General features: G+C 36.9%; 1 protein-coding gene and 1 long non-coding RNA gene across 3 annotated transcripts; one reads left to right on the plus strand and one right to left on the minus strand.

Annotated features, from left to right (window-relative positions):
- Positions 1–771: 771 nt before the first annotated feature.
- Positions 772–78,119, minus strand: LOC149779038 (uncharacterized). 2 transcript variants are annotated; one of them, XM_089939602.1, is made up of 9 exons: positions 77,965–78,119; positions 55,892–55,953; positions 46,908–47,030; positions 32,765–33,019; positions 25,267–25,427; positions 24,657–24,863; positions 21,106–21,287; positions 14,325–14,499; positions 772–10,618 (listed from the first exon to the last, which is right to left on the minus strand). In XM_089939602.1, exons 3-9 carry the CDS (start codon positions 46,958–46,960, stop codon positions 5,175–5,177), a joined length of 6,477 nt encoding a protein of 2,158 aa, XP_089795728.1. In that variant the 5' UTR covers positions 46,961–47,030; positions 55,892–55,953; positions 77,965–78,119; the 3' UTR covers positions 772–5,174. The 2 variants fall into 2 exon arrangements, with proteins under 2 accessions (XP_089795728.1, XP_089795727.1); XM_089939601.1 differs by lacking the exon at positions 55,892–55,953.
- LOC149779039 (uncharacterized) lies at positions 53,611–58,402 on the plus strand. The gene is made up of 2 exons (XR_016415550.1): positions 53,611–53,985; positions 56,112–58,402. It is a non-coding gene; the product is annotated as an uncharacterized LOC149779039 (long non-coding RNA).
- Positions 78,120–105,716: the final 27,597 nt, after the last annotated feature.

Below are 105,716 nucleotides of genomic sequence, written 5' to 3' on the forward strand. Positions count from 1 at the left end.
GCAGTTTTAAAAAGCATTATAACGACACGCCAACGTAGAAAGGCTTTGTCAGCTTCAGCTTCGATTTTTGCTACTGTGTACGGCAGTAAGTCTACCATAGAAGATCTTTCGAGATTTGAAGGCGTTGAAAGGACTTGATTAGTTCTGTTGGCAAGTAAAGATGTAAAATTAGGCAACTTTAAATTATAAACAATTTTAATACTTCGCCAAATCCTCTTGCAGGAGGAGGGGTAGTGTTGAGGTGGAGTGGGGGTAACATCCATCGTCAATCACTATGCTCCGCATGATTTTCCTGCTGTAATACATTTGTCATATTTAACGCGTGTACTATTTATAGGTTAAAAAAAGAACTTTTAAAATATCACTTTATGAATTAAAATAGACGTTACAAACACCTTTTATACTTACTTAAGTGTAGCTGACCGTTCAAAGCTAACTTTTGATATAAACATTGAGGAAAATATCTTACACGCCTAATTGTACGGGCGTCCCATTAGATTCCCTTTTTTATTGACTCATTGTAAAACTTGCCAAAAAAATGTTCTAAAGGTCATTCCTCATTTGAAGAGCCGCACAAATCCAAGTCTGGCATTAATTTTAAAGTACGATTTTGTTTTCAGGGAATGTAGGATTAAGTTTCTAAATATGACATAAATTAAAGATGCCAAGTCGTACGACTATCCAAAGACGTGAATAAAAGATACATAAGTTAAGTCAGAGTAGAGCCACACACAGAAGATCAAGCTAACAAACAAAAACTAATAAACGATATAAATTATATCTAATACTTTAATTACATATTCATCATAAACATTTCTATATATACCTCATAATGTTATTCTAACATATTTAAAATCCAAATACACAGCGACGTGAACATTATTCCGTTATAGCTGTAATGGATCTACTAATTAATTTTCGGAAGGAAAGAATGTGATTCTTTATCTTGAGGTTTTGAAAGAAAATCAGTCACCACTATCTCATTGTCATCCCGAAAATTAAAGTGTAGGTCCCTGAGCGATACTTGTTTATACGTCGAGTGCAAATTCAAACTGTATAGACCTGGATCTGACAGACCTGGATCTGATATCTCAACATGCGCTGACAGATATGGGCCTATGTAGTTTGCCAGGAGTAATCAGTGGAACAATCAATATAGTCCCTGACGGCATATCAGGGTTCATGTTGTTTGAAGTTGGACTCGACTTAAAAGAAAGAATATGCATACCAGAAAATGGAAAAATATCTCGGCCTTTGTATCGTGACTATGTATGATATTTGGTCATTATAAAGGTATCAAAATCATTTCCGCTCTACAGTAGATGATTGTCATAGGCTATGTACATACTTACCGTCTATAAGCGCTTAAAAATCGAGTCCAACTGCAAAGCACACAGACCCAGATCTGCCCCCGTCTCATGGACAGGCGTATCTTGGTATATGTATTTTTATTAGGATTGTTCAGTTTTACAAACAATACAGAACCCGATATGCTGGCGCTTTATGGAAATTAGATCATGGTCTTTCCTTTTGCAGTTGGAGTCGACGGAAAGGGTACATAGTTATATGTTTATAAGGTAGATTTCATAATGGTTCTTCATCTTCCAACTACCTATGTACAGATATTGTTTTTAATGTATATTTTCAATGCACTTCTTTTCATACTACACACAAAATGATACCTTTTCAAGTGTACGATATGTACTGTTTAATTTTATGCAACGCTTATAATATGAACAGATGTTTCGTAATGTTTAAAAATAGATTCAAAAGTATGTAAGTGATCTGATAAAATTTAGAGCATGTATTGAAACATATTTAATAGATATCTTCGTAACAAAAAAAAAAAGACAACTATCTTGTAAATCCCATGAGTAACTCCATTAAGCCCGGGGTACATGATATAAGCCCTACAAGGTAGCTGATTCATTGTACTATATATTACGCAGACACTGTAACATACTACAAAAGGGTCATGGGATATCTTAAATATTTAGAGGATATCTTCAAAACTGTGCATGTTTTCGTATAACTTCATCAAGATATGTTACAAAAGACGTTAAAGTAATAAATCTGTCGTAGCAGTTATAGTAACGGGTTTTAAAGACACGGCTGCACAAGTAGTACGATAAAAACCCGGCTCTGGCTCACCCCACATAACCAGGCATTATTTTACCATTTCGTTAGCTTCTTGTACCAGAACAGGCCTTTTACCTTACTACTGCACAAGACCGGATATATGGTGCCGATTGAAAGAAAACATCTAAAAATGTAAATATAAAGAAGTGCAACAATGAAATACTTGAACGATAAAGATCTTCCAGATAAACATAGACATGATGTACTAAACGACAAAAGTTACAAGGTAAAGATTCTGACATTCTGTAAATTGTTTTTAATATAATAGATAAATATAAAAAAAGTAAGATTCTCAAAACATACAATCATTGGCCAGTGTATAAAATACACTCTCTCATAAAGTTCACGATTTTCTACGGCAGAGGATAATAAAGATTCTTCATATTAAGTTCACATAAAAATGCAAAAAGATATTGTCTTGCAGGTATTCCAAGCAACTTTTGTATTTCCTTAGGAATAGTGGACCATTCCGAAACGAACTTGCAACATAATTTAACATTGTGGAATATCTATCACGCCCATATCCCCTCCGACTCCCCGGTTTTAATTTACTCGGGTCTATATCTTATATATATATATATATATATATATATATATATATATATATATATATATATATATATATATATATATATATATATTCTTCATTAAAGACCCTTAAAATCATGTCGTGCCATTATCTTAATATACGATTTTCAGGGATTAAGACTATCAGGATGACATTAATAAATGGTGCAAAATTGTACGTCTATCCAAAGAATTGAACAAACGATATATACATTAAGCCAATAGCAAAACCAGAAGAGCAAGGTAACAAATATAAATAATAAACGATATGAAAGATATCTAATATTTACATTAATTCCTAATATACTCTTGTAACATATTCATCATAAACATGTATCTATATACTTCTTGATGTTAACTTAATCCATCTAATGTATCTGAAATCCAAACACACATAGATGTGAGCGTTGACTTTGTCATTGCTGTAAGGGACCGACCGTTTAATTTTGGGAAGCAGAGGATGTGGGAAAAGTTATCTTGAGGTAATATATATATATATATATATATATATATATATATATATATATATATATATATATATATATATATATATATATATATATGCCGGTTTGATAGAGAGTCCCTGTCACCATATCTCTGTCCCCGGAATGGCCAGTCCCTGAGCAATCTAGTTCAGCTGCAAACTGTACAGAGACAGATCTTCCACGACATTATGCGCCTGCAGATATGGCTATATGCAGTTTGTTAGATGTTCTCAGTGTAGCAAACCGCATTGATATTGATCGAGTGGCGCATTATGCAATGGCAGATCAGGGTCTATGCTGTTTAAAGCTGGACTCGACTTATAAGCGAATGTATACATACAATAAGAATGATTGGAAATCAGCTCGCTCGTTTGTGTTGTGACAATTTATGATATGTGGTCATTGCAAATGTATCAAAATCTGTTGTACTCCACATTGTATGATAAAATCATATGTCAATGTACATACGTACGGTCTATATGTACTTAATAATCGAATGCAACTGCAAAGTGCACAGACCCAGATCTGCCGTCATATCATGCATAGGCAGATCTGGGTCTTTGCATTTTGGCTGGAGTAATCAGTATAACAAACAACATAAACCTGATATATTGGTGCAATACGGGAAAGTACATAAAGGTATATATTGTCTTGCAGTTGGACTCGACTTATATGCGAATATAGACGGTACATAATTCCTATTTATTAGGTAGCTGACATGGTGATTATGTATCCTCCACTACCTATGCATGGAGATTACTTTTTTTAAAAAAAAGAATATATGAAAATAAGTAAACATGTCATGGAAAGACCCTGAGGCCAGTGTATTTTGGCCCACCATACCAAATGAACTTTATGTTCAGTTACAGAAAAGAATTAAACTAAATACTGAATTAAGTAGTATCTGCACCATGTCTCCTCAGTATCTCACGCCCACCCAATGACAAGGGGTTTCGAATCAAAGAGACGCTTCTCTCCGAAATTAAGTCTAAACATAACGTTTGTTACTTACTATTTTCCGAACCCCTTGTTCAAATTCATCGGACCCACAATTCAAAATAAACGAAGCGATCAACAATGAAATGACTCTTCTTAATTTACATATCATATCAATCATGTGCTTTGAAATGAGCTCAAGTCACGTGTCAGAGTCAAAGAACGGTGTATTACACTAAAGACTTACAGCATATGCAACCTATTCTCTCACACATATACCCCACCTCCAGCATATCCCTCTCTATTTATCACACACACACACACGCACACACACACACACACACACACACACACACATTTCTGAAACCATTGTTGTATTCAGGTTGTCAAATCTTAGAGTGTCATATTCTCGCATATTTATAAAACTTGAATATTAAAGAAAGTTTCGTCGCAGGCACTCATAATAATCTTCCACAAAAGTCAGAATTAACAAATCTACAAGCGATATATCAGCATTAAAGACTAATTCATTATGTACAAGATTACACACATCACCGAAGTACAAAACGATCCAGTTTCCAATAATCTTTTGAATAGAATAAAGCCTCTTTTCTCATTGTCTTGTAAAACCTGGATGAGCAGCAGGTGTCTGAATATTTCCCTGTGTATAGATGTGGGTGTTATTATCTGCCAGTTTCAGTCAGACAACGTGACACAAATTGAGTCTCCTCTTTGTACGATTTGACTCTATTATAAACTTTGTATATAATGGTCAGTAAAGTCATATAAAGAACAAAAGACATATGATCTCCTGCGTTATTTACAGATATCAATTACGAGGAAAAAATATACTGTGAGACAACTGTTTCTGGAAATAATCACAAATATACCGTGCCTCTCGTAGCCCAGTAAATTCATAATTTACGTGGATATTTCATGCGACTAAAGGCTTTACGTTAGTGCAATTCATGTTATCTTTTGAGTAGAAAACAAATTTACATATTCAATAACATCATAGCTACTGTTTTCTCATCAGTACGCCAACCTCTAAGTGACAGTCCCATGTATATCACTCGATCTAGGTAGAAATTCAGATTCTGAAGAAAGCATCTGTTGCACATTTATGTGTTTTGACAGGTGCTCGGCAATTCCTTGTATGTTTGCGCCCGGAGAAACTATGTCTGGAATAGGAATCTTGCATTTGAATATGTCATATAGTATGTTGGAGAAATGAATCGCACTAAGCGAATCTATTCCAGTTTCTGTAAGTAAATATTCGGGTCGAAGCTCCGATGAGTCAATGTTGGACATTCTCCCAATAATCGCAGTCAACATATTAGTGATGACTCTGAGTCTATTTGACTGGTCAGCTTTGCTGAAAGCTGACCAATCCATATTTGGAATGTTATTAGTTTCTCCTGATTCTGAAGAGATTTTCAGGTTTTTCACTCTCAAAACGGGTTCGATTTTATATGCCAGTCTAACCATTCCTGGTTTTGAATAATCCTCAACTATTTTCTTCCATTCTAGTTTTGAATATATTACTTGTGGAAGATCTTGCATAAGAGCGTGCACAAAACAGTCCCGTATCTGATCAACATCAAGACGTAAGTATCCTCTGGTTTCAAAATTTGTAGCAAACTGCTCACTACCTGCCATTCCGACATGCAATCCACCCCATGCTATACTTTGACCGGGAAGACCTTTCTGGCGTCTAATGGCAGCAAGTGTGTCCAGAAATGTATTTGCTGCACCATAGTTGCTATCACCTCCTGTTCCCAATACACCCGCTATGGAAGAATGCATGACAAAAAAGTCCAAAGGAAAGTTCCTCGATACAGACAGGCAATGAAGGTTCCAAGACCCAGCTACTTTCGGAAGCATGACTGAGTCGAAATTTTTTTCGGTCATCTCCAAAAACAAATTACTGTCAAGGACGCCGGCTCCTTGGAATATTCCTCTGATAGGATGTCCTGGGAAGCGGGAACTCAGTTCGCTAATCGCTTCTTCCAAAGCGGTCATGTCTGATACATCAGCCCGGAGGCATTCAATTTTACAACCGTTTTCTTTCTCGATCTGCCGAATTTCTTCTACTTTCTCCTCTAAAGTCCCTCTCCTAGAGAGTGTTGCAATTACACCGGCTCCCATGCGTGCGAGTAGCTTCAAGAGAACAAAGCCTAATCCAGTTAATCCACCAACAATAATATACGTCGACATCTTGTCGAACAGCTGGTGTTTGTGTAATTGTAATTTTAATGAACTTCTTCCCCGGGTCGGTTTCAAATATACCTCTCGCAATGTTCTAGATACGTCTGCTTTGAACAGCTGGAGTAGGTCTGATGTGATATTATGAAGCCATTCAGCCACTTTGGGTACAACTAGGGGGAGATTTTCTCTGCTGAATATTTCATATTCTTCCAGGTATTTACACTTGACACAGTGTTCCAAAGCCAGAAGCTTTTGAAGTGACTGACGTAAAAAGCTCCTTATACAAATCAGTCCTCTGCAATTCTGAAGATGTGCGAGAAAGCATTGCTCCTGTTCCGGCTCAAGAGGGTTTAAAAGAACGCATGTGGTCAGATTCGATTCCTTGGGGATATTTTCCACAGGTTGATTCAGATCGAGAAAATCAACAAATAACCCATCTTGGATATATACTCTTTGTAGGTTACGATAATCTTGCTGCTCTTTGTTGTCGATGAACACGCCAAGCTTAAGGTGTCTTTCAAACTGTTGAAAAAGTGACCATGTCCTAACTGCAAATGTTAGCAGGCCAGGAGAATAGTTCGGTATTTTGTCTTTTCTAACAACACAAGTCTCTGGTACTATGACGGAGGATCCAGCTTTGACTGGGTAACAGACAACAACTTCTTGTTTACTGGAAGAAAGAGAATCATTTACAACATGCTCATGATCGAAGGGTCCACAGTGTATTTGGCCAACGTTTTGTACAAATGATGGGTCTTTGTACACTGCTTCCTCGACGTACCCCCTTGCCTCATATGACAGAACTTGGTATCCCTCGTCATCAAATATACCTATCTTTGAGATACTACCACCTGCCAAACGGGCCCTGTCATTCAATTCGTCTTGAATGCAAACTGACTCTATATCAATCCTTATCCATCCGGGTTTTACTTCCCCAGGAATATCATCAGAGTTTTTGATAAGGTAGGGATCTCGGGGAAAATTGTGTTCTTTCAGGAGAAAGCACTGGTCAAATCGTTGTGATGTTTTTGCTGTGCTTTCGATATCTGTCGTAGATGCGCTTTTTATCTGTGGCACAAAGATTTTATTTTGATGCAGGATGGCTTCCGTGGGAAACGACTGTAAAGATTTTACTGGTTGAAAAATTATACGCCGCAGAATTTCCTGATTTTCTTCAAAAGAAACAATGTCTAACAAAAATACATTTGCATATATAAGCTCTCTATGGAAGGACCTGACTAGTCCCCACATTTCTGATCCATGGATATTGATAGGAGTTTTGTCGGAGTAAATCAGACCTTGTGAATTTTCTGTAATCACGAATACTGGTATATGTTGAGAAAGTTGCCGCAGAACTTGTATGATCAGTTTGAATATAAGACAATTTCTCTTTGCTCTTTCCATCTTTTTACATCCATCTTCAATCAAATGGTCTGGCAAGGTATCTCCAACTACCAATGCAACGTTGAAACTGTCGCCTTTCTTCACCAATTTCATCACAGCTGGCTCCAGCAAATGTTCGCAAAACGTGTCAACCGATGTCACATAGATTGTGTTTTCATGGTCTTTAAATGACGCATCACTGCATGTTTTCGTAGCATGCACAACGAGAACGTTGGATGAATCGCATGTTTCAGCAACTGTTGAGACTGGGTATTGTTTTAATATCGTAACATATTTCAGTTCTCTGGGCAGAAGAATCTCTGATATTTTACCAAATGCCGTGAAGTTTTTCACAAAGACCAATGGGTTGCCATCTCCATCCATTAGACAGGCATTGGCATGAATCTCAATCACTTTGTCAGTCGTTATGGAGCTTGTCAGCTGCAGGTATGAGTAGAGCCGTCGGTCACGTGGACGTTTGATTACCCTTACACTACCAATTCCTACAGGCAGTATTTGCACACCTCTTGGTATGTTTTCATCGTTCAAAACAAAACAACTTGTCTGCAGCATGCAATCTAAAATGGATGGGTGGATGACAGTTTTGTCCAAAGCAGATAAAACGTTCTCATGTATTCCTAGCTCTGCAAAGCACTCTCCAGGTTTGACCAAGCACTTGTCCAGAAGGCGAAAACTTGTGCCATACACGAACCCAAATCCTTCTAATTTTCTGTATATTTCTTTTTTAAGAATGCTAACAGAAAATCTGGACTTTACATCAGCAATATCCACTCTGTCATAGCATGGCACATTCGACACTCTTGCACATCCTTTGGCACGAAGAATACCTTCACATTTTGCTTCAAAATTGTATGAAATCTCTTCATCTGGGCTTTGATTTCTTTCCACTGATACCAATATTTCAGTTTGAGCCGTGACACTCAATGTAAGGACCTTGAGGAATTCTATCTCCACTTCGAACGTTTTCAAGTGGTTATCAAAATGGCACCTTCCAATTTCAAGTCCTACATCAACATACAGGGCACCAGGAACTACAACTGTTTCATTTATCAAATGATCAAACACAAAAGTAGTTTCATCTTTATTTAATTTCACTTTATAGTAGTGACCTCCGTCTTCAAGTAGTTGATATTTTCTCACATACAGATGTGATGAGTAGTTTTTGGGTGATGAACCAATCACGAAGCCCATTGGCGGCATTATTTTTTTTCCTACAGGAGAGTAGTGTGGGATATCCGCTAGATTTTCTGTTCTTTCAACAACATTTTCCCAATTTGGATCTAAACCATGTTGGTACAGTTGTACTATACTGGTTCTCCAACTAATTTTTTCATCCCCTTTCTTCATAGATGGGAGAGAAATCGCAATTTTTGACGGTAGAATATTCTTCAGATGCGCAGGTAGAACTGGGTGCGGCCCAATTTCCACAAATAATGTCGTCTTATTTTCCTCTGCCGATAACTTTATGGCTTCCTCAAATTGGACCTGTTCTCTCATATTCCTTCCCCAGTAATTAGCTGTCGTGAAATCACCTTCTTCTGCATATTTCCCAGAGACAGAGGATATAATTGGAAACTTTGGCTGGCTTCCGTTTATCCCTTTGAGTGATTCAATGAAACTTTCTCTGACGTTGTCTACATGGTGACTATGATATGCACATGGAACTTTCAACTCTTTTATTCTAATTTGTTTTCCTTCTAATTTCATCTTTATAGCTTCAATGCCATCAGCATCTCCTGACAAGGTAGCCGAAAATGGGCTGTTGCGCACGGCAATGCACACTTGATGTACTTGATTCTTGCACATGAATTCTAGTTCAGATATGTCCAAACCATCCACGACCATCATTTTCCCACCTGTAGCTTTCAAAAGATATCTAGCTCTTTCGTAAATGATTTTTACAGCTGTCTTCAAACTGATTGCACCAGATGCATATGCTGCAGCAACCTCTCCAACTGACTGACCAAAAATGCAATCAGGCAAGATCCCAAACGATCTCCATTTTACAAATAGAGATACCTGACAGGCAAAAAGGGCAAGTTGACCAACCATTGGGTTTGTTTCTACTTCAGGCGACTTCATCTTTTCCATTATAGACCAACCGGTATATTCCATTAGAAGCCGATCTACTTCCTTCAAGATTAATTTAGAGGCTTCTGTTCCATTAATTTCAGAGCACATTCCCTGCCACACCGTGCCAACGCCACAAAACACGAATACAACTTTATTCTTTCCCTTTTTTCCTGTAACTTCACTATTACTTGACAGGCAATGTTCGCATGCAGTCCTCAGTTCTTTTAGTGTAGTCACTACGAACCCGATTCTAACAGGGAAGTGATCTCTTTTACACGTGGATGTGAAAGAAATATCTCGTAGGTCGTAATTGGCTGTATCCAATCTTAGTAGCATTTTCCTGATATTAGCATGTAACGCGTAATTACTTGTAGCAGACATCACGATAATGACTGGTTCAGTTTTGGTCCCTGGTGATGAATTTTGTAAATGTTTCGTTATTTTGTGCTCGCGAACTACGGCATGTGCATTGGTTCCACCATAGCCAAAGCTATTCACGCATGCCGTCCTTGCTTTCGTATCATCACATAGCCAGTTTACAGTTTCAGTTGGAATGGTAAGTCCGTACTGTTCTATATTGGTTCTCATAGTGATACCCTCTTCCTTAACATGAAGAGACGCCACTATATTTCTGTTCTTCATCATTAATAGAACCTTTATAAGGCCAGCAACACCTGAGGCAGATTCCAGATGGCCTATATTAGACTTGACAGAACCAAGATATTTTGTTGTTGAAGAGTGCGTAGTATAAAAAAATGTTCCTAGCGCGTTGGCTTCCACAGGATCTCCTATTGGTGTCCCCGTACCTGCAATATATACAGTTGAAGTTCTGGAAGTCTAACAAGCTTGAAAATCTGACAGCAACGATTTGTCAGCATAAATTAAATGATTTTAGTGCACACAATACTTATTCAATACCATGCGTTTAATACACAAATACCGTTTCTGTTTTTCGCACGAAAATAAAACCAATGTAGTAGAATCCCCCATGCAAAAAACAAGTTTGATCTTCAGCTTTATGTGCATTTGGGTTTCTAATATGTGGCCAAACCTGTTATATTTTATCTTCTCATGTCAACAAAGTTATGCGAATTAATGTACGACATTTAATTAAACAATTTAGACACAATGAGTTTTAGCTTTTAATAATAAATGTGTAAGGTGTAAAACATGACAAGTTTTCATCCATTTTATTAGAGATTGATCTGTAAACATTAGTAAAAAGAAGTCCAAAGACAGTTACGGTAAAGTTAATTATATTCCAAACAATACTAAATTTTGTATCACAAGACAAAAAGTATAAAATCTTCCGAATGCATTCCAATAATCTTGAATGCCCTGATGTATTAAGAGACTTGAATATCCTGGTGTACTACAATAATATGTTCCAGAGCGTCGAGTTCTCAATAATAATCAAGTAGTGCTATAGTAGCGAAAGTCGATGAACATTGTAATTCCAATGAATAATTTAAATAAATAATTCCTCTCAAATTATATCTGAACACCACTATAAACTCTGATCATAGATTCCTAAAAACTGATATAAAATAAGAATCAATATTAGTTTACCAAATCCCTTTTATATACAAATGTCCCTTGATCTACGACCAAATAGATTTACTACGGAAAAATACACTAACTCGTAAACAGGGTCAGGTCTTGAAGTCAAATTCAAATAAACATCTAGCTTTCTTCTTATAATCATGATAAAGCCAGGTTGGCAAAACCCCACAATAAAAATGTTTAACAATAAAATAAATTCAAAATCTCAATCAACTTGGCCGTATAAACTTTGATGAAAAGAACAGAAACGAGGATAAAACCACGAAAGAGTGACAAGAGATGGCATTAACGTGATACGAGAATAAACATATAGCTACACACATATACTTTCATGTTGCAATCAAACTTTTCATAACTTTTTGTGAAACAATGAATGGATTTAAGTGAAAGGTTTAGATTTTGATTATTGGTATAGGGCATAGCATAGCTGAGGTGTTATATAAAAAAACATGCGCGGATCATCAAGGATTCCTTACTGGGAGTTTTTTTTATTATAGAAAAGGGTGATGACAGATTCAGACTTTATCGGTAGTTACAAGCCCTAATCCATGGACTCTTAGTCAAACTTATATTTAAAAACAAACTGAAAGAATATATCAACAGTTCTGGGAATCGTTACGAACATTCTAACTTTTACTTTGATCTGCGTTTGGATATGTGCCTGTACTCAAGGCTATTTGCTATTGTTTGCAGTGAAGGTATTCCAAGCAAATTACGAACGTGTCCGTACAAGCCTAGCACATATGGATCTGGCTGTGTGTTCAAACTGCCTCCTGATTTATGCAGTGCATGAAAAGATTTAGTGTTATGACCTGATATATAAAAGGACCGAAATTTGGGCGGGTGATTTCAAAATATGGTTTTAATGAAGAGCTTGAGAACAGACTGTATCAAAAGACTTCTTTTTATCTTTAGATGATAATGCACAAATAAGACAAATCCGATTTTATTATGAAATTTACTCCTAAGAAAGTACTTCTGTAGTGAGAGATTTTCTAATACTTTAATATATTTCGATCTAAGTATCTACAACAACATACATCTTTCCACAAATTTTACTATGCATGTTTTAATTTTCATTTAAGTGTGCGGGGTATGCCAATAATTTCAACGCCATCGTTTATCTCTCTATCTATCTATCTATCTCTCTTTTATCTATACACTTCACTAATGTACTTACTATGTCGACTAGATATACATGTGTTTGCGAAAGCTAGTGAGAAATGCAGAATAGTGATGGACGTGACGTCTCGAGTACAAAAAACCATAACATGAGAGAGCTGACATGAGCATCACGCTCGCATTAAGTAGCTTAAACGTGCTTTATTTAACTTAATGACTGGCTCTATTAAAAAAAGTCTTCTGATAGCATTAAATAGCCCTTTATAAAAATAAGTCATGCAAATTCCTCAGTCTGATTGGCTGTCCGATAATATGCAATCTTAAATCTGACCATCTCTTAGAGCTGAGCATTGTAGTAGTGCTATTCTGAATTAATTTTCTGAGATCCAAAGTGATCAGCCGGAACGATGCTGTATACTGCATTAGTTTTAGATCCAGAAATTTTTCTGAGTCTCTTTTTTGCATATTATTCAAACTCATCACAGGAGATTTTTACACTGCAAAAGAATGAAATAAAAAAAAAAATCTTTGCGGTGCATTTCCTGTCATGAGTATATCATACATGTGTATTTCAATGACAAAAAATTGTTTTCAATTAAAATTGTATTTAGCGCCACTCTAGGAAGATAAATATAGCAGGTAAAATATGCATGCTTCATAAAAATGTATGACGTAGGATATTATTAAACAATTTCTACCCATCCATCCTTCCAATTAAATGACTGATTTGTTTTCAGGCGTCTCTGCTATCATCACAAAATTATTTCTTGTTGATCTTTATGATCAAGTCAATGGTCCCGGAAGTGCAGATCAACATAGGTCTGATGGCACATACGACTTCTGCAAACAGTTCAAACATGTCTCGCAGTTTAGATGTCGGTACAATGGACACAAATATGCACCAGAGACAATGTACATTGGTATCAACGTGTTTGAGCACCTCATGCACACTTTCCAGTATGTGTGCATGAGTCATGTATGTGTGAGCGACAGAATAACTTCTCATTCTTGCAAATTCTTCTACATAAAAGACGCACTCACCAATTTTTGGGTTGGATGATTAGAAGGGCGCTTATAAAGTTCTCATTCCTCATATTTACCAAGTATATGAAATATATTGAGTGATATAATACTTCAAGTCCATATACGGGTTAGTCAGTTCAGAAATGGGTGACTGCAAGGCAATTTCGGTTGCTTTATCTGCTCTTATAACGTTAACACTAATATGACTTGGCAGCCAACAACATAGTACGGTGTTTCCAAATTGCTTAAAAGATCATTGTAAAGCTTGGAATATTAATAGAGTGTCAAATTTAAGATTTAGTAAGGTTGTCAACTTGGAAAGTGAATCCAAAATGAATATTAAATGAGGATTTGAAGACTTCATGTTAGTGCAAATATGTGCCTATACCAGTGACTTATCTGGATGAGGCTATATTCCACAAACGGTTGAAAACGGTGATGAGGGGTGTGCAACATCAACCGATCGTGTACATACGAGGTTTCTTTTAACTGACTGTCAAAAATGGGGGTGGTGGGGGTAAGCAGACGTTTTAATTTACGAAAGGTTGAATATTATTCTCGGGGATCTAAGTAACCAAGCTTGTGATTTATTTCTTGCCATAAAATTGCAGAGATTTTCATAAAAGTATGATCTTTTACAACTTCGGAATACTTCAGATAGTTTGCTGTTGAAGGAAGACTTTCATGAGATACAGTATTACTATATGAGTTAATGTCTGTTTGATCTCATCTATATGAACGAAATTAATGTCAGCAAGCATACAAACAAAACCGAGAGAGAGAGAGAGAGAGAGAGAGATTTACCATGTGCTTCAATTACTTGAACTGAAGACCTGAGGACATTGTATTCTTTGTAAACTTTCTCAAGAAGTGCCAATTGTTGCTTTCCCGAAGGAGCCGTGATAGGGGTTGCCTCGTGCCCGTCTTGATTAATAGCTGTCCCAACAAGTCCCCATATTTTGTTTTTATGTTCCACGGCCTGAAATGAAAATATATATAATCATATGAAAAGAGAGTGTTTAGAGCTACTTTAGGTTTCAGAGATACCCAAGTAGTTACGTTGTTGCGTAAGACCCACAACAGATCAGTAAATGGTCGCACTATAGAGGTAAAACCATCAGTACAACAACTGCATCCTGACAGCTAATCCCGTCTAGTAGGACAATTTCATTATGACTGTGGACATGTGGTTATGAGGACAAGCTCATTAAATATCTTACCTGCAATCAATGTCACCGGAATAAGCATACGTTTAGAAGATTATTCGAATGCCGTATTGTAATTATACTACGATCAATATGTATCAGAGAAAGCCTTAAATTTGATCGCGACATAAAAATAGTTCCCTGCATATAAAGGGCAAGGAGACCTTCGATAGGGAAACTTTCTAAGGTGAGATGTGATACAATTTATGACAGCAAAGTGTTTATTGTGTGCGTAAATTTAGGGTTCACAATTACGTTTTGATCATTTGATAAACACTAAAGAAAATAGTACGAATATTATATGCCAAAATGCCCTATAAAAACTATTGGAGCAATCAAGTCGATATAGCCCGAAGTACAGGACGACTTTCCATTCAAATATTAATGTGCTAATGAAGAGCAATATGAAGGTCGTTATAAAGGGAACGGGTTGGATGTTATATTTTACAATTTGCACGAATGGTGACAGTTGATAGAGTTTATGCATTGGTCACACTGGTCATGACAGTCAATGTGGTTATGACTCACATCACATTAGTATTAGAATTTGTACGATGTTTCAGGCACAAGGATATGTCACATCTAAACATTATCCTTGTCTATGAAAATAAAAAGGATGCTGATCCAAATACAAACCCACTAAAAATAATAATAGTCAGTGCTCCCAGAATTGGGGGGGGGGCTGGGGGGAGGGTAACCAATGGGTGAAGAATGGGGTAAACAATGCTGTTAGAAGTTCCGTGCGATAGGGAAAGAAATTTGTAATTCAATCATTTAGGCCAATGTTTCATCCACCTTTCCATCTCATAATCATTCATATTTCCTATGGATACAAGCGACAGGCCCGAACCGGAGACGGTGATCCCTACAAAGACCCAAACAATTTTCCAGTAATTATGATAATCCGTACCCTAAAGATTCCAAATGTGAAAACTGACTTGTTACCAAGAAAAGCCAAATACGATTTTTTTCTATTTGTAAAATATTTTTGACAATTCTAGTGCCAGAAGTTAAGACAATCCAACTTAATGCACACCTGGTCAGCAAGGAGAGTCTCCCAGTGACAGAGTCAGAAATTCTGAACACAATTAGTCACCTAAAATTCTGATAGTACTAGTACTATTAACACTACTACTACTACTATAATGATAAACAGGATGGTCGAAATGAATGACATAATATAATTGATACTGAAGGCTGAGAGAGGAATATAACTTTGGCTTGGGCCTAGGGAACAGCGAGGTTAAATTTGTCGTTTCTGACGGCAGGATCCTACGTAATAGACGTTTATATCTAGAATGCTTTGGAACATACAAAACGTGATTATATGAGGAAGTTGATTGTTTAATCAAGGCGATCTTTCAAATAGGTTAATATCTTTTGAAGCAGGTGATTCCGTCTGTCAAAACTTGATTAGTTGGCGAGTACATCATAGATTATATGTTCCTATCATCAAATATAGAAGGTGATCGCGATAGACTTGTATTTTCTTGCATGCGGAGATTTTGTATGGTGTAAGAAATGGATTGAATTTAGATAAACCGGTTAATAGATTTAAATAGCGGTTAATTTCTTTTACACATAGATTCACCGTAAAGATTAGAAGTTAACCGGTAACTTTCACACAATACGGCTTCCGGTAAACTGTTATCTAAAGACGGTCCACCACTATTTAATAGCTGTAAATTGGTAGTTTTGAAAGGATGAAAACTCTATCCATCTTCCGTAGTAATGAATGTCGAAAACATTGAAATTATTAGATACAGCTCATAGAAAATGGCAAAGATAGATAAAAGGTGTATTAGAACCTAAATAAATGGAGGAAGAAAAAACAGAAAACAAACATAAAGAAAAGTAAATGACTGAAAGAAAGAATATACTTATTCATTGACTCTTAATCAGTTTAAAGTTACTGCATACTAAGTGAAACTGACCATTAATTAACGAAAGTCAATGTTCGAATTGTCCGTAAAGATAAGTAACGAAAAATAATTGATTCTATTTCTCATTTCAGCAAATCACACTGAAGAGACAAAAATCGTGTGTGTTAAGTCATTAGGACGGGAACGTTGATATTATCTTATCAGAAACTCAATTTACACCTCGACGTTAACCCTATGATGGTGAAAGGCAAATACGTATCAAATTACTGAATGAGCCATAATAGGAAGCTTTTTTTACATCCGTTTATTTTTTATGGTATAGAATGAAGAAGAAAACTTTGTATGTATATTGACTTAACCTGAATACCAAATCACGGGTATTGGTTCATAAAAAGTTTATTCGATGAAAAAGACTAACGTTGGAAAATACGATTGATAGAACATACATCCCAAATACACTAAATGATTGATTTAAAAGGTCTAGAATAGTCTACTCAAGTTGTTTGAACTGATTTTATAAATAAATCGTACACTGTCTTGGAAAATATATAAAATCTAAAGTAGATCCATTTATACAAACTATAAGATGAACAACATTTGAATTTTTAAACAAATTGGTGCATTATTTGTATTGTGGCTACAAGGAATACGGGATTTTACTGGCACTGATAAAAAAATAAACGAAGGAAACAAACTATGAAGGACTGGCATTATAGTATACTGAATAACTTCTAATTTTTTTCTGCCATTGGACCAAATTTTTCATAATTCATTTGCTATTCTTAAGTACAAAAGCTACAAAAGTGTTTTGTTCCGACTTATGGAATCAACGTGATGTACGTTCTTAGGTTGTATAAAAGAGTTCATTCCCATGCTCGCAACAAAGCACAAAGACGGTTTTTAATTTAGTACATGTCACCATTTCATTTAAAATTATTTTCCAGAAGTTTAACAGAATTCTCTTAAAAAGGGATTCAATTAAAGCAGTTGGGGCCTTATGAAAGTAACAGTCCAAGACACGGACTAGACATATGTGTATATGTCATCAATTTCTCTGCATTGGTTTTGTGGTGATTTACTGTTTAGAATTGGATTTATACAGTTCCTTATATGAGAAATATAGCCGGATTTAAACTTCAGTCAAATGAATGTGAATTAGTCTATATTTCTCAAATGGAACTTAGGTTTTGCACCTGTATGTGAATATTTTTCTTATACCCAACATACTAAATAAACATCCGACTTCCAAGCAAATATCAGGTAACTTTGATGAGCTATCAGTTATTCATTCAATTTTGTACGAATCTCAATAATTTAGAGTACTTTCAAATTCTGTAAATTTTTTTGATCTGGTTACTAGAAATTATTGATACATGGAAACGTAAGGTGACAATGTTAGCATTCTGTTTTGTTTATTTCTTGACAGAAAGATTTTTTTTTTCTAACATGTGCACTAAATTCTTATTAATCATTTGGACATTCTTAAAGCAAGGATATTACCAATATATTGTTCTGCTTTTGTTTACTTCTTCTTGAAATGTGTCAAGTGTAAAGAATATAACATCTTGTCTGTGCGCGGAAATGGGAAAGTGTGAATAACATTGCAACAGGTGATTCTTCTAGATTTCAACTAGAGACAACATAATGCTGCTGTCTGTGATAAGTCTACGTTTACGTTGCAAATGTTTCCGAATTTACTCCTCAGATTTATTCAGCGAACTTAAAACCCCAGTAGTACTGAAAGACTCAACTGAGAATTCCTCCACTTACACTTGCTACCTGAAAGATTTTAGAAGCCATATTTTGACAGTCTAACATTTGAAGTGGTTTTCTTGTTAAGTTTGGTTTTTTAGAATATTTTTCTTTTTGGAATATCTATTCCTTGTGAGCTCTCAGAACTGCAGATGTCAACTGGAGGTGCACACGTACAAGTGCATTGCATACAGTGTTTGGGATGCTGATGTGGTTTGTTATTTTCATTCAATGATTCCACAGTTTCTGCACATGGTTTTCTTTATCAATTTCAATGCATGTACACAGACAATATGGCAATAGAAGCACAGGACATCATTAGCTATGTTAAAGTAAATTCCAAGGATAAAATTTGATTTAAGTGTGTTCGTAAATGAAGGCCTTCGATTAGCAATCATTTTGTAAGAATGAACTGGGCATCTCGCTACACATTCCCTATTTGCGAGCTATATTGGAATCAATGGTAGTAGATGACTGCTGCAGGTACAATATATCTAGTTCTTGTCTATTAAAAATACACAGCAACGCAGTATCCAACGTTTTAGTTTATTTAACACTCCTTACAGCGTCCTTTGTGTTTCTGGATCTATCACTGAATTCTATTTCCCATCAATGGTCAGTGTTCATCTCTGGCTTTTAAACCACACACTTTGGTGTTGTTGTTCTAGACAGTGTTAAGTAAGCCTTCGTGGTTATGCATTCCACGTTGACATTAATTCCGTAAAATGTCTTGCTCATTATGAGTTACTTGAGCTTTATTTGGGTGAAGCCTTGAACTTTTATGTTTAAGGTCTTTGCGCGGCGTTTCAGCACTTTTCAGCCGGTAGCAGCTAAGATAATGATAAAACTCTGAAGTTATATTATTATCCTTTACACATATATCTATTATTCTGTGGCAACTAGCAGAGAATCTATTTCATAATGGGAAATGTCTAGTTTAATTAGAGTGACCATTAATTCAACAGGGACAGCATAAATAATTTCCCTTTTCTCTGAACGATTGGGCATTTCTAAACGATGCCTTTAATTTATACATCACTCACTGAGTCGTTCTTACTGTCTTTGGACTTATTTTTACAGCGTTTTAATGTAATATTTCAGATCTCGTTATCGGCAAAGTACTTTTTCTTTTCCCCTCCATCATGTCTAGTGTCACTATGCAAATCAGCTTCATCCGAGAAATCATCGACATAGATTCCGTCCAAAATATTGCTGCTAACCTTAACTAACTCTTCTCGGGTATTGCGACTGTGAAATGCTCTCGTCGCAACTTTCAGAGGCGCCCGTTTAGCTACAGTGGCTAATTCGGTCATTTGTACCATTGATGATGCCAAACGACAGGCATAGATACATTGTACCAAAATGAACATTTAACTGCATTTTTTAAAATTAAAACCTTAGTACAAATTCATGAAAACACAATAATTTCCGACATTTTAAGAAGGTTATTATTTAATGTTTCAAATGATACAAGTAGTTCATGGCTTGGTACACAATATCCAGATTTTATGGCTGCGGTGTAGAAACAGGGATTGAACATTCACATCGAACGCCCTATCAACTATATTAGATTAAACTGGTATGTAATAATAGTTGATGCAGTACCTGTATGTGGTGATGAAGAAAAAGAATTCGATGATAATAAAATGTTGTTTAGAACATTTGCGAAAATGTTACTTTTTGTTTTTCTTTTTATTTGTTTTCTGGAACATATCAGTTGTCCTATGATAATATGGATTTGATGCATATACGGTACATTAAACTGAGTTGGATTAAAATTCATAAAGAGATAAAATTCTCTCGTCCAGCAGATCCGCTTGTGTTGAAGAAATCTTAACAAAATTTATCTTGATAATAAAAAACTATTTACTTGTACATTGTTTATTAATGAATATATCTCCAAAAATACATAGCAACTAATGAAAACACACATTTATGTTACGTATACCTATAGTGTATGCTTAATGTTTGTCCGTGATTGAGAGTTGTGAATGGAGATTTTGTCTACCTGACTTTTGTCAGTATTTTAAGTTACAAACGGGATGTTTACTAAAATTTGATTTCAGGATCAAACTTGGTGTACTAGTTCGTGAAATTTTCCATTGGAATTCCAGAATATTCTATTGCATCTTGGGTCAAGTGAAATATGTATATGTAAGGGACTTTGTAAATAAAGTATTCATTTCTGCTTTAGGATTAGTCTGTGGAATCATTTACAGTTGTGTTCAGATATAATTGGAGAGGAATCATTGGAATTGCAAAGTGCTCAGTGACTGTGGATTAATACATTACATTGGGATTTTTGTGAATTCACTCAAAGACATTCTAGATCGCATCGTTTGTATAATGGTACATAAAGACATTCAAGAATATTGGTACATCAGGACATTCAAGACTATTGAAATGCTGTACTTTTTTACATGTAATATGACATTTAACATTAATTGGGATTTAATTCACAATACTGTAGATATAATTTGAATTTTCACTTTGTATTCTAGGGACAAAAATTGTTTCTTGATTTTACTAAACTTGGTATTGTTTGTTTCTGTTACAAAGTTTAAGACCTAGAGTCGTGACAGTGTGGACTATAATGTATCAACAGGTCGAGGAATTAAAGTATTAATCTCGTTGAAATTCAAGAGAATTACTAGAGTTTCAGTCTGTTCCAAATATATTCTTAATTCCTCTGAAATCATTAATACCCTGTGAAACACATGTGTGCTATGAAAACTGGATACTTACATTTTGTACGCGTTTCAAAATAACTATTCCACAGCCTTCGCCACGCGTGTAGCCATCTGCCTTGGAAGAAAACGAGTGGCATTGCCCAGTAGGTGACAACATTCCAGAACTGAACAGGGAGACGAATACCCTTGCGTCGAGTATGAGGTTTACTCCACCACAAATTGCTATGTCGCACTCTCCTGTTGAAAACAGAATTGTATTGAAATCAATGATTTCTTTGTTTTTTTATATGAAAACTGTTTTAAAACCAACTCTATATAAGTAGGGTAGTATAAACTAAGATGTCAGAAACTGCGCTACTGTGTCTTTTTAACAGAAAATAATTAGACGTTTTAATATTAAAAAAACTCATGTCTTCGCACTTTGTAATATCCAAACTTTCAATTTTTCTTTGTAGTACATTTTTGTTGTCCACCCTCTTGTGATTTGACCCAAAAGGTAGGACACAGCATACATCTTACCTGAAGGTCTTTGGCCGCTTTTACATTTGCTATGTTTCTAATATGGATTTTTTGGTAATTTATTCATTTTCTGACGTCTATTACTTCATCGATTATCTGTTGGCACAATTTCTGTACGTGAGGACGCCAATAAAGATTTTACTGACATATGCTATTCTATCAGGTGAGATCTAGTTGATGCTTATTGCCTAACAATTTAGAATTGTAGTCTGAGGCATTTGGTTACATCTTAGACCATACTTTTATATTGTGTATTTTAAATACGTGGAGGCACTCAAACGATTGTCTTTACGTACTGGATCTTTGCATACTGTCCTTTTCTATGTAGTATTCAGTTTAAAGACGAAAACATTTATTGGTGTCAGTGTGGGGGAAAATATGTACGATCAATTAGTGACGAATGGCCTATAATTGATGTTAGTGGACTGAATTGGTGGCAAATTTCATGAGCATTTCGGGATAATGCTGATATTTATAATCACTTCTGCATAATAGTCACATATAATTTATAGGTCAATTTGATGTTACTTCAAGCTACTAAGCACATTTTACACACTAAAATACTTTTAGCTACCAAGATATAAAAACCTCGAGCCGTAGACATCATTTAATACAGTAATGTCCAGTGTACGGCTTATTCATTATTTCTGACCCTTAGATATTACTAGCACCAGTAACGCGGATCACTGATTAAGTTAAGTGAATCAGTGAATCTGGAGTAGGTTGTGGACGTCGCAAGTGCTTCATAAGCAAACAAGCAACTGTTAGATATACAAACTGTTCAGCGGATGGGAGTAGGTCGGCTTTTTTTTCAAGTGCCTCGTACGCAAATATTCAGTACCCAAACCGTGAAGATGAGGCGGAGGTGGGGGGGGGCAGCTTTTTCTTTTTTTTCTCTTTGCAATTGTCTTATAAGCAGATGTTAGACGACACACTGTCAAGTGGATGGTGACAGGTTGGCCTTTCGCTACTGTTAAATAAGTCGACGTTAGGGATACAAACTGTTGAGTTAGCCCTTGTTACTATCTCGTGTGAATATTTTAAAGAAAGTTTTAAGTAATATAATTTTTATTTTATCGTCTGGTTTTTAGTCTTATAAAAGAGATTGTAGCGATATTTGTTTTGCTGATTTGTACTTGCTAAGATCTACCCGAATCCCAATGTATGTAGCTTGGTTGGTGTTTTGTTACTTGCTAAAATCTATCCGAATCCCAATGTATATAGTTTGGTTGGTGTTTAATTTCTAATCATAACTCATATAAATATTCACTATAGTAATAATATCCTTTAATATCTATGCATATGCAATTTAGTATTTTGCATCGTCTTTTCTCGATAACTGACGGTACGTTGATGGCTACTTCTAGACGTATTGCAGAGACAATAATTCGCCAGTGCTTCGTGACCTTCTGTCTTATATTTTTGACAACTGACAATTTTGTTATAAGTAAAATGAGTCCCTGGAAGTCTCAGATTCGTATATATTTATGTCCCTCAGTTCTGTTATAGCTGTCAAGGTCTGTATGATTTGCGATATCTATCTTCATTTTGTTTTCTTTATTCTTCTTTTAGGTGTTTTTATGTTTACTATCTCTTTTCTTGAACAAGGTACTATTTTAGAGGAATGTTTTATGCACACACAAAGGCTCAAAGATTCGTTAGGCATTTTACTATCTCAGTGCGTCACTAATAATAGACTGTTTTCAGATCGAAGTTTTCACTGCACATAAAATGCAAAATGCATCTCCTGTTTGGAAGAGCTTCTTGAAAGTGTTATGTGTTAACAAATCACAGACAACCAAATACATTCATATAGATCGTAACGTAAATAGTTGTTGTTGTTGTTGTAGGGTTTAACGCCATTTTTCAGCGCAAGATAGGCTATACACGGCGGCCAGTATAACTGGTGGAGGAAGAACCCTGGAAAACCCCGGAAAGAACCACGACCCACGAGAAGCTACTGGCAGGCTTTCTCACGTAGCAACGTTAGCCGGGCCTGAGACTCGAACTCACGCAGACAGAGGAGAGATAGCAGTGATCCGTAACGGTGAGCGCTTTAGACCACTCGGCCACTCGGGGCCCCCGTTACGTAAATAGTTTGGAGAAATTACTCTACTTTTGAGAAGATCGGCAATGACGCTTACATTTTATGAATGATGCGTCAAATACGAAAGTATCATAATAATAGCAACGACATGTGGTGTACCTCGCTTTTGACAGAAACTCTCTTGTAGGTGCCAGCAATAAAACACACACACACACACACACACACACACACACACACACACACATACCACATCTGGTAGTGCATGTGCGACGACAGCGATAAAATAACAGAAAGTTTCCTCTTCAAGCCTGCCAATGCGTACAATTTACATATAGGCTTTATCTCAAAAATTACTCTCATTTATTTAATTATTACGCTTATTATTTCCAGCCAGTGAGAGGCTTTCACTCTTCTAGATACGGTATTTAATATACCACATATAGGCTGGTTTCATGTCGCATGAAATAATTAGTTACCTGTGACTAATAAATTTCGTATTTGGTATTATATTCGATCGAAATACATTTCTCGTTAGAGAGGACACGAATGACACGAATGAAGCGACATGGTTCCTTTGTGCTTCATGAACAGTTTCAAGCACGAACGTAAGGTATCACGTGGGGAATGAGTTCTTAGCAGTCTTTACCACGTTAACTTGGCGCGCTCAACATGTTCTTGCAGTTGTTGTTGCTTTTTTCATTGTTTTGTTTGCTGCTTTTATGTTTTTGTTCTTGTCGTTGTTTGTGTTTGAAATATGAAATATGCTGAACATATATGGAAAAGGTCACAGAGAAGGAACCAGCTACAAATTTAAAAGCTGCTATGAAATCATTTATAGCTGCTATCGAATGCGATTCTTAGAAGAAAAGCAGAGTTTTGTTATACCGAATCATGACGCCCAAAACTCTTATCTGAGGAATGATTGCGTAAAACATTAACCAATACGAATGGCAACGTGGTTTCATAACTGGAAGATGGCAAATTAAGAAAAGCATGTATTTATACGTTTCAGAAAGAAAAAATTAGGAAAGACTACTTACCTGCTTTCAGTGCCAAAGACCCCTGATGTATGGCTACAAGACTGGAAGAGCATGCAGTGTCTATGTTCATCGACGGTCCGTGCAGATTATACACGTAGGACACCCTGTTACTGATCATACTCAAAGCAAGTCCAGTAACCCTGTAACTGCTGTCTTCATTGTCCTGGTCTTCCAAAATTACATTCTTGAAGTCGTCATTCATCGCACCTGCAATAGGGTTCAAAATATAAAGCAATTTATTGACAAATGTTCAATCCAAATGCAGTAATTAATGTATTTTATTTGAACCTTTCATTCGGCATTTAATCTCTGCTCAAGAGTAACAGTAAATACTGAGTCGTCATTAAACTGATATATATATATATATATATATATATATATATATATATATATATATATATATATATATATATATATATTGAAAATTGTACTTCTTCAAATATATGTTTTAATCCGACAGCATAACACACCTACACACAAGCAGTTTATTTTTAACGTATACATGCATACTTTCTGATATATATATATATATATATATATATATATATATATATATATATATATATATATATATATATATATATATATGAGAGAGAGATGGGAATCTCACCAATATAAACACCTGTGTTGCTTCCATCAAGCTCTTTTCTTGTTATTCCTGCATCTTCCAGTGCCATATGTACACAGTCTAGCACAAAACGCTGCTGGGGATCGATCCATTTGGCTTCATCGTCTTTAATGCTAAAGACATGGTTGTCCCAGTTTGAAAATCTGTCAGGAATAGATGAAGAACTGATACGTTCATCTCGTCCTAGTTTAGAATATGTAAATTATTATAACAATCTGAATGGTTATGCAAGTTGTTTGTTTAAAATTGAAGGTGATATCTGAGATCTTCAAAATGTCTTACTCAAAATATATATATTTCGAAGCAAATATCACGAATATGCGAAAGATATAGCGACCGTAATCGGTAAAATATTTTAGACATTGTACTTAATTTACGAAGGAGTGTGAGCTTTGGAAAACGGAACAAAAATATAAATACAAGAAAACACAAAAAAAGATAGTATCTGCTTCCAGTTGCACACTGTTAAAACTTTATAATCTAAAGGTTTGTAACAGAAAACAATTGAAACCAACAAGATTAGTAAAATCAATAAATAGTTTATTTCCCTAGAATACAAACTTACAATTCAAAATACATTTACGATAATCTGAATTAAATCCAAAAATTATCCTAAACGTTCTATAACAAGTCCAAAAGTATATTATGTTCCGAATACATTCCAATACTATTGAATGTTCTAATGTACCGCAATAATGCAATCCAGAATGTCTATGAATGAATTCGCATAAATTCCAACATAGTGTATTTGTCCAATGTTAATGTGCATTTGGAAATTCCAATGAATTTTTTCTTCTCAAATTATATCTAAACACAGATTCTGATCATGATTCCCACAGACTTATATAAAACAGGAATGAATTATGTTTACCATATCAGCTATATGTACATATCTCACTTGACCCGGATGTGAGCCACTGCTAATGGAAAATTGCCTCAAATTGTAAACAAGTTCGCTTCTAGAACATTCTAAGTTCGTAAACATGGTTAGGTCATGAACTAAAATTTTAGTAAACATTTTACAACCATGACATAAATGAGGTAGGCAAACACTATATTGTCAATCACAAACAAAAAACTAAGCATAAAATATCGATATACATGACAACGCAACCAGCATACTATAGAAATATACATATTAAATTAACCACAATTTACATGTTGTATATTGGTAAATAAAAATATTATTTCTTTATTAGATGTTTATCTCATTCTATTAAACCGTTGTGGATTTTAACAAGTAGCAGATAATATATACTCGCATTTCTATCAACGCTTGTTTATGGCAAAAATGAGAAAATTCAGTATGAAAGCATTATGTTAACCTTAAATCATGGGGGAAATAATATATTTTTAAAAATCAGCATTGAGGTCAGTAGAAAAACAATTATTACCGTCACACACACACACACACACACACACACACACACACATAAATATATGTGTGTGTCTCACTTTATTTATTTTATTACATTTAATTGCATACAATTTAATTCACTTTTAATAACCTAATTGTTGTCATTGAAAGTATGCAGTAAGTGATAGAAAGATATTTCACATGTAAATATATCATTAAGTTGTATCCCTTACACCAAACATGGATTTCCATAATACATACTTGCATTTTTATCAATGCATGTTTTATGACAGTAATGAGAAAATTCAGTTCAAAAGCATTATATGATCTTTAAATCATGACGAAATTCAAATAAACCTGTTCAATAATTGTATCACAGCAAAGTTTAAATCGTTGATAAGTTTATATGCTTATATTATTCAGGAACTTCATTACTTGTAACTTAATGTTTGGGACTAGTGTACTTGAAATGCTTCTGTGTGCTATAAATTATTCTTGCCCTTTTAGTTCACTGTTCAACCTGAAGGTTTTCAGCTTTTAGTGAAAATAATAGTACAAGTGCATTGTTTTATTTTCACATGTGTCACATTTAAGAAACTTCATATCTTTTACACAATACAGACATTTTCATTTTTCTTAATACAATCTATGCATTGTGCTTCATTTATTCACGTTACTGACATTTTATGTTCAATCCATTTTTGGCTGTTGATGGGTCTATTACATGCTTTGGATTTCATCGTTGTTTATCGTTCGTCCGATTTGTCAATAGAATTGTCAACTTTGTTAATTATTACCCCATTTCAAGACTTCCGGATCATCTAAATTACATGTTTGATTTTAAATATTTCCAGGCCATAATTATAAAAACTTATTCTGGATTTCAAATTTCCAAACGTTTCTCCTCTTTGAAATTTAGGTACTGAAATATATGATTTGTCACTTAACCCATCAGGAATTTTTCATCCTTTTGATCTGTTTTCTTCCCTTGAAGCGTAGTTGTGTCTATTGATCTGTGACTTAGCTTTGATAAAATATCAACCGATTTCCAGGTTTAATATTGAGTGAATTGCTTCCACAGTTTAATCTCCATAGTTCTGTTGAACTCGTTTGCCTTTTTGTCTCAGTAAACTGTAATTTATTAAATATTTTCCTTTTCAAGCAAATTCTTAACTTTTAATAAATAATTTCCTCTCATTAAACTGCATGTTTTCAGAACTTTTTATGAAAATTTTTGAAACTAATCGTGTGTTTCATCTCCTATTTCATTTTATTTCAGCCCAAGTATATTTTGAAAATATTTATATAGCTGCAATACTTTATGCATGCCCATTGTTGTTCCTTTCATACGTTTACATATTAAAATGCCTGTTTGTCGCTGATAATCAAATTGGCTTTTTTTTCCAAGAAACCGTTTTCTCACTTGCTTTGCGAGGTGCATGAAGAGTATTCAGTTAACCATTCTTTCAATTGGGTGTATTTTATTTTATTTTTTCCTCGGTAGATGCGTTCCCTAAATTGATTGTTACTTGTTCAGGCAATCGGGCATTCAGGATCTCAATAAAGCTATTTTCAGGGCCGGATATGCAGGCTCCTGTTAAAAGATAAATTTGAAATTTCTATAACTGAAAAGTCCAACGTATTCTTATTGTTAAACCCTTTGCATAGGTTATGTAAAATTGTGTTCAAAATTGCTACCCTCGCTATATTTTATGCAGGAATTACCTTCCCATCAAACATGTGATGAAGAGATGTAACAGGGGAAAAAAAGAACTCCCTACAGTAAAGATTATAGAACAAAGAATCAGCTGTGAAATGAACAGTGAGATCTTTGGGGATTTTGGAACTGAAACGACTAATTCTGTACACAACAATTGTCAATACAGTCACCGAAAAAAGTTAGTTGAGAAGAAATATGGGAAAAAATTGCGTATTCCAACAGACTGGTGACATCTTGGAGTTTTCAAATGTATTTTCTAATATTGACGTCAAAGTGAAAATATGTGTATCGAATACATAATTTTAAAATGACATGTATAAAATAAATATTTGTGAACATACTGTATTTTGATGACACTGTCATGTGGCAAACCATTAAAGTGTCACCTCGTAGCTAAAATAATCTTGTGACACATTTTACTTAAATGTTCCTGTTTGCCTTTTGTTTCATTCTTTAATCAGCAAGGAATTAAAAAGGAAAAAAGAACGAAATAAAAGGGCTTCCAGATATAATGTATAATACCTGCTCTACTTGAATGGGGAAGACCTATTTTCAACTCTCCCTTTCTTCTCTCTCTCTCTCTCTCTCTCTCTCTCTCATTGTACTTTCTTTATCATGTCAATGTGACTTGACATGTTGTCTCGTCTGGTTCTATTTTTGTTTTAAACTTTATTAATGATATTTTATCTGGAAATATAATTGAAAAAATGTATGATGAGTAATGGTTGCGAAACTTTTACAGATGTTTCCCGGCTGGTTACAGTTTCATAGCTCAGGCAATTTTGTATATGCCCTTCCTCCTCTAGAAATACATAACGAAGATTAATCGTTTTCGTTTTTCTTGTCTTGGATTGCAAGTTATGACTGTATGCTGCATGAAAACAAAATATATTTTTCTCTTCATATGAGCATGCCAACGACGGTAATGGATGGCCGGCTAAGTTTTGGAATAAACTCAATCCCTAAAGCAAAGCAAACCTAGTTCGATTAAGGTAATATAGTCTGTAAGTTTGGATAAAGTAACTCTTCACATTTTTTGGCACTAAATTATGGAGATTTTATGAGACGATACTATACCAGAGAGTATGATTTTAATAGTACGCATAGTGTATTATAAAAGCATTTTTGTAATGAAGTTTTTCTCCAGGCTTGAGCCTAAAATATCTTTCCGTTGTAAGTTACTTAGAACGAATTAAAACCATCCAGGGAATAGGTTTTGTCTTATAAATTGTCTTCAGGTGTTCTGGGCCATCAAACAGCACGACTTCCTAGGGCAGGCATTTTTAATTTTTGGTCAATCTACGATGTTTCTTCGATCAATTCAAGCCTTAAAATGAATTAAGATTGATGTCCTATTGTTCTATTTTATATGGTTAATTTTGCTACAACAGGTGCGTATACTGAGGCCCTGTTTTAAATCAAATTTGTTTCTTCATAAATTATATCTCTTTCTTTGTCGAATAACGATTCCAACTTCGATAATTGTATATTTACTAGCACCAACAGCATACATATTTCTTCTTCGTACTGTTTTATCTATCTTGATATTGGGACGCTGTTTAATTCAATGTTATTTTCGTTATATGTAATGTAAAATATTTTTTTCCAAAACATTGGAGTATAAATTGTTTTGATGTTTAAAATCGACAAATCAACATTTGTATTTCCTTGTGTTATCGTGCAATACAAATAACTTTGACCATACGTTCCCCGTCCAAACGTGTTAACATATAGGCATTATGTTTTAAATGTTTTAACACAGGCATTTTTGTTTTCATGTTCAACCCCTTTCTCGAGATTTCTTTCTTTCTATCACCTATTTTAAAACTTCGATACAATTTAGTTCGCTTTGTAGCTTTGTTTTTGTAAGAAACATACACAAATATATTTTGCAAATTGTGTTAATAGTTCAGCTGGTACAATAATGTTTAATTTAATTTGTTCATGTTCTTTTTCCTAAATGATGAAGTAATAATATAAATATGTGTGGTCTTATGGTCTCGTGATTTTGTAATTTTTATTTTCTAAATTGTCTGCTGTCATCTTAAGTGTAATCCCTTTGGAACACCTCATCTTCGGCGATGAGGCTACGCTGCCTTGGTGGGCTATTATGTGTTCAAGTTGTTTAATGTTCTCGTATCCCAGTACGAGAGGTAAATGTAAAAAATAAGTCACCCGGCTTTATCAGTCTGCACTGCTCAAGTGAATTAATTTATGTAATTACCTATTTAATGTTGTATAAATAACCCTGAGTAATTCCTTTTTTTTCTTCTCTTTTTTAACTGAACATAAGTTGTCAGGATTTTACCTGTTCCCCTTCATCAACGCCTGGACAGGTGTATGGGGCATTACATTAAGATTATTTTCCATCCTGAGCATTACTCATGTTCCTTTACTTAGACACAACACACACGCACACACATTCACAAACAAATACGAACACTCTCAAAATATTTTATTAATGAAGCACTTATTGACAAACCCTAACGTAATTTACATTGCCTGTTTGTTTCTTTGATGTGAATGTAAAGAAAAACAAAGGGTCCACTATTTTTAAACTTATCAGTTATATTATTCACTTTGGCAACATGTTTTTCCAGCATTTTGTACGATAAAACAATTGTTATAATATGTTAAATTGTGGATTTTTGATGCACAACGTGATTTGTATATAACATATTTTGCAAGCAAGATTGGAAAAGGTGACAGGATCATGAAATTTTTTATTTTCTATAAAGACATCTTTTCGTGTAATTTTAAAATTTGGGTTGTAAGTTTGGATCCATTCTACAAATAAATTCAAAAAATGCTCTATACTGAACAGTCACAGAGTAATTGCTCAAATTGTTATGTTCCCTCCTTACAGGAGGTGTCTTTATCATTATTACTTAAATTAATCCTTTTCAAAGACTGGTTTGTGGCAATAATTATATGTAGAAATCTAAAATTAAAAGCTAATCAGTTTTGTGTCTTTTGTACAAAGTTTAGCCAAAACAAAAGAGTAAGACCATTCAGACCCTAGCTGCCTGGACCAAGTTTCATATTTGTCATTTGTATCTTGGTTTTTATTAGATCTTTGTCAATAAATTTATTCTTTGCTCTTACCCTAAGAATTGAAGTTTTGTTGAGTATTACATGGAAAGTATTTCCATTTTCAAAACAAAAACGTTTCTCTGTTTTCCACTTCACTGTTATCTTTGAGATAAGATCAAAGTACTGCATACAATTATTAGTTTGTGTTGTTTGTTTTATTTCATCAAAACTTTATAGAGATCCTTGTTCATCAAGAAGGTGTTTAATAAGTACAATACCGTTTGTTCTCCACCTTGTGTATGATTTAAAATCATCTATAATTGCTATATTAAGAATATTTTGAGACACGTATTCCTGAAGAGTCAATTGTTTATTTGTCCATTGAGATAAAACATAAATAACATCACGCCAAAATATATCCTAATTGTTTTAGAGATTTCTTTCAATTTAGGTTTTCCTAATTTTAATAACTGTATACCTCCAAATATTCACAATACGTGTTCGGAAACAAATTTTTGACATAAACCACCTTCATTTAGTATAAGGAGCCTAATCCAGGAAAGGTTTATATACCATATAAAAGAGTGCAAGTGAATCATATTTAATCCCCCTTCCTCAAAGGAAGCTATAAGAATATCTCTTTTTACCTCCTCGCTTTTGCTACACCAAATAAACCAGAAAAATAATGTATTCACTTCAATTTCTATATGAGGTGAAAGACTTGGTACAGCAGCAAAAAGATGAATAAATTTTGGCAAAATCAAGTATTTTATCAAAGTAATTTATCCAATAAGGGACAAATTCCTTCTGCTCCACCAGCCGAGCAACCTCTTTACTTCCTTCAACTCCGTCGGATAATTAAGTTCAACCATATCCAAATTCAAAGAGAAACCTACTCCAAGTAAACTAAAATAGGCAACTGACCAGTTTATGTCAATTTCAGGACATATTTTTTTCATTTGAAGTTTTTTTTTAATTTTCAATCCAAATAGCTTTTGATTAAAGACATCGCAGCACAGACCTGATGCCGAAGCAAAGTCGTTTAAAATCTGCACTGTTGTTTTCAATGACAAAGGAGATCCGTCTAATAATAAAAAGCGTCCTAATTTGAACTCCATCTCATTATAGAAAATGCCTGTACTACTTGTGTTCTTTTTTAGTTCTATTGCAAGAAGTTAAGTTCCTGTTATAAACTAGTAGTAGAGTGCTAAAGGGTCTCTATGGCGACAACCTCTCTCCAATTTGAAACATGGGGATAAATGCCCATTATTAATGACACAACTTTTAGACTTATTCCAGAATACTCTAAACCACTGATACCCTGAGTAATTCTATGTCGGTCTTATGTATATTAAAGGAATTAGAATTACCTTTCTACTAGCCCTGCTCTGTAGGCACGCCTCAACCCTGGATCATTGGGATCTGTGACGTATGAAGAATCAAATCCTGGACGGTTGTCTTTGATATCAATAATATGATTTTCTCCATTTTCTAGAAGTCTCCAAAATTCATCCTTATCATTTGCGCCTGGAAAACGGCAACCTAGACCTACAACAGCTACTGCTTTATTTTCGTCCATCTTGTCGTCCACAGCGGCGCATCGTGAAATTATACACTCGTCGTTGCTGAGAGTTAGAAAGCTTTAATATTGTAAACAACATCCTCCCATATAAATGAATTTTTAAAACAATAATAACAACAAAATTCAAGTATTTAACTCTAATAGGAAAGGATATATTACATGCCAAATTAACTGCAGCGGACTTGAGATACGAATTTCCGTAGAGTACGAACTAAAAATTCGTTAACCTGTATGATGGTATCATTTGTATTAAATATTAATTCTGTCTAGTATTGTCAAGCATTCTCCTGTAGAATCCAGGGATAACACTTGATGCATATCCGCCAGCCTTGTTCCTTGTTTTCAATGTTGTCAGTTAGGGCTTCACGACAATGAATACATTATGTATTATCTACATTATGAACGGAAAGAGTTTGCGTTTAATTAAGGACATTGCTAGGTAATGATTCACATTGGATGTAGGGAATTAAAAACAAATAGTTAAAAACTGATGTATCTTGATTATTAAATCATGTACAGTTTGAGTAAGATCGCTATTGCAGCAATTTTGGATTCTGAATAAATCCAAATTTCATTTCAGACACATCGGAATTATGGTTTTGATGGGTTTTCTGACTTCAATAAAGATTAGATCTCGCCTTAAATCACTACATCAAAACCAATAAAAGCACATAATACGCATATAATTAAATTGTGTGTGATTTGGATTTTTAACGTAGCTTAAGCAATTTTTCAGTCATATCGCTACGATGTCTGCAGTGTGACAGTTTATAGTGATGTCTGGCACTGGGGTGTCATGCCGCAGACATGTAGCATGATGTCCCACCCAGTCACATTATCTTGACACCAGGCCGACCAGTACTAACACTAACCTCTTAATGCTGAGCGCCAAGCGAGGTAGCTGTTAGTACTGTTAGGACATAATTTTTTAGTAAAAGTAATAAGATTGAAATTTTCTCTAAATTGTATTATAAGTAATTTTTTATTAAATTATATTGAAAGTAATTTTCTATTAAAATATATTGAGATTAAATCCATTTATTTCGGTATTAAAATTATATACTATTTAATAAAGATTGCGCCCGTATGAGCAAAGGCAAAACTCTTTATACATTTCCCTTCTATCGTAAGTCAGCATAAACTACACTCGCTAAGTTGTGTAAGTTACCGCATTGCGGAAGCCTAAAATTCCAGACAAAGCTGAAAGCTCCACGCGCTGAGGTGTTAAAATTGTCTGTCCAATGACGTACATAGACCCAGACGATAGTCTGTAAGAAACTATGAAGCCTCACTTTGAGATTCTGACGGCCCACAAGAACTAGAAGTATATCCATATTTGGCTTTGTCCCTAGAAACTGATATAAAAAGCGTCAGTCCACGGGCATGCCAGTTCTTTAGTCAGAAACTCAAAGAGACTTCTGTCTTTACAGTTGATCCCGTACCTGCGCTTGCCGAAATTCCCCAGATGTAGCCATATCTTCATTGTCAAGTGACACTTCTTTCAAGAGGATTGAACTTTGTTCTCTCTCTCTCTCTCTCTCTCTCTCTCTCTCTTTCGGGTCATGGAAACAGCTTGACCAAGAGACAAATCCGTCTCATAAAAACTGATGGATAAATCTTTTTTTCATAAACGTTGGTGGAGAATAAAACGAAGTGGAAAATATGAATAAAAGTGTCACTCCGCATAATGATGATTCACGATAGAGACTCGCACCAAAACCTTTGCGATTAGCAGACTTCATGTCGCTTATTTATGCAGCCGCCTCGCCTAGAACAGCTACAACACTAATCTATTCACATGGCCGATCCTTGATTCTTTCTACTTTGTTCCTCTTTGAATGTCCAGCAAATAACCGCAAATTCCCAGTAACAGTGTGTACGCTACTACCAACACCATGTCAGTTCCAGTGACTCACACTCCATTCGACTACGGTTCCCTTGATACTACGCAGACGACGACTGAAAACTAAAATGTATGTTTACTTAGAGCAAGGAATGTTACCAGAAAATACTCGTCGCGCAGAAGCTATTCCGTATGAAGCCGGACTTTTGTCAGTAAAGTCAGTATGAACTTATCAATGGTGTCTTACATCATTTTTTCCAGCCTCGAGCAAAACACAAAACTTCCTCAGATCAACTCATAAAACAAGTTGATCTACCAACAAATTTGAGACAAGATGTTCTTCTGTCTTATCACGATTCAAAAGCAGGAGGTTGTCACTTAGGTGTCCAAAGAACATATCAAGCTATCAAACAAAAATACTATTGGCCTAAAATGTATCAAAATGTCTATGACTACATTACATCATCATCTCAATGTCAACTTATTAAACGGGACACAAATGCTCGAAAGGTCCCATTGCACCCATTGCCTCCAGAAGACGTATTTTCACGGTGGCACATGGACATTTTGTGCATGCCAAAAAGTAAGGAAGGTTACCAGTATATCTTATTGGTGACAGTTTGTCACATTGGTGTGAAGCCTTTCCTTTACGTTCTCAGACAGCAACCGACATCGCCAGTGTTTTGTATAATGAAATATTCACACGTTATGGTGTACCGCGAACACTTGTCAGTGAGAGTGGACGAAACTTTATGTCCCAAATTGTACTAGCACTCTGTGAACTATTTCATATCAGTTCATATCACCCTCAAACGAATGCCGCATGTAACGTTTGAACAGCACCATTAAGCAATCCCTTCGCGCATATTGTAGTAAACAACAAGATGATTGGCAGTCGCTATTGCCCAACATAATGATGGCATTCCGAATGAGTCCGGCTGTTAATTCAACTGGCTTGGCGTATAATTTTAAAAGTTCTACTGAGTACGGCCACCACCATCACCAATTAACATAGAAGAAAGGAACAGGAAAACAAGAGCAAAAACAATAATACTAAGAAGAGGAAACGATTAGCAACCCGCCAAGCCGTGAACAAAGGAAGTGCACAGGACAAAGGAACTCTCAAACAAAGGAACGATAGGAACACATAACAGAAAACAAAGGAACAAAATAGAGACTTGGAGCGGAGAAGCAGACTGGGCGGTAGGACAAAAACAAAAGATAAGTCATCATTCAATGCTAGACGCAATTTAAGTAGAAGAATGCAGACTAGGTCCAAACAAATGGCTCTATTCAATCCAAACATCCAAACACACACGCCACCAAACAACCCTATCAAAAAAATCAGTAAAAATAATGGATGTATCACAACTCCAAACAACACCAATAAAGCATGTAAAATAAGCAAGATTAACGCAAGTCGTACCAACCACAGCAAAATCCAATTCAACCAACATCACACTGGGACCCCAAATTCTGGTCACAAACACAGACCAAACAAACCACAAACCAGCAGACATAACTAACACTCTCCCACCCCACCAACAGAAACTACTAGAAATACTAAAATATACTCCAGGGAACAATATAAATACAATGCCAATACTATCGCCAATCCTCTTCAAGGAAGCGGAAAAACCACACACAAATGAAGATATAGACACCACTATTCCAAACCTAACAAATGAATTTGACAGTAACCTACTTAGCTTAATCTCTCCACAATTAGACCACATAACCATAACCAGCACCCCAAAATTCATAAAAATAAAATAACCAATTCTAGAAACATGCAAACAAACCAACAACAGGAAATCAAGCAAAAAACAATAAATCAAAACATTAGGAAAGAAACTATACACTCAAGCCAACTCCTGGACCATCTGGGATAATAACACCAAGGGAACCACCAACCTATGGGAACAAGTCCAATGAATTAGACATTACCAAACTACCCAGCAGCATCACTAATAAGGCAACCCAAAGGCCCCAAACAACCCAAAACCCCCAAAACACATACCTAGGTAAAGGCAAGGGGCCGCTAAAACCCAGAAACAACCACCTCCACCCCCCACAAGTAAGGTTAACTCAAAACAGGAAATAAAACAACAACAGAACCCCCAAAACAAAATTCACAATTATCATTCCATCGAACACACCATATACATAAGCAGCAGGTGCAACAGAATTACTAGTCTAAGTACCAATAGTATTATAACAGCACTGGACAAAATTCACACTGGACAATTCAAACTCATAAGACCAAGGCGAACTACCTGATTGTCCAATGCAGCACAATTCAACAGGTGGAAAAATTCATCCAAATTGAAACTATAGGCCCAATAAAGATCAAAGTAGAGAGACACCATAGCACTCAAAGGAAAACACGAGTCACTTCGAACTCCAACCACAGTGAAACCACAACTAATCTGGCTGAACCCACTAAAACCACTATCTTTAAAAAAGTAATAGCACTAAACGGATACAACAAGGACATAAGCAGTAAACTCCTACTTCATAAACACACAGCAAATGGAACACAGACCACCAAAGTCTATCGTCTTAAAAATCACAAGGGACAAGAAACAAACAAAGCAGTTATAGAGCCTACCGAGCCAATACCCTCAGTAATAAAACTAGGACAGTCAGGAGTGTACCATAAGCTGGAAAACTACATAAATAGGCCAAGATTTTGCACTATATGCCTGCACTGGGGACACTATGCCCTCAGATGTAGATTCAAACCAACATGTAAGTACTGCGGAGGTCCACACAAAGAAGAATGCCACACAACTAAACAAAAATGTGCTAACTGTAAAGAAAACCATTATCCTAGATCGGCAGAATGCAGATTTGCAATAAAAGAGAAACAAATAGTGGACTTAATGAACAAAAAACACCTCACCTACCATTCTGCCAAAACATTATCTGTAAAAACAACCCCAACACACCAAAATCTACCTCTGAAACAATCAATGAGCACCAAAACTCTCCACACAGAATCAGAAGGGAAAACACTGCACCACAAAACATACCCTCGAATCAGGAAACAAAAGAACCAAAAAATACAACCCACATTGTAACAAACCAAGACCACCCTGATAACACTCCAGATACAAACAAAACTGTCACCCCAAACATCTCCAAACTTAACCCATACCCCAACACAGAATTAATACAGGAAGTAATGAACCTACCAACAGGAACCCTAATACAAGATCACAATAGCATTATGTTGCTGTATTGTTGTATGGTTTAACGCCATTTTCAGCACACGATAGGCCATACATGGCGGCCAGTATAATTGGTGGAGGAAGAACCCTGGAAAACCCCGGAAAGAACCACCGACCCACGAGAAGCTACTGGCAGGCTTTCTCGCGTACCCACGTTAGCCGAGTCCGAGACTCGAACTCACGCAGACAGAGGAGAGATGGCAGTGATCCGTAACGGTGAGCGCTTTAGACCACTCGGCCACTCGGGGCCCCTCAATAGCATAATGAGAACCATCAAAACTATTTTCCCCATACTAGCTGATTGGACCAAAAGACTAACAGATAAAGACAACGTCAAAATTGGATAGTGCAAAAAATAATAAAATCACCATCTGGCAATGGAACTGCAGAGGAATCTTTTAAAACCTATCAGAACTGCAGAACAAACTGAATAATACGACCGCAAAACCAGACGTAACCTGCTTACAGGAAACCCTCATAACACAAGAGCACAAACACCTGCCCAAACTACAAGGTTATGCCCAGGGAATCTTTATAAACAGACCCAAGGGGCAGAAAGGGGGTGGACTAGCATTTTTTGTGATAGATACACTAATCTACTATGAAATAATAGAAGTACCCACTAACCTACACATCAATAATAGCATCCAAATAATGTCAGTAATGATAAATATAGGAACCACAAACATTCAAATAATAAATGCATACGACCCAGAGGGTACCTTCTGCCCTACCAACCTAATCTCACTAAGGGCAATCACTAATAACAACAACAACAATCTAATTATCTGTGGCGACTTCAACGCACACAGTGAATTATGGGGAGGTAAAAAGAAAGATCAAAGAGGGAAAATGGTTGAAAAATGGATAACTGAGAACAATCTGGTCATCTTAAATGATGTGTCGAACACTAGATTAAACCCTGAGGATGGTACTCTCTCAGCCATAGACCTAACCATCACTACCCCAAAATTGGCTCAAATCACAAATTTTTTCGGTGGATCAAGCGTATACGTTAGGAAGTGACCATTTCCCATCATAATCAATATTCAAACAAAAACTCAACACATTCCAAACGAAACCCCACCTAAATGGAGGTACAACAGGCAGACTGGGACCAATTCCAATTATTACTAGCTAGAGTAAATCCAGATAACTTAGAAAGCCCAAATATTGACATGTATTATGATAACATAACAGACACAATTATAGAGGCAGCTAACCGATGCATCCCAAAGACAACTAATATCCAAAATAAAAACCCTGTACCATGGTGGACTAAACAGTGCACTATAGCACATAAAGACAAAAAAGGGCCTTAAATAAATATAAACGCACCAAAAATTCTGTCTACTTCCAGCAAAATAAAGATAAAGAAAAAGCACTAAAACAAACTATAAAAACTGCTAAAATTAATCTATGGCAAACCCTTTGCTCTAAACTGAGTCTAAAATCAAACTCAAAACAAATATGGGACAAGATAAAAACCACAGTAGGGAAAGCAACTATCTCAGCCCCAAAAATTAAAAATGCCATAACAAATAAAGATAAGGCACACCTCCTAGCGAAGCATTTTTCGATCATGAGTAGCAACAATAACCACACCAGAAACTTTCAAGAACACAAAAAACTAATGGAGGAAACCCAACCTCAAATGTTTCAAGACCAAGGAACAAAAGAATCTCACCTAAATAGCGACATCACAGGACATGAATGGGAGATAGCCCTACGATCCAAAAACGAAACATCCCTTGGTAAGGATCAGTTAGGTTACATTATCTATATAAAAAAATACCTATCAATATAACAATGGCCATAATCAAACTCTTTGATAGGATATGGGATAAAGGCCAGCTACCCACCAAATGGAAACAGGCCATAGTAATACCAATCCCCAAGTTAGGTAAAGATCTCAACAACATAAATTCGTACCGACCCATCTCCCTTACAAACAATATTTGCAAAATAATGGAGACAATAATCGCAAATAGGTTAAAACACCACCTAGAAACCAATAACCTACTCTCAATAAATCAAGGTGGCTTTCGGAACAAACGGTCCACCACTGACCAACTTCTCAGATTGGAAACAGACATCAAACTCGCTTTTAACGCACATAGGAAAACCGATCGCAACCTCATAGCGGTTTGTCTAGACCTAGAAAAAGCGTTCGACCTAGTATGGACCAATGGACTAATGGCCAAATTAAACCAATTTGGAATAACTGGACGCTTGTTCAAACGGAATGGCGATTTCCTCACAGGCCGGAAAATTACCACAAGAATAGGCAACACCCATTCGGAAGAATTTTCACTTGAAAATGGAACACCGCAAGGCAGTGTAATAAGTCCCCTGCTATTTAACCTAATGGTAAAGACCTTGACCTCAATGCAGCCTCCACAAAAATAAACTTGTCACAATTTGCAGATGATAGTGGCATATGGAGGAATGTAAATCCTGCCAATAACACAATAGTTAAAGAAATCCAGCAGAGCCTAGACAACATAGGAGATGGGCGGACAAATGGGGTTTCAAAATATCTCATGAAAAAACTGTGGCAATCATATTAACCCCCAAACGAAGTAACAACCTAGTCTATCCAAACTTCTATATACAAAATCAATTAATCAGATACGTAACAGTAGTAAAATTCCTAGGAATGTTCTTTGACAACCACCTCACATGGAAACAGCACATTGAACAACTCACCCAAAATTGTAACAAAGATCTCAATTTACTCAGGAACATCACAGGGACTGACTGGGGATCCAACCAGGAAACCCTCCTCACGATATATAAAACCCTAATTAGATCAAAACTGGATTACGGTTGCCAAGCATATAACTCGGCTAAGCAACCTGTACTACAAAAACTTGACACTATCCAAAGAAAAGCCTTACTATTATGCACAGGAACACTCCCCTCAACATCATTAGAAGAACTACAAACACTACCAGGAGAACTACCCTTAAAATTACGTAGACAAGAACTGCTTCTCCGATACTCCATTCGATTAGATACCCACCCAGACACCCAGACAACCATCCCACCAAAATAGCTATAAACAAGTGTAAAGTTGTCTTCAAACCCAAAATCATACCCACCACACCAAGTGGCAAAGTAATCCTTGAACTAAGAGAAAAGATACCTCTACTAAAAAAACAGGTAACAAACAATACAGACCAGAACAAATCACCATGGTTACAAAAACCAAAAAGGATTAACATTGAAGCTACCATATTAGGCAATAAAGAAGGACAAGAAAACTTACTAAAACCTATACTGGTAAACGAAATCAACCAAAAATACCCGGACTATGTTAAAATATATACCGATGGATCAAAAACAAACAACCCACCAAGAACAGCAGCAGCAATAGTCATCCCTGAATTCAATATACAAACGGGATCCAGATTACCTGACTATTGCTCGATTTACACCACTGAATTCTGGGCTATACTTGAATCACTACAATGGATCAAAGACAACCAAATACCTAAAGCAGTCATTATAAGCGATTCCCTAAGCGTTATCAAATCGATCCAAAATTGCAATACACACTCTAGGGAACAATTCCTCGACAGAGCATGCCAGTTAATCTACGATATCACCACAGCACATCAATTAGTCGAGCTCATGTGGATTCCGTCGCACATTGGAATTTCTGGCAACAGCAGACAAAGTTGCACAAACCAAACTAGGAGATCAAAACTCTATCTAGCTTAACTATAACTCCACAGAAGCACTAAGCTTCGCACCAACATATATAGACCAAAAATGGCAAGGTTTTTGGAACTCCTCCACAAAGGTAAAAAGCACAATGAAACCAAAAAAAAACATAGATAGGAACATACAGCTACCTAAGGGTACCTATTTAGAACAAAAAACCATAACAGGATAATAACTGGAAAAACTAAACTAGCAAGCAGTTTTGGAAGGTTTATAGGACCCAAACCAGCAACCATTAACTGCTTTAACTGCCACACCACCGAAGATCTACACCACGTATTCAATATATGCCCAAAATATCAACCCGCTAGGAAAATATTTATCAAAAACCAAAAAGAGATTGGATCACCACACACATACCCAGAGTTTCTTATGGACTCTAATAAAAATAAACAATCGGCATATAAAAATATAAATAAATTCATAGACTCAGCAGGACTTAGGAACAAAATATAATTACTATCCCCACAAAACCAAAAGACCCAGTAACTAGCTAAATAAATTTAGAAGCCCCCACATAAAAACCCATAACATATCATTCAATTGTATAAAAATATTAATAAATAATTCACTTACGAAGCACCTATAAAAAACTAAGGAAACCGCAAAATCGGATGTCCTAGATGTCCTTAACGAACCGAGTAATCAGCTAGGACTCCAGTCCTAGATGTCCTTAACGAACCGTGTAATCGGCTAGGACTCCGGTCTCTTGCTAAATAAAGTATAAATAATATTAAATCTCTAAAAACATTAATAAATAAATAACTTAAAGAGGCAATATCTAAAAACTTATAAATAACATAACGTAGGAAACACACCCTAAACACCTTAACTAGTAATACCATAATAATCTTGAAAATCTCTCTTCATACATGATTTCTACTAACAACCTCTATAAACAGCATAGAACACACACACACACCCTTTTTAGAACATTATGAAGAAGAAGAAAAAAAAAAACAAAAAAAAAAAAAAAACGCAAGAAACACCAGGCAAATGCAATAAGAAACCAGCGATTTGAAGCAACCAGGACCGTTCCCGAGCTCTCTTTCCCACTAATGACAGCCAACCATTCAACTGTAAGGGACCTTTATGGACCCACAGATTGAGGCCAAACTATCAGGGTTCCTTGAACCCATAAAAGCCTGGGGGATGTGGCACCATTCCCTTCTCCAGGAACAATTAACAGGCTGCGGTGCAGTCAGAAAAAAGTGGCACATGCACAATTGTGCGCACGCCACTATAATTAAACTCAACAACAACAACTCAACTGGTTACTCACCCTATTACATAGTCTTTGGAAATGAAATGACTTTACCTTTAGATGTGTCTCTTACACCTCGAGAGACTGTCCAGAAACAAACAAAACAATACATAGATCAGTTAATTCAAAGATTAAAAATAGTTCAAGAATTAGCTAAAGCAAACACCCGTGAGCGCAACGCACAATCAAACAGAGGTTTGACCAGAAAGCGAAGGAACCGTCCTTTCGCGTTGGAGATTATGTACACCTACAAATCTCACATATACCGGTAGGGTTATCAAAAAAGCGTTACCCCCGATGGGAGGGTCCGTATTATATCACTCAATTAGGTCCGAATAACACGTACAGATTACGCCGTTGTTCCGACAAAAAAGAAATGAAATCACTTGTACACGCCAACAGGATTAAGTATTATAAAGATCCTAGGGATTATCGACTTCGACACCGGATGCAACCGACACTGTTCCTCAGTCGATTCAGGCACGACATGATCAAACGAGCAATGGTCACGCACCAACTGACAATAGTACAGAATGGTACTCAGTTGATAAACTTTTGAAATCCACATGGATTTCTGGAAAGAAACATTGTTTGGTTAAGTGGACCGATGGATCCACGCCATCATGGCAACCAACGAAGAATGTTTCTCAAGCATTAAAAGAAGCATTTCACAGAACACGCACACAATCGAATACACGTCGCAAACAACTAGGTCGAATATTTCGTCATTGAATTCAATACGAAATTCTGAAGGAAATTCCTTCGTATATGGGAGCGATAATTATAGTCATATCCTCCTCCATTCTATTCTTTCCTCATACCTTCCACTTCGTTTTTTTCTTTCTGAGGCCAAATCTCTTAAACCTCTTTCTTTCTCTTTAAGGTATGGATGGAATATGGATTCGGTTCGTAGGATTGTGTTTCTTTTAAACTCTGAATTTTGGGTCCGCAGTATCAGAACAAAAACAATTTGAACTATGGGTTATCTTTAGCCTCTCTCACTATTGTATGGTTCAACCTATAAGTGGATTTACACTTTTAAATCAGGCTCTCACGGAATTGTTCAGATGAATTTATCGGATATTGTCACATAGATGTCAAACGTAGCTACATAAATGGTATTCTTTCACAGCTAAATGCAATACGTCTTACACTGAATTTACAGTTTAATACAACAATCTTATTATGAATTAATTAATTCAGAAAGGTGCTTTTCTACTTTCAGATATGTCATAGAGAGAAGTGTGTATGTGGTTTGGATTTTTAAAGTAGCTTTTAAAAAAAAATTCAGTCATATCGCTACGATGTCTGCAGTGCGACAGTTTATAGTGATGTCTAGCACTGGGGCATCATGCCGCAGACATATAGCATGATGTCCCACCCAGTCACATTATCCTGACACCAGGCCGACCAGTCCCAATACTAACCTCTTAATGCTGAGCGCCAAGCGAGGCAGCTGTTAGTACCATTTTTGTAAGTCTTTGGTATGACTCGGCCGGGGATCGAACCCACGACCTCCCGCATCCGGGGCGGACGCTCTAACCACTAGGCCACCGAAGCGGTTGTCATAGAGAGAAGTTTTCCCCTTCATTGATAAAATAGGTAAGTACCTATTTGGAATGTTGACAACGAGAAACGTTGCAATATTAACAAGTCACATAAATACGCCACCGTCGAAAACATGCGTGAAGAATATTAGAGAATGGAATAAATGATTGCTGCTCAAATTGTTGAGTCTCAGCAAATTAGTCACACGGCAGCAGGCAAGTTACCTGCTATACTGATTCCAACGCATGCTTTTACGGAATCTATTAATCAAATCGAAACGATTGTATCTGCTGATTATATATGTTAATCAATAACGCGAAAGGATCCGCATTACTGTTTAGGTCATTTTTAGCAGCACGTACAGATCGTGACCTATATTATGCGCTACATATCCCAATTTCGTCCCGACCTTTAAGACGAATTATTAGTTCCGGTTTTAATGAACACACGTTGCACAGTTATTTGGTTTACCTGGCATGTTGACGCATCGTATCACACATTCTAGATATCTTCTCAAATTAAAATATTTGTTGTCTCATGCATTAAATAATTTTGGGAAGTCATAATCCACATCAGTCTAATAAGTTTTTCGCTTCGATATTATTTCTACGCACTTAATAGCCATCTGGTAATTTGTTTTAGATAATTCCCTCACCATCTCTCAGCCTCAATCCAACTATATCAGCATCAACACAATAACCGTAGGCATCCATAAAAATGTTCTGCTGATGTTATACAAAATCAAAGAGAAAAAAAGAGAAATATAAACATACATAAAGAAAAATAAAGTGAAAAAGAAATGTGTGCTAATAATAGTAGTCATAATTATTTGACAAGCCTAATCGTAGAAGTGGATTGCGTAGAACTTTACTGAAATATTTTAAAACTCTTTTGGTCATCGTTTTCCTTTACATTTTTATTTAATGTCGTGCCATGATCTTTTTATTGTATTTTTTTAAATTTTATCCTATATTATCAAATGTTCCATTCATTGCATTTGGAATTTTATTAAATATTTTGCAAAAATACTCTTCATTGTATTTTTCGTATTTTACTGAGTATTTTGCAGTGTTTTTTCTCATTGTACCTTTGTATTTTACTGAATACTTTGCATTGTTTTCTCATTGTATATTTTGTATTTTACTGAGTATTTGCATTGTTTTTCGTATGTATTTTTGAACTTTACAAAATGTCTCGCAATTTTTTTATTCTTGTATTTTTTATCTTTGACCTTTTTCCTTCTTTTTATGACTGTAATTTTTTGTCTCGAGCCTCGAGGACTCGGCTCAAATGACCCGGAGGGTATTATTAGGACATAATTTTTTAGTAAAGTAATAAGATTGAAATTTTCTCTAAATTGTATTATAAGTAATTTTTTTATTAAATTATATTGAAAGTAATTTTCTATTAAAATATATTGAGATTAAATCCATTTATTTCGGTATTACAATTATATACTATTTAATAAAGACTGCGCCCGTATGCGCAAAGGCAAAACTCTTTATACATTTCCCTTGTATCATAAGTCAGCATAAACTACACTCGCTAAGTTGTGTAAGTTACCGCACTGCGGAAGCCTAAACTTCCTGAATAAGCTATAAGCTCCACGCGCTGACGTGGTAGAATTGTCTGTCTAATGAGGTACATAGACCCAGACGATAGTCTGTAAGAAACTATGAAGCCTCACTTTGAGATTCTGACGGCCCACAAGAACTAGACGTATATTCATATTTGGCTTTGTCCCTAGAAACTGATATAAAAAGCGTCAGTCCACGGACATACCAGTTCTTTAGTCAGAAACTCAAAGAGACTTCTGTCTTTACAGTTGATCCCGTACCTGCGCTTGCCGAAATTCCCCAGATGTAGCCATATCTTCATTGTCAAGTGACACCTCTTTCAAAAGGATTGAACTTCGTCTTTCTTTCTTTCTCTCTCTCTCTCTCTCTCTCTCTCTCTCTCTCTCTCTCTCTGGTCATGGAAACACCTTGACCAAGAGTTTATGAGACAACTCTGTCTCATAAAAGCTGATGGATAAATCTCTTTTTTCATAAAAGTACCATTTTTGTAAGTCTTTGGTATGACTCGACCGGGTATCTATCCCACGACCTCCCGCATCCGAGGCGGATGCTCTAACCACTAGGCCACCGGAGCGGTAATTAAATTGTAAGTACGTTTACAAGTATGAAATGCAATTAGTAACATTTAAAAGGAAGTTGAGGTATTAATAGACATTAATTTTTCTTCAGATGTTCAGTAAGGCTGCTACCATTTCTTTAGTCACACCTAATATGATGATAGGTGAAAAAGCGCTCACCATTTGGAAGGATCTCCAGAAGAGAAGGTTGGTCCATTCGATTCCTGAGCCATCGTACACTGTACTACATTCCACTGCTCACGGACTTCATTTCTTTTTATTTCTTCTCTGTAAGTTTACGTGCTAAAATTTAACAAAAAAATAAAAATAAATAAACGACAGTACATTCCAATAAAATGAAAGTCAGATATGACGTTCAAATAACTTTGGCAGCATTTTATTTAACTTACAGCTTTTAAAAACAGCCGATTATCGTTGTAAAATATAAATTGTATGGATGATGACTTTTAACAAAAACAATGTCCTATGTAGTAAAGTATAGTAAAGTACAAATGGAGAAAATCAAGCAGCATTCGTCATTTCCGATTTTGTAATCTCTGGTTTCAATGTATTTACTACCATCTACAATTAACTCACTAGAAAAGCTACATCCACCCAGTGAAATTATACGACTCAAGGTATTGATTCGATCACAGCTATCTGAATATTGAATTTCCTGTTATGCAGTCAAATAGGCGAGCCTTGTCGCGTTGAACAAATAACGTTAAATACAGAAAACAAGGTAATACATCAGCGGGATATGATGACTGCACTATTAACACCAAGACGTTTCTGGTCCTATTCAGTTGAATTCCACAGAATCGATATGTGGGTGTAATTTTAATGTGTGACTCATGTCATGAGAGCAGAGTTTTTAATAAAAGTGAATTTTGTGACTATTATTTTTAAGTCAATAACAAATATCCCATATATATATATATATATATATATATATATATATATATATATATATATATATATATATATATATATATATATGTGTGTGTGTGTGTGTGTGTGGTCTAAGGTTGACATTGCCTGGGGTGGGAGTGGGAGACAAGCGCCCCAATCCTCCAAAATGCCCCATACGGCCTGCGTCTCTTACTGCCTCTGTCAACTAAAATCCAGCTCCTGGCCTTCGCGAGTGGCTTAGATTTGAAGCCCGGCAGACCATGTTTTCTACTAACAGGAGAAGGGGTGAAGGCGGCCCATTGGCGCCTTAAAACCAGTTGCTTCGGGTAGATGGGACTCGTAAACCTTGGATGGTAGCTCATCTAGGAGAAGCGGTATGACATTGACTTCAACGTCATTCCGGCAACTCCTGCGACGCCGTTGGTGCCAAGCTGTATCGGCATTCGTCGTTCCCTTGGGCACACCAGCTGCGTGGAGAGGGGGGATCTGCTGCATGGGCAACAGCTGATTCTCCATACCACCCTGCCCAGGCTTCATAGCTCCACTGGAGAGGACACTCCAGCGTCGTCGTACAGCGTCGGCACAACACGAGAAGTAGCAGTTTACCGGTTCTAAGTCAAAGCTCGATTGGCGTAGAGCTTGGCGCCAGGGGTTACTTGTGACGGTGGGAGAGATCATCAGGTCTCACTGGACAGCTACCGCCCGCCTCAAGCTGGGCAGCCCCCAGTCAGTAAGGTGCTGCCCGCCATGGCCTGCCTGCTTCACTGGGTGCGTGGAGCCTAGAGAACCATCTCGACAAGTGGGCCACAAAACTCTGCACCAGGAAAGACTAAAAGAAGAAATAAAAAGACTCCAACTCTTCGTTTTGCAACCTGGAACATCAGGACCATGTGTCCTGGATTGACCACTGACCTACAGCAGATCGACGATGCACGGAAGACTGCCATCATTGACAGAGAACTCTCCCGACTGAACATCGACATTGCCTGCCTCCAGGAGACCCGACTGGCTGACAGCGGCACCATCAGGGAAACCAATTACACATTCTTTTGGCAGGGGAAGCCCTTGGATGAACCTAGGCAGCATGGTGTAGGCTTTGCCGTCAAGAACACGCTAATCGCCTTCATTGAACCTCCATCATCAGGTACTGAGTGAATCCTTGCCCTCCGGCTGTCAACATCCTTAGGCCCGGTCAACATCTTCAGTGTGTACGCTCCAACCCTCTACTCCACCTACGAGGAGAAAGACAAGTTTTATGAGGCTCTGGATCAGGCAATATCCAGTATCCCCAACAATGAAAGCCTTTACTTACTAGGAGACTTCAATGCTAGAGTGGGAGCTGACCATGAGGCCTGGTCCACCTGTCTCGGCTTTTACTGAAGGGGCAAGATCAACGAGAATGGTCAGCGACTGCTGGAGATGTGCTGCTCCCACAGCCTATGTGTGACAAACACTTTCTTCAAATGCAAGGAGATCCACCAGGTGTCGTGGAGACACCCACGTTCACGCCACTGGCACCAGCTAGACCTCGTCATCACCAGGCGTGCAGAACTGGCCAGTGTCCTTCTTACCCGCAGCTACCACAGTGCCGATTGTGACACGGACCATTCCCTCGTGGCCAGCAAGGTGCGAATATTACCCAAGAAGCTGCACCACGCCAAGAAGAAGGGTCACCCACGTATCAACACCTGCTGTGCAAGCAACCCAGAGAAAACACACCAGTTCATCAGCAAACTGAAGGAAGCCCTCACCAAAGTGAACCTGATGACACCATTGATTCCAAGTGGTCCCATATCCGTGACTCTGTGTACAATTCAGCCATCACAGCTTACGGGAAGAGGGAGCGAAAGAATGTCGACTGGTATGAGGCAAACTGGGAGGAGATGGAGCCCGTGACTGAGGCAAAGAGGAAAGCCCTCCTGGCATACAAGGCTGCACCTAGCCCCAGAACACTACAAGCCCTCAGGATTGCAAGGAATAACGCCCAGAAGACCGCCCGCCGCTGTGCCAACACCTACTGGCTGAACCTTTGCAATAGTATACAGACAGCTGCTGACACCAGGGATACAAGAGGAATGTATGAGGGTATCAAACAAGCGACAGGCCCCCCCAGCTACAAGACCGCCCCCCTCAAGTCCAAGACGGGCGAAGTCATCACAGACCAGGGGAAACAACTGCAGCGATGGGTTGAGCACTATCTCGAGCTATATGCAACCCAAAACAATGTCACTGGAACTGCCCTGGACGCCATTCCAGACCTGCCTGTCATGGAGGAGCTAGACACACAGCCCACCCTGGAAGAGCTCGGAAAAGCCATCGATTGCCTTGCCTGTGGGAAGGCTCCCGGAAGCGACGGCATTCCGCCTGAAGTCATCAAGAGCGGAAAACCAGCACTGCTCCAGCCCCTACACACACTCCTCTGCCTTTGCTGGGAACAGGGATACATCCCACAGGACATGCGTGATGCCAACATCGTCACTTTGTACAAAAACAAAGGAGACCGTAGCGACTGCAACAACTATCGGGGCATCTCCCTCCTCAACATCGTCGGAAAGGCCTTCGCCCGTGTTGCCTTGGCACGCTTGCAGATCCTAGCCTCCCGCGTCTACCCAGAATCCCAGTGTGGATTTCGAGCCGGCAGGTCAACTGTAGACATGATCTTCTCACTACGTCAGCTGCAGGAGAAGTGTCGCGAGCAGCGGATGCCCCTCTACGTTGCCTTCATAGACCTGACGAAGGCGTTTGACATGGTTAGTCGGAGTGGACTCTTCAGACTTCTGCAGAAGATCGGCTGCCCCCCACGTCTGCTTGCTGTCATTATGTCGTTCCACGAGAACATGCACAGCACAGTATGCTTCAATGGCGCAACATCTGAAGCATTCCCAGTCGTTAGCGGAGTCAAACAAGGCTGTGTCCTTGCACCGACGCTCTTTGCCATCTTCTTCTCCATGCTTCTCCAGTACGCATTCAAGGACTGCAGCGAGGGAGTGTACATCCATACCAGGGCTGACGGCAAGCTGTTCAACATCGCCCGTCTCCGTGCTAAGACTAAAGTCACAGAGGTACTCATCCGTGAATTGCTCTTTGCCGACGATGCAGCCTTGACATCACACACGGAAGATGGACTTCAGCAGCTGGTATGCTGCCTCTCCCATGCATGTAAGGAATTTGGACTGACCATCAGTTTGAAGAAAACAAATGTCATGGCACAGGACACAGACTCCCCTCCCTCTGTCTCCATCGATGGGTACAATTTGGAAGTTGTCGAGAACTTCACATACCTCGGGTCTAACATCTCCAGCTCACTCTCCATTGATTCTGAGGTGGGCGGCAGGATTGCCAAGGCAGCAGCAGTGATGGCCAGACTTAACCAGAGGGTCTGGAACAACCCCAACCTCACAGAGAAGACCAAACTGCGTGTCTACCAAGCGTGCGTGCTCAGCTCACTTCTCTACAGCAGCGAAACATGGACCACCTATGCAAGACACGAGAGGAAACTCAACAGCTTCCACCTGAGATGTCTGCGGCGCATTCTGCACATCCAGTGGAAGGACAAAGTACCCAACACAGAGGTTCTAGAACGCGCCAACATGAACAGCATGTTCTCCATACTCAGCGAGAGGCGCCTTCGCTGGCTCGGCCATGTCAAGAGAATGGACCCAGGTCGCATTCCCAAGGACCTGTTATATGGGGAGTTAGCAGAAGGTGCACGACCAACTGGACGACCACATCTGCGCTACAAAGATGTTTGCAAGAAGGATATGAAGACAGCAAACATCAATGTCAACGACTGGGAGAGCTGTGCAAACAACCGTTCCAGCTGGCGTCTAGCTGTCAGGCAGGGAGTTCAAAACGCAGAGGAAAAGAGAAGAATAAAGCAAGCTGAAAAGAGAGCTAAAAAGAAGGATAAGCAAAAGCGTACTTTGGAGCTATGCCATCGTCTCTCGTAGACGGACGGATGCCAAGATTATCAAGATATATATATATATATATATATATATATATATATATATATATATATATATATATATATATATATATATATATATATATATATATATATATATATATATATATATATATATAGATAGATAGATAGATAGATGTGTGTGTGTGTGTGTGTGTGTGTGTGTGTGTGTGTGTGTGTCAACCAATCAAAATATCGACCTGCCCATATATCTCTCTGCAGACCTATATTTTTATAATCTAAATATCAATCTACCTGCCTACACATCTCTCTGCATACCTATATTGTATCTATCAATCTGCCTATATATTTACCTATTTAGCTATCAAGCTTGCTAGCTATTTATCTATCTAGCTATTGACCGCTCCGTTGTCCTAAGTAGTTAGAGCGTCCGCCTCGTCTGCGGGAGGTCGCGGGGTCGAACATAAGACGAGTCATGCCAAAGACTTATATAAATGGTACTAATAGCTGCCTCGCTAGGCGCTCATCATTAAGAAGTTAGTGTTAGGACTGGTCGGCCTGGTGTCAGGATAATGTGATTGTGTGGGACGTGATGCTACATGTATGCGGTATGATGCCCCAATGCTAGACATCGCTATAAACAGGCACGCTGCAGACCTCATAGCGATATGACTAAAAACTGTTAAACTGTTAACATACACGCTATCTAGCTATCAATCTAACTCAAGGTTACTTCATATGTGCTATAATAATGTGAGCATATTCATACAACGTATAAATCAATGGAATAAAAATAGGTTGTGGCCAGCATTTTTTGTTTAAGGACACCACTGTTCATATTCAGAAAGGTTGAAATTATATGAATGTGATGTATATAAATCAACTGAATAAAAATGTGCTGTGACCTGAATTTTCGTCTAAGGAAACCACTGCACAAATTTATACAACCTTAAATTAAATGCCAAAAAATACTTACAGCAGAAATCGTGAATATGATAATGAAATGATATGATAATGAAGGACAACAGAAAAGAATTTGCTTAACCAAACAATCCAATAAACGCCCAAAACCCGGAAGCACAAAAAAGAATTGTCATCCCCAGTAAATATCAGCACCCAACTGGAACACCCCGACCCCCTAAGGAGCACAAATTCTTTAGCACACATACAGCACAGCACACAGGAAACACGTACAACTGTAACAGGCAGATAGTACAGCAGATACATCTCCCTTCCCCACCCCCCCATCCCACACATTTATATAATCGGGATTTCAATCCAGGGCCAATCAAATTTTCGTCTAACGAGGACTTTCCTCTTCCCTTTTACGCCCCGCCATTCTGTTTATTGTGGCCTCAGTGCTGCGTACGTATGTACATGTTCAAATTGTTTGTTACAATTTTGGAATGTTATTAGTGATGGCATCTAAAAGATAAGCAAGTGATAGTCCGAAGAGACCAAGGAAGGCTATTTCTTTAGAGGTTAAACTTGAAGTAGTGAAAAGGTATGAAGCTGGTCAGAGTACCGCCATGATAAAGCATGCTTTGAACCTTAGTGAAAGTACATGTAGAAACAATACATGTACGTGGCAGTGCTGAAAAAATAAAAGCAAGTGTTAAAGCTGGAACCTCCCTTTTGAACCAGAAAAGTTGCTATACCCACCCTAACATAATGGAGAGGATGGAAAGGATGTTGGCAACGTGGCTTGATGAACACTGGTGTTCAATACAGCTTTCGTTTTTTTAATTACACGTACATTAAAATTCATAATTTCATGTTTTTATTTTATGTTTCCTATGTTTTAAGTTGGTTTCCCTATGCTTTTTATGAAAACTTTTATTATTTTTTATTTTAATCTAATTTGCAGTAGCATCCGCGAATTTTAACATACTGAATTTATAGGAGAAAATGATCTCAATTTATGCGAATCTCAAATTATGCGCGCGCTTCAAAAACGTAACCCTCGTGTAAATTGCGATCACACTGTAAATCGTCTTGCCCTGCTTAATCTAGTTAACAATATCCACATGATCACAGGCAGTATTACCATAAAATACTATACTGGAAGCAAGGTGTGAAAAAAAGAGGAAACAAAATAGAAATATTCAACAATAGCTTGGTGTGCATGAGAGATTTGAGTGAGTGATAGGAGACACCCCTCATCTTCGGAAGAAAACTATCCCTTCTGAGAGGCTCATATATATAGCTTTAGTAGCACCAGTAGTATATCTTTAGGCCTAAAAAAGTATCTGTGATTGAAATTCATGGGGTAGAGCACCACTCTCAGCACATGATAGGATATAAGTGGCAGACAAAGAAGCCTGGAAGATCCTGGAAAGAACCATCAACCAGGGGAAGTTAGTGGCAAGGCAAGACTGGAACACACGTGGAGAGTTGGGATGTGAGTGACTTGCACAGGTGAGCACGTTAGACTACTCTGCCACATAAGGCCCTAGCAATAATTTTCCTACTGACCTAGATATATGCAATCATGCCCTTTAAGATATTTCATATATGCAGCAGTTAAAAACCTGCAAGTTTACAATGACAGGGCATAGTAGTTTTTCAAATTGTTATTTCAGTTTGTGCAGCTTTTTAAAGATCTCAAGACAATCAATAAAATCAAACCCAAACTGACTTATGTGAAGAATGAAAAAAGATTTATAAAAATAATGAAAATAAGACAAATTGGGTGCACAGATTGAAGGTAATCTCACACATTATCAGTATGATAGTGTGATATACAACTAGTGAATGCACATAAAATGTATTAAGCTGTGTTTGTGATGGAATGTGTAGACGTATACAACAGCCTACAAAATCCAGTACAAACTTAATGTAAATGTGTGAAAACTGCATCTATGCCTCTGTGATAGCAATGAGTCAGCCAGGCATACACATACTCAGCGGTTTGTTATCGGCAGTAGCTTATCTCTGCCAATACACGTTACTAATTTCATGCCACACCCAAAAACATAAATCATAGTCTCTGTATGTCTTCCAAAAACAGCCTGTAAGTGATGTATAATCGTCTTACAAGCCTCAGTTTCATAAGCAAAATGTTACTATAAGCTTGACTTTTTAATTAAAAGTATAAAATGTTACTATAAGTTTGACCTTTTAATTAGGATTACAAAAATGTTACTATAAGCTTGACCGTTTAATAAGGATTATAAAAATATTACTATTAGCTTGACCTTTTAATTAGGATTATAACATGTTACTATAAGCTTGACCTTTTAATTAGGATTATAAAAATATTACTATAAGCCTGACCTTTTAATTGGGATCATAATAATATTACTATAAGCTTAACCTTTTAATTAGGATTATAAAAATGTTACTATAAGTTTGACCTTTTAATTAGGATTACAAAAATGTTATTATAAGCTTGACCTTTTAATTAGGATCATAATAGCAACTCTTACCTTAAAATTACACAAGTTTATAATGCTTGAAAAATCAAAATCTATGATACAAAGTATTTTCAAATCATACATGATAGACCAATTATTTTTGTCTGGGTTCAGGAACCTAAACTGGGTGTAGAAGCCCTAACAAGCATTAGAACTGTATCAAATACCAAATTTTCCTTTTCGAATATTCACAGAAATCACCAAAGAAGAATTTGAATATTAGCTGATGTTAATAAGACTATCAACTCTGATCCCTTTTCTTTGTCAACTATGTAATCTACTGTCCCCTCCCCCATATTGAAAGCACAATAAAATCAATGATATAAATATATTTTTAATGCAATTTCAGTGGTCAGAAGTATATAAAAAATTGGGATACTGACAAACGGGTCAAATGAATGGAGGTGTCATTTTCTGTGCACCCTCTCAAACAATAACAATAATAATTGCCAATTAGGCATTCAATTATCCATGTAAAGGAAAATAATCAGAAAAATAATTGGTTAGGTGGTTTGTTTTTAAACACAATCGTCAACACATTACCGGCCATATAATGCTATTGAAATACAGTTACGTGCCCTTACCATGGACACACTGCGGTAATGGACCTGGTCGGAGTGGGTATCAAATAATTACATGTATAAGAAAAAAACAGTACTGAATGTTTATAAAGAGGTGAAGGAATGACATGTAGCAAGCACATTGTGTGACATATACAAATGCAGGCACATTTCTCACCTTCTCGAATAATAACAAAAATAACTGCCATGCTTTCATGGAGGGAAAGTGTGCAGATATCCTCCATGTGTATGCATTTCAGCAACTGCATTTCCCAAACAAATGGGTGGAAATTCACCAAATTTTTCACATAGTTTGTGTATGTGTGAAGAGCATGAAATTGTCCCTACCCTGGGATTCCTGGATGGAGGTAACAGGTAAAAGGTCAAATCTACAAAACTTAGAGTGACATCTGTAAAAAAGATAATAATTCTTTAACAAATATGTATGCATGCATGTATACATGTAGCAGGAAAATATACGATACTGCATATGTAATGGGGGAGGAGAGGGTGATGAAAAGGTACTTTGTTTTGTTGACTTTAACAGCATTTTTTTTACACATTACAGGCTTTCATGCTCAAAATATGGAAGTGAAGTACCTTTCCCATGGCAGCCAAGCAGAGCTGGCCTGGATGGGTACTGAACCAACAACCCCGAGATTTGCAAGTTTCATACTCTACCAAAATGAACTTTTGCAGACATGGAAAATTATCGAAGAAATGGCATAGTAGCTCTGGTTTAATACTGGATTAATTTTACATGACTGATTTACCATTCTATATATGCTAAACCTATACAAAAAAATATAATGGATGACCCATATCTATACGAGAAAGATATTTTTTATTATGTGAATAATTATACAGCAAAACCGGTCTTGAAAGACCACTGTTATTTGAGAGAACACCTGTCTTAAGAGACCTTATTCTCAATGCACAAATTTACTGATTGTATAGTATTATAACATGTTATGCAAAACCACCTGTCTTGAGAGACCATAGTTTGGGGGCAGAAGGCATGGCCTTTCAAGACAGGTTCAACCGTATTTGTAGCTCTGTGCTTACAAAAATCCTTGAATACTAATCCTATACCAACAACACTAATGATGAGGACAGACAACATCACGCTTCATACATGTACATCTCACATTTTATTCTGGAAAAGGTAATACTGTATAAATGAAATGACCAAAAACGGAGAAGATACAAAGATTACTCCCCTACATTTGCTACTTTGCAGTCATTTGGAAAAAAAGTCAAATGTATGTATTTCAAATATCCATTTCTCAGAAGAATTAAAAACATCTTTCTGCAATGCTGAGGTAAATTCAAAGTGAAATAAGGATGTTTACTATTATGTATAAAGCAGAAAATTATTTTCAGTAAGAAAAGTATACATTATGTGTAGCAGTGCTTCAGATGACAGAATACATCTGTCAAAAACAAAAACAAAAAAAAAACAACAAAAAAACAGGAAGGCTATATTTAACAAAGTGCACATGCCAATCAGCATATATGTATTTATAAATTTTGCAATAAGCAAGCAGAGCAGATATGTATCTATTAATTCAGTCAAATACATTAATGTATGTACTAGAGTCCAACTGAAAACTGCATAGAACCCGTTTTGCCATCACAAAATGCACTGGCAGACAAGAGTTTATGTTTGCAAGGTGATTATTCCTAAACTTAGGAACTTTTCCTCTTAAGAGGAAAACTTCATTGGCCCTGGAAGGATCCCGATTGAATCTGTTACAAAGTCATGACATCTAAACGACTGAATTGCGATCGCAAAAATCAAAGGCTGCTGTAAGCCAAGAAAATTCGGCAACATTTCAGAAATACAAGTACGCATAGTACACGAAAAATAATACACTAATACATTGTAGGAAAATACAAAACTCAGGAACATTTTAATCGGATGTGATTATCACATGTTTGGGGGTAGATTAAAGACCGCCGCGCAATATGGGGGGGGGGTGTATTTGGAATAAACCAAGTTAATGCTGCTTGCTTACGAAGTCACAGCCTTCAAAGAAGGAGCACAGACGGGGGAAATCGGAGCACCTCTGCTTTAGGTGGCTTGCTCTAGCAGCATGATAACAACGGTTAAACGCACAAATTAAATAGCCCGCAAAAGCTACACATACGATGTCAAGACGTATTAGTCAGCACATTTTTCTCTTTCCATATGAGAGCTGGAAATTGAAAGTCCGACACGGGTGTGAAAAATAATTATTTGAAACTTGACATTTAAAAAACAAAATATCTACAGGAATAGGCCAAGATCAAAAGATACATCCTATTATTATCAAAAACTATCATTCATGGTGCTGATCGAAATGTATTACAAGTCTACACAGTAGATTAAATGAGGTCTTCATGTAATTATTAATAACACTGAAGAGCAAGTTATTCCTAAGTGCACACAATTCTTCTAATCATTTTGATTTTGGTAAACATTAGACAATTGAATAGCTAGGCCATCCCTGAAACTTAATCCATATTGTATGTACATCTGAGTTTACGCGTTACTGTTCACATAATCGTTAATGTGATACTATTTAATGTCTAAGCTGTCAGGTAACTATAAACTTTTCACTTTGTTTTTACAGTAGCCATTTACTAATAGCCAATATAATATGTAGCAACAATTGTGATGCGTTTGATTCTATTCACTTGCCATAGATTTTGAGGTAAAGTCCATCAGAAGAAACAACAAGCACATGTTCACACCAAAATCATCATTTCTTCAACTAACCAATGCGAAAGTGTAATTCCAGATCACAAGCTTTAAGTGTAACAAGTCTAAGATGAAATAAACCGGTACCAGCTGTTGGAGTATTGACAAAACACAAACATTCTAGATTCGTATTTCATGAAAGATTCACCCAGATTATGAGATATAGAGCAGAAGACATCGATCAATTAGTGTGGCTTCATGAAACAAAAGAACGTATATTGCCCGACATTAACATGTACTAATTTCCAGCTTGCGGGTAGTGATTCCTTCTACTTATACAGTGTCAGACATGTAACAAAACAAACATCCATTTTACGTGAAGTTACATACATACATAAATACATACATACATACATACATACACTCAAACACACATGAATTAGTCATCAGAGAAAGCACCCAAAAACATTTTCATATAATCTGGCACGTGACAAGTCATGTTTAAGGAATTATATACACGATAAATAAGATCATCGCCTGTTACAGAATAAAAACCGTTTCTAGAAAAATCATAGGAGTGCTTCTAACAATTTAAATTTTAAAAATTAATGTTTAAACAGTGGCTTCAGATGCCACAAAAATCATTCTTGGTTATGAAACAACAACGAGCAAAGTGAATGTATTATAATTAATTGGAATTTGTATTCATATTATTAAATGTAACCTGAAATGGTACTATCTAGTCCGCTTGTAACGTAGACTACAAGCTCTGAAGCGCGAGATTTAATAATGGAATTAAAAGTATGAAGTTGAATAGATAGGTAATTTCTGATAGGTAAATCTTTGATTACATGCCTACTAATTCTACAAAAATTCCTAGCTATATCCCGTTTACTCCTTGTACACTGATACTTCAAGAACATTATGTTGTTAGTAGTACAAAATGTGAAACATGCCTTTTATGAGCACTAACTTGACGACGAGACTTTTGTATTAGCTAAATTTATTCTTGCGTAGTTTTTTACATCTAAATTCAAAATTAAACAAATACTGTATTGTGATTTGTTGTTTGATGCGGATTTTAACTAGCTGTAAAATTTGAAATTAGTTATTGAAAAGAAAACAATATATTTCAATCCAAACGTTTGTAAATCGTGAGAAATCGCAATGTGAGTGTTTAGTCCTGTCAGGCTAAGTAAACATCTGATATCTAGAACAGCATTGAATATCAAACACAAAATCCCACCTTTAAAAAATGATCAAGAACTAAAATGGCTATCCAATCTCTAAGCCCTCTTTCGCGCCATTTATCTCTTCCTTTATTAACCAATATATTTCTCAATGACGAGTAGTGTTACGAATGAGTATTAAGGGTATGCATCCCATCATTTTGTTAAAAGAGTTACACTTTGTACACACAATGATAGTATTGTATACACAGTGGATTTAAATGTCCAAAAAAAATGCATTACTGGTTTCGAAACCACGATAAGCACAATGTAGCCATTATAACTTTATTCATTCGAAATTGAAAGTGAAAGTTCATTGGAATTTCCATTTATGATTCATTCGTTTACTGGGAAAATCGTAAGGTGCTTGTCCAGCATTGAGAGGATAGTCTATCTGGCATTATAGCGGTTATGTTAGAATGTAAAAGGATGAATGACTCAGTATTCACAGCTACATGACTTTTTCCTTCTCTCTCAAACTTCCTTCTTATATATGAATTGTAAATATGTATCCTTGATCCGTTCATCCATCCGTACATACAAAAGTACACACACACACACACACACACAAACATACATTATATATATCTATATATATATATAGTATGTACGCTGTATCAACAATATAACACTCGTATAAATTTGTCATTAAAATGAAACTCGGCACGCCTACATGCTATGCATATATTTTATTTATATCACATACAAATACACATATTTGCACTCTGAAAGGAGGTACGATATGATCCTGGCAACTGTGTATTGACCGAGTAAACGAACTCCTCACACCCCTGCCAGTGTGTCCGCTACAAAATGTAGTTTTACGATTTTTCTTGTTGTTCACAATCACATATGCAAATTGATGAGTTGACTGTTTTTTTTTAGTTTCAATTCTTATCTACATTTATAAAATCAATATAAAACATACTCATGATTTAAACATGAAATATGGTTTTTACGAAGAAATTAGTGCACTACAAACACGGTTAGCTTCTTGTACACTGAACCTGAACTGTCAGGCATTTACGTATTGGCGTATGGAAATTAGCGGGGAATAGAAACTAAGCGAAATGACGAACCAACAAGAAGTTATTAAAATATTTTAATATTTTGAAAGTTCATCTAAGTCATTATTCTGCTTTAATTAACGTTTCTAAAGACTATAACATTCTCTCCCCCCCCTTTTTGGACGTTTTGACTAAACTTTACCATCATTCATAGGTTCAGAGACATCATCGTATGACCCAAGCAAAAATCCCCAACGCTCGTATTTTCATGAATTTTCGCCCGTCTCTGGCTACGATAATCCAGAGAGAGAGGCGGGCGGGGCGACCATTTGGACATTTTTCTATTAAATAATTAATAATCGATTTTTAGAACATTATAATAGGTTTAAGGAACAACAACAACAAAGCATTAAATACGCTACAGCATGTGTGCCTCGTAACCAACAAATTTAGCATATAGGCTTAGTGTCGACTGGCTATTGTAACTATCATTGATATTTTGAACACTGTCGATAGATCCCACGGAAAGCGTAAACATACGTTACGACGAACCAGACTACTGTTGGTTACTTGGTAAAAGTTCAGTTTTAATGTTTTCGTCCAGCGTAATATGTTTTTCCTTCTCACTTCAGATTATTTTTTATTTTGTCCCTTACGCACGAGAAGGGAGAGGGGAATGGAAAACAGAAAGGATTCTGATGAAATTGTGTACCATTTTAATTTCATTTAGAAAACAGGGACTATTAATACATTTTATCGTTATTTTCATGTCATTTATGATTAATGAACGAGCAGAAATTCATCATTGATGTATAGGCCTGCAACTGAAAGAATGTTTATATACACGTATTATTGCGCCATGGGCAGATCACAAATTTATATACCAGTAGTAATGGTATATCAATTTGCTTTATACCAACATTTTAAATGCCACGTTATTGTTAGTGTATGTGGTATATATATATATATATATATATATATATATATATATATATATATATATATATATATATATATATAATGACTTATTTTACAATTTCAGTATTAAAGCTATGAAATAATGTAATAATGTAAGTGACATAAAATCCGGGGGAATACATTGTCACAAAAAAAGAGTATTCTCATGGATAATTTCTGTGATTATATGTTGACTAATTCCACATAAACTCCTAACAGCATCCATAAGTATCTAAGGAATCGTATTACCTCTTGTATACGCCGATGCTATAAGAATATTATGATGTTGGTATTACTTGTTATTAACAAAAACTGGATGACGAAACGTTTGCATCAATTAACATTTCTCTTGTGAAATTAACCCTCTAAGATCAAAATGAAGCAAATATTTTTGTTTGTTGACCTTTATAACCCTGAATGTAGGTGTTTAGCGCTCTCTTGCTAAACAAACGAGTAATAAAAGGAATTTAAAGGTTGGGGAGTCAGAAATCGTGACTAAGCTATTTGCAAAAGAGAAAACATAGTTGAAAAGAGAATGGGTGGCGAGTAATAAAAAAATAAGATTACAAATTTGAAATAAAGACTAGAGTCACTATGGGTTTTTAAAATGAATAAATAATGTTTTCTCTCTGTCTCAAACATCCTTCCTATATTGTATATTTATATGAGTAAATATCTAATCCATCATTCTTCCATACGTCCATCCATCCACCCACACATCCATCTATCCATCGCATGATGTGAATATATAAATACTAGGTAGATAATCACTTTTTGACAATTTATCTTTCATCGTTATGGAAAACAATGTAAGATGTAAAAGATTCGAAGGAAGAAGTTGCATAGATAGATAAGTTCTATGAATACATATTAACTAATTCTACAAAAAACTTTTAACAGTACACATACGTAACGAAGAACTGTACTACCTCTTGTATACACTGATATTTCAAGAACATTATGTTGTTGGAAGCATACAATTTCAAACAAATATTTTATGAATATTAACTTAACGACAATTTTTTATAAGCTAAAATTTATCTTGAGCAGTTTTTCATCTATGTTCTAAAATAAATATTACGAATGTTTGCTTGATACGATCTTTATCTAGCTGTAAAATTTACAATTAGTAATTAGTAATTAGAAAGAAGAAAAAATAGTTTAATCCAGACGTTTGTGAATCATAATGAATAGGAATGAGAATGTTCAGTGCTCTCAAGCTAAGTAAACATCTGATGTCTAAAACAGTATTGAATATCAAACACAAAACCCCACCATTAAAAAATGATCAAAAACTAATATGGCTATCCGATCCGTAAGCTCTCACTCTCTCGCTCTATATGGAAGTGAAGTACCTTTCCCATGGCAGCCAAGCAGAGTTGGCCTGGATGGGTACTGAACCAACAACCCCGAGATTTGCAAGTTTCATACTCTACCAAAATGAACTTTTACAGACATGGAAAATTATCGAAGAAATGGTTAGTAGCACTGGTTTAATACTGGATTAATTTTACATGACTGATTTACCATTCTATATATGCTAAAGCTATACAAAAAAATATAATGGATGACCCATATCTATACGAGAAAGATATTTTTTATTATGTGAATAATTATACAGCAAAACCGGTCTTGAAAGACCACTGCTATTTGAGAGAACACCTGTCTTAAGAGACCTTATTCTCAATGCACAAATTTCCTGATTGTATAGTATTATAACATGTTATGCAAAACCACCTGTCTTGAGAGACGATAGTTTGGGGGGCAGAAGGCATAGTCTTTCAAGACAGGTTCAACCGTATTTGTAGCTCTGTGCTTACAAAAATCCTTGAATACTAATCCTATACCAACAACACTAAAGATGAGGACAGACAACATCACGCTTCATACATGTACATCTCACATTTTATTCTGGAAAAGGTAATACTGTATAAATGAAATGACCAAAAACTGAGAAGATACAAAGATTACTCCCCTACATTTGCTACTTTGCAGTCATTTGGAAAAAAAGTCAAATGTATGTATTTCAAATATCCATTTCTCAGAAGAATTAAAAACTTCTTTCTGCAATGCTGAGGTAAATTCACATGGAAATAAGGATGTTTACGATTATGTATAAAGAAGAAAATTATTTTCAGTAAGAAATGTATACATTATGTGTAGCAGTGCTTCAGATGACAGAATACATCTGTCAAAACAAAAAACAAAAAAACAGGAAGGCTATATTTAACAAAGTGCACATGCCAATCAGCATATATGTATTTATAAATTTTGCAATAAGCAAGCAGAGCAGATATGTATCTATTAATTCAGTCAAATACATTAATGTATGTACTAGAGTCCAACTGAAAACTGCATAGAACCTGTTTTGCCATCACAAAATGCACTGGCAGACAAGAGTTTATGTTTGCAAGGTGATTATTCCTAAACTTAGGAACTTTTCCTCTTAAGAGGAAAACTTCATTGGCCCTGGAAGGATCCCGATTGAATCTGTTACAAAGTCATGACATCTAAACGACTGAATTGCGATCGCAAAAATCAAAGGCTGCTGTAAGCCAAGAAAATTCGGCAACATTTCAGAAATACAAGTACGCATAGTACACGAAAAATAATACACTAATACATTGTAGGAAAATACAAAACTCAGGAACATTTTAATCGGATGTGATTATCACATGTTTGGGGGTAGATTAAAGACCGCCGCGCAATATGGGGGGGGGGGGTGTATTTGGAATAAACCAAGTTAATGCTGCTTGCTTACGAAGTCACAGCCTTCAAAGAAGGAGCACAGACGGGGGAAATCGGAGCACCTCTGCTTTAGGTGGCTTGCTCTAGCAGCATGATAACAACGGTTAAACGCACAAATTAAATAGCCCGCAAAAGCTACACATACGATGTCAAGACGTATTAGTCAGCACATTTTTCTCTTTCCATATGAGAGCTGGAAATTGAAAGTCCGACACGGGTGTGAAAAATAATTATTTGAAACTTGACATTTAAAAAACAAAATATCTACAGGAATAGGCCAAGATCAAAAGATACATCCTATTATTATCAAAAACTATCATTCATGGTGCTGATCGAAATGTATTACAAGTCTATACAGTAGATTAAATGAGGTCTTCATGTAATTATTAATAACACTGAAGAGCAAGTTATTCCTAAGTGCACACAATTCTTCTAATCATTTTGATTTTGGTAAAAATTAGACAATTGAATAGCTAGGCCATCCCTGAAACTTAATCCATATTGTATGTACATCTGAGTTTACGCGTTACTGTTCACATAATCGTTAATGTGATACTATTTAATGTCTAAGCTGTCAGGTAACTATAAACTTTTCACTTTGTTTTTACAGTAGCCATTTACTAATAGCCAATATAATATGTAGCAACAATTGTGATGCGTTTGATTCTATTCACTTGCCATAGATTTTGAGGTAAAGTCCATCAGAAGAAACAACAAGCACATGTTCACACCAAAATCATCATTTCTTCAACTAACCAATGCGAAAGTGTAATTCCAGATCACAAGCTTTAAGTGTAACAAGTCTAAGATGAAATAAACCGGTACCAGCTGTTGGAGTATTGACAAAACACAAACATTCTAGATTCGTATTTCATGAAAGATTCACCCAGATTATGAGATATAGAGCAGAAGACATCGATCAATTAGTGTGGCTTCATGAAACAAAAGAACGTATATTGCCCGACATTAACATGTACTAATTTCCAGCTTGCGGGTAGTGATTCCTTCTACTTATACAGTGTCAGACATGTAACAAAACAAACATCCATTTTACGTGAAGTTACATACATACATAAATACATACATACATACATACATACACTCAAACACACATGAATTAGTCATCAGAGAAAGCACCCAAAAACATTTTCATATAATCTGGCACGTGACAAGTCATGTTTAAGGAATTATATACACGATAAATAAGATCATCGCCTGTTACAGAATAAAAACCGTTTCTAGAAAAATCATAGGAGTGCTTCTAACAATTTAAATTTTAAAAATTAATGTTTAAACAGTGGCTTCAGATGCCACAAAAATCATTCTTGGTTATGAAACAACAACGAGCAAAGTGAATGTATTATAATTAATTGGAATTTGTATTCATATTATTAAATGTAACCTGAAATGGTACTATCTAGTCCGCTTGTAACGTAGACTACAAGCTCTGAAGCGCGAGATTTAATAATGGAATTAAAAGTATGAAGTTGAATAGATAGGTAATTTCTGATAGGTAAATCTTTGATTACATGCCTACTAATTCTACAAAAATTCCTAGCTATATCCCGTTTACTCCTTGTACACTGATACTTAAAGAACATTATGTTGTTAGTAGTACAAAATGTGAAACATGCCTTTTATGAGCACTAACTTGACGACGAGACTTTTGTATTAGCTAAATTTATTCTTGCGTAGTTTTTTACATCTAAATTCAAAATTAAACAAATACTGTATTGTGATTTGTTGTTTGATGCGGATTTTAACTAGCTGTAAAATTTGCAATTAGTTATTGAAAAGAAAAAAATATATTTCAATCCAAACGTTTGTAAATCGTGAGAAATCGGAATGTGAGTGTTTAGTCCTGTCAGGCTAAGTAAACATCTGATATCTAGAACAGCATTGAATATCAAACACAAAATCCCACCTTTAAAAAATGATCAAGAACTAAAATGGCTATCCAATCTCTAAGCCCTCTTTCGCGCCATTTATCTCTTCCTTTATTAACCAATATATTTCTCAATGATGAGAAATGTTATGAATGAGTATTAAGGGTAAGCATCCCATCATTTTGTTAAAAGAGTTACACTTTGTACACACAGTGATAGTATTGTATACACAGTGGATTTAAATGTCAAAAAAAAAATGCAATACTGGTTTCGAAACCACGATAAGCACAATGTAGCCATTATAACTTTATTCATTCGAAATTGAAAGTGAAAGTTCATTGGAATTTCCATTTATGATTCATTCGTTTACTGGGAAAATCGTAAGGTGCTTGTCCAGCATTGAGAGGATAGTCTATCTGGCATTATAGCGGTTATGTTAGAATGTAAAAGGATGAATGACTCAGTATTCACAGCTACATGACTTTTTCCTTCTCTCTCAAACTTCCTTCTTATATATGAATTGTAAATATGTATCCTTGATCCGTTCATCCATCCGTACATACAAAAGTACACACACACACACACACACACAAACATACATTATATATATCTATATATATATATATATAGTATGTACGCTGTATCAACAATATAACACTCGTATAAATTTGTCATTAAAATGAAACTCGGCACGCCTACATGCTATGCATATATTTTATTTATATCACATACAAATACACATATTTGCACTCTGAAAGGAGGTACGATATGATCCTGGCAACTGTGTATTGACCGAGTAAACGAACTCCTCACACCCCTGCGAGTGTGTCCGCTACAAAATGTAGTTTTACGATTTTTCTTGTTGTTCACAATCACATATGCAAATTGATGAGTTGACTGGTTTTTTTTAGTTTCAATTCTTATCTACATTTATTAAATCAATATAAAACATACTCATGATTTAAACATGAAATATGGTTTTTACGAAGAAATTAGTGCACTACAAACACGGTTAGCTTCTTGTACACTGAACCTGAACTGTCAGGCATTTACGTACTGGCGTATGGAAATTAGCGGGGAATAGAAACTAAGCGAAATGACGAACCAACAAGAAGTTATTAAAATATTTTAATATTTTGAAAGTTCATCTAAGTCATTATTCTGCTTTAATTAACATTTCTAAAGACTATAACATTCTCTCCCCCCCCCCCTTTTTGGAGGTTTTGACTAAACTTTACCATCATTCATAGGTTCAGAGACATCATCGTATGACCCAAGCAAAAATCCCCAACGCTCGTATTTTCATGAATTTTCGCCCGTCTCTGGCTACGATAATCCAGAGAGAGAGGCGGGCGGGGCGACCATTTGGACATTTTTCTATTAAATAATTAATAATCGATTTTTAGAACATTATAATAGGTTTAAGGAACAACAACAACAAAGCATTAAATACGCTACAGCATGTGTGCCTCGTAACCAACAAATTTAGCATATAGGCTTAGTGTCGACTGGCTATTGTAACTATCATTGATATTTTGAACACTGTCGATAGATCCCACGGAAAGCGTAAACATACGTTACGACGAACCAGACTACTGTTGGTTACTTGGTAAAAGTTCAGTTTTAATGTTTTCGTCCAGCGTAATATGTTTTTCCTTCTCACTTCAGATTATTTTTTATTTTGTCCCTTACGCACGAGAAGGGAGAGGGGAATGGAAAACAGAAAGGATTCTGATGAAATTGTGTACCATTTTAATTTCATTTAGAAAACAGGGACTATTAATACATTTTATCGTTATTTTCATGTCATTTATGATTAATGAACGAGCAGAAATTCATCATTGATGTATAGGCCTGCAACTGAAAGAATGTTTATATACACGTATTATTGCGCCATGGGCAGATCACAAATTTATATACCAATAGTAATGGTATATCAATTTGCTTTATACCAACATTTTAAATGCCACGTTATTGTTAGTGTATGTGGTATATATATATATATATATATATATATATATATATATATATATAATGACTTATTTTACAATTTCAGTATTAAAGCTATGAAATAATGTAATAATGTAAGTGACATAAAATCCGGGGGAATACATTGTCACAAAAAAAGAGTATTCTCATGGATAATTTCTGTGATTATATGTTGACTAATTCCACATAAACTCCTAACAGCATCCATAAGTATCTAAGGAATCGTATTACCTCTTGTATACGCCGATGCTATAAGAATATTATGATGTTGGTATTACTTGTTATTAACAAAAACTGGATGACGAAACGTTTGCATCAATTAACATTTCTCTTGTGAAATTAACCCTCTAAGATCAAAATGAAGCAAATATTTTTGTTTGTTGACCTTTATAACCCTGAATGTAGGTGTTTAGCGCTCTCTTGCTAAACAAACGAGTAATAAAAGGAATTTAAAGGTTGGGGAGTCAGAAATCGTGACTAAGCTATTTGCAAAAGAGAAAACATAGTTGAAAAGAGAATGGGTGGCGAGTAATAAAAAAATAAGATTACAAATTTGAAATAAAGACTAGAGTCACTATGGGTTTTTAAAATGAATAAATAATGTTTTCTCTCTGTCTCAAACATCCTTCCTATATTGTATATTTATATGAGTAAATATCTAATCCATCATTCTTCCATACGTCCATCCATCCACCCACACATCCATCTATCCATCGCATGATGTGAATATATAAATACTAGGTAGATAATCACTTTTTGACAATTTATCTTTCATCGTTATGGAAAACAATGTAAGATGTAAAAGATTCGAAGGAAGAAGTTGCATAGATAGATAAGTTCTATGAATACATATTAACTAATTCTACAAAAAACTTTTAACAGTACACATACGTAACGAAGAACTGTACTACCTCTTGTATACACTGATATTTCAAGAACATTATGTTGTTGGAAGCATACAATTTCAAACAAATATTTTATGAATATTAACTTAACGACAATTTTTTATAAGCTAAAATTTATCTTGAGCAGTTTTTCATCTATGTTCTAAAATAAATATTACGAATGTTTGCTTGATACGATCTTTATCTAGCTGTAAAATTTACAATTAGTAATTAGTAATTAGAAAGAAGAAAAAATAGTTTAATCCAGACGTTTGTGAATCATAATGAATAGGAATGAGAATGTTCAGTGCTCTCAAGCTAAGTAAACATCTGATGTCTAAAACAGTATTGAATATCAAACACAAAACCCCACCATTAAAAAATGATCAAAAACTAATATGGCTATCCGATCCGTAAGCTCTCACTCTCTCGCTCTATATGGAAGTGAAGTACCTTTCCCATGGCAGCCAAGCAGAGTTGGCCTGGATGGGTACTGAACCAACAACCCCGAGATTTGCAAGTTTCATACTCTACCAAAATGAACTTTTACAGACATGGAAAATTATCGAAGAAATGGTTAGTAGCACTGGTTTAATACTGGATTAATTTTACATGACTGATTTACCATTCTATATATGCTAAAGCTATACAAAAAAATATAATGGATGACCCATATCTATACGAGAAAGATATTTTTTATTATGTGAATAATTATACAGCAAAACCGGTCTTGAAAGACCACTGCTATTTGAGAGAACACCTGTCTTAAGAGACCTTATTCTCAATGCACAAATTTCCTGATTGTATAGTATTATAACATGTTATGCAAAACCACCTGTCTTGAGAGACGATAGTTTGGGGGGCAGAAGGCATAGTCTTTCAAGACAGGTTCAACCGTATTTGTAGCTCTGTGCTTACAAAAATCCTTGAATACTAATCCTATACCAACAACACTAAAGATGAGGACAGACAACATCACGCTTCATACATGTACATCTCACATTTTATTCTGGAAAAGGTAATACTGTATAAATGAAATGACCAAAAACTGAGAAGATACAAAGATTACTCCCCTACATTTGCTACTTTGCAGTCATTTGGAAAAAAAGTCAAATGTATGTATTTCAAATATCCATTTCTCAGAAGAATTAAAAACTTCTTTCTGCAATGCTGAGGTAAATTCACATGGAAATAAGGATGTTTACGATTATGTATAAAGAAGAAAATTATTTTCAGTAAGAAATGTATACATTATGTGTAGCAGTGCTTCAGATGACAGAATACATCTGTCAAAACAAAAAACAAAAAAACAGGAAGGCTATATTTAACAAAGTGCACATGCCAATCAGCATATATGTATTTATAAATTTTGCAATAAGCAAGCAGAGCAGATATGTATCTATTAATTCAGTCAAATACATTAATGTATGTACTAGAGTCCAACTGAAAACTGCATAGAACCTGTTTTGCCATCACAAAATGCACTGGCAGACAAGAGTTTATGTTTGCAAGGTGATTATTCCTAAACTTAGGAACTTTTCCTCTTAAGAGGAAAACTTCATTGGCCCTGGAAGGATCCCGATTGAATCTGTTACAAAGTCATGACATCTAAACGACTGAATTGCGATCGGAAAAATCAAAGGCTGCTGTAAGCCAAGACAATTCGGCAACATTTCAGAAATACAAGTACGCATAGTACACGAAAAATAATACACTAATACATTGTAGGAAAATACAAAACTCAGGAACATTTTAATCGGATGTGATTATCACATGTTTGGGGGTAGATTAAAGACCGCCGCGCAATATGGGGGGGGGTGTATTTGGAATAAACCAAGTTAATGCTGCTTGCTTACGAAGTCACAGCCTTCAAAGAAGGAGCACAGACGGGGGAAATCGGAGCACCTCTGCTTTAGGTGGCTTGCTCTAGCAGCATGATAACAACGGTTAAACGCACAAATTAAATAGCCCGCAAAAGCTACACATACGATGTCAAGACGTATTAGTCAGCACATTTTTCTCTTTCCATATGAGAGCTGGAAATTGTATGTCCGACACGGGTGTGAAAAATAATTATTTGAAACTTGACATTTAAAAAACAAAATATCTACAGGAATAGGCCAAGATCAAAAGATACATCCTATTATTATCAAAAACTATCATTCATGGTGCTGATCGAAATGTATTACAAGTCTACACAGTAGATTAAATGAGGTCTTCATGTAATTATTAATAACACTGAAGAGCAAGTTATTCCTAAGTGCACACAATTCTTCTAATCATTTTGATTTTGGTAAAAATTAGACAATTGAATAGCTAGGCCATCCCTGAAACTTAATCCATATTGTATGTACATCTGAGTTTACGCGTTACTGTTCACATAATCGTTAATGTGATACTATTTAATGTCTAAGCTGTCAGGTAACTATAAACTTTTCACTTTGTTTTTACAGTAGCCATTTACTAATAGCCAATATAATATGTAGCAACAATTGTGATGCGTTTGATTCTATTCACTTGCCATAGATTTTGAGGTAAAGTCCATCAGAAGAAACAACAAGCACATGTTCACACCAAAATCATCATTTCTTCAACTAACCAATGCGAAAGTGTAATTCCAGATCACAAGCTTTAAGTGTAACAAGTCTAAGATGAAATAAACCGGTACCAGCTGTTGGAGTATTAACAAAACACAAACATTCTAGATTCGTATTTCATGAAAGATTCACCCAGATTATGAGATATAGAGCAGAAGACATCGATCAATTAGTGTGGCTTCATGAAACAAAAGAACGTATATTGCCCGACATTAACATGTACTAATTTCCAGCTTGCGGGTAGTGATTCCTTCTACTTATACAGTGTCAGACATGTAACAAAACAAACATCCATTTTACGTGAAGTTACATACATACATAAATACATACATACATACATGCATACATACATACATACATACATACATACATACATACACTCAAACACACATGAATTAGTCATCAGAGAAAGCACCCAAAAACATTTTCATATAATCTGGCACGTGACAAGTCATGTTTAAGGAATTATATACACGATAAATAAGATCATCGCCTGTTACAGAATAAAAACCGTTTCTAGAAAAATCATAGGAGTGCTTCTAACAATTTAAATTTTAAAAATTAATGTTTAAACAGTGGCTTCAGATGCCACAAAAATCATTCTTGGTTATGAAACAACAACGAGCAAAGTGAATGTATTATAATTAATTGGAATTTGTATTCATATTATTAAATGTAACCTGAAATGGTACTATCTAGTCCGCTTGTAACGTAGACTACAAGCTCTGAAGCGCGAGATTTAATAATGGAATTAAAAGTATGAAGTTGAATAGATAGGTAATTTCTGATAGGTAAATCTTTGATTATATGCCTACTAATTCTACAAAAATTCTTAGCTATATCCCGTTTACTCCTTGTACACTGATACTTAAAGAACATTATGTTGTTAGTAGTACAAAATGTGAAACATGCCTTTTATGAGCACTAACTTGACGACGAGACTTTTGTATTAGCTAAATTTATTCTTGCGTAGTTTTTTCCATCTAAATTCAAAATTAAACAAACACTGTATTGTGATTTTGTTGTTTGATGCGGTTTTTAACTAGCTGTAAAATTTGAAATTAGTTATTGAAAAGAAAAAAATATATTTCAATCCAAACGTTTGTAAATCGTGAGAAATCGGAATGTGAGTGTTTAGTCCTGTCAGACTAAGTAAACATCTGATATCTAGAACAGCATTGAATATCAAATACAAAATCCCACCTTTAAAAAATGATCAAGAACTAAAATGGCTATCCAATCTCTAAGCCCTCTTTCGCGCCATTTATCTCTTCCTTTATTAACCAATATATTTCTCAATGACGAGTAGTGTTACGAATGAGTATTAAGGGTAAGCATCCCATCATTTTGTTAAAAGAGTTACACTTTGTACACACAATGATAGTATTGTATACACAGTGGATTTAAATGTCCAAAAAAAATGCATTACTGGTTTCGAAACCACGATAAGCACAATGTAGCCATTATAACTTTATTCATTCGAAATTGAAAATGAAAGTTCATTGGAATTTCCATTTATGATTCATTCGTTTACTGGGAAACTCGTAAGGTGCTTGTCCAGCATTGAGAGGATAGACTATCTGGCATTACAGCGGTTATGTTAGAATGTAAAAGGATCAATGACTCAGTATTCACAGCTACATGACTTTTTCCTTCTCTCTCAAACTTCCTTCCTATATATGAATTGTAAATATGTATCATTGATCCGTTCATCCATCCGTACATACAAAAGTACACACACACACACACACAAACATACATTATATATATATATATATATATATATATATATATATATATATATATATATATATATACAGTATGTACGCTGTATCAACAATATAACACTCGTATAAATTTGTCGTTATAATGAAACTCGGCAAGCCTCGTTTCTTTTTAATGACAAATTGATACAACAAGTGGTATATCATTGATACAGCGTACATGCTATGCATGTATTTTATTTATACCACATACAAATACACATATTTGCACTCTGAAAGGAGGTACGATATGATCCTGGCAACTATGTTTTGACCGAGTAAACGAACTCCTCATACCCCTGCGAGTGTGTCCGCTACAAAATGAAGTTTTACGATTTTTCTTGTTGTTCACAATCACATATGCAAATTGATGAGTTGACTGGCTTTTTTAGTTTCAATTCTTATCTACATTTATTAAATCAATATAGAACATACTCATGATTCAAACATGAAATATGGTTTTTACGAAGAAAGTAGTGCACTACAAACACGGTTAGCTTCTTGTACACTGAACCTGAACTGTCAGGCATTCACGTACTGGCGTATGGAAATTAGCGGGGAATAGAAACTAAGCGAAATGACGAACCAACAAGAAGTCATTAAAATATTTTAATATTTTTAAAGTTCATCTAAGTCATTATTCTGCTTTAATTAACATTTCTAAAGACTATAACATTCTCTCTCCCCCCCCCCCATTTTTGGACGTTTTGACTAAACTTTACCATCATTCATAGGTCCAGAGACATCGTCGTATGATCCAAGCAAAAATCCCCAACGCTCGTATTTTCATGAATTTTCGCCCGTCTCTGGCTACGATAATCCAGAGAGAGAGGCGGGCGGGGCGACCATTTGGACATTTTTCTATTAAATAATTAATAATCGATTTTTAGAACATTATAATAGGTTTAAGCAACAACAACAACAACAAAGCATTAAATACGCTACAGCATGTGTGCCTCGTAACCAACAAATTTAGCATATAGGCTTAGTGTCGAGTGGCTATTGCAACTATCATTGATATTTTGAACACTGTCGATAGATCCCACGGAAAGCGTAAACATACGTTACGACGAACCAGACTACTGTTGGTTACTTGGTAAAAGTTCAGTTTTAATGTTTTCGTCCAGCGTAATATGTTTTTCCCTCTCACTCCAGATTTTTTTTTATTTTGTCCCTTACGCACGAGAGGGGAGAGGGGAATGGAATACAGAAAGGATTCTGATGAAATTGTGTACCATTTTAATTTCATTTAGAAAACAGGGACTATTAATACATTTTATCGTTATTTTCATGTCATTTATGATTAATGAACGAGCAGAAATTCATCATTGATGTATAGGCCTGCAATTGAAAGAATGTTTATATACACGTATTATTGCGCCATGGGCAGATCACAAATTTATATACTAATATATATATATATATATATATATATATATATATATATATATATATATATATATATATATATATATATATATATATATAATGACTTATTTTACAATTTCAGTATTAAAGCTATGAAATAATGTAATAATGTAAGTGACATCCGGGGGAATACATTGTCACAAAAAAAGAGTATTCTCATGGATAATTTCTGTGATTATATGTTGACTAATTCCACATAAACTCCTAACAGCATCCATAAGTATCTAAGGAATCGTATTACCTCTTGTATACGCCGATGCTATAAGAATATTATGATGTTGGTATTACTTTTTATTAACAGAAACTTGATGACGAAACGTTTGCATCAGTTAACATTTCTCTTGTGAAATTAACCCTCTAAGATCAAAATGAAGCAAATATTTTTGTTTGTTGACCTTTATAACCCTGAATTTAGGTGTTTAGCGCTCTCTTGCTAAACAAACGAGTAATAAAAGGAATTTAAAGGTTGGGGAGTCAGAAATCGTGACTAAGCTATTTGCAAAAGAGAAAACAGAGTTGAAAAGAGAATGGGTGGCGAGTAATAAAAAATAAGATTACAAATTTGAAATAAAGACTAGAGTCACTATGGGTTTTTAAAATGAATAAATAATGTTTTCTCTCTGTCTCAAACATCCTTCCTATATTGTATATTTATATGAGTAAATATCTAATCCATCATTCTTCCATACGTCCATCCATCCACCCACACATCCATCTATCCATCGCATGATGTGAATATATAAATACTAGGTAGATAATCACTTTTTGACAATTTATCTTTCATCGTTATGGAAAACAATGTAAGATGTAAAAGATTCGAAGGAAGAAGTTGCATAGATAGATAAGTTCTGTGAATACATATTAACTAATTCTACAAAAAACTTTTAACAGTACACATACGTAACGAAGAACTGTACTACCTCTTGTATACACTGATATTTCAAGAACATTATGTTGTTGGAAGCATACAATTTCAAACAAATATTTTATGAATATTAACTTAACGACAATTTTTTATAAGCTGAAATTTATCTTGAGCAGTTTTTCATGTATGTTCTAAAATAAACAAATATTAGGAATGTTTGCTTGATACGATCTTTAACTGGCTGTAAAATTTACAATTAGTAATTAGTAATTAGAAAGAAGAAAAAATAGTTTAATCCAGACGTTTGTGAATCATAATGAATAGGAATGAGAATGTTCAGTGCTCTCAAGCTAAGTAAACATCTGATGTCTAAAACAGTACTGAATATCAAACACAAAACCCCACCATTAAAAAATGATCAAAAACTAATATGGCTATCCGATCCGTAAGCTCTCACTCTCTCGCTCTATTTATCTCTTCCTTTATTAACCAATATAGTTCTCAGTTACTGCAGGTGGGTAGTGTTATGAATTAGTAATAAAGTCAACCGAAAAATTTGGTTACAAGTGTATACTTGTAAACACAGTATTAATATTGTTTAGATAGTGAATGTAAATGTCGAAAACAAATGTACATATAAGTTTAAACTCGTACACATTTTTATTGCAATAAATCAATTTTTTAAAAGAACTGTATATTTCTAAAATAACTTCATAAGCGTTTTGTGAATAAGACGTCGAAACTATATATGTTTATTTTATGATTGTCCAGTTATTGAAGAATTCTGGGAATCTTTTATTTTATGGATTTGTAATTATATGCCCAATATTACGATTATGTCTTTCTTGGAAATGACAATTTTGGTGATCTAATTAATATTATTTTTCATTCTCATTGCAAAATAGCAAATGTATACTTCACGCTGTACCTAAAACGTTTATAACTTACAAGGGTGATATTTCATAATAAAAGATAACGGGGAAATTATTCAGGAAAGCTACAAAACAAAGTTCAGGAAAAACTTGGACCCTTCTTTAAACTTTAACAGACTGTAGAATACTTCAGCTGGGCATATACCTAACACTGAGTCATATACCTAACACTGAGTCATATACCTAACACTGTACCTAACACTGAGTCATATACCTAACACTGAGTCATATACCTAACACTAAGTCATATACCTAACACTGAGTCATATACCTAACGCTGAGTGTGTAACTTTATTATCATTTTACAATCTGAGTAAAATGCTATTTTTCATAATACGTTTTAATACTCTATATTCTTCGTTTGTGTCTGAAAGTGTGTGTATGTGTGTGAGTGTGTGAGAGAGACAGACAGAGAGTTTTATTACTCTCTACTCTTCGTTTGTGTCTGAAAGTGTGTGTGTGTGTGTGTGTGTGACAGACAGAGAGACTTATAGGCAGACAGAAGGTTTGTATGTCTTTTTAAAAGTTTTAATATACACTATGTAATGGAAGGGTAAAACTTCTCATCAATTATGCATTACTCCGAAAACAGTGTGGCAGGTGGTGTTAAAGAAATGTATAAACTCCTGAGTCAAATTTAAATCTTAAAAAAAAGAAAACATACGATATCTAAAATAGCAATAAATAACAAATACAAAATCTAGCCTTTAAGGTCCTTTTTTCTTTTACCTCAAGATTAGTTTTCAACTCTTTCATGGCTGTAATTAGCCCTTCTTTTACCTTAAGATTACTTTTCAACTTTTCCATGGCTGTAATTAGCCCTTCTTTCTTTTACCTCAAGATTAGTTTTCAACTCTTTCATGGCTATAAATTAGCCCTTCTTTCTTTTACCTCAAGATTAGTTTTCAACTTTTTCATGGCTGTAATTAGCCCTTCTTTCTTTTACCTCAAGATTAGTTTTCAACTCTGTAATGGATATAATTAGTCCTTTCTTTTACCTCAAGATTAGTTTTCAACTCTTTCATAGCTATAATTAGCCCTTCTTTCTTTTACCTCAGGATTAGTTTTCAACTCATTCATGGCTGTAATTAGCCCTTCTTTCTTTTACCTCAAGATTAGTTTTCAACTCTGTAATGGATATAATTAGTCCTTTCTTTTACCTCAAGATTAGTTTTCAACTCTTTCATAGCTATAATTAGCCCTTCTTTCTTTTACCTCAGGATTAGTTTTCAACTCTTTCATGGCTGTAATTAGCCCTTCTTTCTTTTACCTCAAGATTAGTTTTCAACTCTTTCATGGCTGTAATTAGCCCTTTCTTTTACCTCAAGATTAGTTTTCAACTCTAATGTATATAATTAGCAGACTTCCTACACATAAGAACAACAATATTTTAAGACATTTGGTCCAAAATGCAAATTCCAATGGAAAAGTCTTGAAGAAAGCTAAAACTTACCTTCAAGCATGAATCAACACCTGAAAGTGTTAAGAGTGATCAATGTGTCAACAGTTGATTGCTAAAGTAGCCAGTGAACAAAATTCAGGAACTTCAAATATCCCTATTAGACATAAAGCCGACTAATGAACAGCGTAGATTAAATACGACCCTAATGTGCATGGTCTCTTCTTAGAAAAAGTTGGCTTATCGGTAATTGCTTGACCAATGAAAACAAATGACGCCGATGCCAGCGCCCTCTGTAGATAATTCTTTTGCCGTATATTCCCATTTATAAAACCACCTAACTGTATACAGTATATGCAGTTAGATGTCAATTTATTTATGCTGCAGTATGAAATTTATCACGCATAAACAGTCCGATATTGCTACGGCAGACACTTTTGTAGCGTATGTTTAGATGATAACAGGATTATATGCAACATTCACAGTTAAATTACGTCTCCCTCTATCTCAAATTTCTATTTCATATATTCTATTTATGTGTAAATATATATTTCTGATCCATCTACCTAGACATCGATCCCTCCGCCCATACATACATACATACATGCATACATACATACATATATACATACATATATGCATGCATGCATGCATGCATACATACATACGCACGCAAGAACACACGTATACACATATATACATAAAAATGTACGTACATTCGTGCGTGCATAAATACATACATACATACATACATACTGTGTTTTTAAGTTTTGTCTATTATTGTAAGGGTCATTTGGTAAACAACCTATTACATAACAAACTTTGGTCAAGAATGTCGATTATACATTAAGATAACATTTGTAAACATGGGTACTAGAATTTGAATTCAGGGCATTGGTTTTCCCCTTGGAAATTCCTGGTCTACGTAATATGGATTACAAAGTGGCATGATTCATATTGGTGAAGGTGTTTTATGTTCCGTTGGAGTATGTAGCTAATGTTATACAATTTTATCGCTTTTATTGTAATATTAAGAGCACAACTCATGTTAGGAACATCCGTTTCTAGTAATTTGTTACACATATGTATCGGTGCACACTTATAATTTTGTGGATCAAGTGTAAAATGTAGTAGTTCAGAGAATAGTTTGCAGTTTACCTTAAGTGCATTATTTAAAACATTTATACATGCTAGGAACATGTATTTGGAACAATGTTACATGTACATAGTTGCCATAGCAATTTTATATATAAACAGATGGCAGTGAAGATTGAGATCGGATGTTTTAGAAGTTGGATTTTTTTGGGGGGTGTGTGTGCAGATTTGTTTGTTTACCCAGCTCAGTGTAGTATATATGGTACAAATATATTAATAGCATGCATTGGTAACGATATAACATTTCTATCTGGTCAGTGCACACTAGTGATTTAGTGGTTTGAGTGGTATCATTGTTGGTACATTTACATAATTTCGTTTAGCTCCGCAGGGGTATGTTGTTAATAACACACATTTACAGTCATTTTGATACACGATTTTCATTGCAATTACATGTTAGCATTATATCTACATGCTCACACTTTTTATTTAGTGAATCAGAAAGTTACAATTGATGGTACCGCTATGCATTATGCGTGTACGTCCTTTGTGAATGATGTGATTTTGACTTAAATGGGTATATTTTTGTCCTTTTAAGCTGTTTCAGCCAATATTTGTATTATCTTTTCTCCCGACTTTTGTACTGTTATTTGTTTTCCTCTTACCACATTATTTAAGCGCCATGTACCTAATTTAAGGTCATGTGCACACTTAATAGCGTTTATACGGACACAGTTTATGTTGCGATATAACCTCATGTATTAATAAAACAAGGTACATATCAATTAGGTACATATCAATTAGGTACGATACTCAATTAGGAACGATACTCATTTAAAATCCTCATCATAAACAGAATCTATAACTTGGGAAAATTCAGTCAGTTCTAAATAATATGTATTATATATGACATGTCATCATGAATATTATATACTTATCCTTGTTTAGACCACATTGAAAGTTCCCTTATAGCAAGCCTCGCCATGAAGGAGATTACTTAATTACTTCTAATTTCGTCCATTCATTGTGTTTTTATATTTTATATTTTTTGTATTTCATGGCACTAATTCGAACTCTTTATTTCCCTCTGTTTGCCTTCATTTCTCTTCATTCGATGCATTATTGACAGCTGCTTAGGTGAGAAAGTATATGCACAAACAAGTGGGTCTTAAAATATGCAGAATGATATCCAAGGACATGGTTACATTAGAAAAAGGAGAAAAATGTACAAGTGGGTGCGGAACGAAAATATCATTACATGTTTTCTTTTCTTAAGAAGAAACTCAATTCATCATGAACGCTTTTAACATTTGGCATAATGAATTTGTAGAATGAGGCGTTCACCTAGTGTATGAGTATGATAATGTATTATTAATCAACTCTAACTTTCTAATGCCAATTTTGAACACAGAAGTACTAATATTCAGTAGAATGACAGTATTGAAGGATGAGGCACATAACTTAGAAAATAGAGTTAGTCACAAGTGTATAAAAGAACAACAGAATCTTCGTATACGAATAATTTTTGCGACTTTACAAACAAAACATAGATAGCTGAATATTCACTATCGAGTTTGACAGCATATTGTCAAAGAAATAAGGAAGGCAAAACGTGAACCATGCAAAGTTGAATAAGTTTACAGGGAAACAAAACAAAACCTGTTAAATCACACGATATTTGGACATTTAGTACCCTAACTGCAATGTCAAATTCTAAACAGTCAAACAAAGCAAAGCATCGGTATTTCAATACATTGCCATTAAATCGCCTCTGGATAGATATGAAGAAGGTCTAAGTGTTTTTAGTAGATATAAGGATATAATTCGCAAATACAATTAAAGCATTGTATTGTCACAAGTAGAGAAACAACGAGTAGCAATAAGAAATGTTTACACTTAAGGAGTAAAGTATTTCGTTATATTAGTATCTACTACAAGAATTTTTCTATTTATTATTTATTGCTTACGTAAATGTGGAGTGTTGGCATATATCTGTTCATCTGCGGCGGGCGGAGAAGAACAGTGAATTAGGCCTATATATTGAAATGTAATGCATATAAGGACTGCTGCATTTCCTTAACAGAAAAAGAAAGTAGTTCCAGATATACCGTCGTCAGAGTGGCGATACTACGTTTATAGCCACTGTGGAGAAATCAGATTTTCTCACACTGATACATATCAATTTCCAATTATGAAACAATAAAACGTGTTGTTCGGTAAGACATTCTTTATCCACTAGTCGGACAGTCTTAAACACTACTGGCATCATACCAGTTCTCGACAACAAACAAATATTATTTCACTTTTCGAAAACAGTTTTCATCATTATTTCATCATCTTAACAAAACGATTTGCTTACTTCTATCTCTATTAGAAACTAACCCATAAATAATTGTATCGCGAACAGCTTTTAAAGTATTCAGCAGTTTCTAAAACATTGCCATGTTTGACGATAGCTCCTCGCACTATTCAGTAAATTTTCGTCAGCTACATTTACGGTCTTGAAAGATATTGATTTGAGTAATTTGTTTTATTTCAGTAAGCACACGTTTTGTATATTTGTATACCCATTTATTTTGGAAGCGAAAATATATTCATCATGCATGATTGATCTGGATATACCATAACAACTTTCATCATTGGCTGTTTCCCCCACAGTCTGATCCAAAAATAAGCTTAAATCGATGTTATACTTTAACTGAATAAATGCAGATTGGTATGCATAATGTATCAGTCATTTATCTCTCAAATGCGTATATTTATTTAGCCTTCCTCGATAATCAATGTAATCAAAAGATGGTCTATTATTATTTTCCTTATAGTCTCGTATTGCAAATCGCAAATTCAGCAGTTCCCTACAAAGTAATGTAAAGAAGTTGGATTTCTTACGATACTGGTGTGCGGTTTGAATAAACGCGTTTGCAAGTCGACTAATGCTCTTAAATTTACCACGTAATGAACTCCAATGGCTGAGACAACATACAGAATTATTATAAATTTTGAAATTTCTTTATGCTTTTCAGAACCATGGTGGGAGCAGGTTGTTGACGAAAACTGGTGAGGACATAAGTAGCAGAATGGGTTTTTTTTCCTACTGAGAGGGTAACACAGGCATCACTTCAATTTTTAATCTGAACACCCCACCCCCATAGTCATGCTGGTGTGGAAAATGTCGGGAATCTTTCATGCAAAATCAAGGTAAGAAAAGAATTAAATGGTATCATAGGAATAAGAATTTCATCTACATTTTGCGAATACTTTTTACACGGATACTTCAGTAAAAACACTCTATTCCAACCAAAGAATAGCATATTTTTAAAAGTTAGATTATTTGTTAACTATCTTCATGCTTTATGAATAGAATAACATTCCACACACTATATTTTAACTTCTGATTATTCTCATGCAGTGATGTCATTTGAATAATTGTAACAAAAACGTCCAACGGGACCCTATAAGCTAAACAATAGTTGTATGTTTAAAAATTGGTTAACAGGAAGTTTTAAAAAAAAAGTATTTCAAAGATAGTAACAATTAATTCCGGCACCAATTCAACGATCAGATGGGAACGTATATGAGACAAACAGAAATGAGAACATAAACAAATGCAATCAGAAAACAAAAGCAACAAAAAAAAAATTTAAAAACTAAGAATAAAAGGTAGTATAAGAAAAAGTTCCTAAATACAACGAGAAGAAAGAACTGCTGATCGAAACTGAGAATTTTAACAGATTAGAATAGTTCCACAGCAACAACTGAAGGAGCTACTTGAGGGCAAATACTCAGACTTCAAAATAATATAGGACGAAAAGGTACGAGGACTGACGATGTCAAAATTTTGTTCATATGGAAAGCAAATTACAAACGATTTCTCAAATATTGAAAAACGTCATGTTGAAAGAAAAGTTTTTCACAAATAAAGAATAAGAAAGGAAATTATTATTATGGAGAAATTTTGACTGATGAAAGGGAATATTACGTACAGGGTTATTTCAGAAATGATAGAACAAATATATACCTTACAATTCCTCTCGCACAAATGTTCTACTAGGAGGCTTTGCCACTCGTTCATACACTGGTGCTAAATGGCAACGTGTTTGGCTGCCTGGTAGCATCAATCTGGTCCGAGATTTTAAATACATCAATGGACCATACCGGGCCAGGAGTACGACGTTGCTCACCTTCTGACCCCCAGTGAATACAGATTCCAAACAAAATTGTTTCCGAGTGGGTCAATTAAATCAAATTTTATGTAATGGTGACAGCATTCTGTTGAATCGCCTCAGCAGGTGTTAAGACGATTGTGCGCGTGGTCTCATTATTTAGTGCTTGTGTGACTAATAGAAGTCCTGCCCACCCGCTCACGAGATCGAGCGCTCTCTAAGACCTCGTTAACAATTCATGCGCGTATTGATGTCCGAATAACCGTTCAGTATGTGTGAGGTTAAATCGTTCGACGACAGCCCGGTCGCAATGTATATTAAGAAAGCTAACACAAATCCGCGCCTGATGTTTAGTTAACAATGCAGAAACGGCTCAGATAAATGTTTTGCCAGTATCCACCTGCAACAGCCGCGGCTATGTTAGCAGTGATCGTGTGCATAAATACGTTTAAGCGAGTGTTAGACACTTGCTGAAACACTGGGCGTCAACAGCTCAGCTTCTCTGCATCTGCTGAAAACATCTATAATAGTTACCGTTTACGTGCATATTCGTCCAGGACGCGATCACTTGAAAGAAAGAGAAGCTCAGCCTGATGAACTCCGTTATGTGTTTTTACATCAAATCTACCACGAAAAATCTTCGTTGGCCCGGGTAGGGTAAGTTGGCACAGCGCTTATTGAGCCATTTGTGCTCGAGCAGCCCTGTGGGTGACCTTTACCGCACTAGCTAGCTTTCCAATAGCAGCTACACCTTACCAGGGACTGTAGTGGATCGCGGCTAGTTTCATTATACCAATTTGCTTAAACTCCAACTGTCGTCCTATCGACCACCAAGAGCAGTCTTAGCTTAATTCCTCATTTAATAATCCACCTGGCAATCCTTTCTCCGAATGTAGCATCGATCGTGTTTAAGTCACGGATGAGATTCATATTTGCGAGTTCGTGTGCACGGATATCACTTGATGCTTTATAAGCAAGAACATATCGGTTAAATGCAGCATGACGCGGTTTATAGGGGCTCCTCCGAGCTTCGGTTGGGTGATTGAATCAAGTTGTATATCCAGCAATGTTTCAGGCCAGCAATGATTGTATCCAGGAATGTGCTTTTCACACAGGATATTTGCTCCACGGTCTTCCTGGTAACTTCAGGTAACGCTGCCGAGACATTGCCATCGATTATTTTAAACCCACTTTTGCGTTTACAAGTGGACCTGCAAACAGATGTTCTCGCAAATGTGAACTTCTTTGCTCCACATCGAACATAATTTCCAGTGATCGCAGCTCTGTCTCTATGTGCTTGAACCCGCATTGGATTTGCAGGACGAGTTTTCATGAAGCATGGCACATAATATGAAAACATGCTTGTGTTGCTGATTAATCATAAAACAAACTGCGTAGATCCGGGTTTGCTGGTGCATTATATCACGGCCAATCTGGATCTGTACAGTTCGAAGCTTTGAAGTCGTGCTTGACTTAAAAGCGAGTATATACGGTACTTTTTTGTTAAATAAAAAGTAAACCATAATTTGAAATAAATGATTTATCATTACAAAGAATGTAATGAAAGCAAATTCAAATAAATGTAAGGGGATTAGTAGCTTCCCGCTATAATTTTAATATTTGATTGTTTTCCTAGCCAGTTTGTCAGCATTTTGTAAGCAAAACAACAAATGCCAATGGCAAAATATGATCTCTTCAACCTTAAGTTAAAACCTTCAAAAACACCTCGATATGCTGTTATTCATTGACCCCTGAAAATATCAAGGAAATTAAGTGTGTTTTGTTATTATTTTAGTAGATATATAGGGAAATATTTCACAAATGAAGCAGAAGCATTCTGCTTGCACAAATGGAGACAACACGAGCGACAATATACAATTATTAGGACAAAATATTTTAGTAAATTATTCAGATTTAAATTTTCTCTAAATTGTATTAAAAGTAGTTTTTCATTAAATCATATTGAAAGTAATTTTCCACTAAAATATATTGAGATTAATTTTATTTATTTCTGTACTACAACTGTATACTACTTCAATAAAGCTTATGCTTTACGAGAAATTGCAAAACCCTTTTGTACTATAAAATACATTTCCCTTGTATCCAAAAGTCAGCAATTTTAAGACTAGGTTATAAGTTATGCTGAACAGGCAAATTCCTTTTGGATGAGTATGCTAGAAGATTCATGCGTTTCTTAAAACAAATAAGCCGATGCAGCAGAATTGTCTGTCTGATGACGTAGATAGACGCAGACAGTATCAGTAAGAAAGACGGGAGCCTCATTTAAATTCGAAATGAATGACCACAAAAGTACTTAGACGAATGCCCAGATTTGGCTTTGAGGATGCGTCCAAAATTGCGTATAAATTGAGAACAAGCTTGCGCAAAATCAGTTCATTCATGGAGAATGAGAATACTCTGTCTTTCTTTACAGGTAAGCATCGCCTGTATTCGTAGACTTCTTTAAGGCAAAGGGACTTTTTAAATGTTTGAGATTTTTACGGTAAAAGTTCAGTCTAAACTCTATATTTTTGCAACAGTTTTGTCTGTTCTTTTCTATTTTATATTACACTGTATTGAACTGTTTGATTGTTTAAAGAATTTATATTCATTCTTGTTTATAGTATTTATTATTGGAAAAGACGAGTTCGCTACCAACTTCATGTTTAGTAAATTTTAATTTAGAAATAAAATATTCTTTAAGTAATACAGAATAATGTTTTAATATCCAATTCCAAAATTAGTATCTGATTTAAATTTAGTAAAATACATTTCTTCAAAATGATTGTTGCATTAATCGCAACTACTGAATTTATACTCTACGGCTGTCATGAATTCAGTCGATAGTTACCTGTTAGTCACCTGTAACACAGTGTGTGTGTGTTTGATTTTTAACTTAGCTTTAACAATTTGAGTCATATCTCTACAATGTCTGCAGTGTGGCAGTTTACTATGATGTCTAGTACTGGGACATCATGCCGCAGACATGTAGTATAACGTCCCGCCCAGTCACATTATCCTGACAAAAGTCCTAGCACTAATCTCAATGCTGATGGCCAAAGGAAGCAGCTGCCAGTACCATTTTTATGTCTTTGGTTTATATCGACTGGGTTAGAACCCGCGACCGACCGCGTCCGAGGCGGACGCTCTAACCACTTAGGCGACCGGAGCAGTCGTCACCAGTCTGGGAAAAGTGAGTCTCGTTTACAAAACCTGTTCTATATAAGAGAGTGTAAACACTAGTAGTAGTAAGGACACGTAATTTTGTTTTAAATTGGCAAAATGGGAGATCTCTATTATGGTAATTGTAAAATGGTTTTCAATTAGTTTTTAGCTACAATGAATATACTTGTCATATTAGTGAAAAATATGTTTCTTAAGGGAATGCATTTTAGATAATACGTGGACCACGCAACAGCAAATACATCAAATACGAAAAAAGATATACGCTTCCTACTAGTGGATTGTTGTCTGTTTTAGAAAAATGTCATTTGCAGTTAAACGTGCTTATAATTATCTTGCATAATATTGCATGTATGTAAGTGACTTTTTTGAAAAAAAAATTATCCATGAAAATATTTTAACGTTTAACAAAACAAAACCGCTCCGGTGGCCTAGTGGTTAGAGCGTCCGCCTCTGATGCGGGAGGTCGTTGGTTCGATCCCCGGCCGAGTCATACCAAAGACTTACAAAAATGGTACTAACAGCTGCCTCGCTTGGCGCTCAGCATTAAGAGGTTAGTGTTAGGACTGGTCGGCCTGGTGTCAGGATAATGTGACTGGGTGGGACATCATGCTACATGTCTGCGGCATGATGCCCCAGTGCTAGACATCACTATAAACTGCCACACTGCAGACATCGTAGCGATATGACTGAAAACTACGTTAAAAAAATCCAAGTCACACACACACACACACACACACACAAAACTTGAGAGTGCTTGCCTAACTTTTACTTAATGAAATTGATTTTTGTAAAATTCGCTACATTTAAATGAAATAAATAATACAGTGCATGAATGGATGTGTATAAATGTTAGGTGTACGGTATTACCAGTATACTAGTTTGCTATTTATTTTTTTTTCTGGTGGTACCTAAAACGGGGGGCCCCGAGTGGCCGAGTGGTCTAAAGCCGTTACGGATCACTGCCATCTCACCTCTGTCTACGTGGGTTCGAGTCTCGGGTTCGGCCAATGAGGGTAAGTGAGAAAGCTTGCCAGTAGCTTCTCGTTGATCGGTGGTTCTTTCCGGGGGTTTTCCGGGTTCTTCCTCCATCATTTATGCTGGCCGCCATGTATAGCCAATCTTGTGCTGAAAAATGGCGTTAAGTCCTACAACAACAACAACTTAAAACGCTACGTTTTTATATTACAAATAAAATTATATTAATGATTCTTTAATCATATGTTTGACACATATCACGTAAAGTATGTCAATGTGGTGGCCAAATGGGATGTTGTAAAGGATATTCGGGCCTAATCCAGCTTCTGGTAAAGTTTCAGCTTAAAAAAGCATCAAATACAAAAAATGTTATTTTTAATCATTTACTAGTTTAAGTTAATTTTTAACAACATGTATTCCTTTGTAAACGTTCAAATCATCCTGAGATTTTCAGGAGAGCAGTTATTTCTGTTAAAATGTTATGTAATTTCTTAAGTTCACTAAATATTTTCTAGCTTTTTAATTGTTTTATGTATACTGGCCCTATCTGAAAAATATCTTGCCTGGTGTTGGCACCTCACTCCATGTTTCCCTGCCTATTATATTAATAGTGTAGCAAGTAAATTGTTGGTTATCATATCAACAAGCTTTCTAATGTCAGCACAATGTCTTTTACAGGGTGTAATCATATCAACAAGCTCTCTAATGTCAGCACAATGTCTTGTACAGTGTGTCATCATATCAACAAGCTCTCTAATGCCAGCACAATGTCTTTTACAGTGTTTCATCATATCAACAAGCGCTGTAATGTCAGCACAATGTCTTTTACATTGTGTCATCATATCAACAAGCTCTCTAATGCCAGCACAGTGTCTTTTACAGTGTGTCATCATATCAACAAGCGCTGTAATGTCAGCACAATGTCTTTTACAGTGTGTCGTCATATCAACAAGCTCTCTAATGTCAGCACAATGTCTTTTACATTGTGTCATCATATCAACAAGCTCTCTAATGTCAGCACAATGTCTTTTACAGTGTGTCATCTTATCAACAAGCTCTCTAATGTCAGCACAATGTCTTTTACAGTATGGCATCATATCAACAAGCTCTCTAATGTCAGCACAGTGTCTTTTACAGGGTGTAATCATATCAAGAAGCTCTCTAATGTCAGCAGAATGTCTTTTACAGTATGTCAGCTATACTGCAAGATTAATCATTCCACTTTAGTTACATGCTTTAGATTAACGTACACATAGCAAATTCATCTACTATAAGGTTGGGGGGGGGGGCAAAACTCCTTCATGGGGGGAAATCCCCCCCCCCCCAAGCCATCCTGACGCCATTGCACTAGAAAATGGACTGGTCTTTATACAGCAAGCTAGCCTAGGAGTAGTGAAGTGGGCCACCCTAGGGTCTATGGGAATTAGCATTAAAAACACCCCTGGGCCACTCTAGGGTCTATGTAAATGTAACATGGACAAAAGCTCTGGGCTACTCTAGGGTCTATGGGAATTAACATGGACAAAGATCTTGGGCTGGTCTAGGGTCTATGTAAATTTAACATTAATCACTCTGGGCCACTCTAGGGTCTATGGGAATTAACATGGACCAAAATCTTGGGCTGGTCTAGGGTCTATGTAAATTTAACATTAATCACCCTGGGCCTGTCTAGGGACTAGGGGAAATGGAACAGGGTCGGGACCCTATTTTAATAAGGTCCCGACCTGATGGGTCTCTATTTTTTATTTTTTAAAATAAAATAATAATAAAAAATGGGGTAGGCAATTGAAAGTCTATCTCTTTTCGAGAGATTGGAGTGGCCCTGAAAAGGGCCTTTGGGTTTCTTCTTCTTCTTCTTCTAACTCCTTAACTTCTTTATCCATCCCCTTATTTTTTCCATCATTCCATTCTTCTTCTTCTTTTCTGTTTCCTGTATCCAGTCCGGGTGACCCATGGCTCGGAACTTTTCCTGGACTTTGATCCAATTTTGATTGAATCTCTCAAACTCTGCCTGTTTCTTTTTGTTTTCCTTATCTTTTCTTTCTCTATTCCATCTCTCTTTAATCTTCTTTACCTCTACCTCCATCACTTTTCTCATTAACTCCTCTCCTTTCTTCAGTCTGTCCAGACCTCTCTCCACAAAAGAGCACTCTGTCCCATGCGACATATTTTCAAGAAAGCACCTGACTTTGCTTGCATTGTCAAATGCTTCCTTTAAGCTTCCCGCTCTGACATAGGTGGGATTTATCATACCTCTCAATCTCTTTTCCTCCTCTTCTATCATTCCTGCTATCACTTCTTTTGCTACGTTTAGACATTTAGCGTAGTCCAGGTACTCTGCTATCTTCCATTCTTTTTCTACTCTCTCCACTACATAGATACCATCCATTGTCCAATAGTATATATGTACCAAGTTGTTGAACAACTCACTTGCAACCACCATCTTCGTTTTGATTATTCCTTAGAATGGTTCGAACATCAAACCTTGTGGGTTCTTATAGTTAAAGCGAGGACGTGAAGGAAAACATCCCCCTAAAACAAAATTGATATTACCTAGATCATGACCAAACAACGCGCGGACGTGAAGGAAAACATCCCCTTCTTTTCTCATTTCATATGATCTACTAGCCACATAAGTGAAGCAGCAATTAACAAACCCCAAATCTACTATCCACACACGCAAAGCATTATAATTAAACCCAAATCTACTATCCACACAAACCAACTTAAGCTCATACAAAACCCAATAATCTACTATCGACACAAACGTACGTGAGCGCTTACAAACACACACACACACACACACACAAGGAAAAAAGAGTCAGTGTTTATATTCACACTACTCTACATATACATATTGGCAAATCGATTACTATTTCTTTTCTAAATGTTTGGGGTAGCCCTGAAAAAGGCTGGTTTTTTTTACTCCAGTGACACCTGGTTAATGATGGCACCTTCCAGGCCTGGCACCACACACACATCTTCTTCCCCAGTCTCCATTTACTTTTTTTCTTGAGAGCGCAGAGGGAGGATGATTGGCTTCAGCACCCCAATCCTCTGTCTCTGGTATCTAGTAAGCCATCCTCTCTCCTATTATCTTTTCCTCCTCATCCCTCTGTCTTCTCTCCTCCTCTTCCTTCTTTATTCTTTCCTCTTCTACTATGGCCTCCGCAGCCAGTTCATTTACTATGCGCCTGGCATATTCCAGGTACATCTGGAGTTCTAGCAGTTTCACAATCCTTGTATTCATTGTCTTGCTGATAACAGGTCGACGATGGGTAGCTCAACTGACGATTAGTTTTCAATTTATACTATAAGCGCGGACGTGAAGGAAAACATCCCCTAAAACAAAATTGATATTACCTAGGTCATGAACAAACAACGCGCGGACCTAAAAGAAACACTCACTCACTTTTTTATACTACCCATTACTAATTTAAAAATTTTCATTAATCACTTCAATATACTATCCACATACGGAAAGCAATCAAATCAAACCCCAAATCTACTCTCCACGCACGTTAAACAGCAAAAAAAAATATGATCATGATATACTATCCACACAAACACATACACTCACATACACTCACACCACAAAAGAGTCAGTGTATATATTCACACTACTCTACATACACACATTGGCTAATCGATTGTTATTTCTTTTCTAAATGTTTGGGGTAGCCCTGAAAAGGGCTGGGTTTTTTTTGTTTGCTATGGCAATCTTTTAGTTTCTAAGAATGCGACGTCCTCTGACGATAGACTTTCTGACGATAGGTCTGCTTCTTCGGAAAGAGAAGAACTCTTTGGTGTCGATACGACAATCGACAAAGCCTCTGTCAGGTTCAGGTTGCTCCTGCTGCTGTTGTTGCTGCTGTTGCTGCTCTCTCTGCTGTCTCTGAAGTCTGTACTTCTCTGTCCATTCTTCTTTTTCCCTGTTCACTTCTTCTCTGAAGAGCTCTTCTATCAGGTCTTCAGTGACTTTTAAGATTCTCACATTCTCTATCTCTTCTGGCTTCGGTATCAGACTGTGTCTGACCCTATGCAAATTCACGTAGGCTTCGTTTAGCTTAGCTAGTTTGAAGCACATCTTCGTAGGAGGATGAGTCGACAATGGATGGTTAGACTTTGTTGTTGTTGTTGAGTTGGATTATAGTGGTGTGCGCTTGCAATGAGCATGTACCACTGGTTTGTGGTGCCACAGGCATCTTTTTGATTACTCCTGGGGGAAGGAATGGTGCCACTTCCTCCAGGCATTTATGTGTTCACAGAACACTTATTGATTGGGCCGTCAGGTCGAAGTACCTTTGTGTACATATCGATCTGATTGTAAGGCCTATATTTTTGTTTGTATGAGTGGGATTGGACCCAGCACGCACTCTGTCATTCATTTGCATTGATGAGCGACCAGTGGGATTGGACCCGATCTAGTTCGCGTTTTAATTTATGATGCGTGCACTGCACGTATGGGTTTTGATGTCTGTCCGTGGTAAGGGGTGAATGTGGTCGGGCTCTACACGTACATTCTACCTAGACATCTTCGTTCTCCAGTAGGAAATCTGGAATGCTGTAACCTACAGTTCAAACTTCGATTAAAAGTTTTCTCTTCCACTTAGCAGATTCCACGTAAAATATGTTGGTAATCCTTTAACTTGTCTTCCTCAATGCGTTGCTCTAGGTGAATCTCGAAGTAACCAAAATGATGAACATTTCGTTCATTCACTAACTCACTAACAAGGTCTGACCACTGAAACAATTTCTGACGAATCAGTTCTCTTATACCATTCAGGTACCAGTGGTTAAACGTCTGGTGACGTAACGGATGCAACTGTTCTTTACGTTTGACTTGTATTTTGACCAGCTCTCGGTAAATGCGTTCTCTCAACTCCACAGGCAAAACACGAATGTTCTCTTGCAAAGTATCCATGAATAGGTCAGTCCGTACAATTCACAATCTTCTCCTAGAACAAAAGTAATCCACATAGTGAGTAATTTCTGACCACTGCCATTCAGGGTAACGTCCAAGAATCTCACTGAACTGATGTAAACGGTCTAGAGTGATATAATAGGATGAATGCACACTTGACCCAGAGAAATCTAACACACTGGTTGACTTTTTCACTTTCCTCTTGAATTTCTCGGCACAAAAGTTCTACAGTTACCCATTGAGATTTCACTCTGGCAAACCCCTGCCAAACTTCCTTGTAAATCTTCTCTTGAAGTTCTTTAGGTAATGATTCGATATCGTTTTTGAAATGAAGTTTAAATACTGGTCTCGGTGATGTCCAACATTTGACTCCTAGCCAATCTGGTTTCTTCTTCAACGACATGGTAAGTTACTTCAATGTCTCGGTCCCACTAAGGGTAAGTAATGACAGTTCGGTGACCATCGAGCATGTTCTACGTAGGCCGAATCTTGCGGTTCCCAGTGGTGAAGTGACACACCGCAACTGAAACACTTGACTTTATCTCCTTCGCCCAAGTAGAACAATCCGGCTCTGGCTAATTCTTCCGGGGTCGGGCCTCCCAGCTATTTAGGCCATTTTCCTTTGGACGATTGAAGACGATTTTCAAAGTCGCAGTATTCCGACAAACGCACAGGAAACGAATATTCGTCTTTCACAGGTTCGTTTCGATGAGGGTTGGGTGACATGGACAGGAGTTTGCTCAGGGCTGGATGACATCCGTAGGGGGATACACGTGAAGGTGAACATCCACCTTTAAAACGAAACCCAGTAAAGTGTCCAAGAGAACGAGCGGCATCGCTTTCGCATCCCTCAGGTTTGACACGCACAGCATCACTTTCCATGATAGGGGTTGTGAGAACAAAGTTCCCATGATGCTTTACGGCATCGCTAAGGTCACAACGCACAGCATCTTTCCCATCGCAAGGCTCACAATCGCATTCCACTTCAGAAGTCCCACACTTGAAGTGTACCTGTCTGAACTTGTTTTGTGTTTCTCTAAAAGTATTCATCTTGTTCGCTTGGTCTTGGTAGTCACAATGAACTATCGATCTTGACCATAGCCCCTTTTTATACCAGTCGCAATGCAGTCTCAAGCTTGTACATCGTTCCTTTTTTATGTTTAGTTTTGGAAGGTACCGTTTCTAAGGTGCCGTCATCATTGGGTGGAAAGACCATAAAAAGGTAAGGGCAGTGCGGAGACCATCGAGTATGTTCCAGAATATCTGAATCTTTATAGATACATAGATCCATTCGTAACTTCAGTCCGCAAGCGAAACACTGTACTTCGTATCCCAATACTGACTCGGGTCCCAAGTAAACAAATCCTGTTCTAGCTAAAACATGCGAAGTAGGTAATCCTTTCCTATCCGTAGGCCATGCTTGAAACGTGTCCAATCGACGGGCACAATCACAATAGTCAGGCAAGAAAACCAGAAAATGGTAGGGTTTGAACTTGGAGTTCTCATCGGGTTTCTCACTCGATTCTTGCTGTGGCGAAGTCATCCTTCTGGTGGGTGGCTATCCTCTTACAACCAATGTTTTATACCAACATGTCCATAAGGCAAAGTAAAGTGGTTGGGCAGTCGCACTCGCTTCTGGTACACGATTTGATAGACTTTTTCCAAGGGTCGACTGACGATGTGGTGAGTGGGTAAACGTACAATCTTGTTGGGCTGATAGGTGGTCACTTTAAAGTGTTCATCTTCTCTAGGCTGCAAGGCTTCTTTCAATACCCCAAAGTTCACCACTCGACTGGTACGATAATTCAGAGTCAATCCTTTCACTTTGCACTGCGTGTGCACTTCTCCTTGTTTGTCCCGGTATTATTAACCGTAATTTTTAGGACCACCACTGGCGAAACTTAGAATCTTGTCGTCGGGGTGCTCGTCTGTCCAGGCTCCTAAACGGTCTCGTTCGATGTCAGGGTGCTGTTGACTCGGGTGATGGATGTAAATGCAACTGTCCGTGTCAAAGTACAGGACACGTTTTCCCTAACAGTTCTAAAGCTTCGTACAATTTTAAGCGAGCATGAGCTGTCACGTAAGCCGCAATGATGACATTTCCAAAGGGGTCGTCTTGTACAAAGTCCAGATCTTCTTCGTAATTGACCAATATCAAATTCTCGCGAACGACGTCCACGTGTTTCATGAATTTGGTTTTGTCGTGAATCATCTGGAAATAGCGGGAAGGTTCGGTCAAATATTCCGTCTTGGGTAAACACGGTCGTTGTGCCATTTTTCCCCACAAGCAATTTAACATCACTTTGGCAAACGATCGCCTGCCTTCGTTTTTCTCGATGTGATCTAAAGAGATGCCTTCTTGTGCCCAGTATTTCTCTTTGAATGTCTTTTGGTCTTCGGGAGTGTGACACCAGGACCGATAGCCGCTGGCTTCTTGCTTTAGTTTCAAAAAGGCATCCACGTAGTCGGCGAAAATGCCTTTCTGAGTGGGGTCACCCTTGTGGTATTGTTGTGTCTTGGGAAAGTGACAAATTTCGTACACTTCTAACAGTTGATATCCCATGTCCAGAGCTTTGAACAATTCTACGCTGACCCACGTCCCCGTCAAGGCCCGTTCTTCCTGGGTGTGCTGACAAGGTTGGTCTTGGTTGCACGTTTCGGCACAAGTACGGCACAAAGGAAACATCAGTTTGCCTTGGCAATGGTGAGGTAGCACGGGATGGTACAAGTCCGTGGGAGGCAAGACTTTGCACTTGATCAGACTTTCGTATTGTCGAATGTTTTTCAGATCGATGTGTTCCATGAACAATTGTGGGTGCCCTGCAGGAAAGCGACAATATTTGCACACGTAGGGATACAGCGAACACACGTCCAAGTATTTCATTTCTTCTCCTTTCTCTTCGTCGGCTTGGTACAGCAAACAGGTGGCATTGGTCCTTCCTCCGTACAAACTATCCCTCGGGTTCAGCGGGTCCATGAACTGGTAACTTTCCACGAGGCGTTTAAACTCGGGATCGGTTTTCAAACGGTGATCGTACTCGTGTTCCCACATTTCCACCACTTGGTATCCTTCCTGTTCTAACTTTAGGCGTCGCTGACAAGTGGCCTGGTACAAGTCTTCCATGGTTTGTTGTAAAAACTGATTTCTAGTGCCGCGATCGGGGTAACAGACGGGGCATCCGTGAAATAAGCAACCGTTAAACTCGTACACGATCTTGGGGTTTTCTAAATCCCAGCCATCGACCGAATGCGTTCCGATGATCTTTTCGCCTCCTCCGTTGCGGGCATGCTGAATCCATTTGTCTTCCTTGTCGCACAAGTAATGTAACCAGCGTAGAGCTTTGACCGAGTATTGACGTTTGACATAGTTGGTCGTTTGAGGACTGATGACAGCTACGGTGTTTTCAGGCATGAATCGTTGTCGGTACACTAAGGAACACGCTTTGGCAATGGTGCAACAGTTCTCGAAATTTTCCACAGCAACGCCGTAAAATGTCCACGTCGGAACGACAATACTTTAGCATTTCTTTCTGAAAGTCGAAAGGGTCCGAGGCCTGAGCCTGGTACCAAGCGTAGAAAGCTTCTCGTTGTTCGGTACGCATGTTGTCGGGGTCGTAATAGTGATCTTCAGGCAAATGGGATAGAACGGCGTGTTGGTTGGCTTCCGTATTGAAAAAGTGAGAAATGTACCCTTTAGCCATTTCTGTCATTCCAAACGTTTTAGGCATTCGACTCAAAGGCATGGCCAAGTAACTCATCGAATCTTTAAACTGCACTTGTCCCACTTGCATGAATATTATTTTGGCTCCGTTCAAAGTCACTTTAGGACGTTCGGTGCCTTGTTCCGTATAGTACCTCAAAAGAAACTGTCCATCGTATCCGGAGAAATTGTGAGCCATCAACGTGGCATGACGATGACAATCTCCGTAACGTTCGATGTCCTCTTGGCTCCACGTCTTGTCGATGGGGTCTAAGACGCATCGGGCGAAATAGGCTAGCGTGTTCGGTCCCCGAAAGATTTTTTCACGTCCTCCAGGAATCTTACTGCAGTGAGGGGAATAACTCAAGATAGGTTCTTGAATGCACTTCTCGCACGCTCGATGAGCCACGCAGAAATTAGGAATGTGAATACCGGTCTCTTGCATGCATTCGAAATCGAAAAAGATGAAATTGCCTTTCTTTTTGTGTCCATCCTCTTTCTCTGGTTGGAAATGGTATTTTTGCACGTAGCATTGATGTTCCAAGTCCACGATGTGGTGACAAATGTGACATTTTTTCTTTCCTGAACATACGTGTGCTTTGGCATTATTGGTACGTATGCCTTGGCCACACGTAGGGCACAATCTCAGGAGTTGACAAGCACTTTTCTTCTGTGAACATTGCGCCTTCAAATGTTGTTAGTAACAGGCAGGGCTGACAAACGTGCGCTGACAAGTTGAACAATGCACTGGTTCTTGCCCTTCGCTCAGACAGGGTGGAGAGGCCAAACATCCTGAGCATTTCGAGCCACAATGCTTGTGTTGCTCTCGATTGTTATAATGGCTATAATATCTGTATCCCAGGAATCCGGTGATGGTGGTAATGGTGTCGAAATGGTCATCGTGATAATAGACATGAATGTATTTTCCATCCTTAAAGTCTTTCCCTCGAAACAACAGAGGCCCACGCATTAATTGAGGATGCGCTTTCAAGGTGTAGCGTGGAGCTAGGACATCTTGCAATGCTTGCATTTCAGGAATGCCACAGGGTGTGTCTGTGGGCAGGCCGGCTTGTTGTAACAGGAGTTCTGCTTCACTTCATTGTTTGGCTCGGTCCGATTGTCGAATGTTCTCCCAGTCTCTTTTCCATTCTACCGTGTCGTTTTTGTAGGCATAGGTTCGTCCCACCATAATAGCCCTGGCTAAACACATCTGGTCTTGAGGGTTGTGAATTCGGACGAGACTTGTCTTTGTGCTGCGAAGCTCGTCCACCAATAACATCTTTCTGCGTCCAGTCCCTTGAGGAGGAGAGACGTGGGTCATGTCCAGTGTGGCTTTTCCATCGGTGATGTCAAACTGGTCATAGGATTGTTGTACGTGTTGAATTTTGTCCATGACTTTGGAAGCAGTTAATTGTGCAAGGGTGCTAAACTCGATCCAAACAGGGGATTTCAAACCGTCGTGTTATATGGAAAGTCTTAAGCGATCGTCTTCTTTGGGTTGACATTGTCGCTTGAGTGTGGTAAGTAAAGAATCCCACATTTCGGTGATGAACCCTTCTGCTTTCTCTAACGGTACGTCGGACTTGAAATTTTTAAACTTCACCCTGTACGTGTAAGCCGTGGTTCTAAATTTTCTAGAGGAGCGCTTTTCTGTCTCTCGAATGTCATAGTACTTTTCAGGGTTGACTAAGGGTGGTGAACTTTGTTTAGAGGAAGACTCTCTGGGCTTGAATTCTGGTTCACTCATGTCCTCTTCAAAATCACTGGCATGAATTTGTGTCAAGACTTCAGCCCTGGTACGAGGCGATAGATCACGTTTCTGCCTCTTACTTTCTTCTTCTTTCTTCTCAAATGAATTGGATCGTTTCATCTTGATAGCAAAACGTCAAATGACTAAAGTTTAAACACCATGGACTAATTTATAGTCATGGCAGACCAGAGTATATAAAAGGGTGTGTGTCTTGTCCTTTCACTATTCATTTCACTCTCAAACCGAGCACAACGATGGAAGAGACTACACAATTCGAACATTTCATCAGAGCTTTGCGATTGGTCATTAGAAAATTCTCTTCAGAGCAGCCGACGAACTACTCTCCTTCCTTGCGAGATAAAAGTCAAGATACTTGCTATATCTGTCAGAAGAAAGGGCATTGGTCTTCAGAGTGTCCAGACCGTCAAAAAAAAGGGGGCTAGAAAAGACAAAAGTCAAGATACCTGTTATTATTGTCAAGAAAAAGGACATTGGTCTCCAGATTGCCCAAAAAAGAAACAAGAGGAGTCAGAAGAAAAGAGGGATTCTTCAGAAGAAGAGAGGGATTCTTCAGAGGAAGAAAGCAGCCAGGTAAAGAAAAAGAAACAGGAGAAGAAAAGAAGGGAAGAAAGTGAGGAGGAAGAGGAGGAAAAGAATGTGACGGTGAAGAAATTTAAAAAACAGAGAGACTAAACAATGAGACAGAAGAGGTGTACGAACTTTTTAAAGTGTTCTGTTGAGAATTGTGAATTTTGAATTGGATTGTAAATATTGATAAAAGAATAAATTAGGTATAAAAAGGTAAGTGTCTTTGAGTTTTGATTTTAAAATAAGAACGTACACTCACACACTCATACACATACTATAGGGTAAAATGTGTTGATTTTTTTGTTTTTTGAGTTTGAATGGATGTTGGCAATTGAAAGTCTATCTCTTTTCGAGAGACGTGGGTGGCCCTGAAAAGGGCCTTTTTGGTGTAGGGGTGTGTTTAAGCAATCAACTTTAACTGCCTTAAGCCTTTGCCACGGCCAAGGCCTACGTCTGGACTGCGTACTGTTGATGATGATGATGATTTGGTTGAAATCACTAAGGGTGGCACGGTGGGATTAGTCACAGGGTTGGAGTGTTTAGCTCGGGAAGGTCGTATTCTCTTCGGTCGTAATAAAGAAGTCTGATACATTTGTTTCAGACTTCTTAACTCCGCTAAAATGTCTAACAATACCGTGACCGTTTGATTTTCACACCCTTGTTTCTTTGCTGCTGCTGCTTCTTCTTCTTCTTGTTTTTTTTTTCTTACCTCTTCTTCTTGCTGTTGTTACTGTAGGAGAAAAGCTTGTTCCGCTTCCTTTTGCTGTTGTATAAATTTCTCCAATTCTTCTTTCTGTCTCTGTCTAAAATTCTCCACGTGCGGTAATGAAGTAGACGAAGGTTCCGGAACAAATTCTTGCGAGGTAAGAAAATCCACAAAATCCCAATTTACCTCTTCTGAAAGTAAGTCCGGGTTCCTTTGGGTGGTCTCCACTGCTGGTGCACCCCAATTGATCGTTTTCTGAGTTTCCGTCATATTGAATAACTGTCGCATGAATTGACTGCGCACAGGCGCTAGCGAATCTATATAGACCACGTGACGTCACAGACTGCTCTCTTCGGATTGGATGCGGGCTGACTGAATTATGTAACGCGTGTTTGGATTGGTCAATGAACTCAATCCGTTTCAATCCTTCCTCTACCTACAAATAAGCGCAGTTCACTGCATTGATTCACCTGTTCTCGGCGCCTCAAGATGTGGACCGACGTTGAATCTTCCACCCTTGTATCTTCGATGATGTTCAGGACGGACATACCGATGTATGTCCGATCCAAATGGACAGTTATCCATAGGACCGACACCAGCCTATGGATACGTAGGATTTACGTGGAGAGGCAAGGATGCCTGAAAAGAGTGTTAGTGTATGGACCTACCATTAGACGAAGCCTAAGACGAAGAAGATGTCACAGATGCCCTTTATGTTAAGGGCATATTAACATAAACCCAAAGGCCCTTTTCAGGGCCACCCACATCTCTCGAAAAGAGATAGACTTTCAATTGCCTACCCCATTTTTATTATTATTTTTTTATTTTTAAAAAAAAAAATAGAGACCCATCAGGTCGGGACCATATTAAAATAGGGTCCCGACCCTGTTCCATTTCCCCTAGTCCCTAGACAGGCCCAGGGTGATTAATGTTAAATTTACATAGGCCCTAGACCAGCCCAAGAGTTTTGTCTATGTTAATTCCCATAGACCCTAGAGTGGCCCAGAGTGATTAATGTTAAATTTACATAGACCCTAGACCAGCCCAAGATTTTTGTCCATGTTAATTCCCATAGACCCTAGAGTGGCCCAGAGGTTTTGTCCATGTTACATTTACATAGACCCTAGAGTGGCCCAGGGGTGTTTTAATGCTAATTCCCATAGACCCTAGGGTGGCCCACTTCACTACTCCCAGGTTACAAAGGCCTTGTGAATGGCGGCCATTGTTGGATGCAGTCGTGCACATGGTTTTTATGCAAGAATATTCCTTTTATGGCATCTTCCTGTAAAAGTGTTCAATCCATTTGTTTGCAGTATTTTTGACTGAGACTACCTAAAGAAAACAGGGTACGTATGTTTTTAAACAACATAATATAGAGATGCATTATGTATAATATTTCATGATTCGCAGCAGTTGTTAATTCCGCCTATTGTTAAATTGTCAACGCTGTACGATCGGGGCAAAACACCCCCTACAGGCGTTTGGCATACGAATTAGCAGTTAATCCATCTATTTCAAGGCAATGCAGCAAGTATTGATTAGCTGAAAGGTTTTGTGAAAAAGCATCCAAATCTAGCCATTAGAGCTCCAGAGGCAACCAGTGTCAGCAGAGCCGTGGGTTTTAACCGGCCACAGGTAGTCAATTTTTACCAAGTATATAAGGAATCTCTTGACTCAACACTTGCTGATGGTCTCAGAATATGGAACATGGATGAAACAGGCATTAGTACTGTCCATAAGCCAGTAAACATCATTGCAACAAAGGGTGTTAGATAAATTGGTAAAGGTACAAGCGGTGAACATGGTCAAACTATTACTGTAATATGTGCCATGAACGCGACCGGTACCTTTGCACTGCTAGCATTTATCTACCCATGTAAACAAATTTTTCCATCACTCATGAGTGGCGCGCCAGCCGGAGCACTGGGCTTGTGTAGCCCAAGTGGTTGATCAGACAGTCATATTGTCTTGCAATGGCTGGAACATTTCACTTGTTTTGTGAAATGTACGAAGGACTCTCCACACATTCGTCATCTTGATGGGCACCATAGCCATAAAACGTTGGAAGCTGTTCTCTGTGCATGCGAGAAAGGGGTTGTGTTGATAACCTTTCATCCCCATTGCACACATTGGCTCCAGCCTCTTGATGTCACATTTTGCAAGGCACGAAAAAGTGCTTTCAATTTGGAGTCTGGAAACTGGATGACAAGCAATCGAGGAAGACGAATAAGTGCATTTGAAGTTGCTAAAAACATTGCTGCAGCATATAACCGATCTGCCAATTTACAGAAAGCTGTCACTTGTTTTGAAGCCTGTGGACTTTTTGGCCTTTTAATCCAAATAAGTTCACAGATGACGATTCGCTCCTTCTATGGTAACTGATGAACCTCAGCCAGTATCAGATAGACCTAATGCGTGTCAACAAGCACTACTTTTGTCATCTCAACTGAGTGAATCAAAAAAGATAGCTGATCACCTGTCGGTTACTGGCTGCATAGACATGTCGGAGGGGTCGGGTGATGCAGAAACATCTTTTCAAGAGGACAAGACAGCTGACACTCAGTTGGTATTCCTATAGTCATTGCAGGTGGGGCAGGCAATACAGAAACTTCCATTATGTTAGACATAACGCATACTTTAAATAAATTGTCCAATTGCTAACACAATTATGTCAATCATGCCATAAATTACCAAAAGTTGTTAAATGGGGCGTTTTGCCCCCCCCCCCCTTACATCGGGTTTAATTTGGGAGGCGGGTCTTCTGAGCTAGGATATTTTATTTTCTTTTATCTCAATATAATTAGTTTTTTATTCGTCAAATAATATATAGAATATAATATGGTGCATTTTGCTATAAATTAGAGCAATATATTGTTCAGCTACTGACAAACGGAAATTTTGTTTTTTAAAAAATGTGCCAGTCCTCTGTCCCAAAGCAATCAACTGACGGACCCTAATAGAACTGTGGTATATCATGGTACGTATCACGCTGTGTTCTAATATACCATAGTATATAATTTTTTATGGTCTCCAGCTCTACTAAAATGCAGGAAACAGCATCTACATGTCTATGTAAAAGGACCAAAACCTCCAGAAGGATTTCAGTATACATTGCGGATATAAACTAAAATTACTGCATACAGTGAAAACATTTAAGTCAAGAAGTAATTCGCTATACATATTAATACTATACAATGTGTACGTTTCACTGATACCTAGCAGCTGACCTTTGTTTCTCAAAATGGCAAAATACTTACCGGTACTTTTATAAGTAACTGAGTGGTATACGGGGGGGGGGGGGGCGAGGGTGACTGAGTGTTCTATAGCATGCGTCTTTACCAATCACTGGAGGATCTGTACAGAAGGATAAAGTTCGGACTTTTCCCCAATTGATCTGAAAAAATGGACTTAAAGGGAAATGTGATGGTTCTTTTCTTCGACCGGAATAGAACTTACCATATGTTTTTGGAGAATGTCATCAAAATATGCCTCCGCGGAGGCTGACGCTGTCGTACGGAACGAAGAGACGACGAAATTGAGTAGTTTCGTAAAGGCCCAAGAACGTATGTTTAAGCCGAAAGTAAGAGCACGAAACTGATAAGTCCTCGGTACGCTAACCGTAGGGATCACTGTGAGGACGGAATCGTGGAATTATGCCCCTGTCAGATCGAGACTGATCGCAAATTCGTACTGATGGATAGAGAGGCGGACTGGTCTGACCGTTTCCATCCTGAAGTTAAGTGGAATGATAAATTAATTTAAATGACTGAGATGATTGGTCCTGGTTTGTCAGTGGTCCTCCTGACCATAAAAAGCTTGGAGTAAGGCCCCAGTGATTATGGATTTCGAACAATCTCCACCCTCACCCCCGCTTCTCGATAAGCTCCCTTATTTCTTGTGGTAAAAGCGAATTCTTTACCAAGTTCAACGGTACTACCGTCAGGAATGGGGAGGATGAAAGGGGAGAGGGATTGCAAAACGGGATCCGATGTGCCCCTGATACAATTTGGATAGCCCACTCGTCTTGTATAAAGAGATCGCTCCAATATTGTTTGAAATACAAGACTCTGGCGCATACCGGGTAATTGCCAGCGGGCACCCGGGCACACTAGTCAACAGCGAGAGAGTGGAGGCTTGAGTGTAGAGAAACATGCTTTCCTACCCCCACGAGATGAATACCTCTTAGTGAAATCAGCAGATTGTCTCCGTTGGCACGGTTGGAATCGTGGCTGTTTCTCAGATTAAGAAGCGAACGATTCTGCATCCCCTCATCTCCTGTCATCCCATCTGTAGGGAAATTGGAAGATTTATAATGTGATTGTTGTGCAGAGAGATGGAGAGGCAGTTCTTGTGATGTCTGGCTCCCTACCTCCTCTATCTTGCCACCGAACAGTAGAGGCATTCCAAAGGGAGTGGTTCACAGGGTCAATGCGTGATGAGGCTGGAGCGAGGCAAAGCGTAAGCATGCGTCCTGTCGCACTAGATCCATGTTAGCGGAAGACGTCAAAACATTCTCCACTGCATAGTGGGCAGCCTGGTTAATTACCTTGGATATTCTAGCTGTATACTCTCTGGAGCGTTCATTGCCAGCCTTGTCCGCCAGTCGGAAATTCGCCACCGACGACAAATTCATCAACGAAGACATGGCCACAATGTGGCCAAGAAGCTTCAAAGTGACATGCACAACATCTTTATCCATCTTATAATAAGTATGGGAAGTCATATTGACCACGCAGTAGTTTTGTCTACTGCTGGGACATCTGTATGAAAAGCATCAGAATGAATTCCATACCAGGTATTTGACTCTCAGAAAAAAGGCTTTGGAACTGCCAGGACCAATGATCTTGGCAGAAAGTCTCTTGGCCATTTCCTTTATTCTTACCGACTGCGAAAGAAAATGAAAGGAAAGGCCGACTTCCTCATTGTCAATATCAAGAATGGCCTTGACCTGTACGCCAGTGTAGGAGACGGTGGTGGTGGACATCCTAAGTTCGATAAATTTACTCTATAGCCGCTTTGAAGCTTAGTCCTCTCCATGGTGGATCTGAGTGTCAGGTATCTTCATGTTTAACTCAACACTAAGTGTGTGGGTAATCCTGGCCGTTTCCAAGATCTACATCCATATAACGCATACCAGGAGGTATAGACGAGGCATGGTCGTCTTCTCGAAAGCTGTCTCGGTACCATTCCAGAGGGTATGCCATCAAGAAATGGCTAGCAGTATCCATAGAATGTACTTGTCAGACTGGTATGGATGGCTTATCAAAATCAAAATATTTTGGTAATGGAGTCAGTTATACAGCCTGTAGTGTAAGTGGTGGTAGATGAACGAACGGAACTACCAATGCGATCATTGGCAAATCCAACATTCCACGGCTCTGCTTAATGAGCTGTGGTATAGTACACCATGGAAGCCATATGGTCATTGCATGGTGTGGATCACGGGCTGGACGGAATGGTCAGCAACTGGAATGGCATTAAAATGATGTGCGGCTAGAAGGTATGGCTCATTCAGTTCATTGATAAACCCCATGCGACCCAGCCTACCGGCCCTAAGGCCATGCTCGAGCCATGGAAATTCTTAATCCATAATGTTGAAATTCTCGGCTAGGACAAATGAAGACAGAAGGATGGGAAAAAGTTGGACAGAAATAATCAACTCTGTTGTCACCTGTTGAATCAAATGATGCACTTGTAACGCCAGTGACGGTGTAGGTTGAGAAGTGGCAGCTCCCTCAAATTCTCCAGAAGAAACAGTAACAGTAGGTAATGTTCGACATTATTCATTGGAATTTAGTGGGATAAGGCTGTCCCCCACCAAAGACTCCATATCAGAATGGTCACTCAATGGACTACATAATGACTAGCATTACTAAATGGGATGGTGGTTGGAGGGCATATATATATATATATATATATATATATATATATATATATATATATATATATATATATATATACACATATATACATACCACATTGATTAAAAATAACATGGCATTTAAAGTGTTGGTATAAAGCAATTTGATATACCAATACTATTGTTCTATGAAATTGTGATCCGCCCATGGCATAATAATATGCATAAATAAACATTCTCACGACCGTCTGCAGTTGATTCTAGATCAATGATCAATTTCCACACATTAATCATTAGTGACATATGAAAGTAACGACAAAAAGTTTTAATAATCCCTGTTTTCTAAATGAATTTAATATGGTACAAATTTTCATCACAATCCTCTCTGCTTTTTGTTCCCCCTCCCCTCTCATGCATAACGGACAAACTACGCAGAAATGTGGAGTGAGAGAAAAAAGGAATTTGGGCTGGATTAAAACCTTGAAATAGAAATTAAACCAAGTAACTTACAAGGATATGGTTCATTGTAATGATATGTATGCACTTTCCTTAGGATTTATCTACAGTGTTTATCAATGATACAAAGTTGCAAACCATGTTGACATTATACGGTAAATTTCTCGGTTACGTGGTACATATAATGTGATGTATGTAATGTTTTGTTGTTGTTGTTGTTTCTTAAACATACTATAATGTTCTAAATATCAAATATTATTAATTAAATATGAAAATGTATAAAGGCCGCTCTGTCTCTCTCTTTGGACCATCGTAGCAAGATACGGGCTAAATCTATGAAATGACGAGCGTAGAGGATTTTCGTTTGTGCCATCCCATGATGTCTCTGGACTTATGAAATGAT

This window comes from Sinohyriopsis cumingii, chromosome 17 (genome assembly GCF_028554795.1).
Source record: "Sinohyriopsis cumingii isolate HCF-2022 chromosome 17, ASM2855479v2, whole genome shotgun sequence".
NCBI classification, from domain to species: domain Eukaryota; kingdom Metazoa; phylum Mollusca; class Bivalvia; order Unionida; family Unionidae; genus Sinohyriopsis; species Sinohyriopsis cumingii.

What these genes read in the sequence shown, in the direction of transcription:
- LOC149779038 (XM_089939601.1), bottom strand. Translation starts at nt 46,960, where the DNA reads ATGGCTCAGGAATCGAATGGACCAACCTTCTCTTCTGGAGATCCTTCC. An exon ending in GTCTTTGGCACTGAAAGCAG is followed by an intron (nt 21,288 to 24,656) that starts GTAAGTAGTCTT and finishes TGTTTTCAACAG; the next exon opens with GAGAGTGCGACATAGCAATT. An exon ending in TTTTGAAACGCGTACAAAAT is followed by an intron (nt 14,500 to 21,105) that starts GTAAGTATCCAG and finishes TTTTCATTTCAG; the next exon opens with GCCGTGGAACATAAAAACAA.